Below are 144,179 nucleotides of genomic sequence, written 5' to 3' on the forward strand. Positions count from 1 at the left end.
ACCCTTAGTTTCTAGTTCACCCCAGCAACCAGTCCAGTCTAATGTTCAAACTTATGTACCTTCGGTAGTTACTCAGTCGCCCATTGCACCTAGTACTCCATCTCAAATGACTGCTACAACTACCGCAACATCTGCTCCTTCCACCACACTTACTTCTGGAGTATCGACAGCTCCGGTTTCTACTGTATCTGCCACTACTCCTCAGACATCTTTACCATTGTCTGGATCCACGATTCAAACTACGGTTCAGATTCCTGTAGGACAGCCTGGTTTAATTACGGTTGTCACTAGTCAACCTCAATTCACTTATCAATTGTACCAGTGACAGCACCAATACGGGCCTGCTGTCCAGCAGCCAGTTTACCAGTATCAACCGTATCCTGGGTACACTTATCAACAACCTCAGCAACCCCAGTACGGTCCGGTTAATCCTGGTTTTCTAGGAGGATACAATATCCCAAATGCGATTCCTATTCCAAGTTATCCTGGATATCCTCCTCCTGGGACTGGTCTTGTGACCCAGAGTTTTAGGGATCCTAATCGGCAAATACCGTTTATCGCAACTTTGGATTTATCGGACTTGTCGCACCTAACGAACGATCCAATAAATTATCTTCCGTTTTGGCCGCCAATTCCAAACAAGTTGCCCAGTGACATACCCAAGTTCGAAGGTAAGTCTGGAGAGGATCCGTCAAATCATATGATGACTTACCACCTCTGGTATGCTTCAAATTCCATCTCGGATGATTCGATCTGCTTATGTCTTTTCCAGCGTACGCTCATTGGTCTCGCGGCCAAGTGGTACATTGAGTTACCATGGGCCTCTTTTTATAATTTTAGTCAGTTAGCTACCTCGTTCCTAACTCATTTTCAGTTGCTGGTCAGATATGATAATGGCACGGAGCTACTAACTTCATTAAAATAGTCGACGTCCACTTATATTTCCGATCATATACATGAATGGAGACGTCGAAGGCGATTAGTGAAAGTTTTTATCCCGGACCAAATCTTAGCTGAATGGTTTGTTAAATCATTGTTACCGAAGATTATTGAAGACGTAGCTAAGGCCGGAGTAGTTACTGAGGAGCAAGTGATTGCTCAAGCGTAGTACCTTGACTTAGTTTACACTCAGTCAGGTACATTACACGAAAAGATCCCAGATCTTCCAAAGTTAAATCAAATCGCTGCTGCTCCTTCGGGATCTCATGCTACTGATGGCATGATTGGTACGGTAAATACTAAAAGCAAGAAGAAGTCTTCAAAGAATTCTTTGCCCATTATAACCTTACCAGACTCCTCGACAAGAGAATCTTCTGCTAAAGTTTCCGCTGATATTCACGTTGTAGAGTCATCTACGGCTAAATCAAAAAACGGTGGGAAGAAGAAAGGTAAGAAGAAGAATAAAGCAGACAAGACTCCAAAGGAGAAAATAGAAAAGTCAGAAACCAATAACGAAAAGCGCAAACCTTGATATCCTTGTCTCATTTGTGAAGAGGATCATTTTACAAGAGATTTCCCTCATTGGGCCGAGGTTGTGAAAATCGTCAAGGGTTCCCCAACTCCTACTGTTTTGAAAGATCCATTTCCAAAGTAGGAGAGTAAGATGATAGGTTCTTCCTCGAGTGCCAGTGAAGAACCCATATTGATGATGTCTCATGTAAGGATTGCGACTCAATCGCAAGATTATGGTAGTAAAAGTCCTGTTGATGGATCGAAAGAAGCAGAATCTTCTCATTCAAATCCATCAACCTCAGCTCCCGGTTCCGATCCACTACAGATCGAGAAACCTAACCCTGACTTAGTAATCAAACCGCCCGCCAAGGGTGTACTTCGAAGGTCTGCTTTCAATCCACATGCGAGAGCGGCCCAGAATTACAACATTGTTGAGGATTTAGTTGTTTCACCCTCAGCAATGTCGGCTTTAGAAGTGCTGCAATCATGCCCAGCACAGTGAAAATTACTTTTGTCGGCTATAGGAGCTATTGATGTTCAGGACCCGAACCTAATAATCTTTGATCTAGAAAATAGTACACCACGTTTGCCTCATCAGATGGCTTTCCAGATCCCAGTGATAGTCAAAAACAGGCCTATTCATCGGACTGTAATTGATGAGGGAGCTTCCACGTGTATTATGTCGATACAATGCTGGAGATCGCTTGGTTCTCCTTCACTAAATCAATCCCCGAAAATTCTTAAGGCCTTTGATGGCCGTGGGTTCCATCCATTTGGCATTCTACAGGATTTGCCTATAGGGGTTGAAGGAAAAACCGTTAGTCTAGATGTGGAGGTGATTGATACCCCTCTAGACTACAACCTTCTCTTGGGTCGAAGTTGGTCTTACACTATGACAGTGGTCATTTCATTGGTCTTCAGAGTAATAAAGTTTCCATATAATGGCAAGATCGTAACCATAGACCAGCTGGCTTACTTTTCATTCAACCCAGCCTCTTCAGAGAGTATCCAGCATGTCGGTAAAATGACTATCCCTTATAAGGATGTTGGCGTAGGATTAGTTAAAGATGCCGGTTTAGTGGGAACTTTTCCTTTTCCTCCAATCAACGCCGTGTCTTCGTTTGCATCTATTCATATGATTACTTCAGACACCATTGTTTATCACGATCCTTGGATCGTTCCTTCTGAATCTGAGATAGACTCATTTGGTGACGCAATGCCTTTGAGTCCATATGAAATTGCCTATGAAGCCGTGCAGTCTTTTACCGACCCGAGTTCAACCAAAATCGACCAAATGAATGTGGTCCGTGAGAAATCACTTTTCGCGTCAACCTTGGAGTTAATAGCGTTTCCCGAAGTTGTGTCATCTAATGAACAACTTTGTGAAGTCCTGTGCATAGACGATTTACCATGGGAAGATCTCAATCATAGATCTTCGTTTTTACCTGAGGATGATCGTTTTGAAAATGATTTCTCATCAATATTTACAGCTGAATATGTCAAAGAAGCTCAGAATCCAATGAAACATCCTCATTCAGAGCTGAATTTGGGAAACATTTCTCGCACTATTCCCATTGACATTTCAGTCAAGCCCGGAATTGTTGAGCACATTCATATAGATGCCTCGTGTTCAGATGACGAAATTCAGACATACAAGGCCCTATTTCAAGAATTCCGCGACGTGTTTGCCTAGTCCTATGAGGAAATGCCGGGAATTGATCCCGCGATTGTTGTCCATGAGATCAAGACTTACCCGGACGCTAAACCCGTCTGGCAACGTTTGCGTCAGATTCACCCACGAAAAGCAGCTGCGATTAAAGCAGAAGTTGAGAAGCTGTTGAAAGCAGGTTTCATTTATCCGATCCCGTTAACGGATTGGGTATCGAATATTGTTCCGGTTAACAAAAAACAGGGAACAATAAGAATATGTATCGACTATAGGGATATTAATCATGCTTGTCCTAAGGACAACTATCCAACACCCTATATCGATCAAATAATTGATGATTGTGCCGGCAGTGAAATATTTTCCTTTATGGACTGTTTTTCCGGTTACAATCAAATAAATATTCTACCTGCCGATCAACCAAAAACGGCTTTCATTTGTCCATGGGGGACATTTACTTATTGCAAATTACCTTTTGGGCTGAAGAATTCTGGAGCCACTTTTCAAAGGGCGATGTCTTATGCATTTCATGACATCAAACACATTGTGCAACCGTATCTCAATGATTTGCCCGCTCACTCCCTACATCGAGCTGATCACCTTGTCCATTTACGAGCAATTTTTATGAGGTGTAGGCATTATCGTATACGGTTGAACCCACACAAATGTGTCTTCTGTATAGAAGTGGGACGATTGCTGGGATTTGTAGTTTCAAAAGCCGGCATCCGCGTCGATCCCTCGAAGGTAGAAGCTATCATCAAATTGCCTCCTCCTTCGAGTCTTCGCCAACTCCAAAGTTTGCAGGGGAAAGCAAACTTTTTACGCCGATTCATTCCTAACTACGCTGAGATTACAAAGGGTTTTACCCAGTTTTTGAAACAGAATGCTCAATTCTCTTGGGATGAGATTGCTCAGAAATCTTTTGATGCGCTCAAGCACGCGTTAACCCATGCACCGTTGCTGCATCCTCCCAACTACAACCAGGATTACTTTTTGTACCTCGTCGCCGCTCGTTCCTCCATTGGAATGGTCTTAGTATAGGAAGATGAATTCGGAACGGAACATGTGATCTATTACCTTAGTCGGACCTTAAATCCAACTGAGCTCAAGTATTCACATGTGGAGAAATTGGCATTGGCAGCCGTTCAAGCTGTCCAACGTTTTCGTCACTACATTCTACTTCGTAAAACTACAGTCATTTCGGATTGCAACCCTATGATCTACATTTTGACTAAACAATTGCTAGGGGGCAAGTACTCTAAATGGATCGTTATACTGTAGGAGTTCGACTTGGAATTTGAAAAATCTAAGTCTAAGAAATCTTTAGTTTTTGCAGAGTTGATGTGTGACTTCCCGCGTGCTGACACAGAAACTGTGGCAGAGGAACCCATTGTGGACGAATCTTTGTTTCTCATCAGCACTTTAGATCCGTGGTATGGGGATATAATCGTCTATCTTCAAACCCAATCCTTTCGGCCCAAAGTTTCAAAGTCGGAACGTCGGAAAATTCGATTCCAGTCCCAACAGTACAAAATTATTGGAGATACTCTTTATCGCCGTGGGGCGGACTTGGTTTTTCGCCGTTGCTTAACTCACGAGGAAGCTGAAAGGGTTTTGAATGACTGTCACTCTGGAGCGTGTGGCGGTCATATGTCTGGGTATGCCACAACCCAAAAGATATTGCGCGCTGGCTACTTCTGGCCGTCCTTGTTTAAAGACTGTATTATTGCGGTCCGAAAATGCCACAACTATCAAGTGTTTGATAGCAAGATGCGCGCACCACCTGCTCCTCTCCACCCTATAATTACCATTGGTCCTTTTGCCAAATGGGGTATCGATTTTATTACATGTAACCCTCACTCGGCCGGGGGACATGCGTATATCATCCTTGCGGTTGATTATTTTACTAAGTGGGCCGAGGCGATGCCTACATTCGAGGCAGACGGCAAGACAGCTGCAATTTTCGTATTCAATCACATTATTGCTAGGTTTGGTGTCCCACAAGTGATAATCACTGACCATGGGCACCATTTTCGAAATGTTATGATGACAGAACTTACACGCCAGCTTGGTTTGCGTCACGATAGCTCAACTCCGTATTATCCACAAGCGAACGGTCTGGTTGAGTCCATCAACAAAGTTTTAGTTATCATGATCCGACGAATCTGTTATCACTTAGAACTAAAATTGATACATGTAAATTTTTATCCTTATCCGATGACAAAGGTCAGTGCTAGTTTAATTTTGTTTTAATTTTTTCCCTTAGAATCTGGAGTTTTGAAGAGTTTTTGAGTCAAGTTATTCTCAGCTCCCATTAGTTCCCATCCATCTACCATTGTTCTATAGCCACCTGTTATCTTATGTCAGTCACCGTGCCTTTTTGCAATTTCGCAGCGCAATCATAATTAGGCAGTTTCACAGCGCATCATTAAAATTTAAAACTAACAGCGCTGCGAAATCATGGATTCGTACATTTCGCAGCGAGTCTTTCCCGAAATGTCAAGTCTGTTAGGTGAGTCATAGGCCGTGTCTTCTCATGTCAGCTCATGTACCTCTCTTATCACATTTTACCACTCATTGCCACTATCACCACCACTAGATCTGTTGATACACAAGAATTATCATTCCCAAGAAAGACAACCGTGCATAAATCTTAATGATGGCCGTAAGTCTTGCATGAATGACAAATCTGCAAGATTACATCTTGAAAGATTTTAAATGGAAAAATTTAAAGTTCAAGCGAGGCTGATAATCAAGCGAGGCTGAATTCAAATAGAAGCTGAAACACAATTCCAACCGGAGCTGGTAGTTATTGTTTTCGAAGATTTGGAAGAATCAATGGAGAAAAAGGAGCACAAATCCAGCAAATGTCTAAGGACTGAGCCTGAAGGCCTGGATATAACGCTGAGAAATGAAGAGGTGAAGAAAGCATTTAAAAAGGCCGGGTGCTGGAAGTTTTGCAAAAAGTTACAAGGAGGACACGCACAGGTAACTAAAGAATTTGCACTTAACTTCACAGGCTTGAATTCAAAAGTTGCCATGTTAGAATTGCAGGTTTCACCAGAAGTGATATCTACTGTGACAGAGATCCCACGAGGACAAGAGGAATGGTTTAAAAACTTCAAATTTGACATGAATCCTTGTAAGGAGTTTTTGAAGGATGAATTTGTAAATGAAGATTTAAGTAAGGCAGTGCCCAGGAATTATGTCAAAGAATATTATGCTCACTTACTCACCTGCATACAGAAATATCTGACTTGTGAAGGAAGGTATAACAAGGTTTACTCTTACCATTTTAAACTCCTTTTGCATTTCACCGGGAAGGTCTCCATAGACTTACCTTTTTATCTGTTCCGTAGTTTGAGTAAGATGTGTGATAAGGTACAGCTGAGGAAAGAGGATTGTGAAACCTCTTTGTTTCATCATGGTTTGATCAAACTACTGGTTTTAGATGGACTCCAAAAGATAGACAGAGATTGGAATTCATTCATTTTTATGGCTGGCTTCAAAAGCCAGACTGGCCTCACCCCTCCACCTGCTAGAGATTTTACAATAGTTGAGCTCCAAACAGAAGCAAGAGCTAAAAGAGTTCCAAAGTCACAAGTAAGAAAACAAGTGAAGCCACTCGTCATCCAAGATCAACCTCAGCAATCAACTAAGGAAAAAGCTCATGGTAAAAAGACTGTACCTGAAACAAGAACATCTGAAGTAATCTCAAGGATAAGAACAAGAAGCCAGATGAATAAGGAAAAAGGTAAAGCTATAGCAGTCAAAGAAAGTCCAGTGTCCAAGGCAAGTTTAAATGACTTATTACAGGCTATTGAATTTGAGCAGTCTCTACCAGTTCAAATCGAGTTAATACAATCAGAACAAGAAAGCACCAAGAAATCCAGGGCCTCAAAAAGGCTTAAATTTGATGAGCCAGCTGAAGAGTTCATTTTTAAACCTAGAAGACCTATGACAAGGAGATTCAAGCAAGTACAAGAAGTACTGCCAAGAACAGAGGAAACAGGGGAAGAGACACAGAAAAATGCAGGCAAAACGGTCATTACACCTAAAGAAAATAATATAGCAGCCCTGAAGAGCCAATTAGAATCAGCTAAGTATGAGATTGCCAAATTGAAGAAAGCCGTTAGAAGACATGCAGTCATACACGCAAAGTATTATAAAACTCTATGGGAAGGGAATGCAACTGTAGAAGCCCAGCTGAATTCAGTGGTTGATGGCCATTCACAATTTCACACCTGGACAGTACCAGCAATCAAAGAAGCCAAGTACATCAGAAGGATCAATATGCAACTGAGAGCTGGGAATAAGGCTATGAAGAAACAAATTGAAGATCTGAAGGCACAACTAAGCCAGCTTAAAGGACCTGCTAAATGAGTTTTCATTTCAAGTAAGATTTTGTTTCAAAATTTTGACAAGTTTGCTTGATCTTATCTTTCTGAAGAAATAAATTCCTATTCGACCTGTGGAAAGTCTAAAGAAGTTTTTGGAAATCAATCACTAAGCTAATAAAGGTCTCAGGTTAAAAACAAGCTGTTTTAAATAACTCAGCAGTTTCGTAGCGAAAGTGATGATTTCAACGTAAATCAAGCAGTTTTGAATTATAAGCGGGAATTTTGAAAGGGAAACGTCTAAAAGGCATACAAAGCATCATCTGAAGCTATCAACAGTCAACCAGGTCAAGACAGGTGGAGAAAATATATATTCAAATCCAACTTTAAATTTTTGCCGTAAAGTGAGAACATTTACCACAGTTCAGGAATCAAACAGTTTACAAGAAACTTTTGCCTGCACACATGTACATGGGAAAAAGCTTACAATGCATCAAGAACGTGGCAGTCTGCTCCATTTTGGGTAATTAAAGGATAAAGGACATGCTTATTTGCATTCGAATATTTTGGGGAAAACTAAAGACCAGTAAACAGGGGTAGTTTCCTATCTTTCAGGGCATTGGAAAACATGTGTCATTGAAGACAACCATGGAGCCTTGAAGACCATCACAACTAAACTAGAAGGGAACCAGATGTCAAAGAACGAGGAATCATCTTAATTAAAGCCATCATGCATGTAATACGGAGTTAGAGTCATAGTTGATTTAGATCTCTAAAAAAACTCCAGTCAACACTTTGTAGTATTTATTAGTTAGTTAAAGGGTTAATAGGTGTCATTAGAAGTAGTTTTCAAATTCCCCTCATGCTGGAGGAGGAATCTCGATCAGTTAGAATAAGAGCTCTATATATAGCTGAAACAGAAATGTAATCAGGGTTGGAAAACTTTATAACAAAGCTTGTATTTGGCTTATGTAAGATTCATTTTCAGTAATATAATTTTGACTTTACTTCTCAGGATTCATTAAGGATTTCTTATGTTCAGAATATGTGATGTTGTCTTTTTCTTAATTCTTACAGTGGTATAGATGTATAATCACTCAGAATTCATTGAATGTGCTCTGATTTCCTGTATACATTTATAAACTATGTGGTCCCATATGAGTTGATGTTCTAAATGTCTAAATGTTGAATGCCCTGACTTCTTTGTAAGGTTAAGTTCACTGTTATATTGAGGTGTTGTTGACTCCATAAGCCCAATGGATAGTTGTTTAATATGTTTCCAACATTCATATTTTTCACAGTTGTTCTATAAGAGTTAGCCATCTTATCTTTAATCAAATCATTAATCCATCAAGAGAGAGCCCTCTCAGGTTGAGGAGGCTAGGCCTCAGCCTAAAGTAGGTTTGAAATAGTTACTTAGAGTCAACCTGACCAGCAGCCTATCAGGGTCTGATTTTGAGATAACAGAATCATTGGTATTCATCGGTCGAATTGGCACAACATGTTATTTTCCGCGCTTTGGCCGTACCGAACCTCAGTGAAAACATCAACAGGGTTCACTCCTTTCCAACTAGTTTATGGTTTGGAAGCTGTGCTGCCCATTGAATGCGAAATCCCGTCACTTCAAATGGCTGTCGAATTACTTCCAGCTACTTCCGAAGAGGAGAAGCGTTTATTATACTTAGCTCAGTTAGATGAGACTCGACGTGACGCTGCATTGGCAATCGAGACTCACGCAAAGCGTATGAAAGCTCAGTATGATCGAAATATGACCCCTCGAAATTTTTCGGAAGGAGACCTAGTGCTATTATATGATCAAGCTAACGATAAATTAGGTGCTGGAAAATTCGTTCCTATGTGGCATGGGCCCTACATTGTCAAGCGTAAGTTAGCAAAAGGGGCCTATGAGCTGGTAGATTTTGATGGGGACTATTTGGGTAAACCCAGAAATGGACTTTACCTAAAGAGGTATTATGCTTAAATGATGGGTGTGGAGATTTAGTTAGGTTAGATTTTTCTTTCTAGCTGGTGTGTTTGTTAGTATAGACAGTGTGCTTAGCTTAGAGAGTGTGTTTTTCATCGTTATTCTGGCTTATCTTGGTTTTACTCTTGATATTGCAGATGTCGACACCTCTCCAAACGTACATTGGATTCACTGATGGTGCTTGTCGTAGTACACGGAATATATCTTCCGCAGCTTGGGTTATCTATTCGCCCTCTGATGAGTTAGCTTCTATGCATGGGGTGAGCCTCGGTCAAACAACAAACAACATTGCAAAATACAGTGCAGTGATTGAATTATTGTCTGAATCTATTTCGTTTGGGATTCGGAATTTGATAGTGAGGTTAGATTCTGAACTCGTTGTATTACAGCTTAATAGAGTTTATGCCATTAGAAATCCAGTGTTATTAAGGTTATTTTTGAGAGTGCGTCTCTTGGAACGTGAATTTGATTACATTGAATATCAGCATACTCCAAGGTCTTTAAATACATTAGCAGATGCAATTGCTTCTCGAATGTTAGACAGACATTTGCGATAACCATGCATGTAAATTTAAAAAACATTTCATCACACATGTTTAACAAGATAAGCCGGTAATAATGATATATATAGATAGGAGTGTGTCAAAAAATACATCGTCTTCGATCATAGGTTGAAAAACACCTTATGATCAGCAAAAATGATAAGTACAAAAACCAAAATGTCACATGTGTCTACAAAGTGACCATCCAATCACTGGTGGTGCTCTCTATACGACACCACTGCACGGGCTACCCTACACAAGAACCTCCTAAAAGGTCCTGGGACTGCGACCACATAGCGCTGAAGTCTGATAGGAATATCATCTATAGTCATCTCTGGTATGTCTGCCGTAAGATGCTCTAGGTCTTGTTCCAACTCAGCTAAGGTCTCTGCAGCCACGTCTTGTGGGGCTGGCGCTGGTGCAACTGGTACTCTCCTCTCGAAAGACCGGAGATTCGCTGGACACTGTGGGCCTACATCTGCATTTTGAAAATTGTCACTGTCAGCTTTGAGATGATATAAAAACAAAAAATATAGATAATTTAAAAACTTGTGAAAAATGAAGTACCTGTGTCATCCCACTGTTCTCCCGGTGGAAGAATCATGTCCGGATCTCCACGAAAATCAACTCCAGCATAAAGAAAATCCTGTATCGAGAAGACCTGGTTCTCTAACCAGTGAAAATACTCTGGTCTAAATCGGACAACCTCCGTGCCCTCGTCAGGATGACGGGCCATCACCGCAACCCATCGCATCAACTTAGGCTCTCGGGGAGGCCCAACCTCAACAGTGAGCTGATGTGGGATCAGCATCGGAACCCTCTCTAGGGAAAAACTCACAACTAAAGGCCCATAACCAAAAGTCTTCAGCTGTCCGTTTTTGGTCCTAGTCAGATGGCCCTTTAAGCTGGCCAACACAGCATCGCACCAGTTGAAAATGGTGCCCCGATAGCAATCAATCGCCATCCGCATCTGGGATCCAGTGGGAATGTGCAAAGCGGCAGCCCCGCAAAGTCTGGTAACTGTAAAGGCAATTACCATAAGTTCAGGTCGGGATATCTTTTTAATCTCTATCCCCTTATCCTGGTTTTGATTATTACACCACTCTAGTCGAAGACTAGCAATGGACTGGCCACCCGGCCTAGTCCCGGACAGAGTCAATTGTTTGCCCCTCTTGGGCAAACCAGTGAGAAATTAAATATCTGAGGGCTCTATCTCGAGCTGGTGCCCTCCAATGTAAAAGCACTGATCTGAACGTTCCACCTTTCAACCAGCCACTCTAGAAAGCGCACTTGGGCCCTCATGCCAGGTATGGCCCAGTATTTGTAAAGACCGCATGCCTTCAAAGCATCAATGGAAGGTTGGTGATTAATCGCGGCCAAATCAACATCTTCGTGTTCTCTCTCGCGCCAATCAAGCATGGTGGGCAATCTACACACCATAAAACATCTATTAGAGTCCATAAATTTAAAATTTTTTGGTTCATTTTGGAGAAATGGGAGTTTGAAAATCCTCTCCGCGGTGTACGCAGCCCGCCTTTAGAGACAGGGCGTATGTACGTAGGTTCTCTTAAGGCAAGCTGCGTACGCCCGGCATTTTCCCAACTGAGAAAATGTCGGGGTACGCAGGTCACCCATGGGGCACCTGCGTACCCCGAAAAGCGGACCTTGAAACCCCCAAGGCCTCCAAAAAATGAAACTAAAGCTTAAAAACGAATTCTAAATGGATGGAAATGAAGAGGAGGATGTTGTAGAATACCTGATGAGACGGCGTTCGGTTTCGACGGTCGGATTCTCCGCAATGTCCACGGGAAGTTTCTTGCCAAAAGCCCTTTTTCTCTCCTCAACAGTAAAATGGTAAAAATGAAATGGTAAAAACCCTTTTTATAGGTTTTTTGAGTAAATAAATGTCAAATTTGTTTATTTTCCACCGTGAAAAGGTATTTTTCAAAGTATTTTTATCTATCTTTAAACAGGTATGAGTAATGTGTTGGTTTTTGTGTAGGATAAAAGGATTTTCAGTGAAAAGTGTCATTTTTCACAAACAAAAACATCAGAGTCATCTTTTAAGCCCTTTTCTGACTCCTAAAACATGAAAAGATTGCCGAGCGTTTCTTTTACACTCGTTAAAACGGAATTAAAAGAAGGTCCCCTTATAGCCCTTTTCTGACCGTAAAAACAGGAAAAGATTGCCGGATTTTTGTCGTTTCAAATTCGATACTGGAAATAAAACGACGTGCCCTTGATCGCTTTTTACTTTTCAGGTCAAAGACACTAATCATGAAAGTACTCCTTGGTCGCAAGATCAAGCGGTTCTCTCAAGTATTATTTTATACTTTTTCAGGCTTGAGAGACACAAATTTACGAAAAAGTTCAACCCTAGAGTCTTCTTAAGTTTTTTCAGACTCTCTAAAAATGAAAAACGCCGAGCTTCTCCTATACTGGACTCGTTAAAATTTCACAGTAAAGGACCTGTTCGATTACAAACAGGAACGGACCACTCCTTCTTAGGGTTCAAATCTAAACTAAGTTGGACTCATCCGAAGGATGAGCTTATAATCAAGCATATGTTATCCTCCTCAAGCTTGTAAAAAATAAAGAGGTACTTGCCAGAAATGGTGGGGGAAAAGAGAGAAAAATGAGCCTATTTGTTATCTTTTGTCTCAGAAGAAGCCTTATCACCACTCTTGAACACGACACTTTTCATTCACCTGGGTTGGGAAATCCTTTGCCTCACAGTTGATCAAACCACATTGAAAGTCTTCAGCCGGGTATTAACTTTGGGTCAAATGTCACCAAGCCATCTGTTGTGTCGTTATGTGTTCAAGAGGTCACTGCAAATAAACCATTCAACTGCAAAATACCCGTCATTCATCTCGACCATCCCTGAGTCAGTCCTTACAGCTACATTTCTTCAACTTTATCTATAATTTCGTGTTGTGGGCTTGCCTGCAACGGGTCGCTTTCTATCTACATCAGCACATTATCTAGAAAGATGACCTAGAAATCGTCAGTACCTTGAAATATGCATGCATCAATGGTAGGTCTCTCGCCTTTGACGACGGTTTACATCATTGACTTTCGATCGAAGGATTCCGTGAAATGTTCGACATCAACTCATTCATTCACATCTCATGGATTGTACTGGGTACTTTGAGAACCATTGACATCACTGGTGGTCTCTCTCACACTTGTTGACAGTTTACATCCATGACTGGTAATCAAGTGGTTTCTACCATGTTCGACATCAACTCATTTATTCGCATGGATAGAATCGTACTATTTCGGGAAGTAGAAATGAAGACCCTGGATCTAGTTTCCACCATCCAGGCTGCGAGGAGTTTTGTATTCATTATATAGTAGACCAACTATAAACAGATGGCTGCGTCCATACTGTGTCTACACAAGTCTATGATTATGATGTACTACGAAATCATTCCTGTATCAGAGCAGTAGTTAGTTTGTTAGTTAAATTTTTTGATCTGAGTATGTGAATGCCTACCTCAGCGATGATATGATCTTATATATGTATTTTGTGTTGAATACTTGCAGGTTCCGACTGGGCTCTCCACAAGATAATCCTTGAAATGATAAAGTACTTCACCCTTCCTAGATGATATGAAACCCTAATCTACTACAAGCTTTGCACTTTAGGGGGCAATCTGTTACACTAAAATTTGTCACCATGACTATTTACAGTTAGTATGGCTCTATCAACTGTCATACTATCCTCCTTGGCAAGTCTCATACCTCTGCTCTTCATGTCAAACTCCAAGAAAGAGAGAAAGTCTTTAAAAATCTATATAACTCTGGGTACGCAATTTCTCTTAGCCTTACCTGCCTGTACGCACCCCAAGTTCACAATACCTGCATACTTGTACGCTCTGTCTGTGAAGGGGTGGGTGCGTACTCCTGTAAAGGTCAAAAGGCGCAAGTTTCACTTCAAAAAAGTTACTTGTGGTCATTTCTAGAGCATTCTAGAAGCTTGTTTGACGTGTATTGAGCGCCTCCAGATGGTTCATGTATCCCTATGAAAGAGGAACTTATCCCATCAAGAGGGGAGCTATCCCATTCAAGGAGGGGCTTATCCCATTGATGGTGGACCTGATTAACTTCCTCTAAAGCACTATAAATACAGGCATTGGGTCAGAGGGAGGGGAGGTTGAAAGCTGAACATTCCTAAGGGTAGATGCTGCTGGAATTAGGACTCCCTTATAGAGCTTGAGAGGAGAGATTCCCATCCTTTCCTAGCCTTATTTGGAAGTGGGTGAGCTGATCAAAGTAAAGGAAAACTCTTGCTGGACCCTAGGAGGGACCTGCACAACACCAAGGCTTAGGTTGTAATGGTTTCTTTTGTTTCAACTTAATACAAATAAACTCATTTTTCTCAACAGATTGTTATTCATGATTTGTTTCATATACTCCTTGGTTTGTATGATGAATATGTTTTATTTTATAAGTTTATCAGGTGCTATGTAATCTTTTGGCATGTTAGTGAATGCAGGTTTCGAAGAGAAGGAGGAGCTCATCCAGATCGGCGAGGCTGGACTACTACAAAGCGTTGGACTAAAGGTATGTTATAAACTCCTGATTACTTGTATTCTAAATGCATATTTAGAGAAAGGTAGTGTTTACTTGTCTTGTTTGTCACTAGAAAGCCTTAGCTTCTAGGGAGGTCGGTTTTGTCCGCAAAATTGACTCTTTCCGCATGACACCGAGCTTCTGGGATGTTATGGGACCAGCGCTCAGCAAAGAACAGAGAATTGAATATGAAGGCACAGATTATTCCGTGAGGCAAGGTAAGCGGAAAATGTAACAATTTAATTTGAGGTACCACGGCATGAATATATTGTTGAAGAAAGTGAAAAGGGCATAGTGACATGAATCCTTTTCAACAGAAGAATAACACTGAACATGAAATTTTCCCACAGGCAGAGCAATAAAAATTGGATTCTACCTAATCTCACTCAGAAAATTTCACTGGAAATGAGCATGAAATGAATTATGAAACATAACTAAATACATATGAAAACATAAGAGACACATTTGCTACACTCACAACCACAAGAATCTCATGAAATAGAGACGCTGCCTTTCATTGATTCTCTGTCAAAAATACATAGTGAAAAAACAAAGTTTCTTTCCCACAGTCTCCCAGAAGTTACAAGCCAACCAACCCTTTGCAAATAGCTTGCATACAATATATAGAATGTGCCATGAAGAGATAGAACACCCAAGGGTTGGGGAGTTACTCGAATCATTACAAAATGGAGATGAAGAGCCAACCATCAGCTACAGGTGCAGTGTTACAAACATGACAAATGGCTTGGGTGACCGTTTGCCTTCCTTCGCCACTTGGATAGAAGCCAATCTGGGGAAAAAATAATTTTAATGCCATATTTGGTGCCAAAAAAACTAAAGTGTAGATGATTGGGCCCACTTGAAGAAGTCGCGAACCGAAATTTTGCGAAACGGAAGCAAATTGGAAATTTTTTCCTCTGTGCACCGCGCCATTTTTTCTGTGCGTCATGCTACTTTGGGACCTGTTTTGGGGCACTTTCAGGTGTCCAAAATGTGCCCAAGTGGGCTTGTTGGAAATCCTGTCCTGTCTAATTTCTAACCCGCCTGTAATTTTTGAATTTTGTGCTCATTTTCCCCTCCAAATCTTCATTTTCCCAAGACTGCTTTCTGTGTGTCAAAAAAGTGGTAGAGAGGCCATTTTTGGGTGTTTTTTGACCTTTAGGAGACTCAGATCTTGTCAAAATTTCTTGCCCGGACACTAGTAGTAGTGATTTTCCATGCTGAATCCAAAAATTTAAGCCATTCCTCATTTTGAGCTCTAGAATTTTAGGGTCGCGCCAGTGGCATGGCGCATAGGGAGAAAAAAACCTGTTTGTGCACAAAAATTTGTCAAATGACCAAAAATGCCCCAAAAATGCTCCAAATTTCTTGCCCAAGCACCAGTGGTCATGATTTTTTATGCTGAATCCAAAAATGTAAACCTTTATTCATTTGGAGCTCTAGATTTTTAGCGTCGCGCCAGTGCGCGGCGCAGAGGGAAGTGGCATGGCGCACTGGACTTGAGGCGCGACGCATATAGCCTATGCATAGCTGTTTTTGAAGGAGATTTTTGGAGGCCTTCCCAGTGTCAAAATTGGGCACAGGATAGGTTGTTGGAAATGCCTTTGAGTCTAATTTCCAACTCAACTAGAATTTTTCAATTTGGAGTTCATTTTCCCTATCAAAAATCAAATATCCCAAGACTGGTCAAAATGTGCCAAATGAGGCTGCCTAAAGGCAGAGTGCTGTTACAGTTAACTTTTGAATGCCTTCCTCAACTCCAAATTGAGCTCATGATAGCTCATTGGAAATATATTGGTGTCTAGTTATCATTTGATGCATCAAGAAAGTCATTTGGCCAACTGAGCTAGGAGAAAAATTTATTTTCCCAAGGTCACTTCAGAGGTGCATCAATTCTCCCGAGGCAACTATATGTTTGAGATTTCTCCAAAACCATGAAACCTGTGTAAAAAGTGAAGGAGGTTTTTCTTCCTTCGCATGTTTTGGACAAAAAAATCTCTTAGTTTTAATAAATTTATCTTTTATTTCTCAAAAACCTCATTTGAGTGAAACCTATCCCGATGTGTGGAACAAGGGATTTTTCGAAATGAAGCGAAATGACGGGGATAGGGAGCTTCTAAATTCTTGAGGAAATTTTGAGGAGTAGGGAGGGATGTTAGGAAGTAGGGGAATGTGGAATCTCAGAAATTGAGTGAGGAGAAGAGGTCCAAAAAGGCAAAACATAGGTCCAACCTAGAAAATTGCCAGGTTGTAGCAAGAAACTAGGGTTTGTGCGAAAATTAGGAATTTGGGGGATCTCAGTGATGGGAAGTGTTTGATAAGGTACTTTAAGGATACGGGAAGGTGTATGAACATCAGGATACAAGTTTTGCCAATGTTTTGGCCGTCTAAGAGAAATTGCCTTCAAAACCCTAGAAGAGGAAATGACCTTACCTAGGCGCAACTGAAGCATGAACAAGGTGTAAAATGACCCAGTGGGACTTGACATGATAATGAAAACTCTTTGAATGATGGTACACTCAGCTGAATGGTGACATGGACTGACATTTGGAAAACTTTGACAAGGGTAAAATCAAACCCTAGACCTAATGCCTAGTGACCAAATGTTTCTTGAAGACTCACTGAAATGACAAAATTTGACCTTGACACCTTAAAATCACTTTGTAAGAGCATGTTTGATCACTGGAGGAAGGCTGTAAAGACTGAAACTAACAGGAAGGAAATGAAATATAGTTGGAGAAAGGAAGAAGGATCATCACCAAGCGTAATAGTGTTCTAAGAGGTAGGCCCTCTTAATTGATTCTAGCTTAAGGATATTTTGCATAGATTGTTTGTTCGTGGCTAGACCTGCTCTCTCGAGCTAGAGGAATTGTTTGTGTCTGCATTAAGAATTTACCTGCACCACAAATTAGCGACTCCAATGGGGAGCCAATTCTCTCGTTTGCTTGATTTTTATTTCATGGTTTTGTGTGAACTTTTGTAGTATCATCGTTTCCCTTTAGTTCTCTCTGCTTTACTTGGTTTACTGCTCTGAGTTTGAAATTTACAGTGGCAGGTCTAGTTTTCTCCTTTGAATTTTTTTTTTTCTTGAATCCCTCGATCAGTGCTCTTTTTGGCCAAACAGTCACATCAATCAAGCCTATCAGCTCTATTTGTAGTCTGGCCATTCATATCAGTCATGCCGATCAATGCTTGTTGTTAGTTAGGTAGTCGCGCTGATTCCTATAGGTGAAGATCAAGGTTTCTCCTGGATCATGACCAATGTGTATTGCCCTCTTAATTTCTACCTCTTAGCTTGTTTTTCCTGTGTTCTCCCTGACTGGAAAGCTTCAGTAGCTTGGTTTGTGTGCTTGTTTCATTTTCCTTCTCTTTACTTGATTTTTTGAGCCTTTGGATGGTTTGTGGCCCTAGGGCATCTAGGTCATCATCCATTCAGCTACTTTTGTGCTCAACAAGTCAAGTTATTGGTTAGATGCTCCTTTGTATTTCATCTTTTAGTCCTTTTATTACTTTGATTTCAATTAAACAAGTTTGAAAAGTTTCATTTGTTCTTCTCTTGATTAAGAATCTCTTTTCAGGAATGTATCACATTTCTCATCTTGTTCTTGATTGAATAGTTGCATCATTGGTTTGGAAGGATTCCTATTTTCGTGCTTTCCATTTGATTGATGTTGATTGTTTTGAATTTTTTTCATTAAAGTGTTTGTGAAAGATTCATTTTCTCATTCCATTGAAAATACATAATTCTAGTTTGTTGAATCAATATGTTACATTTGCTAGCATCATTGAAGACTAGAGTTGCATCATCATTTGAATTTGAAAAGAAATGAATTCCCTCTACTGTTAAAAGGACTAGTTGAAATGCATTCGATAGCAAGATTCAATGCATTTTGGAGATTTATTAGTGAAAGATTTTATTCTTTGATTGTTGCATTGATTGTGTGTTCTCTATCTCTCAATTAGTGCTAACTTTTATCAAAGTCAAAGATTTCCTTTCTCATATAGCTGCATGTAGGAGTTTTTTTTTAAGTTGACAGCATTAGGGCCTTGTAACTGAAACCTAATTCAAGATCAAAAATTAAAATCTATTGAATTAACTTAAGGAAGCAGTGAAACTTAATTCTCATATTTAGGGGTCTAGGCTAGAGATGTATTTAGGCATCTTAGAACCTAGAAGATGTCGTTCGCTTCGACACTAGACATCGCTAGTACATACTTGTGCTCCTTGTACCGTCATGTATATAAAGGGAGACCCCACTAGGTATGTAATCCTTTATCCATAGGAAGCTGAGTCTGCCACCTTGTAAACATGATACACGAAACACATCATTCGGGGAGATTGCCTACTCGTACTTCTCGATTTTCCAGGAGGTATTCTGCAGTTCATGGTTACATGATAATCCTTTTGCCTAGTCTATCCTGAGCTATCATTTTGGTGTTTTTGACTCTTTAAATTTAAAATATCATCGAGCACTTGTCCTTTCGAGCTCGTTAACTCTAAAAGAGACTAGAGTCAGCTTTTTCCCTTTTCTCGACTCTTAAAATATGAAAATGCAAAGTTTTGTTTCAATGTTTTAAAATTAACTTCCCACAAAATATTCTTGGTAAAGTTATTTCCTTAGTATTTCTTTAGGGTTGATTCCAATGGAAACATTTCCGGAGACTACCAGTTAAGGATTCCCATTGGATGGGAATCCTGGTCCTTTTCCTTCTTTTGGAAGTTATGGGGCTCCTTATATGGTGATGTTGTCCCTTCCTGGGTTAACCATTGGTCTATCTGTCTGGTTGTTTTCGACCTCGATGGTCCCAACTGTCCTGATTCCTATCCAAACATCTCCTTTGTTCGAATCATGTCACAATGATTGTAAGGTTGACCCCTTTCCTTCTTCCTCTATGTCTTCACCCTCCTCTTCTACTTCACCTGGTGAAAGTTTGAAATCTAGTAACCAGGAGGTTAAGAAGAAGAAGAAGTCTGATAAGCGAGAGGCCATCCCTGCAGTTGTTGCTCTAAATAAATTTCCTATCGACAAACCTTATGATCCTCCAGGGAAGGTCAGATTCCTTTGCAATATGTGTAAGGGTGACCATCTCCTTCGAGACTTTCCTGGAATTCCCAGAGTCTTAAAGGTATGGTCTCAAAATATTGATCGACCATCCCCATTAACCTTTGGAGATCATTTCGATGCTACACCATCAACTAGTGAAGGGAAGAAGAAAGGGAAGATTAGATTTCCCTGTAGGTTGTGTGAAGGAGAGCATATTCTTCACCTTTTCCTCTTATGGATAAAGCATCCAAAGTTTTGGAAAACCTTACAGCTCCGCAGGCCTAACTTCCTGTTGGTTATCAGAGGCTTTCTTCTGACCCTCTTCTAGTTGGTAAAGAGATTGACTTGGATTCATATCTTTCCCATCCTACTCTTCCTGAGCATGACTCTCTTGTGTCTATTCTTGACCAACCATTGGTCGAAAAGTGTGTTGACTCCAGTTCTTCACTCTGTCCTGGAAGAAAATGGTGATCATAATGCTTATGTTCTTCTCATCTCCTCAGATTCTTATGAATCAAAGAGTGACCCTCCCATCCCATTTGTTCAGGAGAGTCCTTCTCCATTTCTTGCAGAGCATGGGGGAAATCATATGATACCCCCACCAAATAATTGTGTCATCTCTTTCGATTAGAGTCCATGGAATTCTTTTCACCTTCCATATTATGTGCCTTTTCAGATCACATTATAAGCCTATAATATGGTAGTACATGGCACTTTATTGGATGAAGGTGCATATGTTAGCATCATGTCTTCTACTACCTGGCAAGATTTTGGTTCCCGAAAGCTTATTCTTGTCACCCGGAATCTGTTGGCTTTCAACAGAGGAACCAATCAAGCCTTGGGGGTCCTTCTAAAGTTCCCTAATACTTTGGGAGGGAAGACTGTCTATATAGACATGATGGTAGTCCAAGGTCCCCTAGATTTAAATCTTCTCCTTGGATGCGATTATGTTTATGTCATGGGAGCTCTTTTTTTTTCTTTTTCATGTGGTTTGTTTTCCACATGAAGGGAGAATTGTGACTATTGATCAATTTTCATTCACTGATCACTAGGTGCCTCCTTTGCAACCATCGTCCCCTATCAGCTCTTGATTGAAATCAGTACCTTCCCTACCACAAGTCAACTATGTGGCTACCCATTCTGTCTCCACATTTGCTGATGATCACACATATGCTATAGGACATTATGTATTTGGGGAATTGGAACCCAATTTGTCATTACTGGGGGGCATGTACCTTGCATTGATTCATTATGCCAAGGGCATGCAAACTTATCTCAAGCATAGTTTTTCATTTCAAGCTTGTGTAAACATGCAACCGAATTCAAGCAGAGTTCTCCAGGGTTCAATATTGTGTAAAAATGAACCTATGTGCCCAATTCACATCTCTTGATTGCATTTTTATCAGTTAAATTCTACTAGATGAGCCTAGTTGTTTCTTTCCATCGCCACCATCTCCTCATCTGATCATATGCTTTCACTTGGTTGTTTTTTCTTTTATGAGGAACTGCAACGATGAGTGGCTTTGTTAGCCAACCTCTTAACCTCTTAGTTTTTGAGCAATTACATAATAACTGGAACCAATTGCTACCCTTTATACCACTCGTTCCTTCAAGACAATTCACCTTTAAGCTCTTTTCTAACTCATAAAAATGAAAAGATTGCCGAGTATTTTTCTCTTTTTGACTCGTTAAAGAGAATAAAAATAGGGGGTATGCTTTCAACTCTTTTCCTACTCTTTACACATGAAATTATTACTGAGTTCTTGTCATTTTGAACTCGTTAAAGGCTATGAAAAATCATTTACCCAATATACGTTTACCCTATTTTCGGGTTGGGATAAACTATTTACGAGAAAGGTACTCCTTGACTAAAATGGTCAAGTGATTCTCTCAAGTATCGTTTTCTACCTTTTCGGGCTCGAGAGACGCAAATGTATGAAAAGGGACCTTATGGAGTTTTCTTTTCCGTATCTTTTTCAAACTCTCTAAACATGAAAAAGATGCCATGTTTTCCCTCTCTCGAACTCGTTAAACTTTAAATGACATCGGACTTGTCATTACGACGAGACAAAGCTACTCCTTCGTAGGGCTCGTAAAACTTACTATGATGGATCCATCCGAAGGATGAAATTACAGTGCAAGAACATGCTATCTCCTTCAAGCTTGCAATTAAAAACTAATTGGGGTACCTGCCAGAAATGGTGGGGGAAAATAGGAAATTCTATCAGTTGTGTAGGAAGATCATTCTTGAACATGACACTTTCTACTTTGTTTCGGGTTGGGATATCCTCTCTTCATCATTGACCTTCCTAGGTTGGGCTAGTCATTTTTTCCTTCCATTTTATCTCTACCATGTCATCATGACCACCGATCCTATGGATCCAAAAGCTACCAAACTCTGGATTCGTGTCGCCGATATGTTCAAGAGTTAGTCCTTCTACAGTTACACTTACTCCTCATTCTCGGTATCATCTAAAATCATTGCATCCCTTTGTCTCATGTCGATGATGTGGGATACATCATGGCCCTCCTTCGACATAGTCACTTCTTATCGATTTCAGCTCATTATCTAAGAAGCTGGATGAGAGACTCCCTTCCAGTACCTTAGATCTTGCATGCCCTAATGGAAAGTTCTTCGCACTCAATGACAAGTTCACATCATCAGCTTTCGATTGGGTGATTTCATGGGCATTTGACTTTAGTTCCTTTATTCACATTCCATGGACTATGTTGTTGGTACCTTCAAAGCCATTGTCATTATTGGTGGTTTCTCTTATGCTTGTAAATGATTCACATCTTTGACCAGTAATCAAGCAACCTTCTAGCATGTTCAACTTCAACACATTTATTCACATGTTAAAATTTGTACTTTGATTAGGTCGTGTTGGAGCCAAGACCCTGGGCTCAGATTACAAAAGTATAGGTTCCAAGGTGATGTGACATGATCACATTGATATACATGTCTCTTTCAAATGGATGGCTGTGACCATACCATGAGTTGTTATATGTGATCCTTCTCATATTGGATGGCTGTGACCATACCTTGGTTTCGATATGATCCTCTTTATTGGATGGTTGCGCCCATGCCTTGGATCCATTTACATGATCTTTCTCTTGATGGTTGCATCCATAACATGATTCATGTATCATTTAGCAGAGTTTTTAGTGATGTATATGTATCTATGCTTGCTTGCAGGTTTTTCGACGATGAACTTTGGGTCCTCGTAACTACTTGTAAAGTGTTTCACCCCACTCTAGTTCAACCCTCATGCTTTAGAGGGCATATATTACACAACATTTTGTCACTGTCCCTGTACTCCCCATTCCAAGATCCTGGAGGACCTTTATAGTGAACCCTACATGCTTTCCCATCATGAAGAAACTCCCATTATGTCCCTCTTCATGAGCAGAACATTTCCCTTTGCATCATTTCCCAAGAATCTTCCTTTTACCCCAGTTTACAAGACCGATGCTAATAACTAGTTCATCCCTTGCATCGATCTACAGAGTTTAACACTGGGACTAGTTCTGACCAGCACTACTAAGCCTTGTTTCAGTCATGTTGATCCTCTTTTGGAAATTTTTTTAAATATGGAGTCAAAGCTTCTAGGCCTAGAAGCTTCATAATAGAAGTCTGGTAAATGGTTGGGATGGATGGAGCCGAGGAAGTTAGTTTGGGTTCCTTTCCCCTATTAGGATGGAACAAATCCAAGAGATAAGGCCTCTCCCGTGATAAGAGGAACCATCTCCCCTCCATCAAAGCTATATTAGCCCCTCCTTTCCTAAGCTGAACTGGTTTTTGGATGTAGTTTCATTATTGGTAGTTTTGGAGTGAGTTTGAATGATTAGCAAAGACATCTATAGCTTGTAGATTTCTAGTGTATGTTTTAGGGAGAATAGTGTGTTTGGTTCGGTTTGATACTAAAAGGAAGAGGCCTTAAAACTTCTATTGTTGGGGCTTTCCATGAGATGCTAGCAGAAGTGTGGGAACCTGGATACGTCGGAGGAGACTAGTAACGTCAAGGCATTGGTTGTAATCTCTTTCTGAATTTATATGAATACAAATATTAACTGATTTCCTACATGAAGTGTTATCTTACATATTTATGGCTTAATGTTCCTTGACCTGTTAAGTAGGTTGAATACAATATTGTATGCTATCACATTTGTTGTTGTTGTTTCTTTGCTTTTTTCAGGTATTCGAAGGAAGGAAACGAAAGATAGCTGGAGTAAGGAAGCATGATCATCATCAAGCGAAATAGCGTTCTAAGAGGTAGGCCCTCTTAATTGATTTTAGCTTAAGGAGATTTTCCATAGATTGTTTGTTTGTGGCTAGACCCACTCTCTTGGGCTAGAGGAATTTTTTTTGTTCGCACTAAGAATTTACCTGCGCCACAATTTCTTCTTGGAAATAAATGGAAATTGTAGAACTAAAAATAAAACTGGAGGATGAGGGAGGATGTGTCCCTTCTACTATCCCTATGAATGGCCTCTGGTTAAGCCACTTCTCTATCATCATGCGCCCCTCTGATGTTTAGCTAGTTCCCTATCGCTTATGTCCTTACTACGTGAATGACTCGTTCTTTGGAGTAGGGAGTGAGTCGACTGTAAGTGCCTATCTCGGAATTCCTCAGCAATGTGTCAGAGTGGAGCACCATGTCATGCCATTAAGTCTTACTGAGCCCCCCCATATTGATACACCATCACACCATACTCTTATTCATTGTTAGAGCTACCAACCCACCCATATTTAAAAGCTTTGTATCATGCTCTGAGGCATTACAGTAGTGATGATTTTCCTTTGAAAATTTTTACGGAACAATGAGCATAGATTCACCTTAAACCCATTTCGGTTTAGCCCCCCTTTTTGCTTTTCTTATCATATGACCGGGGGCTATAACAAGGGGATTATCCCTTTGGTGCTAAGGCCTTTAGGATCCTGTCCGAGGGCATTTTTCCTTTGTTACATGAAATCCTACGCTTTGAAAATTTCCAATGGTTGTCACTATTATTCCCCCATTAACCCTACGATCATTGATCCGTGGGGTCGGGCCCACCAGAAGTATGGAAATTGTACGACAGGAGGGGAAGGCCCTTTTACTTCTTTCCATAGTGAGAGAAGACTTTCCAGACACGAACTTCTTATAAAATAGAATATATGAATCATCACATCCAGGATGATCCCCTGCATACTGCAATCATAGGCCGAGAGAGACCTTTGTGTAGGAGTTCTTTAGCCTATGTGACCACTGTTCGCCAATCTGTGGGGGGTGATGTCATCACGACCACATGTCACCTTGTGATTCATGAAATGTGTCACCTGCAAATTCTCCCATATTACGCCTGAAAATGTTGAATCTACATGTCACATGGAGGAGAGAGAAAGGGGGCCGCACGTTCCTGTTTTTGCATTTGTTAAATGATTTCAGCCTTCCCCAACAATTTAACACTAAGGGCCTGCATAACGCTATCAGCGTGTTTCACCCCCTGCAATACCTTAAGGATGGTCCATTATAAGATTGCAAGATCGTGGGACTGTGAGATCATGGGACTATGGGATCGCGAGACTACGGGACTGCATAACTGCATGACTACAGGATCGCAGGATTGCGGGACTGCAGGATTGCAAGACTGCAAGATTGTAGGACTGCGGGACTGCGAGATCGTAAGTCTAATTATAGGATTACGAAACTACAAGATCATGGAACTACAACACTATGGGGTTTTCCCATCGCCAATGTGTGGGATTCATGATGCCTAGGGCCCTTCAATGCTCTCTTTCTCTTTCATTTCAAGGCAACATAACCCCCATCTTCAAACTTCTCTATCTTTTGATCTAGAAGTCTATTTTTGGACTTCTATATATCGTTGGAAATCTTATCACGGGTAATATGCAGCGGAGAGGGACTTATTTGACTTTGAGAGATTTAGTGGCTTGGGAAATGGTTTAAAACTTCACTTCTTCCTACACTCTGGGAAACTGATAACTTTATAAACCAGTGAGTGACAACAGTGTTGAAGGCTACAAAACATGTGACGAAAGAAATGTTGGAAGAGGTGCACAACGAAGAAAATAAATTCATAGAGACTATGAAGTAGTTCAAAAATACTTACAATAGTATTGTAGTAGAAATCAGAGGCAAAGCAGATGAGTGACTCAGGACAAGTCACATGTGAGTCTTAGGGGCATGTTGGGGGCAACCCAATTTGGCCTAGTTTTTGGCAAAAAATCGGCATTTTATGGAGTGAAGTGTGTAGTGGAGAATACAACGGAGTGTGAAGTGGACCGCATAATGAAGCAGTTGGAATATACCTTGTAGTTTATGGGCCTCAAGATAGGGATAAGCCCTTCCTTTTTGTAATAATGTAAAACATCAATGAGTTTTGGGACCATAGTTGTTTGTATTAGGGAGTCCATGGTATTTGGACCATGGTATTGTAACAATGTAACCCTCAATGTAATAGTATATATAAGGTGATAATAAGAAAATAATCTTCATTGTGATCTAGCTCTGTGTTATGGTTGAATTCTTGTGATCTGTAGTTGAAATAAGAGTTGAGGCTCTACAGTTGAGTGTGTGGATGACCTACACCTTAGTGCGTAGGTTAAGAGTTGTTTTTTGTACACGATTTCTTATTATAAGCAACATTTCTTGTGGATGTAGCCCCAAATTGGGGTGAACCAAGGTAAAATTGGTGTCTTCATGGGTATATTTGGTTATTATCTGTTGTAGCGTAGAAATTTATTATAGTTGAAATTTATTTCAACACAGTGATGATTTATGGATTTACATGATATGCTTAAATAATTAATGTAATGTGGTGAAGTGATGTATGAATGTCAAGTGTAAGAAAATATAATAATACCACATCTTTGCATCCCTCAAGGATGCAGAAACCTAGTTTCGTATCCTCCCATAGTCATGTCGGGTGAGACTACTATTTGTAGGTCGTTGTTGAAAGGGCTAGTGATTGAGGGTTTTGTTGGTACGCAATATAGATCGAACATGGGTCTGACCAAAACATAGCTTAGATGCATAATGGTTTATATTATATTATATATTAATTCTGTGATTGTTAAGGTTCATATGTTATGGAGATTACGCTTTGTCTTGTTTATGTTCTGGTTCTGATCTAGGATCTAGCGGAGAGGACTTCCACTTTGCCACACTGAGATCTCCATCAAGACTACATGAAGGACTGAGGTAATTCTTCTCCTTTTTCTTTGCAAATCATGTATTAATATGAATATATGTATGTCTCTTTGTGACAGCTGCAGTTAATCTCAAACATCCTTCCTTGGTTCCCAGGAAGACCCAAGAGGGTATTTCGTCCACAACCACCCATGTAATAAATCCTATAGCACTACTTGAATAAAAACTTACAACATAACACCAATGAAGTGCAAGAAGATGACGGTTTGAATCACATCGAATAATTAGAATCCATACAGAAGCAATGACAAGCCATGTCATTAGCAGTTCAATGAATGAGCCATCATAGCAAGGATATCTTCATGGGAGCATATCTAGTAGTTGTGGTTATGGATGGGAAAACTTCTAATCCATGCATGTGGCATAAAAACCATCAATTTGGTTCCATTGATTGCCACAATAGATTGAATCCAAGTGGATATGGTTCAAATTATGCTGCAACATGTCAAACCATCTATATAGCGAGGAGGAGAAGTTTTTTTTTCTAGTCTATCTATGAGGTATGGAGGGAAGAGAGATATGGGAGCAACTTAGAATAGTCAGGAATTACAGGGTAAGGTATCAGTATAAGTTTTAGGTATCCTTGAGGAATGGATTATTGGGAGTGGAGATGTTAGGAGTCTAGATGTTAGGAGTTTCAAATTATGTTACATAGTTTATAGATAATATTGTTAACCCATCAATTGTAGGTGAGGAAGAGAAAAGTGAAGTTTCATATGGGGAAGTGTCACAAAGGAAGTCGGGCATAGCACTAGTTCAGAAAGTTCAAGAGGACACTACACATTTCCCACAACCAAGTGTTGGTTTTAAAAGGTAGCGTTGAATTAGTCAATTTCTCATAGACTACAATATTATGAACGAATCATCCATGCATGTACTGAGAAGTGGCATCCATATATTTGTAGAAGCATAAGAATGCAATCCTTTGTAGAAAATCATGTTGCCAGACGAAGTAGTAGAAAAACATGGATAAGTGTGCAAAACATTGATGTGTCAAGTTAAGAGAAAGTAGAAGCCCTAAAAGAAGTATGGAATAACAAAATTTTTGAGTGGCTCAAGAAAAGCTACAACTGAGTGTTGGGGCCTATTGGGGCCAATTTTGGGAAGAATATTTGTAGAAATGTTAAAGTTTTGAGATATTTTTGGAGTTTCGCTTAGCAGGAAATAATAAGAAGTGTCAATGCATAGAATTGGTGTAGAAGTATCCATGTGCCAAATCATTATAGAAGAATCAGTTCATGGAATCATCATAGAGAGGAAAAAAATGTGAGGTGGAAATGGTTACGTTTGATTGTGTCTTTTGGACTAGTTTTGATTGGGTCAAGCATAACATCAGTAGTTTACTTATCTATGGTAATGGCCATGGTAATTATTTTTTGGTATTTCCAATGGTATCAAGGTCAGCTTGGGACCACATGATTATGGGTAACTAGGTGCAATTTAAGAGGATTTGAGTTGGATAGTTATTAATTGTTATTAGTTCCTAGTGGTCATGTTGGTTAGTTTTTTTATTACTATTGTTTCTGTGGTTATAATGTTGGCATGTCATTCCACTTAAGCTAGTGAGATGAAATAAATTAATGTTCTAATTTTGTATTATTATGGTTAGTGCCCTCATTTGATTATTAATGGAATATGATTGATGGCTAAGTTCAACCATTTCTCAGTGTTCATCTAATATTTGCATTGTAGATTGGTTTGTGTTGCTTTTTAGTATAGTTCTAATAATGATAGTGTATTTTATGATCATGGTAAACCCTTTTAATATTTCTACAAAGCTAATAAGTGATATGAATGTTTGTAATTGGATCTAGTAGGATGATAAAATACAGGTTTGTGCAAGTATTATAGTTCCCCTATCTACTACAAAATGTTGGTTCCTATTGTCCCTAGGTTCCTCAGGTGAGACTTTAAGAGTCTCGCGAGCGATATTGAAAGGGTCAATTTCTAGTGGGGTTTTGTTGGTCAAACTCTTCGCACTAACCCAAGTCATAATATCCACAATGCTAATAGAGTTTAATATGTCATCTTTCGTTCACTTCCTCATTCGATCATTGGATTCATCTTATCTTAGCAAAAATGATCAAACTTTAATGTTGTTAAATTTTATGAAAGTTTGGCTTCTATCCACTATATATTTTATCTGAAATGGAGAAGATTAGTAATGTTGTGCTAATTCCCCATTTAGAATAAAACCTAAGATGCTTATCATTTTCTTATCGAATTCTTAAGGATTCAATATTTTTCCTTAATTAATTGATTCCCATGAGAGTTTCTTATGTAAACGCTAGAAACAATTTAACATAAAATATATGCTCAACAACAGCAACATAATAGCAAATAACATCAAATTACAACACACAACAAGCACATGATGAAGGAGTTTACCCATCTTGGGCTACGTCTCCTTGGTCCAACTTCCAATGGCTCAGGCCTCTCTATTATGCTCATATTACAATAAAAGTGTGTTTACAATGCTCAGATGCCTCTGAAACCTTTCTCAATGAGCTTAGAATACTAAAAAATGGCCATCTAGGCTCTTTTTGCATCCCATTTGGATAAGAACTGAAGACGTTATGACTTCTCTTGGTTCTCCCACTATTTATTCCACAAATTTCTCCAAAACAGACCAAAAACCCCATTTCCGCTCTAAAATATGCTGAAGGAGTGAGAAATTCTTTGCACAGTGGGCTATATCTTGTTGGACATATCGCAAATCACAATCGACAAGTATTGCGGGCTTTTATGGAATGACAAAACATTGCGATTGCAATATTCCGGACCCGCCAGGGATAATTAAATGTAACATATAAAATCCTGCATCCAGAACCCATTGCTCATCGTAATCGGCGAAGTTCAATGGCCAAAGGTTTTGTTAAGATGGGAACACTATGATTGTGGTATTGTTGACCCATCAGGGTATTAAACTCTGTCATATAAATTATTGTGTCTGGGGTCTTATCACTCATCAAAATTGGCAATCGGCTGTAGGATCTTAACACAGAAAAACGTTGTGATGCGATATCGCGGACCTACTGGGACATTGAACTGTAACACAATAAATTATTGCATCTGGGCAGTCATCGCAATCGAAACTTTATCAATGGTAATAAATAACAATGGGGTTTTTGTAAAAAATATTATAGTTTCACAAGCTAATGCAATTTTCTAAAGAAAGAGACAAGAATCTACTTCTACTCTTTATAGAGGATGCCCATAAAAATCGAGCAAACAATAATCAATATAGGAAGAGAATTGTTAGAAAATTATATATTACAGAGCAATGGAACACATAAAATATTTCGTAAATATAAACATAGAAAACGCATAAAACTAGAGAGACACAGATATATTTGGTTCACCCAGTTTGGGCTACGTCCACCCCGAACAGCCAGTCCTTCCTTTCTATTATCCAGCAAAATGAAGAGACACAACCTATAGCAGATCCTCTGTAATATCCTATGTTTTCTCTCATAGTCTCACCTCTTTGTTTCTTGCTCGGAGAATACACATCTATTACACAGCCTCAATACAATGCCCTCATACAAAGAGAGGGGTTGCCTTCTAGGGAAAAATACCCTAAACTAAACACAAGTTCTACATCTGTTTTTAGCTTCGGGGGCACTGCCCCCAAAACCCCCACCAGGGGATTTCTAGCCCCCGGACCTCCCAGTCGAGGGGGATCAAACCCCCCGAACCCCTGCGGGGGGGACAAGTCCCCCTCGCACCCTCCCGTGTGGAGGGGTGTACAAACTTCCTGGGGTATACATCCGGCTGAAACAAAGACCTCTAAATAATCAAGCTCCACGCCCAACAAGAATCAAAGGCATATAACACGATAAATATTTGGGCAAGCCACAGCACAAAACCCCACTTTCTGCTTTGTATTAATATGGAAAATCAAGATGAAATTACAATGCTTTTTCTCTCTAGAACAATCCCAACACTCAGCAAATTCAATCTCCAACTCATAAGTAATATCAGGGCCAAATCTTAGCCTCTTCATAATCTCTCCAAAAACCTATTCCAATGTGTAATTCCTATGAAGGATAGCTTGTATTTAAAGGGAAATAAAGCCTCTAAAAACTGTGCAATCCCTTAAGGATTAGGTCCTGATTGTATACACTGTGAGTGCAACTCAGAAAAATCTAAAACAAATAGTACATTTTCCATGCACTCTAGTCTCAACTGGGTCTTTCTTAGGATTGACATGCATGAGTTTCTGATGACTAAATATTCAGTTAACTAGAGTAGCACTGGTGGATTTCATTAGTGTCAACACTAACTGTTAACTCACTATTAGTTCCCTTAATCAGTTTGAGAACTAATTTAACTAAACTGACTCATGAAACTGAGTATTTTGTTTTACAATTCATATTTAAATCACATTAGACTCCTACAAAGTAGGGAGAACATACACATGATGACAGAAAGACTTCCAACTCGAATTTCCTAAGTTAAGTAAGTTTAATAAACTTCTATGAGAATAGAATTCAAATTTAATTCATAGTTTAATTCAAGGACGAATTAAACTGGAATTTCTTGTTTCCATTTCTCAACACTCCCTCTCAACAAGAAATGGATTATTAACTACCCCGATCCTGTCTCTGTGAAACTTGAATTTACATCTTGACACTACATTTTCAAGATGTTAGCATCTTGCTCCTCTGTGGGAATGTAATCTAACGACATGATCTGCCTCAATATGCAATCTCTGAGATGATGATATCGAATATCAATATGCTTGGACCGATCATGAAAAACTAAGTTTTCGGAGAGTTTGATACAACTCTGATTATCACAGTAAATAATTGTCGGATCCATCTGCTGACCAAACAAACCATCCAGGATATTTCTCATCCAAATAGCCTCACATGCTCCCTAACTTGCAACCATGTACTTTGCCTCTGCCGAACTGAGTGCAACCAATCTTTGTTTCCTACTATACCAAGAAACTGTCACTGACCCAATACTGAAGATCCATCCTAATGTGCTCTTCATTTCGGATGGACTACCTACCCAATCTACATTAGTGAAGGCTTGAAGCTTCACTCCCTCTATTTGTCTGTACCATAACCCAAACTAAGTAGTGCCTGTGAGGTATCTCAATACATGTTTTTCCACCTTCCAATACAAATTGGTAGGGCTAACCATCGATTGACTAAGATGGTTAACTACATGGCACATATTCAGTCATGTGTTCACCAAGTACATGAGTGAACCCACAAGCTGCTTGTAAACAGTAGCTTCCACTACTTCCCCTAAAGTAGCATCCCCCTTCCTCTAGTTACCAGCTAGAGGAGTCTCCATTGGCTTACTGCTCTCCATTTGGAATCTCTTGAGTATCTCATTGGCATACTTACCCTGAGATACAAACAAATCCCCATCTCCCTATCATACCTCCATGCCAAGAAAGTAATGCATGAGCCCCATGTACTTCATCTCAAACTCTCTTGCAAGGTCCTCCTTACAAGATTTGATGAGCTTCTCGTCACCTGTCAGTATAAGATCATCTACATAAAGTACAATGATTAAAAACTTACCTTCCACCACTATGTGATACAGGTTCACATCTGCTTCACCCTTCGTGAAGCCCAACCCAATGAAGTAGCTATTTATCCTGGTGTACCAAGCACGGGGTGCTTCCTTCAACCCATACAATGCTCTCTTGAGTTGGCACACATGTGAATCATGGTCCAAGGTTTCAAAACCTTCAAGCTTCTCTATGTACACCTCTTCCTCAATCATACCATTGAGGAAGGCAATATTCACATCCATATAATGGATCTTCCAACCCATCTATGCTGATAGTGCCAAAATAGATCTGAGTGACGAGTACCTTGCAACAGGAGCAAAGGTATGATCATAGTCAATCCCCTCTACCTGTGAAAATCCATGGGCCACAAATCTGGCCTTATGCTTGTCCAAACTATCATCTGCAGCTTGTTTTACCTTGTAAAGCCAATGGGAGATCACAACTAACTTGTCCTTCAATCCCGGGACCACATCCCAAACACTCTTTCAAACTATGTAGTCATACTCCTCCACCTTGGCATCAACCCAGACCGACTGTTTCACTGCTTCTTGAAAGGAAGATGGCTTTGTCAGAACACACGCAGCCATAAGTGCCATGTATCCAATTTACCTCTCCGGTGACCACCTCTATCTACCTTGAGAAGAGGGTGCTCCCACATTCTCCCATGCATCATCCAACAATTTGTCAACCTCTCTAGTGCACATTCTTCCATCTTTATAAGACTCTTCTTCAGTCGATGTATCCACTCTTTGAACCTTTGCATGTGGGTGCTCCACATCAATCTGAGGCCCCTCAATGCTAAAATCTCCTCATCCGCATGTAGCTCAAGATCCATCTCAAGGGATAATCACATGGCCTTGTCCTCATTGAACCTGATATCCCTAAAAACCACTGTCATCTGACTGGTCGGAAAGTACACTTGATAGTTGTGGGGTGTGTCTGTGTACTCCACGAAGATCCCCAACTCTGTTGTTGTCTCAAGATTCCTTTGTGCATCTTTGGTCACATGTCAATAAACTGATGACCCAAAAATCCTGAAGTGACCAACATTTGGCCTTTTACCAGAATAAGCCCCCTCTGGTGTCTTCATCTCAAGTATCCCATGTGGGATATAGTTCTGAACATAAACTGTTGTGTTTCATGCCTTAGCCCACAAGTGTAGTGGTAGGCCCTGATCATGCAACATCGCCCTTGCTGCCCCTACTATGCTCCTATTCTTCCTCTCCGTAACCCCATTCTGTTGAGGGTTATGGGATGCCATCAAATCTCATTTAATCCCTTCCAATGCACAGAAGCTCTTAAACTCATTGGATACATATTCACCACCATTATCATTCCGTAGATCTTTAACCTTCTTCCCATACTCTTTCTCTACTAATTATTTTAACTCACAAAATGTTGTGAAAGTTTGATCCTTTTTCTGCATGAAAAATACCCAGCATGTATGAGAATAGTCATCAACAAATATAACATAATACCCGGGCTTGGTTGTGGATGTTGTCAAGAATGGTCCACACACATATGAATGGACTCTCTCCAGGATAGACTCTACTTGACTATCTCTGTCTCCAAAGGAAGACTTGGTGTATTTTCCCAAAGTACAACCCTTGCATGTATCAACTTGCTCAAGTGTACCATTGGGAATACCAATAGATATTTGCTACAATATCTTCAAAGCTCCATGATGCAAGTAGCCCAATCACTTGTGCCATAACTCGCTGACATCTCAGCTCAACATCTTTTCCTCTTTTGAACTCAAAATAGCACAATCCTCTACCTCTATCTTATAGATATTCTAAACTCGAACCCCTATCTTCTTTACTTGACCTATGGCTATGTGTCGAAAGAACGCCTTTCCTTTCGAAAATATCACATCATAGCCTCTATCCTCAAGCATGGAAATGGATACCAAGTTCTTCGTTAGTCTAGGTACATGCATAACATTCTTCAAGATGAATGGAGCTACATGCTCCCTCTAAAAAGTAACATCGGTAACACTATACTTACTATAATCACCCATCTCAATATGCATCTTGAGATCTTTCTCCTCTAGTTCACTAAAAAATCTTTGTCTCTAGTCATGTGGAAAGAAGCTCCACTATCTAAGTACCAGAAACTTCCCATCACTGAATACATCATAGATGCAATGAGGGAAAAGTCCAATTCAAATTGGTAGGCCAAAGCCTCACCCACCGCTCCTCCTGACGACCTCTCCTTGGACTTATTCAATGGAAAATTTGTAGCAATGTTTCCCATCTTGTGACAATGAAAGCATTTAACTTTCATCATGTCCCTCTTCATACCTCCATGATAAGAATATGATTTGGAATGGGAAAGTTTACCTTTCTCCTTCCTCACCTTAATCTCTAAGGCATAGTTCTCTTCATCATCAGTCTTTGATGAAGAGCCATCCTTGGTGTTCCTCTTGATCTCATCCTGCATCAAATCTGACCATAGTTGTTCCCAATCTAGCAGATTCTCCTGAGCATTGACACAGTCCTCATAACTATGCCAACTCTTTTGGAGTCCAAGAAGAGAAAGGCTCACCATGTACTCCTTGGAAACCATGATTCCAACACTTCCATGTTCATACCAACATTGAAAGAACTTGGTCAAGTACTTTGGAATCATCTCACCTTTCTCCATCTTGATTTTACGAAGTTTATCCTTCAGTGCCAACTCCCTTTGATCACTGCTATTCTGATACAAGTCCGTCAATGTTTTCCACATAGAGTGTGGCGTTTCCCTTCCATGGAGACTCGAAACAATATGATCTTGATCTCACTCAAGGATTATCCACCTTTCCTTCACCACACACTTCTTCCACTCGGCCAAGTTTTGTGCATCAGTAGCTGCTGTCCTAGGAATTTCTTGTTCAACAAATTTCTCCAAGGCATTGTCCTCTCGCAGAGCCTCCATCCTATCCATCTAGGCTATGAAATTCGATTTGCCTTCCAATTCATACTCAAGCTTTAACCAATGGAATTTCATCTGTTGATCATGAAGTATGTATGCAAATTCGACTTTCACCTATAACCCAGAAACTCAAAACTTCAAAATCTCCTCTAGAGAGCGGATTTTAAATAAATGATATATCCCTCATCCGAACTCCGATTTGGCTGATTTTTTTTAATTTTTTTTTTAATTTGGGTATATTTTCCCAAGGAATCTAGATCTTCAAATTGTTTCTGAAAAATTTGCACAAAAATTCTTAGATATTCTTTGCAGACTCTCGCCCAAAAAACAAACTTTCTCCAATACCATGTAGAAAATCATATAGATTCAAAAGATAATGCAATTTGCTAAAGAAAGAGACAAGAATCTACTTCTACTCTTTATAGTGGAAACCCATAAACATAGAGAAAACAATAATCAATAGAGGAAGAGAATCAAAGGCATATAACACAATAAATATTTGGGGAAAGGAACAACTCAAAACCCCACTATTTGTTCTGTATTAATCCAAAAAATCAAGATGAAATTACAATGCTTGTTCTCTCTAGAACAATCCCATCACTCAGGAAATTAAATATCCAACTCATAAGAAAGCTCAAGGCCAAATCTTAACCTCTTCACAAGCTCTCCAAGTCTCTATTCCAATGTGTAATTCCTATGAAGGATAGCTTGTATTTAAAGGGAAATAAAGCCTCTAAAAACTATGCAATCCCTTAAGGATCAGGTCTTGATTGCATGCACTATCAGTGCAATTCACAAAAATATAAAACAAATAGTACACTATCCCTGAACTCTAGTCTCACCTATGTCTTTCTCAGAATCGAAATGCATGAGTTTCTGATGAGTAAATATTTAGTTAAGTAGAGTAGCACTGGTAGAGTTCATTAGTGCCACCACTGACTGTTAACTCACTATTAGTTCTCCCAATCAATTTGGAAACTAATTTAACTAAACTAACTCATGAAACTGAGTCTTCTATTTTACAAGTCATAATTAACTCACACTCAACTCCTACAAATTAGGGGGAACATACACATGATGATAGAAAGACTTCCAACTCAAATTTCCTAAGTTAAGTAAGTTTAATAAACTTACTTTAACTATTTTTAGTTTTTATGATAATAAAATTCTAATTTACTTCATAGTTCAATTCAATGACAAATTAAACTGTATTATCTTGTTTCCATTTCTCAACAGTTTTGTGTGCAATATTTGATTATCGCAAATCGTAATCCAACTTGTTAGGGGTTGATTCTTGTCCTACATCCTTTTTTATCCCCAATATGTGATATGTGGGACCCAGTGGAAACATACCACTTGGCGCTTCCCCATTCGCTGGGACCCTTGCCATGCCATCTAATCCTGCCACATAGAGAAGTCAAACTTGAACTTTGACTTGCTCTAACTTCTACATACGAACTCGGATTTCAGTGCCATTGGATTCAAAATGATGGGGTCTTCAATATGAAGCTGAGCGTGATAATATTCTGACACTTATCTTTGAGCATAATTCTGAGAACCTGATAACTCCTCCCCATTGGAAGCCTTTTGGACCTGAAAAGGTTTATATTCAATTATTGAACAAATGATGGTACAATTCCCTCACCTTCCCCACTTCAATCCATTTTACCTTTGATGGATGTGTACCTTTGAGACCAACTTGAAGATAATCAATACTTCCCCTTTTAGTTGTCCTTGTCCTTCTATCAAGTATAATGTCTTGCTGAAGCACATCAAGGAATTCTGGAGAAAAGTGTTCAATAGATGGAATTTGAAAATTCTCTCCTTGATCTTCAATCAAAGGAGGTTCATACAATCTCAAATTTTCAACATTAACAATAGAATAGATTTGCATATATGAAGGCCAATCAAAATTGAAAGCATTATTACCAATACTTTCCGTAATTTTAAATGGACCATAACGAATTGGTTTCAACTTTTTACCTTCACCTTGAATCCTTTCCTTGCTAATGTATAGCCAAAATTCATCACCTACTTGAAACTGATGATCCACATGATGCTTACCATGTCTTGCCTCATACTTGCCTTGACCCTTTTCTAGTTGTTCTTGAACTGTTTGGTGAATCAATTGATTTTTCTCAATGAATTTATTTGTTCTTTCTATGTGACTATGTCCATCTAGAACAACATCTTTCTCAAAGATGAAATCCAAAGGTGATTTAGGAAAATAACCAAGACATGCCTCAAAAGGAGAAGTTAGAGTAGAAGATTGTTTTGCTAAGTTGTAAGCGTGCTTAATATAATGCAATTGTTCATCCCACAACTTAGGAGGTTTTCTGCAATATCCTCTTAGAAAATTAATAACTATCATATTAACCACTTCAGTTTGACCATCTGTTTATGGATGGAAGGCTGTACTTTTCTTCAATTTGGTGTCCATCAAGTTCAATAAACTTGACCAAAAATTCCCAACAAATCAATAATCATGATTGCTTACAATAGAAATAGGCAATCCAAAATGAACACATACATTTTGAAATAAAAGTTGAGTTGTTTGTTCAATTGTAATTTGTTTTTTACAAGGAATTAATATGCACATCTTGCTGAACCTATCAATAACTACATACAAATAATCATGACCTTTCCTTGATAAAGGAATACCTCCTACAAAATCCATAGAAACACTTTCCCATGGTTGTGAAGGAACTGGAAGTGGTGTACACAATCCTAGTTTCCTATTACTAGTCTTACTGACTACACACAATGAACAACCTCTGATAAAACATGTCACACTTTCAAGCATATGAGGCCATTAAAAGTGCCTCTGAAGATTTGCCACTATTTTACTTACACCAAAATTTCCAACAACAAGAGAAGTGTGCACTTCCCTTGTGACATTTACTCTCTCTCCTTGTGGAACACAAAGTTTTCCCAAATGATACAACGGATTATCATGTACACGGTAGTATAATTCCAAACTTGGTGGCCTTGACTCAAGTTTAAATATACCTCTTGAAAGTCAACATCTTGTGTGTATTGTTCAATATAACTTTTAGGCATAACATAATGATTCTTGAGTAAAATGGCTACATTAATATCTGGTCTAGAAAGCATATCAACAACTCTATTATAAATATCTTTCTTGTACTTGATTACCATGTGGAATTATTGTAAAAATCCCATCCAATGAAAGTGGCTTGACTGATGCAATTTGGTTTGAGATTTCAGATATTGCATTGGTTGATGATCACTGTGAATAACGATTTCTTTTCGCATCAAGTAAGTCTTCCATTTATTCACACCTTGCACCAATGCATAAATCTATTTATCATACGTAGGATAATTAATAAAAACACCATTAAAAATATCAGAATGAAATGAAATGGGCTTACCATGCTATAAAAGAACTGCACCCATGGCATAGTGACTTGCATCTATTTGTATTTCAAAGGGTTGTTTCAAGGCTGACAATGCTAAAACTGGGGCTGAAATGATCTTTTGTTTCAAAGCATCGAATGATTTTTGTTGTTTTCCTCCCCACTGGAAGACAACCTTCACGCTAGTCAAAGAATGTAGTGGAGCTGCTTGTTGGCTTCTATGGGCCTAACCCAGGTTCAGAGGTGATTTAGCCAAGCAAATCCCAGTATTACTGGCCCTTTCGGCAACAGTATGTGGAGCGCAGACTGAGGTCTCACCTAAAGTAGTATGGGAGGGTGCTAGAACCAAGTTTTTGCACCTTGGGGATGTCTGATGAGCTTCTATAGGTCCATGGTTTGACCCTGCATGCACGTCACTACGCGCACTTGTTATTCCTTCACAACCTCTGATGTTGCTTCCGCAAAGCCCTATTCGGGGCGCAACCCTATAATACCCAAGTTCCTTGCTATTTAATATGTTATTACCCAGTTACTTAACTTGTGTGTGTAAGATTAATGATTATTACAACATATTCAGCAATCATATCAATGCGCGTGATAAATAAACCAATATAAATGTAAAGAAGGCAATACACAAGAAGATACACAGAAATAGGAATCAACTTCTCTTTGTTATTCTTCGATCAAGATTATAGACTCAACATCGCCCTATGCACTCAGCTGCAGGGGTTCACACACTCAACTATGGACTCTACTAGGCCGCTGCGCACACATTTGTAGAGCCTCTTCCTACTACTACGACCCAATACACTTAGACTCTTACTCTATGCTTCAACCATTCATATTCTTTTCTCCCATTCGCTACCTTTACAACTTAGAGCCTCACTCTATTTATACAATCGCATGGTCTGCGGAACATGGGTAGGTCGACATGACTTTACATTACATTACAATACTTTAGGGTGGACAGCCCTATGACTCAACCTATACTTCGCGCTCCGCACCCGCAATTCGTGAAGTCTTACAATTCATTTGACTAAAACTTGGGCTTTGAGACCCAAAACATGCTTTGAGGGGATTCCATGCCCAACAAGCCCCCAACACAATCATCGTGACTCATCCCGAGTCACTCTGTTGGTGTGGTGATCTTGGCACGGAGCCTCTCCGATTGGTCCCATCCTGCTCAGACGTTTGCGGGGCATTGTTTTGTGGTTTGCTAGACCTACTGCATTCTTGCTTCGGAATCATCCGTGTTTGAATTGTGTCCCTACCTTAGTACTGGCATCTCTTGTATGTGTTTATAGTCCCGTGCCCTGGTCCGGCTCCTCGGGTCGCGAAGACTGTGCTTCGGCCAATTATTGAGATAGTCGGCCCACCCATGTAGGGCTTCAAGTGACTGTCGTTTACTTTACTTGAGAAGGGTTCTCCATTTAGTTTAACTAGCTGGACCACGCCTCCACATGTGACCTCCTTAACCACGTATGGGCCCAGTCAATGCATTCTGAATTTTCCCAGAAAATTTTCAAACGTACTGTCATACAGTAGCACTAATTCATTTACCTTGAAGGTGTGCAACTTGATATGGCAGTCGTGCGAGGCATTTTCACGCTGCTTTTGTACCTGCTAATGAAAACTAGCCAGAAACCATTCTTCCTCGAGTTCTTCTAATTGCGCGAGCCTTTCTTCGAGAGCTTCACAGTCCATCATGCCATTGAACGCTGCTATTCACAAACTAGGTACGATGTATTCCATTGGCATGATAGCTTTCATGCCATAGACTAATCGGAAAGGTGTCTGCCCATTATGCAGTAGCCTCTAGAATGAATCGGTAGCTTCATAGTGAGCTTGAGAGCACCTCTCCTTATTAGTCGAGTGTGCTTACGCACCCTAAAGGTCCTCTCCTTAACAGTCGAGCCTGCTTCTCGTCAATTTTTCACACGTTGTCCTGTACGCCCATAATACGACAGGTACACACAAGTCCTAGTCATTTCACTGCGCATTACATACTTTGGTCAGTGCATTCTCCAGTATTTTGTTGAATCCCTCTACTATCCCATTACCTTGCGAGTGGTACAGTGTACTTTTTTTATTATACACTTGGAACTCTTCTGTGAGTGCACTGATGTTTTCATTCAGGAAATGTGTTCTGCAGTCACTCATTAAGATTTTCAGACAACCAAATCATGTCAACACGTTTTCGAACAAAAATTCGCAGCTGTAACGGCCATGCAGTCCTTAACCGGCTACACATCCACCCATCGTGTCAGGTACTCCATCACGGTGATGATGTAGCGCAGACCCATATTTCCCTGAGGTTTGATCGATCCCACAAAGTCAATTGCCCATTTTTCAAATGACTACAGTTTCATTTGTGGATTTAGTGGCATCTCGTCCCTTCGTGATGGTTTTCCAGTCCTTTGACATATATCGTAGGCCCTACAATGCGCTTTCGAATCCTAGTGTAGGGTTGGCCACCATAACCCTGCGTGGAGAATCTTCTGTGCAGTCGCGCATCCTGCATAGTGTCCTCCTACAACACCCCCATGGGATTCCACGAGGATATGAACTCGTTCAAATTCATGTACGTATCTTTGCAATATCTCATCATTTCCCATTTTGTAGAGGTGCCCCGCGATGATAGAAAAGTCTGCCGCATGTACCACCAGTTCCTTGTTCAGTTGGATTGAGTATTCCTTCGACGTATTTCATATTGTTAGAAAATGGATTATATATTCGAAGTGTCTATCCACAACACGCATGGCGAAGAGCTGTGCATTAAGTAGTCCCTCCTCCAAATTTATTGGTTCCTCGCCCATCTCAATTCATCACAAGTGATCTAGTCCTGTCGTTTAGCGTCTCGGCTTGAATATGACCTCAAAATCATATTCTTGAAATAGTAAAAGCCATCTGCATATGGGTCCCCCCAACACAGGCTTGTTCACTATGTATTTCAACGCGGAATGGTCGGTATACATCTTGAAATGTCCTCCAAGTAAATAGTGTCAGTATTTTTGGAGTGTGTACACCATTGCCAACCCCTCGCGCTCGGTGGTAGAGTAGTTCTTTTATGATTTGGACAGTCTCTGACTTGTGAACACGATCGCTTGATCCATGCCCTCTGTGCCTTCCTGTGTGAGTATGGATCCTAGCGCAATAAACGACGCATCAACATGTACATGAAAATCCACATCCCATTTTGGGAAGACCAGGATTGGAGCGGAGGCTAGTTTACCCTTCAGGACATCCAAACTCTTCATGCAATCATCATTCTAGCAATATGTAGCATCCTTTTTCAATAGATTTTCGATCAGTGATGTTATTTGGGCATAGATTTTGATGAACTTCCTATAGTATCCAGTGTGCCCCAAAGTAGTGCACAGTTGTTTAACACTTCGCGGTGCTTCCAAATTTAGAATAATGACAATCTTCACAAGGTCAACCATCAGGCCTTGTTTGCAAACCACATGTCCCAGCAGGTTTCCAAAGGGAACGAGGAATGTTCACTTCTTAAGGTTCAACGCAATCTGGTGTCGGCAACAAGTATCCAGCATCAAGTGTAAGCTCGCTACATGGTGCTTAACTAATCCAAAGACAGTCCAATCATCTAGATAGACCTCCAAGAACATGTGGATGTATTCTTTGAACGTGGCCACAATGATGCACAAAAATATAGCTGGCATGTTCTTCAGTCCAAACGGCATAACAGTGTATTGAAAGCAGCCCCATTCTATTGTGAAGGTAGTTTTGCTCCTATCTTCTGGTGCGATCATGATCTGATGGTACCTTGAGAACCCATCCATGAATGAGTATGCTTCCTGACCACCAACATTTTCTAGTACTTCATTTGTTAATGGTGTCGGGAATGGATCGTGTACACAGGCATCCTTCATCTTCCTGAGGTCCACGCATATTCTTATTTCACCCTCCTATTTTTTCTCTTGTACTACCATAGGACTCACCCAGTTAGATTCTTCTACTGGTTCAATAATTCTGGCTGTGAGCATCTTGTCTAATTCGTTCTAGACCTTCTCTTTATACTTTAGATTCAAGCGGTAAGGCCACTGCTTAACTGGCTTCATGTCAGGTTTTAGAATGATCTTCATCATCCCTAAGTTGCCAATGATCTCTTTTAAATCCGTAATTTTGGTTAGGAAAAATTCTTGGTATTCGCGGAGTAACCCACCGACCTTATCCATTGTGGCATCATCCCAATAGTCCCCAAGTGTTGTGTACTTTGGCTCCGCCTCCGTTCCAATGTATAGCTGCTTTGTTTTTAGTGGCGTGGTGATGTCGAGATCCTCAATTAATGGTCCTCAAACCTCGCAACAGCCTTATGTTTTTGGAATATTAATATTTCATGGGTGCTCATCATCCTCCTCAACATTTACATTATAACACTCTAGCGCGCTACTTAACTATGTCACTCATTCTAGCTGAAGTACTTCCATTGGCTCCTGTGAAATTTTGAAGATAGCGGCTTTCACTGCTTGTAGCGCATCGTCAACAGTATCTGACCAATGATCTTCAAACATGAAGGTTAGCAAAAATCCCTCGCGCAAGACATCTCATTCACTTATACCATGGCGAAGCTCCATCTTAGTATACCAATTCATGTGTATGACATCCAAGGTATGGTAGTATAAATGTACCCATTCAGGTTGTGGCTCTTCCCCATAGACCTTGGTCCATTTTGTGAGGTGCGTGTGTGGATCAACGTGTCCTTCATATTTGTCTACTAGTCGTATTTGTGGTTTCCCAAATCCTAGGCGCATCATTCTTCTGCAACCGCACCAGTCCTCAAAATTGTCTTGATCCGTACCTCACCATCATGTGGGCGTTCCGCTCAATGCCCATTAACCACATCGAATCATTGTTGTTCTGGTACCGCGCTTTCAAATTTTCTTAGAAATTCATCCACCGCTATTAATCTATCATATGTCGACAGCTCCCTTGCCTCTGTTGTCATGCAATGCAGTGATCTAACCATCATGTTGCAATTGAGCATTGTTACTTCATGCAGTCGATTCTGCCATCACTGTACTTCTTCGTCTGAATCTGAAGTGCAAGAGCTTTCGCGCTCCCAAAAAATTCTTCCATCTACAGTCATATTCACCCAATCCTGTTCTCGTGTAGTTATCTTGTAAACATAATTTATATCATCATCACTATCATCGTCACACACCGGTTCAGTGTATCGCGCTCCTTTGGTTGGATCTAGCAGTACTACTACATGTAGTGACTTTTTCTCAAAGATCATTTTGCGCTTCTTCATATTTATGACTTCATTCATATCGGTGGCCCAGTCTATGCCTAGTAGTGTGGGATAGGGATTACTATCATCGCCAATCTCTATCACTTCAAAATTCGCCTGTGCGCTCGCACCTTCAATATCTACTGTTACCCCTTGCAATCTTCCCATGGGACAAATCTTTTGTTGGTTCGCCATTCGTAACTGGATAGGAGACCATTGTAGCATAGGTTTGTGCATGCATTCCCATGTTTTTTTTGGTAGTAAAATTCACGTCCTATCCAGGATCCAGGATTACCTGATCCATTTCATACTTGCTGATTTGCGTAGTCAACCTCATTTCCCTTCTTGTGTGCAATGCATGCTTTCCAAGTTTCTAGACCACGTGCAGTTCTCCTAACCCCACGCACCTAGTGATAAGTTCCTATAGCCCTTTGACTGCCTTGCTATCGCACAGTAGTTTCATGCATGTCTCTAGAAAGGTAGTGAGCATTGAAGGATCCATCCCTGGTTCTAGTTGATCCTTACTACCTGAAGTGGAGGCCTCCGTGAAGCTCTTCTTGGCTTCCATCAATGTCTCCTTCGCGTGTTCTAAATGAAAATCAGGTTCCTTTGTAGGAGCCTTGCGAACCCACGCACTTTCTTCTAGCTACTTCCCTTTATCATCACTCATGGTTATACCACTCTTGAGAATCATGTTTACATTTGGGTCTTCTTCGCGCAGCTCAGACCTCGTCATCTGCAAATTTTGAGTCGAAGGGGGCTGGAGTACCCCTTTTTTGCACATCCTCACTATCAGCAAAGGGTAGTCTTCTACCTCATGATCAAACTGAGTACAATACAAACATGATGTCCTTGTCAAGTTTGTACAATCACGGGCATAGTGCCCTAGCCCTTCGCAATTGTAACAAATTAGTTGTCTGTGACCCCTTCCTGGTCCCATTCTGCCTCGACCTCAACCATGCCCTTGAAATCTAGTGCAAGTCATCCCTGCATTTGGGTCGAGGGCTCACGTTTTAGTCTACACCCTGTAGGTAGGAGTTTGATCCATCATTAGTTCGTAGCTTCTACATGTGCGTTCATCATGGCCTACCGATCTGCATAAATTACAAAACAATTGTTGGGACGTCTACGTATACTTCTGCAATAGGTGACAATTATCTGTCATATGTTTTCATCCTATCTGACAGATCATGCACCATAATGCAGGTACTGCACTCGGTCCTGACTATGCCTTAGGTCTTAACGGCATCAACCCTCCTCCTTCCAAGTAATTCACGAACACTAGACAGTGTTCCTTGTCATGCCCTTGGCCTTTGCATTTTATGCACCATACCTGCTCGCGCACCTCTGGCCGAGGTGTCCTGTCCTATTTCAAACTTTGCATTTCCAAACATAGATTTTGCTGTTGCATGTGGATTTTTTGGACTTCCAACCTAGGGTCTTATATAGGGGTCTCATGTAATCTCATTTCCATCTCCGAAGCTTTGGCATAGGTAGAAAGTTTTTGCTGTGATAACACCGTCCTCAAGTGCGGCGTAAGTGACACTACAAACCATGAGCGGTGTTGTCTATCCGTCAAAGTCATATTGGATTCATGAATCATACTCTTTAGCCTTTGGTTCAAATCTCAGGGGGTTTCACCTGGGATCATCACGATCTCCTTAAACTTGATGATTGATTGTGTTTCTGACTTTGGCCTGCTAAATTCCCTGTTCAGGGCGGCCTGGATTTCTACGATTCCTGAGTTTGGATGGTCATTAGAGTGCTTGATGTACCATGTCAATGTGCAATCCTACAGCACGCTCACCAGTGTAGCCTTCTTAATATTGTCATCAATGATGCCATGTGCTTCCCATACTACTCTTACCACAACCCTATGACTCAACCTATACTTCATGCTCTATGCCCGCAATTCGCAGTCTTACAATTCATTTGACCAAAACTTGGGCTTTGAGCCCAAAAACATGCCGTGGGGGGATTCCATGCCCAACACTTCTATGGAAGAGAAATTGGTAATGAAATTACTCCAATACTAAACTGGTCCCAGAAAACTCCTTACTTGGGTATTGGCCAATTCAGAATGACTAAAACTTTAGAGGGGTCAATCTTCAGCTCACCTCCTCCAAATATGTGACCCAAATACACTAAGTAATTTTATCCGAATTCACATTTAGACATCTTTAGAAATAACTGTTCTTTTTTCATGATATCCAAAACTTTCCTCACATGCTTTACATTATGTTCTCATGATTTGTTGAAAATCAAAATATCATCTAAATAGACAATTAAAAACTCATCAAAAAATGATCTTAAAATATCATTCATAACTCTCATGAATGTAGCTGGAGCATTCCAAAGACCGAAAGGCATAACCATCCACTCAAAAAATCCATGTTTTGTTTTAAAATAAGTCTTCCAAATATCCTCCTCAGCTATTCTAACTTGATGATATCCACTTCTTAAGTTTGATTTAGGGAAATATTTTAGATTCTTCAACTGATCTAGAAAATCATCTATTATAGGAAGTGGGTATCTATTCTTTATTGTAATCTTATTCAAAGCTCGATAATATACACACATGGACCAGGTTCCATCTTTCTTGGGTACCAATACAATTGGTGAACTACACGCTGATGTTGAGGGACGAATTACACCTTTATATAACAATTCGTGGACTTGTTTCTTAATTTCTAAACTTTCCAAATTGACATTCGATACATACCGGTGTTTGGGAGTGGACAGTCTTGTTGTAGCTAAATTTCGTGCTGAATTCCCATTTTTGGTGGCAATCTTTGGTTCTTGAAACATGTCTCCATATTGATTGACCACATCAACCAATTCAACTTTCAGCTTCACATCACAGCCTGCAAAGGATTCCTGCTCCGTGCCATTCTTCTATTTGATCATAAGGATCATGAGACTCTTGTTGGAATTGACTAGTCGCTTCATTTCCCCATCACTTGGCAAATATAGATTAAGCTTTCTACAATGGGATCTCACAATATACTCCACTTTGTCTTTGGAAAAATGATATTTGTTCTCAAATTGATTGAAAACAACTTTCCTGTCATACACATATGGGATTCCAAACATAATCCCATAAATATCTAATGGCACAATGTCTAATTCGACTTCATCAATGAAATTGGCAGTAATTGCAAACCTGAAAACGCATTTCCTTATGACCTGAAAATTGGAATCCTAGGTTATCCAACCCAACGAATATGGTTTATGATGAGGCATGATTTCCAAATTCAATTTCTTGACCAAATCAGTAGAAATTAAGTTGGCATGAGATCCGTTGTGAAACAACGTATCAATCTTGGTGTTTTTGGAAATAACTCTGATATGGAACATTTCCATTCTGTTTTCCTCATTTGAAACATTATTGGAGTTATTTTTTCTGCTCGTGCTTGCCACGAATTCCTCTTTGCTTGTCTTTGCCATGACTTTCCCTTTGGTGACTGTGGCTACAATCTTCGTTTCATCACCCGAGTCAGAACCCAAGTCTTGTTGTGCAGCAATATTTGTCCTTTGTTTCCCTTTATTGTTAGATTACTTCAGTCGTAATTCTGGATGAAGCTTCCAACAATGCGCTTCATCATGACTTGCTTTGGAACAATTCTTGCACACAGGCTTCTCCCCTTCTTTCTTAAGAGAAGCATTTTTCTTCTTCTTTCCTTTTAATTTCTTCCGTTTTTCACCACTCTGAAATGGATTCTTCTTACCTTCTTCTTGTACATTCTTCCCTCTTGCTTCGAGGTGTGTAGCTTGAACATAGAACTCATCAAGATTCGTGGGACGAAACATAAGAGGTATGTTGAAGATAGCTATGCAACCCTCCTATGCATTTTAGAAAAGTTTATTGTGCTTGTAAGTCTACTTCTAGCATAAGAGCTCTTTTCCTAAACTCTTGAGTACACTCTTGCACATTTTTACCCTTTAACTTTCTAAAATTTTTCCAATTCATGATAGATTTTTGCATATGAGCTAAAGGGTAGAACTGTCTTTTTATAGTAGCAACGAAATCATTCCAAGAAATAGAGATCTTACCATGTTTTTTTTATCTCGTCTTGTGTCCTTGATTCCCACCAAACAAGTGTTGCACCCTCCATTCTAAATGAAGCCAACTAGAAATTGACATTATTCTCTTGAAAGTTATGAATTCTACAATACACCTCCAACTAACGAATCCAGTTATCCAACTTCTTTGCATTCACTTCACCATTGTACATAGGCAACTTGAATTTAACATCAAGCTTCAGAAAAGGTGATTTACCAGTTCCTTTTGAAGAATGAAGATGAGTATGAGTAGTGGTTGTATTAGTAGAAGAATGTGAAGATGATTTCAAAGAAGAAGATGAAGAAGATGGTGGAGATGGTGGAGGTTTTCCTCCATTCCCATTACCTCCTTTTCCGTTACCTCCTCTTGAGGATCCTTCTCCTTTGGAAGGCTTGGATCTTTCTCTTTGCAATCTGATGTTCCTCTCTTCATAGAGGACCTTCACCATCTCTATCATGTCAAAGAAAGTCTTTTTGAAGGTCTTCTCATCTTTTGTCATGATAGGTTCTCATTCATGAGACATGGTCTCTGAAGACTCAACTACAACTTCTGCAACATGAGGATGTACTGGTGTAGAAGACTTTGGTAACCTTTCTCTTCTTCCACTTGACCCATTTTCAGGGCTTTCAACCAGCTTCCCTTCTCCTCTTTTGAGTTTTAACCTTGTAAGCATGACATAAACTTGCAAACAATTAAATCCTTCTTTCACAAAGAAAATTTAGTAAGAAAAAACCAGTGCTCTGATACCAACTTGATCTGAAATGGAGTAGAATAGTAATACTATGCTAATTCCCCATTCAGAATAAAACCCAAGATGCTTATCATTTGCTTATCTAGTTCTTAAGGATTCAATATTTTTGCTTAATTAATTGATTCCCATGAGAGTTTCTTATTTAAATGTTAGAAGCAATTTAACATAAAACATATGTTGAATAGTAGCAAGATAACAACAAAGAACATCAAAATACAATGCAGAACAAGCACATGATAAAGGAGTTCACCCCTCTTCGGATACGTCTCCTTGGTCCAGCTTCGAATGGCTTGGGCCTCTCTATTATGTTAAAATTACAACAAAATTGTGTTTACAATGCTCAAGTGCCTCTGAAACCCATCTCAATGAGTTCAAAATACTCAAAAATAGTCATCTAACCTCTTTTTGCATCCCATTTGGATAAGAACTAAAGAAGTTATGACTTCAGCTCTTAGTTCTCCCACCATTTGTTCCACAAATTTCTACAAAACCGACCAAAAACCCCATTTCTGCTCCAAAATATACCAACAGAGCTAGAAATTCACTGCACAGTGGGCTATATCTTGTCAGCCATATCTCAAATCACAGTCGACAAGTGTTGCGGGCTCTTATGGAACGAAAAACATTGTGATTGTGATATTGTGGACCCGTAAAATATTGCATCCAGAAACCATTACTCATCATAATTGGTGAAGTTCAGAGGCCAAAGGTTTTGTTAACATGGGAACACTCCGATTGCGGTATTGTGGACCTGCCAGGGTATTAAACTATGTCATATAAAATTCCACGTCCAGGGTCTTATCGCTCATCGCAATCGGCAATTGGTTGCAGGCTCTTAACATAGAAAAACGTTGTGATGCGATATCAGAGACCCGTCAAGACATTAAACTACAACACAATAAAGTATTGCGTCTGGGTAGTCATCATAATCAGAACTTTATCAGTGGCAATAAATAACAGCAGGGTTTTGGGTGCAATATGTGATTATCGCAAATCGCAAGCCAACCTGTCGGGGCAGATTCTTGTCCTGCATCCTGTTTTTTCCCCGATATGCGATATGCAGGACCTAGTGGAAGCCTGCCACTTGGCACTTCCCCATTCGCTGGGACCCTTGCCATGTCAGCCAATCCTGCCACATAGACAAGTCAAACTTAAACTTTGATTTGCTCTAACTTCTGCATACAGACTCAGATTTGAGTATTGTTTGCACTGCATGATTTAGAATGATGAGCTCTTCAATCTAAAGTTGAGTGTGACAATATTATAACACTTTGATTTTGGGGCATAATTCTGAGCACCTGATGATCCTTGAATCATAGATCTACCCAAAAGATTCACATTGTTTAACAAGTTTGGTGTTTGTGGGTTTTGCCACATAGTTCAAGTTCTTTACTAATGTTGATCTTTAAATGGCCATAATTTCTCATCTGGGAAGATTTTTTTAGAGCGTGATATATCGTTGGAAAAGTCTCAGAGAGGAATATCCAATGATACCATCCATAGATTATTATAGCATCATAATGTCAACAAAAGTTAAATAAATTTTAGACCTATTTGACTTCACTTGATGAGGGCATGCAAGAGATATAACTATCATATCAGTTCCTTTGATTCATAAATGATACTTGTGATTCCTTAGATATCCCCTTTGACATCAATGGCACTGGTTTTCATCAATGCCAACATTATGTGCAACACATTGTAATCCACTTGTCTTTATAATGAACTTTCCATCAAAGATCATTAACTAACTTGGAGTTAATGGGGTGGTTATTTCTCGCCATAACCAACATGTCATGGGAAGTTAGATAACCACATATATGGGTTTGTGGATGTTTGGACCACAATAAGTAATGTTTATAACACCTAGCACATACATATCATATTATGTTGATCCTTGTTTTTTGTTGCAACACGAAAATTAAGTGTTTCCATTCTCAATGCAACTACCACTGAAACTCCAACCACAACCTCCACCACTACCAAAACTTGCATTTCTATTATTTTCTACATACAAGATACATTTTAATTTCTAATAATTTAAGTATATGGAAGAGTATATTATTCTTTCTCATAGAGAGTTTAAGAAATTTGTGGAAGTAATTATCAGGGTTTTAATCTTTTTCCTTTGATTTTTGGATTTTCCAAGTAGAGATTTTGGTAAAATATTTCTATCTTTGATGAATTTGAAGCTTTTCAGTGGACATATATGATACCATTTTTTTTTTTCTACTGATAGAGGCGACTTCCAAAGTAAATGACCCAAATTCTAGTTATTTTCACATTTCAGACCAAACAATCAAGGCATTGTTGGCTTTTAATTGTGACCTAGTGCAAGAATGTTGCAGGCCAACAATTGAGTATATCAATTAATAGGGATGAATACCCTAATTTTTAACAATGTAAGAAGTCAATATTAAGCTATGGTAATCATGGATAAATCAAGGCGTTAACATAATCTCACCTAGGTTTTTGTTGGTTGCATAGTCTCATATTCAAAATACAAAACTTTCTCTATTAGCTACCTTCTTTGCCTATTTTGAGCTTGTGAAGCTTAGAGCTTCTACCTTCCACTTTATGATAGTTCAAGAACTAGAATATATGTAATATTCATATGTAAACAAGAGCTAGTAATGTTATAAAAGTAATATGGATTTTCTACTCGTTTTCTTTATAACATCCCCAACTTGAAGCTTGTCTTAATCAAGTAATTGCCATAATGATGATGGTTTTTACTAGTTTTCCTTATAACACCTTCAAGTTGAAACTTGTCTTTACGTGGTAACTAATTTATTCACTTTCCTTTTTAACTACCATTTAAATTTACAATTTCCTTATAAAACCATTTAATTCATTTGTATGAAATATTTTTTAATATATCTAATTATTACTCTATTTTATTACTCTATTTTATTACCATTTTCAATTTCACTCCCTTTAATTACAATAATAATATCCCATATTAATTAGTTATTATTATTTTTTAATACTAATTACATCCGTGTAAAATTATTTTATATTATCTCATTTTATAATAATATCCAATATTAATTAGTTATTACTATTCTTTAATGCTAGTTACATATGTGTAAAATTAGTTGTATGCATTTTAAAAGTACATGGATAACTGATTTTTAATGTGATTATAATTTGTAAAATTAAATAAATGTATTTGGTAGTGTTTCAATTTCCTTTACTTAATGAATGGAAATTAACGACAATCCTGTTTCTTTATAAAAAAAACAAATTTACATTTTACCTTTCATTTAGGATATCACTATTAGATCCATACTAACATCCATCCTATATTCACTACTTTATTTGGAAAACCATCAACTTTTTCTCTATGTAACCGAGAATAAAGTAAACACAAAGTTTACTAGACCTTTTGATGACAACCCAATTCATACAAAATATATAACCACTGTAAATTCTATTGAAAGTCCCAAGTATAAGTATACATTTACAAAAAAAAACATAGCAAATAGGATGAGAGAACTAAAATTGGCCCCATAACCAAAAAATCTTCTAGAATGAAAGGCAAGAGTCGCTCGATGTTGTGACCACCCTAGTTAGGTCCTCTAGGGTGATGATTCCTTCTCTGTTCAACATGAGCCCCAGAACCATAACCTCCATGGGGCACTCTTTCTATCGTGGATGAGGAGACATCCAACGCATCCATCAGAGTGCAAAGTAGATGAATTTCTTCCTTCAGATTGCCCAAGAAGTCCTCCATTTTAGCATGGTGTGAGAGAAATTTGGCTTCCAAGAAGAGATGGAAGGAGCATTGTTGTCTCTCAGTCATGTCTTCAAGCCTATGAATAGATACAAGCAAAGCCTAAGAGGTGTCAAACAACCTGTCGATTACATTTGACAACACATTGTTATCCTGTGGAGCCGAGTTGCCTACCATTCTAGGATCGGGGATTGAGAAACCACAAATTAAAGAAAATTTTATCTCTTCAATGACCTTAGCCTAGTGATACAATTAACAATGAGCCAAAGCATAGACGGTAGAAGGATTTTTCTATAAAGGGAGACAAGGACCTACAAGGATTAATATAATGAGGAAACCTAGGTTTGGGCACAAGCCATATTGCACTGATAAGACCTAATTTTCCATTGAAAATTCACCTGTGCAGAGGGACAACATCTGAGGGACAGTGGAGAAATAATGTCATTACCTAGAAAATTGCACTGAGTGTCTTGGCCTAATGAGCTTGAAATGACCCAAGCCCTGTGCTAATTAAATAGTTGAGGCATGTGGAAAGGATTGGAGACTGAGAAGGAGGCCACTTGCACTCCATCGAGGAACACTTGGGCTAGAGTTTAATTATCTGAAGATGGAGATTAGAGAAAATCGACTTGGAAGTATAACGATGCTAGGCCTGGGATTCCACTGATGAGGAGTCATGATTATTCTTCATCATACACAAAATATTTAGAGAAAGGTGGTAAAGAGCTCTCTCTCTATACATTAAATTTTGTTGTTGGATGCTCTCCATATCAAGGGTTTAGCAAGAAGTACCATCTCTGCCTTAGCTTTATTTCCTCTTGGTTCATAGTTGCACCATTCTTTGCTAGCTCATAGACATCTGAGTTTAGATGTATATAAACAAAGAAGAAATTCACCTCCTTGAAGTGGGAGATTGAGGCAAGAATTCTTTGACTTAAGGCCACAGAGTCACTACCAATGAACTTCTTAGCCTTTGTGAACTGGCACAACTGGATGAAAGAAAGAATGCTAGGCCAGGTAGATGGGTGGAAGAATGTTAGGAAACTCTTGGAAGTAATTTGTTTATTGTCTCCATCCCGGAAGTAAGAATTTGTTGTTGTATAGAAGGCAAAGCAATTTTGCCAAAAGTAATGTGGTCAACGACACCTAGAATAATGGAAATGGAAACCTTAGTGGTAGGGGAAATAAGGGCCATATTCCCTTCTTCGAAAGCATGAGGGGAAGGAATAAGATTTGTTAACCAACCCACCTATAAGGATTGTACTTGCCTCGCTTTGCTCAATCCCACTATAGTTTCTATTATTGGATGTGATTAATGTCATCCCACTTGGACAAGGCACCACTCACTAGCTATTTATTGTTTGTGACGAGCAATGAATCCCTAAAGACATTTATTTTGGATATTTTGCAATTCTTTGGCACCTCCAATGCCTTCAAAAGGGTAGGATATTCTACCATGTTGTTGGTGGCTTTTCCAAATCCCCGAGCAAACTAGGAGACAACTTTTCATTGGAACCAAAGATGATCTCTCCTGCTCCAGCCTACCCCAAGTATTAATTTTTTATTTGACCAAAAAGGGAATCATTTTTAATATTCTATCATAATTATATATCATTAACACTCCATATAATATGTTCATTATTACCTTGAGCGTTAGTTTATCTATACAGAAAAATACATTTTACATGTTTTTAATGTATAATGAGAGACTATGTATCATCATTTTTTTATCGCATTAAAATCTATAAAAATATCACATTAAAATCCATAGAACCATTACTCATAGCTTTATGGTCATAATGAGAGATTTAATTGAAATTAAAAATGAAGATTACTTGAAATTACTTTAACTCTACTTTCCCATTACAACACATTATGAACATTATGATTATGTTGTGGAAATCACCACTCTATTTTTTTTTATATGTGTTATTAGTCATAAAAAAAAATAGCATATATTTGTATTTAGTGGTGACTAGGTTGTAGGCAACACCTGTTAACAAATTAAATAGAATTCAATTGATAAAAAAAAAAAAAAAAAAATTACGTCTTTTGGAAAGAAACACATAATAATCACTATTTAGTTCATATGGTTGTATTAAATATATTGATATAACTTTCCATAATATTTGAGTTTTTTTTTTAATCAACATAGCATGATCATTATTTTGTCCAAATTAAGTAGTGTTTTGCGTTATGTGTTTTTTTTTTGAGTTTTCCCTTTTTCCATTCTTCATTATGGGGATGTGTGTGGGTTTTTGAAATTACTTTTACTCAAATATTTTTGTCTTTTTATATTTTTTTATTATTTATGGAAAAGAGCTCAAGGTTTGATGATTTTTTTTTCATAATGTGAATTTGGTCAAATAATCATTATTAGACTTGCAATTTTAATTCATAAAAATATTACTTTTAATGAAAAATGGATGTCAAATCGTCACATATGGCTTTAGTGCAACAAGATTTTACAATATTGACATTTAATATCCATAATTTTCTCAATTTAAAATTATTCATATTGTAAATACCCAAGTTGTCACTAGAATCACAATTATAAGGAAGCCATCAAATACTTTAATATATGTACGAGATTTTCCATTAATATGTGCACTCATGGAATATTGAAAGATATTCCTAATTTTACAAAATATTGTAAAATTCCTCCAATTTTTTTTTTTGAAAATACCTTCTAATACATCTTTATTTTTAAAGGAAAAATATTCATATTGTGAAGATCCACTTGTTACTAGAATGATAATTATAAGAAAACTATCGAGAACTCTCATGTATGCACACAAAATCTTCACCCAATATATGCATTCATGAAATATTAAGAAATATTCTTAATTTTACAAGATAATGAAAAATACCTCTCAAAATCTTTTTGTTGAAAACCCCTTTCCATATATACATATAAATGTTTTTCCTAAAGATCCATTTTTATACCCTAATAAAGTTCTCTCAACTTTACATTTCTATTTCATTATCTATTTTTCGTATTTTTAAAACCCTCCTTATAGAACAAAACCATAAATTATTGGTTGGCAAAACAAAAGTCCAATATAATGAGAAAATACTCAAAACCCATGCTATTCATCAAGAACCTTTGTGATGCCATACAGAAACAAATCATATATTCATCATTAAGAGGTCTATGGTGAAAAGATGTTACAATGTACTTTATAATCGTTGTCCATGCCCTTACATATCTTTCATGACACTTTTCACATTTCATCATTTCAACTGTCACATGGAGATGTCAAATTCAATGAATGGACCTTCACAGTTGAGCATATTATAGTACCTTTGTCTTTTACTTACCAGACAATAAGGTTTTGATCCTATTGAAAGGACCTTCACATTTGAGCATCTTATAGTATCTTTGTCCCTTGTGATTTTGAACGTATTGTTATACCTTTGGCGTGTAGCTGTAATAGATAATGCGAGTCACGGAGATTATTTTACACTGTAGTTTCTCTTTTATCAGATCCGAGGTTGACTGATATAGACTCCTGTACAGAACGTGACCAGATTACAATCTAACATTTTACCATATAGTTTTAAAAATAACCTTTGCCACCATACCACCAAACTGTCATACCACCAAATTCAAGACCTCTCGGATATCGTCGTTGTCAGATATCGTTGCTCCCTACTACAACACTGCAAGAACAACGTTAGAAATCATCTGCGGTCGTTGTCAAATGATTATCTCAATTTTTTTGTCCAGTCAGAAGCCAATAATTTCCTTGGTAAATTTGACCATCAAAAACGGCCAAAAAACACCCATTAAAATATTTCAGATATGAAATTCCCATATCCTACGGAGAGGCCATCACCATCAATGGAACAACGCTCCAAGAATAATTGACACTCTCTCTGTAACACCAAGACAATATTCTGTACTCAAACATGTCCTCAAACTATACTACAACTGTCCTCCCGAAGGATCCCTATCGAACAATTTGAATTATGCTGGCTGGCAAACGTGTTGTTCAAGAAATTCTATTGGATTTTTTTTCGTAACGCAACATAACGTTTCAATCACGCACATATATAGGCAGCACACGATATCATGTTTCTCTGTCAAATCTCAAACGAGACGATAGGCGTGAAGTGAGTCGAACAAGGGCCAATATGATATTTATCTTGTGTGGAGAGGCAGATCTAGGAGGATCTGTGGGAAACTACCTTTCACAGTTGGAACCACAGTGAAATGAATTTATTGAGATCCTCCTGCCAACCTAGATCCTGGGCAATGGGTGTTGGGGTGTAAGGTAGTTGTTCATTAACTGTGGGTTGGACAAGAAAGTACTTAGGAACTTTTTCTCTCTATCTAAACTAATGGTAAGTGGAAGCCCAAGATGAACCCAAACATAATTCATAAACATATTTGTAAAGGTCCACGTTATAACTTTTGATACACTTTTTAAGGGTATAGAAATTATGAAATTGTAGATGAAGTTGCAAAGTTATGAAATTGTAGATGAGCTGGCAAAGATTGGATCTAGCTAGAAAACAATGAGGAATACTTGCCAGGAAAGAAGAAAGAAATTTGATAGAGAAAACATTTAATGAATTCTATTCATACACAAAAAAAGAAAATTATGACACAGTAGAATTCAATTCAACATATTTTACATGGCTGAAGTAATGTAGTAGTGAGTCTAGTATTGCATCTAGAGAGATTTGAACATGAACTTGAAAAAACTAAGACATAGTCCAAGTTAACTCACGAGGCACTTATGAGTTAACCATACCATGCAAGTAGAGATTGGTAAAACTCATCAATGCACTTGTGGAATTTTCTCTTGGTGATAATAATGAGGTTCTCATGCATGACTTCACTCACAAGTCTAATTGAAGTACAATTAAGTGTATGTTATCTCCAATAACCCCGTGAAGCACTACTTGAGAGAACAAAATGGATAGGTCCTAGCAAGAAGACATGTAAGGTACCCATTTTATAATTCATCTAAGTAACATATAAGAACTACAAGAAGAAGAAAAAGAGAAAAGCACATGAGAAATATCCTTCCCCCTCCCCCTTAAAATTCAATGCTGGAAAAGAAATACAACTGCTAGGGAGTTGTATCCTCACCCCAAGGCGGTATGGTAGATAGTGAAACTTTTTCTCAGTGAAATTCTTCATGAAGATGTTGACAATCTATTCAGGAGTGGGATAGTATTATCACTTGATAATTCCTAGATGTAGTGCATGTGGATTTTGATGTGTTTTGTACATTTCCATTGCACTAGATCTCTACAAAACATTAGTGTACTTCGATTGTCACAATAGATGACAATCAAATGATGAAACATGATACAATGCTTAGTGAGCAAATTCTACAATCAAATGGCTTGAATGGCAACGTTGACTGCACCTTTGTATTCAACCTCTACTAATGATAAAGCAATCACAGATTGCTTTTTTCTAAACCCAAAAATGGGATTGGAACCTAAACTAAGAACATATCCTAAAGTGGATTCAACTTGCAATCAATTTTATTTCCAACCCAATATAATGTTGAGAAATGTCAACAAGAAATTCCAGTTTAATTTGTCCTTGAATTAAACTATGAATTAAATTCGAATTCTATTCTCATAGCAACTTAAAATTAGTTAATTAAGTTTATTAAACTTACCTAACTTAGGAAATTCGAGTTGGAAGTGTTTTTTTCATCATGTTTACGTTCTCTCTACTTTGTAGGAGTCCAGTGTGAGTTAATTATGAGTTGTAAAATAGAAGACTCAGTTTCATGAGTCACTTTAGTTAAATTAGCTCTCAAACTGATTGGGAGAACTAATAGTGAGTTAACAGTTAGTCATGTCACTAATTAACTCCATGAGTGCTACTCTAGTTAACTAAATATTTATTCATCAAAAACTCATGCATGTCGCTTCTGAAAATGCCTAGTCGAGACTAGAGTGCAAGGACAATGTACTATTTGTTTTAGATTTTTCTGAGTTGCACTGATAGTGCATGCATTCAGGAACTGATCCTTGAGGGATTGCACAGTTTTTAGAGGCTTTATTTCCATTTAAATACAAGCTATTCTCCATAAGAATTACACATTGGAATAGATATTTGGAGAGCTTGTGAAGAGGCTAAGCTTTGGACTTGAGCTTGCTTATGAGTTGGAGATTCAATTTGCTTAGTGTTGCGATTGTTATAGATAGAACAAGCATTGCAATTTCATATTGATTTTCAGGATTAATACAAAACAGATAGTGGGGTTTTGAACTATGGCTTTCCTCGGATATTTACTGTGTTATGTGCCTTTGATTCTCTTCATCTATTGATTATTGTTTGCTTGATGTTTATGGGCTTCCGTTGTAAAGAGTAGAAGTATATTCTTGTCTCTTGCTTTAGCATATTGCATTAGCTTGTGAATCTACAAGATTTTCTACATGGTATCGGAGCTGAGAACAATATACTAGAGGAGATTTCGAAATTTTGAGTTTCTGGGTTACAGGTGAAAGTCAAATTTGCAACACATACTTCAAGATCAGCAGATGGTGTTCCATGGGTTGAGGTGTGAGTATGCCTTAGAAGGAAACTCAAATTTCATAGCCTGGAGGGATAGGATGTAGGTAGTGCTAGAGGACAATGGCTTAAAGTAATTTGTTGAACAAGAAATTCCTAAGCCAGTAGCTACTGATGCATAGAAATTGGCCGAGTGGAACAAGTGTGAGGAAAAGGCAAGGCAAATAATCCTTGAGGGAGTTCGAGATCATATTGGCTTGAGTCTTCATTTAAAGGAAACCCCACATTCTATGTGGAAAACATTGACGAACTTGTATCAGAATAGCATTGATCAAAGGAATTTGGTAGTCAAGGATAAACTTCATAAAATCAAGATGGATAAAGGCGAGACGATTCCTAAGTACTTGACCAAGTTCACTCAATTTCAGGATGAACTTGGAAGTGTTGGAATCACGGTTGCTGAGGAGGATATGGTGAGCCTTGCTCTGCTTGGGCTCCCAAAGAGTTGGCATAGTTATCAGGACTCTGTCAATGGTTAAGAGAAGCTGCCAGATTGGGAACGACTATGGTTGGATTTGATGCAAGATTAGATCAGGAGGAACACCAGGGATGATTCTTCATCAAAGACTAATGATGAAGAGAACGGTGCCTTAACAATTAAGGCAAGGAAGGGGAAATGTAAACTTTCCCATTCCAAATCAGATTCTTATCATGGATGTAAGAAGAAGGACATGACAAAAGTTAAATTCTTTCATTGTTACAAGATGGGACACTTTGCTACAAATTTTCCATTGAAGAAGTCAAAGGAGAAGTCCTTAGGAGGAGCGAAAGGTGAGGCTTTGGCCTCCCAATCGAATTCAACTTTTCCCTCATTAAATGCATGGTGTCTTCAATGATGGGAAGTGTGTGGTACTTAGACAGTGGAGCTTCTTTCCACATGACTGGCAACAAAGAGTTATTCAGTGAACTCAAGGGGAAAGATCTCAAGATGCATATCGAGATGGGTGATGATGGTAAGTATAGTGTTACTGGTGTGGGCACTATTACTTTTCACAGGGAGCATACGGCTCCACTCACCTTGAAGAATGTTATGGATGTACCTGGATTGATGAAGAACTTGGTATCTGTTGCCATGTTTGAGGATAGAGGCTATGATGTGATCTTTTTGAAAGGAAAGGCGTTCCTTCGACACATAGTTGCGTGTCAAGTAAAGAATATAGGGATTCGAGTTCATAATATCTATAAGATATAGGTAGAGGATTGTGCTACTTTGAGTTCAAAAGTGGAAAATATGTTGAGCCGAGATGTTGGTGAGTTGTGGCACATGTGATTGGGCCACTTACATCATGGGGCTTTGGAGATATTGGAACAAATCTCTATCAGTCTTCCCAAAGGTACGCTTGAGAAATTTGATACATGCAAGGGTTACACTTTGGGAAAATACACCAAGTCTTCCTTTGGAGACAGAAATAGTCGAGCAGAGTCTATTCTGGAGAGAGTCCATTCAAATTTGTGTGGACCATTCTTGACAACATCCATGGCCAAACATAGGCATTATGTTATATTTGTTGATGCCTATTCTTGTAAATGTTGGGTATTTTTTATGAAGAAAAAGGATCAAACTTTCACAAAGTTTGGTGAGTTTAAAGCATTGGTAGAGAAAGAGTCCGAAAAGAAGGTTAAATATCTATGGAGTGATAATGGTGGTGAGTATGTCTCCAATGAGTTTAAGAACTTATGTGCAGTAGAAGGGATTAAACGAGAGTTGACGACACCTCATAACCCTCTACAAAATGGGGTTTCCGAGAAGAAGAATAGGAGCATAGTAGGGGAAACAAGGGTGATGTTGCATGATCAGGGCCTAGCACTACACTTGTGGTCTAAGGAATGCAACACAATGGTTTATGTTCAAAACTGTAGCCCACATCAGATTTTGAGATGAAGACACTAGAGGAGGCTTATTACGGTAAGAGGCAAGATGTTGGTCACTTCAATATTTTTGGGTCATCGGTTTAATGCCGTGTGACCAAAGATGCACAAAATAAGCTTGAGCCAACATCAGAGTTGGGGATCTTTGTGGGGTACACTAATACACCCATAACTATCAAGTGTACATGTCAACCAGTTGGATGACAGTGGTTCACATGGATATCAGGTTCGATGAGGAGAGGGCCATTCAAGTATCTCTTGAGAGGGAGCTTGAGGTACATGTGCATGAGGAGCTTTTAGCTCCTAAGGTTGATGGACCTCAGATTGATGTGGAGTAGCCATATGTAGAGGTTCAGAGAGTGGAGACATCCACTCAGGCAGACTCTTCCAGAGAGGGAAGAAAGCACACTAGAGAGACTGACATATTGTTGGATGATGCACAGGTGAATGTGGGAGCACCATCTTCTCAACGAATATAGAGGAGGTCACCAGAGTGGTACACTGGATAAATGGCACTTATCGGTGCATGTGTTGTGACAGAGCCATCTTCCTTTCAGGAAGTAGTGTAGCAGCAAATTTGGGTTGATGTGATCGTGGAGGAGTATGACTCCATAGTCTGAAACAATGTTTGGGATGTGGTCCTGAGACCAGAGGACAAGTCAGTTGTGAGTTCCCGTTGGCTTTACAAGGTAAAGCAAGTTGTAGATGGTAGTGTGGAGAAGCACAAGGCCAGATTTGTGGCCCATGGCTTTTCATAGGTAGACGGGATTGACTATGATGAGAACTTTGCTCCTGTTGCAAGGTACTCATCAATCAAATCTATTTTGGCACTATCAACACAAATGGGTTGGAAGATACATCAGATGGATGTGAAGACTTCCTCCCTCAATGGCATGATTGAGGAAGAGGTGTACATCAGCCCGAAGGTTTTGAAACCTTGGACTGTGAGTCTCATGTGTGCCGACTCAAGAGAGCATTGTATGGGCTGAAGCAAGCACCCCATGCTTGGTACACACAGATAGATATCTACTTCACTAGGTTGGGCTTCACAAAGAGTGAAACGAATGCGAACCTGTATCACATAGTGGTGGAAGGTAAGTTGTTGATCATTGTACTTTATGTAGATGATTTTATACTAAGAGGTGATGAGAAGCTCATCAAATCTTGCTAGGAGGACCTTGCAACAGAGTTTGAGATGAATGACATGGGGCTCATGCATTACTTTCATGGCATGGAGGTATGGCAGGGAGATGGGAAGTTGTTTGTATCTCAGGGCAAGTATGCCAGGAGATACTCAGTAGATTCTACATGGAGAGCAGTAAACCCATGGAGACTCCTTCAGTTGTTAACTGGAGGAAGGAGGATGCTACTTCAGGGGAAGTAGTGGAAGCTATTGTTTAAAGGCAACTTGTGAGTTCACTCATGTACTTGGTGAACACATGACCAAATATTTGCTATGCAATTATCTAGCTTAGTCAAGTGATTTTTTGGCCTACCAAGCTATATTGGAAGGTGGAAAAACATGTATTGAGATACCTCAGAGCCATTACTCAATTTGGGTTATGGTATAGATGGACAGAGGGAGTGAAGCTTCAAGGCTTCACCGATTCAGATTGGGTAGGGAGTCCATCTAGGAGGGAGCCCATCTGACAGGAAGAGCACATTAGGAGGTATATTTAGTATTGGGTCAGTGGTATATTCTTAGTACAATAGGAAACATCGGTCGGTTACACTTACTTCGAAAAAGGCAGAGTACATGGCTGCAAGTCAGGCAACATGTGAGGCTATCTCGATGAGGAAGATCATGGTTGGTTTGTTTGGTTAGCAGATGGATCTGACAATTAGTTATTATGATAATTAGAGTTGTATCAAACTCTTTGAAAATCTAGACTTTCATGATCGGTCCAAGCATATTGATATTTGATATCATGATCTCTGAGATTGTGTATTGAGGTGGATCATGTTGTTAGATTACATTCCCATGGAGGAGCAATATGTTGACATCTTGACAAATGCATTGTCAAGATGTAAATTCAAGTTACACAGAGACAGGATTGTAGTAGTTTATAATCCCTTGCTTTTGAGAGGGAGTGTTGAGAAATGACAACAAGAAATTCTAGTTTACTTTGTCCTTGAATTAAACTGTGAATTAAATTTGAAATCTATTCTCATAGCAACTTAAAATTAGTTAATTAAATTTATTAAACATACTTAACTTAGGAAATTCAAGTTGGAATTCTTTCTGTCATCATGTGTATGTTCTCCCTACTTTGTACTAGTCTAGTGTGAGTTGCAAAATAGAATACTTATTTTCATGAGCCAGTTTAGTTAAATTAGTTTTCAAACTAATTGAGAGAACTAATAATGAGTTAACAGTTAGTGGTGTCACTAACAAACTCCACTAGTGCTAATTTAGTTAACTAAATATTTACTCATCAGAAATTCATGCATGTCGATTCTGAGAAATACCTAGTTGACACTAGAGTGCAAGGACATTGTACTATTTGTTTTAGATTTTTCTTAGTTGCATCGATAGTGCATGCATTCAAGAACTGATCCTTGAGGGATTGCACAGTTTTTAGAGGCTTTATTTCCATTTAAATACAAGCTATCCTCCATAGGAATTACCCATTGGAATAGATACTTGGAGAGCTTGTGAAGAGGCTAAGCTTTGGCCTTGAGCTTGCTAATGAGTTGAATATTTAATTTTTTGAGTGCTAGGATTCTTCTAGAGAGAACAAGAATTGTAATTTCATCTTGATTTTCCAGATTAATACAAAACAGATAGTGGCGTTTTGAGTTGTGGATTTCCTCAGATATTTATTGTGTTATGTGCCTTTGATTCTCTTCATTTATTGATTATTGTTTCTTTGATGTTTATGGGCTTCCGCTGTAAAGAGTAGAAGTAGATTCTTGTCTCTTGCTTTAGTAAATTGCATTAGCTTGTGAATCTGCAGGATTTTCTACATATAAATTATAGTGGCTAATGAGATCCAAAGTACATCCTGTTGCATAATGAATCCCATAGCTAGTGATTCCATGGAAATATGAGTATTCTCTTGGAATTCTTCCAATGCAGCTCATGCACCTCCTGCATGTATCTAGAAATTGTGGTTAGTACATATGAAAAAATGGATGAGAGTGAATGATATCGAGGAGACTCCCCACAACCTTTTTGTATAAGGTGCAATCAACAAACGGTGTATCATGTCCATCCTTAATGTGTGCCCCCACTAGGAAATGTGTAGTTGTTGGCTTGTAGTCAATTATGTGAAAGTAAACTAAGAGATCCCTCACATACTTAGACTTAGCAATTTCGATCCCTGAATCCTTCTAGTTGGTTTCTAGTCAGAAGAAGTATGATGGACCCATATATGTCATGGAAAACCTATCATGAAAGCATATTTGAAAGCAGGAATGGTTGAGGTTAAACTACCTATGATTGGTAGATCATCTACATAAAGCACTATAATCGACAGAGTCAAATGTTCTTAGCATATCAACATTTGGATCAAATTTACATTAAGAAAAATGTTTAGAGAGTAAATAGGAATCCATTTTAGCATACATTCTCTAAGTTCCTTCTTGAGGCCATAGAGAGATTTCTTGAGTCGAAAAACCAAAGAAAAATTCTTTGCATACCCTTGTGTCTACTCCATGTAAATTTTCTTTGTGATACCATTATGAAGAAATTAATTCTTCATATCCATATTGTGACCCTCCCCCTCCCCCCATTGTTGTTGTAATGGAAAGAGTTAACCAAATAGAGTCCATTTTGGTTGTTGGAGCAAAGGTTTCACAATAATGGATGGCATCAACCTATTGAAAGCCTTTGGCCATCAAACTTTCTTATATCTTCTCTCAAGTCCATTTTCTTCTTTCTTTGTCCTATAGATCCACTTGCAATTGACAATATTATGACCTAAAGGAAGTGGAATGAAGTCCCAAGTTTTGTTCTTAATGATGGATTTGTATTCCTCATCCATAGCTACTTCCAAAAAGGGATTCCTTCCATCTTTTTCATGAACCATGTAGAAATCCACGGGCATAACTAGTTCTATAGTTGTGAGTGCATAAAGTTCTTCTTCAAATTAAGATCACATAGCAAGATCACTGAAGAGATCACTCATTAGGTGCCACTTCTATGCTAAAAGTGGTTGGTAATCTAAATTTTCACATCAGTGCCCATTATCTTTTGAATAAGCTTCGGAAATAAGATCTAAGATATGATAGAAATGACATAATGAACCTTCTTTTACATCAACTACAAAGAAAGCTCATAATATTTTTCATGTTTTTCCTTAGATGCATGCATGGGACTTTCTTCAATGTAGACACTCCTCAAAATGAATAATTTTTATGTTGAAATATCTAGTAGTTTGTATCCCTTTATATCATTTGGATATATGAAAAATATGCATGCTTTGTGTCGAGGCTCCAAATCCTTCCTCTTTCTAAAAAAAATGTAGTACCATGCACAAGATCCAAAAATGAAAAATATGTGTGTAACTTTTGGTTGCATCCCACTCCATGCTTCAAAAGTTATTTTTCCTATAAAATATTTGTGAGGAGATATATTTTTTATGTACAAAGTGCACTTGATTGCTTTAGCCCATAATTTGGAAAGAAGGGACGTTTCATGCAAAATGAAACTTGCATTCTCTTTCAAGGATTTATTCTTCCACTCCACTACCTTGTTCTATTGGGGAGTGCGATAAACTATGTGTTGCAACTATATTCCTATTTCATCCCAAAGATGTTGGACACCTTTGTTGACATACTAGTTTCCATTATATATACATAGAATCTTGATCATCTTTCTAGATTGCTTCTTTCCATGTGCTTTGAAAATATTTAGATACTCAAACACTTTAGATTTCAATTTGTGAAAGTACACCCATGTGTATCTCATGCAATCATCTACGAATGTGAGTACATATCTAGCTTTTCTTATGGAAGGATTTGGAAATAGCCCCATAATATTACTGTGAACAATATCCACGGGAGATGAGACCCTACATCCAAACGTCTTCCCAACCTTTTCCTGTGGATTCTTTCCAATAGAACATCGTTCAAAAAGGCCATATAAAATTCTATGGAAATAAAGCATTTCACCATCCCTTGTTTGGTAAGTTGGTGCATGTATATGAAATTTAAGTGCCAAAACCTTTCATGCCAAATTATACTTTCATAACTTGCATGCATATATAGTAGAGTGGAACATTATTGAGCAACAAATTCAAAAAAAGTATATAGATGAGACTGATAATTCACCTTACTAATTGTAGTTTTAGAGTTATCCTGCATGTCATATATGCTCGCCAAATTTGGGGTGAGTTCAACTCTCCTTCCAATGCTAGTATGCATCATTTGATATACAAAGAGATGATATACTAAAATATATGGAATGTGCAAGACATTCTGAAAACTTCCATCTCCAAGATCTACCCTCCCTTGTCCAATTTCCTCTACTAGAGAATCATCTCCCATGAGAATAGAAGGACCAACATATGGTTTTAAAGATGAGAGAGCATTGTTTTTTGCTTCAACGTGATATGAATCAATATTCTATGATCCATCCATCATGAGAAGAATGAATACCAATTAATGAATGATCCATACTTAAACAAGAACACAACAAATTACAGATATAACCATAAATATAGAGATGCAATAGAAATAAAACTTCATTTCACTAATCTCAAATATTGAAATATTCTTACAAACAAAATGGAAATAAACTAGCTCAGGCGATGGTAGCTTATCTCTGAGAAGAGATGTGGTGGCTGCATGCCTCTAAACTATGTTACAATGAGGCTTAAGGGCCTATTTATTATTGAACAACAAGGGAAAACCCTAAACAACCAAAATCCTAACCACAATAGATGGAACAACAAGAGTTTGTGGGCCTCATTGGGGTTCGTTGGGTAGGCAACTTCTTGGGGTCGTAACTTGGTCATATTATATTTGTTTGGTGTGTACAATACCTTATTAGAAATATCTCTCTGCGTACTATAAAATTTGTAGTAATCCTTTGGTTATAGCTATGGGCCTGCTGCGGACCTTAAAAAAACACCGTTTAGGGGGTCAAAACTGCTCTGAAAGTTCATGACCCAAAAAATTGCTAAAAATAGTAAATTCTACGATACACAATGAAACAAATGAAAATGACTAGAGATCTAGGTGGAATAGGTGGGTGGCCACCAATATCCACTTGGATCAGTCCTCCCTCCTTAGGAAGCAATGGTCCCCATTGCGTGCAAAGCCTCCATGAGGTGAGGAAATTTCTATTGTCCCTGGTGAAGGATTTGGCCTATTGTGACAACTTGATATAGTTGGATCCTCTGTTGGCAAGTGTCATTGATCCGTGTGTCCATGATTTGATAAGTTGTGGCCTGTTGCATGCAAACTGGGTTTAGCTCTGTTGGTGTGAGTTGTTCTGCAATGTCGAATGTGTCTAGCAATGGTGGAAAATATGGTTGAAGGCATTCTACATTGAACACTAGGTGCACACCAAGGAACGATGGAATGTTGATCTCAAATACATTGTCCCTTACAACCTTGGTGATGATTTATGGCCCATATCGGAGTGGGTGAAGCTTGCATTAGGGTCCAATGAGGCACTCCTTCTACAAATGTAGCCAAACTTTGTCACATTCCTAGAACTTGTGCGACACCTGATGTTGATCATGGCACTGCTTGTGTTGGATTCAGGGGCTTAGACCTAGGTTTAGAGTTAGTTGCACTAACTAACAAAACCTATACCACTAGCCCTTTCAGAAATGACCTGCTTGCACAGATCGCAATCTCACCCAAGGCAATATTGGGGGATGCTAAAATTAGGTTTCTGTATCGAGAGGGACTATGCAATGTGGCTGTAAGGTTTTCAATAACTTAGGGTTTAATCTGACCTCCACGAATGATTAACCTTATTCCTAAAGTCGTAAATCATTTTCTACTTTTACATATTAGTGAACTGTGTGAAACTAGTCTAACATACATTATTCATCATAATAAATAGTATCTTAACCTTCACAATGCAATTGTGGAAAAAATATATAAAATGAACCATAAATTGCCTTAAAACATAGAAACTATGGAAACATACAAAAATACATAGATGTATGCTCAAAATTCTTCTTTATTAGTCCAGTGTTCCTAAATACAATATTTTTGACCCAACGCACACAGTTACAGGGGCTTGTGCACTCAGTTGCAAACTTACGAAGGTCTCTGTGCACACAGCTGTAGGAGCCTTCCCCTTTGCCTAACCATAGAAAGATCTTACAAAAACAAACTCAAACATATTTCATCCATTCAATTATATCTCTTAGACTTGCTAAACCTCCCTTTCTATATGCTTTTACCCTTACAGTACCATGGTGATCCGCAATCCATGGACGGATCTCAAAATCCTCTAGATAATCCCATCCCTTTAAAAGAGAATGGGGCATTGACCTACCCTAAAGCCCCTTTGACTCTTATAACCATGTGCTAAACACACTCCTCTCCTCAAAATGCAAAGTCTTTACATGACTCGAACAAAACTTAGACCTAGGGGACCCCTACCCAACATGCCCCCAACACAAAGATGTGACTCTTCCTCGAGTCACTAAGCTGGTACATGCTCAATCTTGGCTTTCAGGCCCTTGTAAGAAATCTCCAATGGATTGAGCTTTGTTGTGCATTGATCTGCGGCTTGGTGAACTTCATCTATTATCTTTTTTATGGTCGGTCCCTTTATTGTGAGGCCAATTATCCACTAGGTTTACTGCATGCTCTTCAGTTTACCCTCTACCTCCTAGGAGAGCTAGTGGGACTCATCTTCCCATGGTTGCATCTACACAAAGATGATTTGTACCTTTCTCTGCATCTCATCGATCTATCGCTGTAGAGGTGTTCCTTCCTCGAGATGGGCGAACCATTGCACAAGTGCTAAGGTCCACATCGTGGATTTAAGCTCATCAAATTGTACCTTCTTGTCTTTCATCTATGCTCCGATTTTCTACACATGTGGGTCCTCTTGCAGTGACGACCACACTTCCATTATATCTTCAAAAAGTGTAATACAATCCTTGGCTGCAGACTCAATGTGAACCTTAGTAGTTTTGATGTAAGCTTTGCGCTACTCACGAGCTTCCGGTGGCATTGTAGGATACCGCTTCATCTAATTCTCTGTAATCTACATATGTAGCTCAAAGCGAACCTTTCCCACCTCTTCTTTTGATTCTTGGACTGCCGCTGCAAGTTTCTGAAATTTTTTTGTTGAAGCTGCCTCAGCTAAGATCTGGAGCTCTAGAAGCTCACTACATGCTTTGGTTATGGACTCTTCCAGCTGCTGGTTGTGCCCAACTACCTCCTCATAATCCCTCATATCTTTATTATTTTCCTCAAATATTTTTTGGTTGTTGAGTTTGACTTTATTGTTGATCAACAGATCTCATTGCTCGTATATCTTGAGCTCCTCTAAGACACCATGATGAAGCCCATGCAACATATGAAGGGGGAGAGTTGCAAGATTTAATCTCATATTCTTCAATTTTTGTGTGATTTCCCTTTCCTCTATAGCCTTGACGTGCAGTAATCCTTCCGGAAAATGGACTGCTTAAAGTTCTACGGTAAGCTCGATTGTCAAAGGTACCATGATCGCTTGCTTTGCACTCGCCTAAACTTGCAATTCTTTAAGGCCCTGTTGGACCTTTGTCAATACTTCCATGTATTGATCCTTGATGTTCCCCCACATCTCTTCCATCACAACATGTTTGTTGTCACCAATTTCATCAAATTCCCCCTCGGCGAGGACCAAAGCTTCGATGCTAGTGGATTTATCTAACTTCTACTTCTTCCGTGCACCACCAACACTCTGCTTCTTCCACTTATTTATTATCAATGGGGAATCATTGTCCTCTATTTCCACATCAGGCTCTCCACCACCTTGTTCCCCTTCGTTAGTCTCCTACTTGAATATGGGCTCAGTAATCTTTCCCTCGAGGTCAATTATGACGGTCGGAGGCACCTTCTTAGTATCTTTCTTGGCCGCTGATTTTTCAGCCTGCGCACTGGTTCCTACCTTCTCAGTCACCTTTATTGTTGTTAGGGTAATCCAATTACTTGACCATTTACTGATGACCATCATGATGTCATCTTCAGACGCTAAGTATGGTAGCTCATGTCATTCCTTCTCCAAATCTTTGTTGGTTTGGATAGAGACACTCTGGAAGTCCACTTTGTTACAGGGAAAAGTGTCTATTTAGAACTGCTCTATCCCACTAAGGTGTGACAGTTGCCTTAAAAACAAATAGAGAAAAGCTACTTTTGTATTTCCTTTATGAATTATAGATAGAGAGGAATAGAAAGAACCAACCTCTGTCTTGCGCTAATCCTTTGATCTGATCCCTCTCTTCTTTGATAGTCTCCAGCTACCTGCTCCCTAGCACGCCCAGCTTCACAAAGTACCTGCAAGATCATGGAAGCATAGCATTATACAAAGACATGGATCTATATTCATAAACAACTTAAGATCAGATTTAAATTGACCATACAAATGTAACAAGCATCAATGATACAAAAGCATGGAGGAAAACTCAAATAGCTTTTATTGATAAACAAGAAAAGATCCAGGAGGAGTTACAACCAGTGGTTCCGACCCAGCATCAACCTCCCAGCAAAGAAGCCCCTCTTCACCTCAAACAAAGCATAGATCACCCAACAATCTGATGTTTGTCTCTAGAAACCAACAGCAATTCCTTACAATATGCAAAATTCCAGCCTCTGGATCTCTGGGATGAGGGATCCATATATAGATATCTGTAAGGGGGATGAGTCAGCTTGTGATTTGATTAGTTTCTTCTCTCTGTCAGTTCTTGCTTCCACTTGTAGACTGAGGGCCTCTTACTCATCCTTGGTCGAATTCAGTGAGGCAAGTGTCATAGGAGAAGATTCTGGAAGCTTCCATTGTCTCTCCACCTCGCGGAATGACACTGCCATTTGTCATTTCTCGCCCATCGCACCCCACAGAAGGGAGTTTTGAAATGCAACGCACCCTCACAATGCATTTAGGTGAGATGCAACGCACCTAGCTAGTGGAGCAGTTGCAATGATCCTGTTTTGACCAATTCTGAGCAGTTTCTGGTGGAGAACTTCTGGGAGAAGCTGTAGTCTGTTGACCTTGTTCCTTTAGGGGTTAGAACAACACTTTAGGGACTTAGGAGCCCTTGGTTTATGGACATTTCATGCTTGGAGTTGTAGGGCACAAAAATGTCTATAACTGTTGCCCCCTAAAGTATGAGGCCGTTAACCTTTTGGTGTCGGGTGAAATGCTTTATTATGAGGATCTGAAGTTCTTTCAATGCTGGGAGGAGACCTGTAATAAGATACAATACAATACATTATCTTCATAATATTTTCATGATCTGGCTGAGGCATTTAGAACTGCTCTTTCCCACTAAGGTGTGACAGGGAAAAGTGTCTATTTAGAACTGCTCTATCCCACTAAGGTGTGACAGTTGCCTTAGAAACAAACAGAGAAAAACTACTTTTGCATTTCCTTTATGAAATATAGATAGAGAGGAATAGAAAGAACCAACCTCTGTCTTGCGCTAATCCTTTGACCCAATCCCTCTCTTCTTTGATAGTCTCCAGCTACCTGCTCCCTAGCATGCCCAGCTTCACAAAGTACCTGCAAGATCACGGAAGCATAGCACTATACAAAGACATGGATCTATATTCATAAACAACTTAAGATCAAATTTAAATTGACCATACAAATGTAACAAGCATCAATGATACAAAAGCATGGAGGAAAACTCAAATAGCTTTTATTGATAAACAAGAAAAGATCCAGGGGGAGTTACAACCAGTGGTTCCGACCCAGCATCAACCTCCCAGCAAAGAAGCCCCTCTTCACCTCAAACAAAGCATAGATCACCCAACAACCTTATGTTTGTCTCTAGAAACCAACAACAATTCCTTACAGTATGCAAAATTCCAGCCTCTGGATCTCTGGGATGAGGGATCCATATATAGATATCTGTAAGGGGGATGAGTCAACTTGTGATTTGATTAGTGTCTTCTCTCTGTCAGTTCTTGCTTCCACTTGGAGACTGAGGGCCTCTTACTCATCCTTGGTCGAATTCAGTGAGGCAAGTGTCACAGGAGAAGATTCTAGAAGCTTCCATTGCCTCTCCACCTCGCGGAATGACACTGCCATTTGTCATTTCTCGCCCATCACACCCCATAGAAGGGAGTTTTGAAATGCAATGCACCCTCACAGTGCATTTAGGTGAGATGCAATGCACCTAGCTATTGGAGCAGCTGCAATGATCCTGTTTTGACCAATTCTGAGCAGTTTCTGGTGGAGAACTTCTGGGAGAAGCTATAATCTGTTGACCTTGTTCCTTTAGGGGTTAGAACAACACTTTTAGGGACTTAGGAGCCCTTGGTTTATGGACATTTCATGCTTGGAGTTGTAGGGCACAAAAATTTCTATAACACACTTTAAAATCCACAATGTCACTAGACTGTTGAAATAATGCAGGTGACAATAATGGCCTCTAGTTGATGACCGTGCATAGATCCATCTCAAAGAGAACTCAAAATATTTTGTTCTCCATCACCTAGGTCAGTTCCTTAGAGGACCATAACGAGGAAAACTTTGTAGCCTCACACACATCAGGTTCTACATTAGGGAACTACGAGTCCTCTGACGTTCACCATGCTACCAATGTAATTAAGAGTATCAACCATGCATAGTGGAATGACTTCACTTCTTCCTATGCTTCATAGAAGTCATCCAAAGAATCATAACAAAGATACCCAGCCCAATTAAACTGGACCCCCTTTCTGCATTGCCTAGTCAAGGATATGACTCAAGTCAGCACTTCATCTTCTCGACACTTCCTCACGATTTTACCAGCCAAAATGGACGCAGAAAAGCACACAAAGTCATCATTAATAAAATTGATAGCATAGCCCCAGGACTTCTTGACGATGTCACCGTCATTCTTCATTTGATCGGCCATCTTCTTCTCTTGATATTGCCCAACAAATGTGTCATTGGGGTTTGCTCCTTGATGACACAACATGGTAATCCTTCAGATTAACATATTGTCAATTAGAATTGGGTCTCCAAGCCACAGATGCCCATCATGTAACATGCCAACAGTTGACGCACATAGATGGTGTTTATGTTGTTGCACACAAAATGTGGAACATAAAACATGTTCAACAACCCAACGTGTTGAATCCTGGCTACCCACTTCATTGGTTCAACCCTTCTCACTCGAGCTTCTTCATAATAGACAGGTTGGAGGTACTTTTTGGGTTCGAATTGGGGATACTTGTTGCGATCATTCAAATCCTAGTTATCCATGCGTAGGTGCGGCACCTTGGCCACCAACTCCCACTCAATTGGCACTTCCTCAGGTAATAGGGGTGTAAAGATCTTGTATTTGATAGATTTTGGGTCCTTCATCACCTTCGTAGTTGGCTTTCTCAGAAACATATAGTGTGGCAACCTAGAGATTGGTTCCACCTCATTTGCACTAATATCTACAAATCCGTCGGTTAATTCTTCCTAATCTAGATCCTGGGGCTCCATTGGCTATTTTTACGGATCCATTTTCTCCTTACTCTGTAATTTTTCAGGGATTTTCCTCGATGATTGTCTAATCGGGGTATTTTGGGGCTTCTTCTGCTTCTCCATTATTGATGCTTCATCAATTGGCTTAGGTCTTGGAAATATAGGTGCAGTAGTATGTGTTGGCTGTGAGGCAGTCATAATGGATTCTAGCCCTCAACTCAAAAACTCATGCTTAAGATTCTTCCAACTCCAACCATACATGTAGCAGAATGCTCGGCTAACACTTAGGCACAAAATATCATAGAAAGTTCTCAACAAAAAAAGTGTATGAATGTGGAGTGGGATGCCATATGTATAGCCTTTTTAAAAATCAAACCACTCAATTTCCTCCAGATCTTCCTCATAAATGTGTATTTGGCAGAAAATTTTCCCAAATATGCCTCTTAAATGTGTTTCACCCTCTCCTTTTAATGACAATTTCCTTGTCAAATCATCCCCAACGGTCATATTCTGGACGAACTACGTTAGATCCCTCATTGTAGCATAGTTACCCTGTCTTCGTCATAGCTTTTTCCACCCGCGCCATCCTTTTGAATGCTACGCAGCCCTCCTTCTTCGACAAGGTCCTTCATTAGCAAAGTAATTTATAGTCCCTTGCTTCCTTCCAAATGCCTGTAGCACTAAGATTGTCCTCCATTCATATAGTCATCACATAGTCCCAAAGACAGAGTCGTCCCTATAGATTTTCAACCTACTCCCATTTATTCGCATTATAATTAATTCTGCATTCAACTTCGCAATTTGAACTGTGCCACCATATGATATATCCCTGATAACGTATGGGCCTAACCAATGCATCTTGAACTTACTAGGGAACTGCACGTACTTACTATCATACAACAAAACCAAGTCTCCACTCTTAAAAGTTCACTGCTTAATATGGCGATCGTGCCAGGCATTTTCTCAATCTTTTTGTACTTGTTGGTGAAATCCTGTAAGGAAGCGCTCTTCTTCTAATGTGACTAGTTGTTCCAATATTTCTTCCATAATATCATTGTCTTCCATATTCATTACTGTTGTGATTCTAATACTAGGTACATTATATTCCATGGCATGAAAGCTTCTTGTCCATACACCAACCTTAATGGAGTCTTCCCTATCGGCTTCTTGCAAGTAGTCTTGTATGCCCATAACATTGCCGGTATGTACACATCCCAATCATTCTTATTGACATTGCACACCTTCGTCAGAGTGTTCTCCAAAATTTTATTAAAATCCTCCACCATGCCATTCGCCCGAGGATGATAAGGCATGCTCTTCTAGTGATGTACCTGAAATTCTTTTGTTAATGCTTCAATCGTGTTGTTGAGGAAGTGTGTTCCTCTGTCACTCATCAGGACCTTCGAGCACCCAAACCTTGACAATATATCCTCAAAAATGAAGTGTGTTACATTCCTTTACCATTTTTGCCTCAACTTAGTTGGTCAAATAATCCATTGTGGTAATAATATAACGTGCACCCATCTTCTTTCCTAGTGGATTGATTGGTCCCAAAAAATCAATCACCCACTTATCAAAAGCCTACAAAGTAACTTGTGGATTCAACGACAATTCATCTCTTCATGACGGTCTTCTAATCCTCTGGCAAACATTGCAAGCACTATAGTATTCCTTTGAATCCTCGTGCACCATGGGCCACCATAGTCCTACTCTCAAAATTTTCTATATGGTTTCTTTTCCTGTGTAGTGCCCTCCTGCAACACCACCATGTGCTTCAAATAGAATACTATGTCTTTCATTCTTAGGGACATATTTGCACAATATTTAATCAAGGCCCGTTTGATAAAGATTCCCAACAATCAGAGAAAAATTTGTCACTCTGACTACTGGTTCTTTCTTCTGTTGCATTGTATACTATGTAGGGCCTAATCTGGTAGTCAAAAATTAAATAATGTTTGCAAAATGGTCATCAACAACCCTTACTTTGAAGATCTACACATCATGTAATCCTTCTTCAATGTTGGTCGGTTCTTCACCATTCTCAATTCAAGATAGATGATCTGGCCCAGTGTTCAGTTGTCCTAGCTTGACGATTACCTCAAAATCATATTCTTGAAATAGTAATAGCAATATGCAAATCGTCCCCCCCAACATAGGCTTGTTCACCCAGTATTTAAGCGCAGAATGGTCCATGAACATTTTGAAGTGCCCACCCAACAAGTAACTCCTGAACTTCTGTAGCATGTACACCATAGCCAAGCCTTCGTGTTCCATCGTAGAATAATTCCTCTTCGCCTTAGATAGTTTGTGACTTGAAAATGCAACGGGGTGATCAATACCCCCCTCCCCTAGCTTCTTTAAGACAACTTCCAAAGCTATACATGATGCATCCACATGAATGTAGAGCTCCTTCTTCCAATTCAGAAACACCAAGATCAGCGCAGTGACCATTTTCTCTTTTAAGACATCAAAACTCTTCTGACACTCCTCATTCTAGCATAAGGTGGCATCTTTCTTTAGTAATCTCTCCATCGACACAGTGATCTGTGCGTACGAATTAATAAATTTATGATAATATCTAGTGTGGCTAAGAGTTGTGCTTAGAGGCTTCACATTCTTTGACATGTCCAAATTAATGAATAGAACGATTTTTGTAGGATCTACCATCAACCCTTTCTCACAGACAACATGTCCCAATAAAATCCCATAAGGTACAAAAAATTTCACTTCTTCAGGTTTAATGGGATTTGATACTGACACAATTGTCGATCAATTCTTCTCTTTACTGGCACAGTTGTTGATCAATTCTTGTAACGCTTCCATTGATTTATGGTCCCTAAACAACTTCATACATGTCTGCAAAAAGGACTTTAGGACAGTTGAATCATGGTTCTCTGTCACAGTACCTACTTCAGGAGCATTCTTCTTTGTTATTAGTTGTGTTTGTGTCTTTGATGTCGAAGCTCCTATGTCCTTGAAACTTTTCTTTTCTTCCAAAGAAGTTTGCTTTTCCTTCTGCAGATCAAACCCTATATTATTTTCTCCTACTTTCGTAACCCATGTATCTGCCTTAGGATTTTTACCTTCTACCTTATCATCTCCGATTGTTGCACCACTTCGTGTCACTATATTTATTCTTGGATCATCCTTGTGTGGGTTGGATCACATCATTTGTATATTCTGTGTAGGTTGCTGATTCTTCTTTTTCTGTATATTAGCCATTAAAACAGGGAAATCTTCTATCACATGGTCAAAATGTCTACAATAATGACATGAAGGGTGAGTGGCATTCTGACAATCTCACGTATAATGTCTAGCTTCACCACAATTATAACATATGATCTTACCCCTTCCTCATTCAGCTCCTCCTCCACAACCATGTCCTCGACCTTGAAATCCTCCAAGAGCCACAGGTGAACCATTCTCTTCATGCGTGCAACCTTCAACTTTCATCCTATATGCTAGGATTTGATCTATCATCCAGTCATAGCTATTACAATGGCTCTCATCATTTCCTACTGATCAAAAAAACTTACAAAATGATTGTTGCGGTGACTACAAATAATTCTGTAGAAAATAGCAGTGATCATTTGTGTGTTGGCTTGCAAATCAGAAAATAATACACCGTATGCTCGGTGCGATACTTTGTCCAGCACTAGGCTCTGACTTCAAGGGATTAGGGCCTCTACTAGCCAAATAATCAGGGTAGACAAGGCATTGGTCCTTATAGTGACCTTCCTTCTTACACTTTAGGCACCATACTCTGAGTGCATCATAGACCAAATTTGGTTTCCTTTCTTTAGATCTTGCAGCTCCATATGTAAACTTGCAAAGTGGGACTGTATCTGCTCAACTCCTGTGTGAGTGTCTTATACTGACGAAGCTTCTAATTTCATCGTGATTTATAATGCTTTTGCATGTGTCCCAATCTTTTGTTGTGATATTAGTAGTCTGATGTGTGGCACAAGTGCAACTATATACCACTCTTTGTGCAATTCATCAGAGATATGGAAGTTGGCTTGTCCCATAAAGAAAATTTAACCTTTGATCTACATCCCAGACAGTCTCATTGACAACTTTCTTAATCTCTTTTATTTTTGAAATACATTGTGACTACAACTTGGGCTCCTTAGAACTCCATGTTTAATGTGCATTTTGTCGCAGCTAGTGAAGCAACTAGATTCACTGTATTGTACTTGATATACGATGATAGTGATTTGTCCTGCAGTGCTATGACAAGTTGTGCTTTCTTCATATCATCATCACTAATTTGCTACGCTTTCCACACAACTTTGTCAAAAAACCAAAATTGTTTAGGATCCTCTGATCTCTGACCCTTGAAGATAGGCATCTTCAGTGCATTAGCCATGTTGAATAGTGGAGGTGGAGGTGGAGGTGGAGGTGAAGGTGGAGGTGAAGGTGGAGGTGGATTGGATGAGTGAGGAATCCCAGAAGTGCCTTGAGTTTTTGACTGTTCCACACCTCTAGCTGTACTAGGGTTTCTCCTTTCCTTTTCCCTATTTTATTCACCCAATAATGGAATGTAATCATCCCCAATATACTTGTCACGATCAAATCTAAATCTTTTTTCACTTCACTTTGATCTACTCTGGCCTCTTTTAAACACCAATCTATAGGCATGACACCTGTTTCACATAACAACATTTTAATCCAGAGCTTCAAGGAATTTAGATACTTACCTCACGAAGCTTTGAAATTTTTTTGCTCAGCTTCACTGTAGGATACTGTTGTGTCAATTCCAGTTTTAGTGATAAAGCCTCCGAAAATAATATGAACCCAGTAATCAATAGCTCTTGCAACCTTATATTTAGACTCCTTAACTCACTTAATCATCTTTAGGGTCCACACAATAGGATCTTCATGTTTCCAATTGGGTTTGTTGTCTGCTAGATTTGAAAGACACGTGCAACTCATTAGCGAATGATGCGAAAAGTATTTCATGTTGTTCTATATCTATCTATCTATCTATATATATATATATATATATATATATACCTTTCTAACCACCTTTCTTTTAACTATCGCAAATCTCTTCATTCCTGAGCTACAAATTCGTGCAACTTCCGATCTACCCAATTTTGAATCTCTTTTCTAGTTGGATTCCATATCTCACATACCTCAAATAAATCCTGGTCCCAGCAACATAACCATTTGTTGGCTTTAGGGGCTTAGACCTAGGTTGAGAGTTCACTACACTAACCAACAAAACCATATACCATCGTCCCTTTTGGTAATGACCTGCTTACACAAATCGTAGTCTCACCCAAGGTGATATTGGGGGATGTTAAAACTAGGTTTCTACATCTAGAGGGACTATGCAGTGTGGCTATAAGGTTTTCAATAGCTTAGGGCTTAATCTGACCTTTGCGAACCATTAAACTTATTTTTATAGTCGTAAAGCGTTTTATACTTTAACAGATTAGCGAACTGTGCGAAACTATTCTAACATACATTATTCATCATAATAAACAATATCTTAACCTTCACAATGAAATTATAGAAAAAATATATAAAACGAACCATAAACAGGCTTAAAACACAGAAACTGTTCGAACATACATAAATACACATATTTCTGCTCAAAAGTATTCTTTATTAGTAAATTTTTCTTAAATACAATCTTTCTGACCCTGCATACACAACTGTAGGGGCCTGTGCACTTAGCTACAGACTTACCAAGGTCTTCAAGCACATAGCTTCAGGAGCCTTCCCCTTCGCCTGACTACAGAAATATCTTACAAAACAATCCTGAAATAAGTTTCATCGATTCAATTATATCTCTTAGACTTGTTAAGCCTCCCTTTATATATGCTTTTACCCTTACAATACCATGGTCCACAAACCATGGGTGGAGCTCAAAATCCTCTAGATAATCCCATCACTTTACAAAAGAAGGGGCTTTGACCCACCCTAAAGCCCCTTTGACTCTTATAACCTTGCACTAGTCGCGATTCGCTCCTAAAAATTCGGAGTCTCTACATGACTCAAACAAAACTTAGACCTAAGGGACCCCTACCCAACAACTTGTAATTAGCATTAGCTCTGTCCAATATATCATGGACCTTCTAGTGGATGTGTTGAATGCACTCAATGAGGTTGTTAGCCCTATCAGCTTCATACTGGACGTGAGCTGAATCTGCTTGAGTAGTGGCAAATTGTATGGCCACGTCAATGATACATAATGATTGAAATCCCAGCCCTACCTGAAAGGTGCTATGGCTCGTTGAACTATGGAGCACTCTGTTGTATCTATGTTGGACTTAAGGGAGGCTTTCATCCCATGTGCATGGATTCCTTGATTTGTACATGCGTAGAATGTATACAATCATCCTATTGACGACCTCTATTTGGCCATTAGTTTGGGGGTGGAAAGTCGTGGATTTAGTAAGTTTGGTATCCAACATCAACCAAAGACTTGACCAAAATGCACTTAGGAATATATTGTCTCGATATGATACAATGGATTCTGGGATCCCAAAGTGTACCAACACTCGCTCAAAGAAGAGTTTAGCAGTGGCCTGTGTTGTTATACTCTTCTTGCAGACCGCCATAATGCCCATCTTAGAGAATCTTTCGACGACCATGAAAATGCAGTCGTTTCCATGCTTAGTAGAAGGGAAGCCTGACATGTAATCCATAGATATGGATTCCTAGGGTTGAATAGGAGTAGGTAGAGGAGTATATAGGCCTTTCTTCTTGATGGTTGGTTTAGAAATGGTACAGGAAGTGCAGGATCTAATGTACTTCCCAACATCTTGATGAAGGTTCAACCACTAAAAATACTTCTGCAATACTGCCACTATTTTCTCTACTCTAAAATGTCCAATGACATGAATGTAGTGCACCTCCAAAATCGTCGTGGCACATTCACTTGAAGGAACATAGATGTGTCCCAAGTGGCATAACAGTGAACCATGGAAGTGAAAATTTTGAACTCGCTTACCTTCCAGGAGTGTTTGGTATATGTTTCCAAATTCTAGGTGGCTCTTGTAAAGATGCATCCACCCCAAAATCTCATGCCCACAGGAGCTGAGCACAATGATCAGTGCCATTACCCATGGTTGTTTGAGGTAGTATACAACATTATTGGTGCTACCCTCCTCGTACTTAATTTTCAAATGGAATTGTTGCAAGTATGTGGACCATTTCTAACGGTGATCGTTCTGCAACTTCCCTTGTGTCTGTATGAACTACAAGGGTTCGTGTTATGTGTGCATGGTCATTTCCCTCCCCATAATGTAATGATTCCATTGACAACAGTCATGTACAATGGAATACATTTCTTTGTCATAAGTGGGATAATTACGAACTATGTCTAAAAGTATCTCACTATGGTAAGCCATTGCATGCCCCTATTGAGTAAGAACTCCACCAATAGCATAGTCAAAGGCATACTTCTCAATATCAAATGGTTCTTGCATGTATAGTAATGTGAGTACTAGTGCAGAGCATAGGTGATTCTTTAACTCAATAAATGGCTTCTGTTGGGTTTCAAAGTTCGTCAACCCGAAAGGCATGGCCAACCATTAGAAAAATCCCTCCTTAGATTTGAAGGAAGTCTTCCACACATCAGAGGGTTTGATAACCACATGGTGATAACTGAACTTCAACACAATATTGCTGAAGTATTTGGCCCCTTTGAGCTGGTCCAGAAGGTCATCAATCTATGGGATTAGGTACCTATTCCAGACAGTGAACTTGTTCAACTACTGATAGTCAATACAGAGTCTTCAGGTCTTGTCCTTCCTCTGTGAAAATACAATTAGGCTCCCACAGGGTGATGAGATGGGCCTAATGTTCCCTTTCTCCAAAGACTCCTAAATCTTCCTCTTGATCTCATCGTTCTCTAGATCATAGTGTCAATAGATTGGTCCATTGGGTAGCGACACGCCCGAGGTCAGATCGATGGAGTGCTTGACCTGACAATGCCTAGGTACCCTCGTAGGTGAGGCAAAATTTTCCTTGTACTCATCCACGATCTTGTCCATATGATGTTGTTGTGCAGAGGAGCCCTATTTGGAAGTTGTGGCCACAATATTCTTCTTTTCCTGAGGGTGAATCATAAGGAAAACAAATTTCCTAGTCTATAAAATGACCTTACTGCATTTATTTTCAGAGACGAAAGAGATGGTGGTAGGTGGGGCTATGTATGGTAACTTGTAAAACTTATTGACCAAAGTAATAATCACATAGTGAGGCCTAGACTCATATACTGCATGTTGCTTCCACAAGTATGGTTTCCCTAATAATACATCACAAACTTCAAGAGGAGCAACATCACAAAGTACCTCATCTGTGAAAGGCTTGATGTTGTAGAGAAGGAGGCACTGTTGGCTGACGCAGAGATCTTGTCCTTGGTGAAGCCACCCAATGATGTATGACTGTGGATGTGCAATAGTTGGTAGGCCTAGCCACTCCATGAGCTCTACTAAAATTAGGTTCTTTTGGCTCTTGCTATTGACAATGAACTGTAGTGGAGAACCCTTCATGCACATGTGTGAGTGGAAGAGGCGTTCCCCCTCTTTTGGATCTTTCAGCTCATTTTTTTGGATCTTGATGGTGGCTAGGATGGCACTGGGATCCATGTCATTGATTTACTTCCCTCTATCATTCCCCTTGTCGGGTTCTTGTTGCATTGTTTTCTTCTCAAATATGTACAAAAAGAACCCACTTAAGATTGTGGATGCTAAACATTGTAGATCGACAACAAATGATAGAAATAGAACCTACCAAAATTTTTATCTATGTCACAATCATAGTTAAACAATAAAAAGAAAGAGTAATAACTCCAATCATCCAATGGAAACCATATATACAAAGAATAGTATTTATTATAACACATGTGAAGGGAACAAATAGATGTTACCAGTCCCCTCTATGGGATGGGTTTTGTTGTATCTCTGAGATGATAATGGTCATCCATCATGCCAAGGCATCTAAGACTTTTGTTTTGGGGGTTTTGTTTTAATTTGGAGGACCAATGTATGAAATAGGTTTAAAAGAGTGATGCCTAACCTTTTGAATAGTATTAATATTTAAAAAGAGGTCTGCTAAAAAAATTCATATAGTGATATAGTTTGCATGGTGGTGAGTAGAAATAGAGAGATGGTATGACTATCACAGTCTTCAAATCCAAAATTAAATAATCATAAGTAAGAAGAAATTTAAACTATGTTCATAAGGTTTAACAAAAAATGCTTAAGCTTACAACATATGCTGATGATATTATGATTTAGAGGGAATTAATAAAACAAATAGTTTATATAATTCATTCTCTTTATAGATGATCACTTTAGAAGCTTATAAGAATAATTGAAACACAATTACTCCTACCTAGTTATCTTTGTAAAACATAAGAACATGAATAAAACACAATGAAATAAAACTAGAAAAAACTTACAGAAAAACGAAACTATATGAATCAGAATTCAGAATCCATTTTCTTTTGTATTAATTATTCAGAAAAGTCAAGTACATTCAATGTTTAGAAATTCTTGTTCAAGGGTGCAACCCTTAATAACTTGTGAAAGAGAGTTATTTATACAATCTCAGAACTGAGAAAATATCTTAAAATTATTTACAAAAATACATAATTACAAAATCAAGAATATAAATTGATAGTCAATCTGTCACTATCTTAGTGTTGAGCTGTTGATGAATGTTCCTGGAAAAACTCAGAACTGTTGAGCTAGTGATGGTTGTCCCTATAAAAATTGAATGTTGTTTGATCACATTTTTAGTCAAGTAAATCAATTAATTCTTCCCAGTGTTTTTTATTTGGGATAGATCACTTAGTTACCCTCATATAAACTTCATCCATCGCTGTATACTTAGTGAAAGTGGGTTTTACTGGGAATATATGCCTAATTTCATCTAGGATGAAAAAGGATGCTCTGAGTGCATTCAACAGAACCCTTAGTGTTGTTGCACCTCTTATATTTGAAACTGAAGCAGCATTGGTACCCACCTCTGTAAGATTTCGAACATAATCCTCAATGGGCAATAATTTGTCATTTATCACAAGCATAGAGGGTAGACCCTTGTTGGTCAAGGGTTCTAATCTACTGAAAAACCATTGAAATATAGTATTCACATTGCTACACTTTTCCTCCAACTGAAGGATGAGGTTTTTCTTGGTGATGATCTTCTTTACTTCTAGTATAGTTGTTGTCCTATCATTTATACCCAATTCTTCAAGCTCATATCTATCTTTAGAATTGAGAAACTTGATTATTTCAGAAGAAATTTCTGGCATGTCTTCGAGTTCATTAGAAATAGTTTCCACAGCTTTCTAAGCTTTCTCCAACAAGTCTTTTTGATCAAATATTATCTTGATATAGGGCCAAATATCGTTGACTGATCCTGTAATTTCTTCCCATACAATTTCCTTTTCCAAACCTAGTTTGTTTCCAAGGTAGGACTCTTTGATTTCCTTATGCAAAACTTCAATCTAACCTTTTGTCCTCTGCAACTCAGTTGCATGTGAGCTATCTGCAACTGCCTTCATATGTTTTAATTCCTTCAATTCATCCTGCAACTTCTTCGTTTCAACTATCTCAATGGAGAGATTTTGAAAAACTTCTACAATTTTTTCAGCTCCTTCTGATGTACCTGTAGTTGATGTTGTTCCTAAAATAGAAACTATGGCTATTGAGACTGCTGAAAGAGGAACTACATCCATTGGAATTTGAGCCTTCTTGACAACTTCTTCTTTCTCTTTGACCAATTTTCCCATTTCTTCATCCATATGTTCTATTTTCAGATTTTGTTCCATGATGAGCTTCATCATATCATAATTCTGAGTCTAGGTTTCTTCAATCTCCTTGGTCATTGGATCCCCAGAAGCTGGCAGTTTGAGTTGCTTCTTGAATGCTGAAAGCTCAACATTTTTCTTCTTAACAAGTTCTTCTGCTGCATTTATGTTTGAGGGATCATATCCCATCCTTAGCACTAGATCTTCCTAGGATTTGATCTTAGTGTCCTTTGCCAGTGAGGAAACCTTTTTCGGTTTTAGCTGTGACTGTGTATTGGCCAAGGTGACTTGCAACTTTGACAAACTCATGGTAGTATGAATTAAAGTGGAAAAAATCATTTGTCCAATTTGTTTATGCATCTCAATTTGATCAATTGGATGCACATCCTTTATCTTAAACTCAAATGAGGATTGCTTCTGATAATGTGCATGAGTCCCGGGCTGTGGAATCTAAGCTTGTAGGAAATCCATCTGCATTTTTCCCTTCTCAGAATCAAAAACTGAAAGAAGTTTGGCCTGAGAGCTGGAGGAATGTTTCCAAAAGTTGGTATAGGTGTTCAACTTCAATTCTTCATTCTTATTTTTAATCTCATTGAAAAAATGAAATATGTCCTCCTCCTTGTCCTTTTGAATGCAATCATTAGTCTGAATTGCCTGTTATTCATGAGAAGTAGTGGAAGGAGTTGGAGACTGGGTAGAATGTCCACTCGATTGTGTATAAAGCACAATCTCTTCAAGTCCATCAAATGTTGTTTTCTGAGACTCATGTGTTGCTCCAACAATCACAGAGATCCTAGGTCTCTTTTTCCTGTGCATAATCCTAAAGCCTTGGGTTGATGCTTCAGTTGTAGGGGATGCGTTGTGAAGTAAAATTATAATTGCGAACACAAATGAATTCCTCTAGCCCGATGATGGGTCTAGCCACAACAGATACATTCTTTGGAAGATTTCCTTAGATTATAACCAATTAACATGGCCTACCTCTTAGTCCACTTATCCTGTTTGATGACGTCCTTACTTGCTCGCTCCAACTATCTCTCGCTTCCTTCCTCAAGCACCTAAAACAAGTAAACAACAACAAACAACAAACGTGATAATAGACAAATTGTAATTCAACCTACCTAAGAAGTAAAGAAACATTAATCCATGAATATGTAAGATGACAAATCATGTAGGAAATAAATCGATAGTTTCATATATTAATATCAAAGAGAGATTACAACCATTTGTCTTGACATTGCAGTCCTCCTCTGACAAGACCAGGTTCCCACATACATATGTTAGCATTCCATGATGGCCTCAACCAAAAATAGTTTTAACACTCTTCCCTTTAGGCTTCAGTCCAAACCAAATCACACTTCTCCCTCACACAACTAAATAGCTACAACTAGTAATAGCTTGTTGTCTACTCCAAACCAAAATAGTATTAGCACACCAATATCAAAACTTACACTACCACTAGCTTATGCTTGGGAAAAAGGAAGGTTTATATAGGATGAATGGATGGGAGATGGATCCTCTTCTCATGGGAGAAGGTCTTATCCCTTGAGGTAGTTCCATCATCATAGGGGAAAGGATCCCAAAATGACATCCTTGACCCCATCCAATGAAACCATTTACCAGACTTCTGTTATGAAGCTTCAGCTCCTAGTTTAAAAAACTTTCCATAATAGGACTGGCACCACTGGAACACATCTCAGTCGCTTCGGTTGGCACAAGGGATAGTGCTAATCTTTGCACATCGGCGTGGGGGAGACAAAGGTCACTAATGCCGGTCTTGTAAACTGGGCAAACCAAAAGTTTCAGGGGAAATGGTGCAAAAATGGAATTGATCTGCTCATGAAGAGGGACACAATGGGAGTTTCTTCATGAAGGCAAAGCATGTGGGGTTCACTGTAGAGGTCCTTTAGGATCAAGGAACAGGGAGTGTAGGGACAGTGAAAAAATGTTGTGTAACAGATGCCCCCTAAAGTGTGAAGGCCAAGCTGGAGTGAGGGATGAAATGCTTTATAAATCAGTGTGGGGAACCAGTCTGTCATCAGAAAACGTACAAGCAAGTATATATACATATACATAAACTGAGATCTCTGTCAAATGATAAATGAATCATGGCATGGACGCAGCCATCTGTCAAAGAGGATCATAATGAAACCAAGGTATGGTTGCAGCCATCCAATAGATCACATATGATAACTCATGGTCTGGTCGCAACCAACCATCTGAAAGAGACATGCATATCATCATAACCATGTTACACCACTTTGCAACTTGGACTTTTGTGATCTAATTCCAAGTTCTTTCACTCCAACATGACCCGATCAAAGTACAGATTCTAGCATGTGAATAGATGTGTTGACGTCGAACACACTAGAAAGTCACTTGATTACCAGTCAATGATGCAAACTGTTAACAAGCACGAGAGAAACCACCAATAATGACAATGTTCCTCAAGGTACTATCAGCACAATCCATGGAATGTGAATAAAGGAACTGAAGTTGAACACCCATGAAATCACTCGATCGAAAGCCAATGATGTGATTGTGTCATCGAGTGCGAAGAACTTGCCATTAGGGCATGCAAGCTCTGAGGTACCAGAAAGGAGTCTCTCGGTCAACTTCCTGGATAATGAGTTGAAGTTGACGGAAAGAGATCATGTTGAAGAAGGGTCATAATGAATCCCACATCATAGATGCAAGACAAGAGGATGAAAAATGATTTTCGATGATACAGAGAATCAGAGGTAAGTGTAACCACAGAAGGACAACTCATGAACATATCAGCAACACAACTGGAAGTTTGGAAAATTTTGGATCCATGGGATCAGTGGTCATGGTGACGTGGCAAAGATCAAATGGAAGGAAAAAATGAATGGCCCAACCTAAGATGGTCAATGATATAAAGGAGGATATCCCAACCCTACACGAAGTAGAAAATGTCATGTTCAAGAGTGAATTTCCGACACAACTGATAGATTTCCAAATTTCCCCCCACCATTTCTGGCAGGTACCCCAATTATTTTTTAAACACAATCCTGAAGGGGATATCATATGCTTACACTGTAAGTTCATCCTTAAGATGAATCTGACCTAGTAAGTTTAACGAGCCCTAGGAAGGAGAAGCTCATGTTCATCATCGTAATGAATCCGATGTCGTTTAATAGTTTAACGAGTCCAAGAAAGGTGTAACTCAGTATCTTTTTCATGTTTAGAGAGTTTGAAAAAGACACGTAAAAGAAAACTCCACATAGTCCCTTTTCGTATGTTTGTGTCTCTTGAGCCCGGAAAGGTAGAAAACAATACTTGAGAGAACTGCTTGAAAATTTCAGTCAAGGAGTACCTGTTTCTTAAATAATGCCTCCTAGCCCAAAAAAGGGGTAAACTTATACTAGGTGCATGACGTTTCACATCCATTAATGAGTTTGAAACGCCAAGGGCTTGACCATATTTTCACTATTAAAGGGTCAGAAAAGAGTTGAAAGTGGACCCCCCATTTTATTTTCTTTTACGAGTCAAAAAGGGAAAAAGAATCGGAAATATTTTCCTATGATTTTAACGAGTCGAGAAAAGAGCTGAAATGTGACTCGTCATTATCGTCAAACATCCATCACCTATCGCTGCACAAGTAAGGTAAAGTGTATTATCGAGTTCTTGAGGTAAAACTACTCAAAATATTTACAAAAAGCTGATATTTTCATGAAAAAAATAATAAAAAGGGGAAAAGTAAATATATTTTTACCATTTACCATTTTACCTTTGGTGTGAAGACTTTTTACTCACTTTTTCCCTAATTTTTCTAGAGAAAATTGTGGGAGATCCAGGAGGTCAATTGACGAGCCGCCAGTTCCAGGTAACAGCTAAAGCCCTAATCTCCATTTTCATGTCCTTCGTTTATGCTTTTAACCATTTTTTTTAGTTTTTTGAGGAGGTTTTTGAAAAAAAAATCGCCCTTGGTGAGCGCGATTTTTGGGCATGGAATCGCGCCAGTCGAGGGTGATTAGCAAAGCCATCCACGTTGATCGGTGCAATTATTTATAAAATAGGCGTGTCAGTGCCACGAATAGGGAAAAACCCTATTTTCTCAAAAATTAACCATTTAAACTTAAATTTTATGGGCCAAGGATGATGGTTGACTCAAATTAATGGCTTTTGCAGGAAAGAATCACTGAAAATGGTGGTCTGGAAAGAATGGGAACATGAAGATGTTGACACCCAGGTAATGAATGAGCCAAATTTCTTGGAAACTTTGACCCAGGGATGTAGTCCCAGTCCGAGTTGCTTTGGTACCTGATTAGTCTTTGGGACATTAATCAGGAGATTTTTGTCATTGGCGACCAGGAGCTAGAGTTGGAAACTTCAGATATATACTTCATCACTAGACTGTACCACAGAGGGGAACCAGTGAACTTTTATGGGTCACGACCGATTAGGGCAAGCATATCTTTCTTGCTTGCCAAACACTGCCCTAAGGCTCTGAAATCCTAAAGTGGAAAGATAGAGATTTCCAGTGTTCAGGATTTGACACTAAGGGTGCTTCTATTGATTATCAACAAAGTGGTGGGGTCCTAGGTGGAACATAAGACTAACAAGTCAATGTTACTTTATGCTATTGACTGCACAGCTCCTACGATTTTCAATTGGGTAGAGGCCATGAAGATGAACATCAAGTGCCAGCTGTCCAAAGCCAAGGTGGGGAATCTGAAGAAATTTGTCTTCGGATCGGTGCTTGTGACCTTCTTCCTAGAACGAGTACCACTATTCCAATATCAACTGACTAAGGTAGATCCTCCTATGCCACGTTATTTGTGGATGGCCTGCTAGAGTCGTTTGATGCCTAGGATTACTAGGGGTCAGCACATGTCATACTGACCTGCATTCTTTTCATGGCTACAACGACAGAAGATTGTCATGGAGGACTAGCCATACAATGACACTCATTTCCATGGAGATCTAGATATTCCCTTACCAGATGGAGAGGACTTCGATGATGAAGGTAAACAATTAAATATTTTATTTTGAGGTTTTTTAATTGTTTTTGGTATATATGTTCTTATAAAATTTCTCTTGTTAATGCAGACATTGGACCAGAGCGGCTTGTTGGGATGTCTCCAATAGCCAGGCGCGTCTCGCGCCCTATCAATGCTATCACCCCTTATCAGGAAGGTAGTGACAATGAGGAGGATATCACGAGGAACCTTTTGGGGTTGACTCATGGTATCCCAGAGTATGCTTGGGTAGGAGATATTCCTCATCAGTACCAGAGACACATGGTGGGAGTGTCAAAGCATATCTGTCAATTACTTACTTGTGTTGCATGAGCCATATCATGCTACCACAATCACCATGCTAATTAGTTCCTAGATCCAACACTTACATATTTTTGGAGGCCTGTGTGCCACGAATATATGAGGCTTGCGAGCCGCCGATGTTAGTTTAGACACACATATTATTTTTTGGGGTTCTGATGTATCAAACATTATCAAACAGTTTGATGACTGCACTGTATTCAGCAATGTTGTTGGTTGTCCAACCTAGAAAGATACCTTGAAGGTCAATCAACTCATTGTTAGGGTCATGAATAGCCCATGTCATAGATGATAGGTTCCAGGTACTACGGAAAGCACCATCAATGACACTAATGCAAAGAGTTGCAGACATCTGCAAAGTAAGAAAATCATAGTCAATAGGGAATCTATTTGAAAACTATCGCACAAAACCACACTGTACAAAAATGAATAACACACTAATGTACACAAGTAACCATGCAAGATGACCTAAGCATAGTACTTCTTGAGGTAGGACTCCATGCTAGGACTCAAGTATTCTATCAACACAGAAGGACACCAGAGTTTAACCATTTCCATGACACGTAAGCATCGACTTGGCCAAATAATGGAGTATAACTTGTACAAGGATTTTCCCCCATGCCCCCTGGGCGAGGGAGGGTTACGAGTCAGATGGAAACCCCATTGCAATAATGGGAAATCAGTAAAAACTCAGGGAGGGAGAAAAATCCTGAATCCATGAAGGGATAAAGGTACCCTTAGCTGAAATATCTTGATCATGTTAGGATAAAATGACACATCAATAGACAACTGAGAATAGCACTCTTCGAAAGCGGTAGACATGAGGATCGGACAAGGCAGGAATGAGGAGCGATAATGAGTATCGATCCAATGTTGTTCCTTGAGAGACATGACTTCCATTATACCTTCATCAGTAAGGAAGGTCTTGGCTAAGGGATCAGGTGATTCCAAATTACCAAGCCACGAGGATTAAGAGTATGTATTGAAAGAGGTCTTTGACATAAAAGAATCAAAGGATGCAGAGTTCGAAGTCAAAACAATTTCCACATAATTGACTTTAGTGGGACTAAGCAACATAACCTCGCCCCAGGTTTTAACAAGATCTAGTGTAGGTATGACCCAAGGATCATATTTGACTGAGATCATGTTGACAGAGGAAACATGAGTAGGTGGGAGTGGAAAAATTACCATTAAGGTAGAATCTTTGAAGAGACCTGCCCCCACACTCTCATAACAAGCACCAGTGTGCTTGACGTATGGAACATTATCATCTAAGGAGGAAGAGGCAAAGAAAGATAGCTGGTTGATGGTGACAATATTCCCTTGATGAGGAAAACAAATCACACGAAATAAAGAGGAGGCCATAGCATGCATGGCATGGGTCCAACTTCGACCAAGTAGAAGATTATAATTGAGATTGGCATCAACAATTTCCACTTTGACTTGGACAGTCTTTCCTTCCAGGGTGATGGCAAGGTTAGGTAAGACACCAAAGGGTCGTGAATCGCACCCATTGAAAGCTTACAAAGTGTTTGGTGATTGGTTCAGTGTAGGAGAACCAATAGCCTTCCAACATGCGGTCGACATGATGCAGGTGGAAGCACCTTCATCGATGACAGTCTGGTGGATGGTCTTCTCATTGATGATTACCTGAATAAGAAAGGTGATATGATGAGGGAGTCACGGAACATGGTTCTCTAGATCAAAACATATCAAATTGGAATCAGTGGGATCGATACCTTCGATAGCTGACAACAAAGATTTCCGCTGCGATGGGCAGCTTTGGAGTACCTTGAGATACGACATTGCTAATGGTGCCTGAGCCAAATCCTCAATAATACTGTAATGCTAAGTAGCTCAGGCATTGGGATTATATGAGGATTTCTGTAGAACACCTCGAGAGGGTGGCCGCATAGCGGAATCAAGGTTAGGGTGCTCAATATGAAGAGGGCTTCTTTCCCTTTCCCAGCTTCCAAAGTAGGAGTTTGATAGTCTTTCGATCTAGTAGCCACATTAATAGGTGTGCTCATCATGAAAACTTGAGATCCAGAGGAAGCAGATTGGGGTTGGTCTACCATTTGGGTCTGCTGAGACGGAAATGTCTCTTTGAGGAAAACAGGGGTCCCTTTGAGCAAGCGAGTAACTTCAGATCATCAGAGACAATCCTAAGTGTAGTGATCTTCCTTGAAAATGAGGCTGGGATACTTCAGTTTCCATTGTGAAGATTCTCCAGTAGATGATTTGGGAGGACCCTGTTTCAAGGCATTGGCTTTATCTTTTCCTTTTCCTTTCTTCTTTCCTTTTGAGGATTTGTCTGCTGCGGTAGACTGGACAATGTGGACCTCTAAGGTCTTACTAGGGCTAGGTGGATTCTAGGATGAACTATTAGGAACAACATTTGAGATCGAATTTTGTTTGGAAGAAGTTTTAGCAGGGGTTTGGGATACTGAACCAATAACTCCATCAACGGGAGGAACAGCTGGTGACTTTGATGCTGCAGGATCAGATGATGGCCACGGAGCATTGGGTAACAATTCATACAAATTCCCAGACTGAAAGTAAACTAGATCCAAGTACTAGGCATGAGAGATGGCCTACTCTTCAGTGACTCATTCACCCATAGCTATATCGCGAGCAATTTGGGCCACGAATGATTTGGTGAACTATTGAGTGGGAAACTTGTTAGGTTCCTATATCAATAGGAGTCATAATTTTGAATGACTAAGGTTAAGCCTTGTAATGTTGTACACACCTTTGCTTTCTGCAAATGTTTTCCATATTAAAAAAATTAAAAAATGTAAAGAGGGTATGTCCTAAGAGAAAAATCAAAGGACAAAAAGAATGAGAAAAGGTCAAAAAATCAAAATATATGAAACCCCAAAAAAAAAAGAGACAATGAAAGTGAGTAACTCTAAATGCCACTACTATTTACTTTTATGCATAATAATGATTTTGTACAACTTGTTATTCATGCCACAATCCATGGTAATCAAACTGTTTAATCTTGATTATATCAGGCTTTGACTTTTATGCTTATAGTTAGAGGATAAAATTTGACCAAACAGTTTAATCTTGGAAGATCATTAGATAGGTAGAGAAAATAAAACAAGCTCATCAATTTAATCTGAGCCCTTGGATGATATAAGGTTAGAAATAAATAGTTTGGTTTATTAAAGAAAACATAGAATAAGGGTTTGCTAGCCTAAATGCACCAAAATAAATGAAGAAGAATGTTAGAAAAGGTAAATAGGTAAGTAGAAGAAAGGTTGTTGAAGCATAAATTTAATTGGATAAAAAAAAATGCATCAAGCTTAGATACATATTTCAACATGTATGATCAATTATGAAGGCAAAAGTAAAGGTCTACAAGTTTATGTGATTAACTCCCCCTCATTCATATTTCTCCTTTACTTACTAATTTTCTATCCACAATTATGTTCTAGTACTTTAAATCCTACAAGTCAAAGAGACTCAGAGCATTTCTCTGAATTTTGGTGGGACTGAACCCTCGGCTTAATGACTTATGGACACAAGTGCTAGAATCCCCTTCATAAATCCATTCCCCCTTCATTTCCCTAATAAAACCGCCTTTTCCTATGGTTAAACTCATTTGCCTAGGAAAAATAAAAACAACTCCATGTAAATCCCTTTTCACCCAAAAACCCACAAAAAACCTTTTATCCTAAGTATTGAGTGTATGTGCGCAAAAATTACATTTTACCATTTTACTTAAGGAAAAATCCACTCTGCGACATGTCATATTAATTATTAACTTTATTATATAACTCCCTGATGAAACCCTTTTCCCATATATTAACTAAATCCCTATGTAAATACCCCCAACCCTTAGTTTTAATAGAAACTAATACATTTGCCCCATATCCTGACAAAACCCACTTAATTTAGCAAATCTTGGTAAACCTAAGTTAATCCCATCATTAAGTTCCACTTGATCCCCTAACCTCATGATTAACCCCATGTTAATCACAAACCGTCGTGATTAAGGCACCTGGGCCCCCCCAAACTCACATTCATTTCCTTCGCACAAGTTTGTTGCCTGACTGCCATTGGATCAACTTCCTGCTCATCCAACGGTCCACAGACATATCAGCCACACCCGATGGATGAACATTACCTACCCGATAAAGTGGTTTTCCTTGACACCCCGAAGTCTACGTGTCAAGCTCTAGAATACATTGGGTGACCACTCCGGAAAATTGCCTTCGCCTCATAAGCAGTGGGATGGAATGGAAAACCGCCTCCTTGCTCAACCCACCAAACCACCTACTGTTCATTCGAAATCACCTGCCAAAAAATAACTGTTGCTCCATAAAAAGGCCAAGAGGCCCTTTTTCACATTTTTCGCTCATTTTTTCTGTAAACCCCTGCGAACCAATGTGATTCCTGCAAATGCTGAATTCACCATTTGAACTCTGAATTCACCCCTGAAGAAAGTTGCAGAGACCCCAATCAGCCTCTCAGTTTGTACCAGATTCATTCAGACCTCTACAGCTGCTATGAACTCCAAAATTTGTAGATTATTCACCCAATTCTAGGTATTTCACCACAAATTACCACACCATTTCAAATTCGGAAATGCTCAGACTTGTACAATGTTTCAATTAAGTAAAATTAATTGAATAAATACTTTAAATTTAAAAACCCACGGTCTAACCCTCTGAAAAATCCCAGTTGTCATGAAAAACTTATGAATAAACCTATAAAGACAAATTTAAATCCACGAGAACTAAATTATGGCTACCTTTGTTGCCTTGGACGTTAGACCTATCACAACTCCCCATTTGGACCTTGACCACCTTCCCTTGGCTAATAGGGATTTCCAAATCAAGGATACATCTACCCAGAACCTCCTGCTTAAAATCCATTTTTCAAGTAGGGACATATACGTCAACCATGCTGATGATACTAGCCTTTGCGAGTCAAATTTGCCCAAATACCAGTTCCCACAAGTACATGTTTTCCCTAAAATTGTCGACCAGTGCCATGCCTATTACATTCCTAGCTTGAGAGCTATTATGTCCTCTAACCAAAAGGTTCTATTCACCATTACAACTGATTCCATAAATGAAATGCTACAACTCCAACCGTGACCAAACCTAACTCCACTCTCAATTGGATATTTGTTAGACCAATATTCCAAGTTATGTCCCTCTAGACTAGCCCAATTGTTCCAAGATTTCATTGTTGAAGAGCAGCACATTCCTATAATTCCCCCCCATATGTTTATGCCATGTTATCTGAAAAGGGCAAAAAAATCATCACCATGATATCATGTGTTCTTGACTGCTCCACTGATGAATTTATTGATGAACTTGTCTTGGCCTTCATGTCAATTTATACCCAAGGACAGCCTCCTACTGTTTTGTATAGTTATGTTGAGTTCATAGCTGAGAGAATGCATGAAGAGCTCACCAGGATGCATAATGAGAGAGTATTTAAATACTCATTTGTCCTCTACCATATGTTCCTATATTATCAACCAGACAGATTTCCTTTTCCCCTTCAAAAGCTGGATACCAAAGGCCAACCCAGGTCTGTCATTTTTTGGACCCCATTGTTCCATAAGTTTCAGTCACCATATACTTATTAAAATTTCATAAATTATTTTGTTCATCTAGTCATGACTATGCTGAAAGGAAGCCCTCCACCCAGGATAATTCTAGAGATCAAAGGGGTCCTTCAGTTGTCTAAACAAAGCAAAGTGGGAGATTGGTACCTTTACCAAAACCACACATAGATAAGAATTTATGGTTTCCATCTTGCACCATATAAACTACCCAAATAGCTCCCCATGAGGATATTTTCTCTAGAGTGCTATAGATAAATAATGAACTATGATTAGATAAATTTTGTCTCAGCCAAGAAAAGATAAAAATTCAAAGTAAAAATCTAGTTAGGCCCTTTCATCTGGAATTTTAGAGAGGCGGGAAAGTAGGCAGACCAAATTCTACAGCAAATGAAGTTCCGAAAGAGTTTCATGTGGAGGTATGACCCTTAAGAATTTATGACCAGATTGAGAAAGAAGGCCAATTTGGGACCTTATATTCACCACCCCATACGAGAGATAGAAATATATGCAAATCAATCTGAGTGGGTGGAAAACACTCTTGTAGACAGAGACATTACAAAGGTAGATGTTGAGAATGCCTTATGTGACTTAGAAAGACAGTTTGATGAGAGCTCATTTCTGCAAGTACCTGAACAGCAAGAGCCAGCCATGAGCACCCTTCCTATCATGCAAACTCCTCAAAATAAGGAAAAGAACCCCAAAAGGACTAGCGAGGAACCCTGAAGTTTAGGAATGGGCACATCAAATGTTCAGTATGGGACTAGTCAGAGCAAAAGACCTAGGCTAAATCCTGTTTCAGAGCAGGAAGACATAGAAGGCTCACTAGAAATAACATACACTGAGCTGGACAGAAGTAAAAGAACAACTCTATCTGAGGAAACACAAGGGCCATCTACATCACATACCCATATTTTGGAAAGATAGCTAAGTGTAGAAGTATCCACATTTAGTAGGTCTGCTGATAAGGATAAGGATATAAAAGATAGACATAAAGAGATCAACATGAGAAATGAGAAACTAAAGGCCCAAACTTATGCTCAGTATCTCAAACTCACACCTACCAATCAAACAAGGTTGATGTAATATTTTGACATCAAGGAGGGAAAATTACAGATGTCATTCATAAAACCAACTGCACAACAGCCAAGGACATCAGCATATTACAAAAGAATTGATGTTGAAGTGACGGCAAGGGATATTCATCCCATAGACCAAATTTAATTGCAAAAATAGGTTGGAGAGATGATATACTCCACCCTCACAGGTAAATCCATAACTTCTCATCAGTTGTAGAATTCATTGAGCAATATTTCAGCTCAATATTAGTTAGAGAAGGCCTCCTCACAGGCCAAGGATACTAGAATCAAGCCTTTGGAAGACTTAGTGATTGAATTGGGACATGATCCCAAAGATATTAAATCCACTGAATAGCTGATAAACAAGAAAAATGATGACATTGCTGCACGAAAGAAACAATTGAAGATACCTCAGCTGCAGCACCCCCAAACACAAGAGGTCTTCGAGAGCCAACTTAGACATGAAGAGTTGATGGACTTGGTCCTAAAACTTAATGATTAGCTAAAGGATAAAAAGAAAGAATTGGACACTTTAATTCAATTGAAGCAAAGTGATATGGCCACTACATCTGCAAATGTCATCCCAATAGTCTCAATGGCAGTCCCTTCAATGCTGCCAGCCTCATTAGCTTCCACATCTCCCATTCCTACAACACAGCCAATTTCAACAGAGTCTACATTAGTGGCAGGTGCATCAGGAGAAAAAATAGCAGAGTTGGTCAGAGTCATGGAGGAAATGTATATTCAAACTATAGAAATGAAAAAACTGAAAGAAAAGGTGACAAGCTTGGAAACAGATTGCAAGCTTGCCAATATCATGCACAAGGAAGAAGTACAGAAAGATGTCAGAATGAAAGAAAGATTAAAGGCCATGGAGAAAGATCTAACACTAAAGGAACCCCTTGGGCAAGCCAAGGAACTATTATGGGCCAATATCGTTGACTCTATCAATGATATTTGGCCATCCATTAAAGTAATTTTTGAATAGATAGACCTGATAAAGATAGCTACAGAAGCTATCCAAAATGTCAAGGAAGAACTAGGAGACATGCCTAAAGATGCAACCAGAATTATCCACTTCCTCAACAATAAAAAAAAATATGAACTTCAGGAATTGGATATAGAGGATAGGATGGAAACAATTTTGGAGGTAAGAAAGGTCCTTTCCAAGAGAAACTTGATGTTAAACTTGGAGGACAAGTGTCAAAATATGTGGGTAGCAGTTGATAGATTTATGACCAGGTTTCAAATTTTTAGAGAGAAAGGGTTACCCAGTCCCTTGGTCATAAATGAAAAGCTCATGACACAATAGGATTATGACAACAAAATCAGAGAGCAAGCTAAAGAACAGGCCAGTACATCATCAATAAAGGCATTTCCAATAGGCAAAGTTCTTTAGTAGACATTTGAAAACCTGTTTTTCCTCAAGTTGATGCAGGAGCATACAATTCACTATTATCATTGTATTCTAGTAGAAATAAGGGGTCATGTATTTCAAGGAAGTTGGTTTCCTAAGTATTGGATTTATGTAATTATTTAATGTTATGAGTGATTTTAATGAGAGTAGGAATTAATTAAATATTGTGAGGCTTTATTGTAAATGTTCTCGAATGTAGGAGAACATGAGAGATTTAGGATAGTTGAGAGATTGAGGGGTCTAAACCGGAAACTGGTTTTAGAACCCCTTTGTATAAATGTAAGCTTGAAAAGCATGAACAGGGGTTAGAGAGGCTGAATAGGAAAATAGATAGCAAATTGGAGTGTTGTAAGCCTACGGGTAGATTAAGAAAAAGAGGCCACTGATATTGAAAATCAGGCCAGAGAGATAGAGATATCAATTTGTAATCCATTTTTGTAATTATATAGATATAGAGATTAATTAAAATCCTATATAAGCGTGTGATTGAGCGTTGAATGGTGAGTTGAATGTATTTGGAAAGCGTACATATATATTTATGTAGGCAAGCGTAGTAAGCATGAGGCAGAGTCAAGGTGGATTACACATAGGAGAACGTGACGAGGAGGATCATAAAGGATTATTAAAACCATTGGAATTATCGAAGCCAAAGCTCAGTAGGGAGTTCACAGTTAATAATACTAAGAGAACAAACCTTTGAAGGAAGCAGAACCCACAGAAACGCTGAAGAAATAGTGTAATCACCAGAAAACAAAATAGCGGAGAGTGAAGAATTGATACTCAGTAGTTGTTAGATCTTGAAGATTGATGGCACGGAGTAAATCGCAAGATTGAATCGACGGAGTGAGTCAATCAAGATCACATCACATATTCCACATGGTGGAATGTGATTGCAACATGCGATCTATAGCTGGACCCAAAAACTCATCAAATGTAACATTCAGAACCCATCAGGTCTGTAAACAATATCGGGTCGGGACTTTTAAATGGAGGAGTTAAGCGCTGTGGCTAAGCGATTGAGATCGCGTGATTAACCGTCAACCGTTGGATCGTGATCCTGATCGATTTTCATGATTAAATCGGCCATCGCATATCGGCATTGGCGGAGATCGGTTAAAAGCAGAAAGGCTCAAAGGAGGCGGACCTGACACCTTTATAGACGTGGGTCTAATGGACTTGAAGTCCAACATATTTGTTAGGTGGAGTTTTTCCTTTGTAAACGGGTATTAGAAGGATTGAGCACCGATAGCGTATTTCCTGATTCTAAAGGGAAATCGCAAATCGGAAGGAGAAGGGGATAACATATATATGTATGTGACCTGCGAGAAGCCTGATTGTGATTGTGATTGAGGTATAGCCTTGGAAGATGTGACCAGGCTATATGGAAGACGAAAAAAGGGCATGTTTGCATACATTTCCCTTTGTAAGTGGATTTATAAGGGAATAAGCGCCGATAGTGTTTTTATGTGATTATATATATATATATATATATATATATATATATATATATATATATATATATATATATATATATATATATATATAGATATAGATATAGATATAGATATATATATATATATATATATATATATATATATATATATATATATAGATAGATAGATAGATAGATACATATACATATATATATATATATATATATATATATATATATATATATATATATATATATATATATATATATATGGGCTTATGGGTTCAATCCATTATATATTGGTTATGAAGACTTAATGAGTCTAGATAGGAGGTAAAGGCGGGTTGGTTGGGTTTTGATAGAAAGGAACTGTGATAAAAGGGCCTTAACCATCTTTATGTTGAAGTATTGACATGGTGGGTCATTATTAAATCATGCGGAAAATGATTTATGCATGAATATGCATACTGTGGGTATGCGTACGGGAAAACCTACGTCATTTTTGTATCAGAGCTGAATCATAAATGAAACATTTAGTATCAAATAGAAGAAAGCAAGTATGTGTGGAAGTTACTGAAAGAATTCATAATAGAGATATTTAGAAAAGATGTTCCTGAAGGCAAGTGAGATCAGATTCTAATCTGACAATCAAGCAACCAGAGTACAGCTAGGAGAATGGAGAAGAACAGTTAATTTCTTAGAGGTAGGTAAGGTAGAATTAAGCAGAGTTTGCAGAGACAGGAAGTGTCTACAACGATGTTTGAAGAATGAAGATTCACTCGAATGTGAATGGTGAATGGAGACTGCTTATGAAATCATACAGGTATTGTTTTATTTAATTCTGATTTGAGTTTGCTGACAAAGAAATAGACTGAAGAATGATGGTTGCAGCTAATGAAGTATCTCAGCAAAAGGATATTAAGAACCAGAAATGAAAGGAATTTTTAATGATTCTGAGTGGAAGAAAACTTAGCAAGAAGGAATTGTTAATGATAGCTAAGCTTTACCAAGATAAAGCCAGAAGATTGGAAAAAAGGATCAGATTCTAAAATCTGATTGAAAGTAGTTGAATATCAAGAAATTGTGGAGTGGAAGCATAAATATTTGCTGAAAAAAATTTGCAAGAATGGTGAGATTTTGAAGGTAGTTGAAGGTACGCAGTTTTGTCTAATGATTAGAAGATATGGAATGAATGAAATTTTATAGTAAGGTTACAGTAGTTAAACTGTAAGAGGGATGTTTGTAATTTTTTGAAGTAACAGAGTTTGAAGGACAGCTGAAAGCTATTGGAAAGGACAGTCCATTCAAAAGTGCAAGCGAATGGAAGGACAAGATCAGACATAGATCTTGAAGGTAAGGTGATATGGTTTTATTTTTATTGGATTGAAGATTAGAAGATTGTAGTCTTTGCATTGAAGCAGAAGTATTATTACAACTCCAAAAAGGAAATTCCATAGAGGATGTAGTAGAATTGCTAAGAGATAAAGGAAGCTGGTGAAAGTTTCTAAGTGAAAACAAAGATGTGGCAGAACATTGAGGAATTCCAATGGATATTAGATAAAGAGGACAGTTGTATTCTTAGAAGATGCAGATGAGTTGAATCCCAGAAGGAGCAAAGAGAAGTTCTCAAAGGAGGTTCTAGAGATAGAGAACCAATTGCTTGCCAAAAGATTGAGTGAGGAGAGCTTGGTGAGGTAAGTGGCAGCAAGACAGGACTTGCTGTTAAAGAGGCTTCAGTGCAACTCATAGTAAATTGAGTGAGGAACTCATAGAGATGGAGAGGATGATGACTAGTGACAGTCATAATAGAGGTTCTAAAAGAGACCACAACAGAGGGAAAAAGGAGAAGGATGCCAAGGCAAATGGCATACAAAGATAGTTAAGCAAAGAGGAATATGAGGGGGAGAAGGATGAGATATCAATTCAGCTTGAAGTGCTAATGGAGATGTTGCAAAGAAATAAAGCAGACTAGAAGCATGGTTACGTCATGAGAAAGAAAGTGAAGTGGAAAAGGTTATAAGAGAAGAGGAACCTTCAGGTGAATATGCAGTTGATGAAGGAACTAAGGGAACTTGAATAGGTTATAGATACCAAACAGAGGATAAAGAAGCTCGAAAGATTTGAGCTACAAAAAAATGAAGATGCTGAAGAATATGTTGAAGTTTCGATATGTGAACCAAAAAGTGGACCATTACTTTTTGAAAGTGATGAAGAGCTAGAGGAGTTGAATCATATGAATGATTCGAAGTAGCTGGAAGAATTGATTGTTGAAGCATCAAATAAGGCCGTGAGGTCTTGTGATTTTAAAACTAATGATTTGTGTATGATTACAGGTTTCGAAGAAGATAGACGGTCTTTTAAAGATGTCAAAGATGTGAAATAGTACCTTCCAGAAGATGAAAGTTTTGAAGCAGAATATGACAAAGAGGCTGAGAAAGAATCAATTCATTACAATGGACAAATGCTAGAAGACATCATTGAAATAAATGATGAGAAGGGGAGACTAGCTGACAGTCTCAAGAGTTCTTCGAGTTTGGATCAGCATACTGACATGCTGAAAGAAGGAGGGAAATCAACGCAACATACTAAAATGTTGCTAAAGGGAAAAGAGGTACAGAGGCCTTATATTTTTTATTATAATGATTGCCTTATAATTGAAGATGTTGTTGCAGAAGCTGGAACATATTTGGCACAGGTGGATAGCCAAATGGGAGAAGAAGAGGGAGAACATCTGTTGAAAGATGTCAAGAACGATTTAGCAGACAAAGAAGGACCATGTGATAATGAGACAATAACAAATGAGGAAATGGAAGATTATGTAAAATTTCCAAAGTTCACTCCAAGTAAAATCATCGAGTTATGTAGAGGATTAGACTTTCAAAGGTGGAAGTTAGAAGAGTAGAGGATAAATGTTCAGGATAGATTGCTGAAGAAGGATGACAAAGCAATTTTCATAAATAATAATCAAGAAGAAGTTGACAGATGTAGAAAATAGAGGCAAGAAATTGTTCTAAAAGACAATGTAGCAGCAACAGAAAAGGTGTAAAATAGTGGTAAGGGTGAAAAGGAAGCAATCAGAACAAGTGAAGAACAAGCAAGAATGTGAGTTCAACAATCAAGAGATAAAAACAATCAGCAGACAGAGGATATATTGGATAGAGAAATTGACTTGATAAGGAGGTTAATGATGAAAATGTCTTAGAGAAAGACAACAAAAAGAAAAGAGAGGGGTGACAATAAGAGGAAAATAGTAGCAGGCTTTGAGAACAAGGCAAGTGGAGCATTGCAGCATAAAGTATGGAGACCTGGAGAATAGAAGAAGACAATAATATGAATAGAACAATTGACAAGCAGAGACAGATTACAAAATAAAGTTTGGGATCCAGGAGGAAACAATTATCCAGACTTATGACCAGGTGGCCATAATTTTTCTTACATGGGGAGTCTGATGCAGGAGCATCCAACTCACTATTATCATTGTATTCTAGTAGAAATAGGGGGTCTTGTATTTCAAGGAAGTTTGATTCATAAGTATTGGATTTATGTAATTATTTAATGTTTTGAGTGATTTTAATGAGAGTAGGAATTAATTAAAGATTGTGAGGCTTTATTGTAAATGTTCTTGAATATAGGAGAACATGAGAGATTTAGGATAGTTGAGAGATTGAGAATTGATTGTAAATCCTAGATTAGGAGTCAGTTCATGATTTTGTGGACTTGAGAGAATCCTTAGGGATGAGAAAGAGATTTTTAGGGTTTTGTTGAGAGATTTAGGGATCTAAACCAGAAATTGGTTTTAGAAACCATTTGTATAAATGTAAGCGTGAAAGGCATGAACAAGGGTTAGAGAGGCTGAATAGGAAAATAGATAGCAAATTGGAGTGTTGTAAACCTATAGGCAGATTAAGAAAAAGAGGCCACTGATATTGAAAATCATGCCAAAGAGATAGATATCTCAATTTGTAATACATTGTTGTAATTATATAGATACATAGATTAATTAAAATCCTGTATAAGTGTGTGATTGAGCGTTGAATGGTGAGTTGAATGTATTTGGAAAGCGTACATATATATTTATGCAGGCAAGCACAATAAGCGCAAGGAGGTAGAGTGGAGGTGGATTACATAGAGGAGAATGTGACGAGGAGGATCATAATGGATGATTAAATCCATTAGAATGATTGAAGCCAAAGCTCAGGAGGGAGTTTGCAGTTAATAATACTGAGAGACCAAACCTTTAAAGGAAGTGGAACCCACAGAAATGTTGAAGAAACAACGTAATCACTAGAAAACAGAATAGCGAAGAGTGAAGAATTGATACTCAGTAGCCGTCAGATCTTGAAGATCAATGGCCCAGATTAAATTGGAAGATTGAATCGGTGGAGTGAATCAGTCAATATCGCATCACATATTCCATAGGGTGGAATTAAATTGTGACATGTGATCTATAGCCAGACTAGAAAACCCATCAAATGTAACATTAAGAACCCATCAGGTTCGTAAACCATACCCGGTCAGGACTTCTAAGCGGAGGAGTTAAGAGCTGTGGCTAAGTGATTTCGATTGCACGGTTAGCCTTCGGCCGTTAGATCATGATCCTGATCGACGGTCATGATTAAATCGGCCATTTCATATCGGCGTTGGCGGAGATCGGTAGTTAAAAGCAGAAAGGCTCAAAGGAGGTAGACCAAACACCTTTATAGACGCAGGTCTAATGGACTTGAAGTTCGACATATTTTTTAGGCACAATTTTTCCTTTGTAAGCGGGTATTATAAGGATTGAGTGTCGATAGCATATTTCCTGATTCTAAAGGGAAATCACAAATGAGAAGGAGAAGGGGATAACATACATATGTATGTGACCTGCGAGAAGCCTGATTATGATTGTGATTGAGGTATAGCCTCGAAAATGTGACCAGGCTATACGGAAGACGGAAAAAGGGTATGTTTGCATACATTTCCCTTTGTAAGTGGATTTATAAGGGAATAAGCACCGATAGTGTTTTTATGTGATTATAAAGGGAAATCGCAAATGAGAAGGAGAAGGGGATAACATACATATGTATGTGACGTGCGAGAAGCCTGATTGTGATTGTGATTGAGGTATAGCCTCGAAGATGTGACCAGGCTATACGGAAGACGGAAAAAGGGTATGTTTGCATACATTTCCCTTTGTAAGTGGATTTATAAGGGAATAAGCACCGATAGTGTTTTTATGTGATTATATATATATATATATATATATATATATATATATATATATATATATATATATATATATATATATATATATATATATATATATATATATATATATATATAGATATAGATATAGATATAGATATAGATATAGATATAGATATAGATATCTATAAGGGATTATAAAGGGAAATCACAAATGAGAAGGAGAAGGGGATAACATACATATGTATGTGACCTGCGAGAAGCCTGATTATGATTGTGATTGAGGTATAGCCTCGAAAATGTGACCAGGCTATACGGAAGACGGAAAAAGGGTATGTTTGCATACATTTCCCTTTGTAAGTGGATTTATAAGGGAATAAGCACCGATAGTGTTTTTATGTGATTATAAAGGGAAATCACAAATGAGAAGGAGAAGGGGATAACATACATATGTATGTGACGTGCGAGAAGCCTGATTGTGATTGTGATTGAGGTATAGCCTCGAAGATGTGACCAGGCTATACGGAAGACGGAAAAAGGGTATGTTTGCATACATTTCCCTTTGTAAGTGGATTTATAAGGGAATAAGCACCGATAGTGTTTTTATGTGATTATATATATATATATATATATATATATATATATATATATATATATATATATATATATATATATATATATATATATATATATATAGATATAGATATAGATATAGATATATATATATATAGATATAGATATAGATATAGATATAGATATAGATATAGATATAGATATAGATATAGATATAGATATCTATATCTATATCTATATCTATATCTATATCTATATCTATATATATATATATATATATATATATATATATATATATATATATATATATATATATATATATATATATATATATATAGATAGATAGATATATACGGGCTTATGGGTTCAATCCATTATATATTGGTTATGAAGACTTAATGAGTCCAGATAGGAGGTAAAGGTGGGGTGATTAGGTTCCGATAGAAAGGAACCATGATAAAAGGGCCTTAACCATCTTTATGTTGAAGTATTGACCTGGTGGGTCATTATTAAATCCTAGGGAAAATGATTTATGCATGAATATGCATATTGTGGGTATGCGGAGGGGAAACCCTACGTCACCAACATGAGGTGAAACACCTATTCATCACTAGGCCTACTTTTGCTAAGTATACCGAGGCAGATGAGATATATAGGAGGATGTTGAAAATCAAGTTACCTGATGCTGAATTATGGGAAAAATTGACTGATTTACTATAGTAAAATGTAGTAAAAAGGTTAATGTACAATCAACAGGGTAAAAGGTAAAGGCAGGTCAACATGGTTAAAGAGTATCAGTGCCAAAGTGTATCAGATGAAAGCCAAAAGTGAATGCAGCTTCCAGCATAAAAAACCAAACAGCAAGGCAACATAAAAGGCTAGAAACCCAACTATAAAGGCCAGTAGCACCAACATACTGGGGACAACATGAAGCAGTTCAATAGTTGTCTGTACCTTCTAGCAAGAAGATATTTGTATTTCCTAGATTAAATCTCAATTTAGTTTGAGATATTTTGTGATAAACTTTTGTACAAATACTTCACAATTCAAAGTATGTAGGGTGGATTCTTAGACATTTCTATAGACTTCTTGATCAAAAGACTATAAAGCTATTGTATCACTAACTGGACTAGCAAGCTGGATTGATGAATAAAGACAAGATATTTCACAAGATTCATCTGTAGAGTGAAGTGCAGACAAGAATTTTCTCATGTTGTTTTTATCTTTCTTAAAGTTTTTCCACAATATTTAATGTATATCTGAATCTGAATGCTATAACTGGATTATTATCTCAGAATTTGTTTAATTACACTCTGCTTTAATAATTAGGTGTACAAATGTTTTCAACTGATATCTAAGTTAAGGAATTCTTAATTGCTCCTTAGTTTAGGTTGTCTCTTTATAATCTATAGCAAAGGATTCTTAATTGCCCTTTGTTTCTGATTACCCTCTGTTCCTCATTTAAGTCCCAGTCTGAGAATTCTTCATTGCTCTCTCAACCCGATTCAAACCATTTCACCCCTCTGGCCCAAACACCTGCACTCTACTCTACTATCTTGCCCTTTGAACATTTCCTTTAGTGATTTATTTCTAGTTCTACTTCCCTTTTGTTGACTCCATAGCCCAATGGTCTAAAGACATCATTCTATCCATCTGTTTTAAGGATTACACCATCCAATATTCAATGCAAATCAAACCCCACCCTCCTGAACATTCATTACTAGCCTGAAATCCCAACAAAAAAGCTAAAGCATATAGAGAGATCCCTCTCTGAGCCATAGGTTGGCTAGAGCCTATGCTTAAAAGTTGGTCTGTGGTTACCTCGGTCATTTTTTTTCTTTTGATAACTTCTAGAGAAAATTCTGAGTGATAACATAGTGGTTGACTCCATAGCCCAATGGTCTAATAAAATCATTCTATCCATCTATTTTAAGGATTCCACCATCCAATATTCAATACAAATCAAACCCCACCCCCCTGAACATTCATAACTAGCCTGAAATCCCAGCAAAAAAAGCTAAACCATATAGAGAGAGCCCTCTCTGAGCCATAGGTTGGCTAGAGCCTATGTTTAAAAGTTGGTTTGTGGTTACCTCGGTCATTTTCTTTCTTCTGATAAATTCTAGAGAAAATTTTGAGTGATAACATAATGGCAACCATACTGGGAAACATCGAATCCTCAATCCTAATAAAGCTTTAAGAAAATTCTAAATCTTCATCCTGAGCCTCTTAAAGTCATTTTTTAGGAGTTACCTTGAAAAATCTCACAAAAACAATTAAAAATTTTGAAATTCTGGCTTCCAGGAAGACTCATTTTACTAGGAATAATCCAGACCCAAACCCTGCCTAGTTGTTGATAATCCTAACCTAATTTCACGAAAATACAAAAAAGAAGAAATTTTAGTTAGCCAAATACCATTAGTTAAAGCTAATTCATGTCCCGATGAGTGGTTATTTTTAGAACAACTTCCCTTTGATGTTCCATTTGAACATTCATTATTTAGAAAAAAATCCGAAAATGCACTCAGTGATACTGTTCTAGATCCTGATTTTATTGCAGACCTTGAAGTTCAACAAGCCAACAAATCCATTGATGAATACATTCTAAAATCTCCACAATCATCCATTAATACTGCCACAACCCCTGTGCTTTTTGAACAATTGTCCATTACTTTGACAATAATACCTTTTGAAGTCCATTCTTCACCACCATTTATACCTACTCTCCCTCACCAACCTATCATTACTCATTCATAACTTACTAGTCCTAGTTCTTCATCCACTACCGCATCATTTCCAAGTACCTCAACCCCACATGTTAGCCCCTCCCAGCTTAGAGGCATGGAAAATAGATATGCTCCTCTTGTTTTACCTGCCCAACTTGGTGCTATGCCAGCAGACTACCAAAGTAGAATTGTTCAATTTGATGGAACAGGACATTACACTGCACAACAACATGTCAACAAGATAATAGATTACTTTGAGTTGCACGAAATTGACACAAATAATGTTCAAATGAGACTCTTTGCCTAGACTTTAGCTAGTGATGTTAGGAAATGGTTTAGACCATTGCGTGCAAATAGTATTGATAGTTTATATGGATTTCACCAGCAATTTTTTAACATATGGGAAAAGAAAAACAATCCCCTACAAATCCTTTTAGAATATGAGAATATTAGAAGAGGACCTGATGAAACTGTTCAAGGTTACTACACCAAATTCAATAATATATATAACATCACCCTTGTTAATCTTAGGTTCCCACCTGAGTTAGCATTAATAAAGTTCCTTGATGGTTTTGACACAGATATGGCATACCAACTTAGGTAAAGAAACCCCCCAACATTAGAAGAAATGCAAAGTGTAGCTATTAGTGTTGAAGCTAATTTGTTAGCTAAAAGGGCTAGAGTCAGAAATGAAAAAAGAGGAACTGCTAAGGATGAAACTTCACCATCTAACATTAAAATAGATAGTTTAGCCAAAAGTATGGAAAGACTAATGGATATAATAGAGAACATAGAAAGGAAACCCCAATGGGATAACCAACAAGCGCCTCCAGTTAGAAACTCGAATTTTAGAAAGAACCAAAACCAAAACATTGGGAAAAATGGACCTGATTAGAACATTAGGCCTCCTTTTCAAGAAAATTATTCAGAGACATCCCATCCAGAAGACCCGAAACAAGACACACAAATTAACCTAATGGGAGTTAATGATGAGGACATTGTTTTTCTAACCCAAGATGAGCAAGAAGTGCATATGCTGCAACAATTACAAATATAGTCTAGACAATTATTTGATTACAAATAGGGATATTATTCTGCCATTTTTGAAGTGCATAAACAATATAATCTAAGAAGAAAAAAGAATGTTGATGTCCCAGACCAAACCAAAAAAACAATATAAAGTCAATCCAAGAAAGTAAAAGAAGCCCCTGTTTCAAAAACCATCCAAATTCTCCCTAGGTAGAACTAAAATCCTTCTGGCCCCACAATTGTAGATATAACCTCTAATCAACCATCTGCTGACCAACCATCCACTTTGAATCCACATAAAGAACCAGTTGAAAAAGCTCAAAATGTCAGATCTGAAACTCCACATAAGGAGATCCCCAATAAATGAAAATAAGACAAGCCTACTCAAGTCCCTGCTACAAAAATTGAAAATCTTCAAACAAAAAAAGTCTCTTTTCCATTCAATCTGGGAGTAGAGATAGCAAAGATAAAAATTTTAGTTCCTTTAATAGAACTAATCAAGAATGAAACTTACAAATTGCAGATAAACCAGACCTTAAACATTGTTGAAAATGAGGATTCAGTCAACTTGTTTAATGACCAATCAGAACTCATATTTGGTCTATATGTTAATGGAAAACCATTAGAAGGAGGAGTTCCACCTTTTTACATTAGCCTTAGTATCCATGGCAAAATTCTACACAATGCAATATTGGATTCTGAGACCTCTCACAACTTAATGCTCAAATCAGTGATGGAGAAATTAAACCTAGACATTACAAGACCTTACAAAGACTTATTCTTATTTGACTCCAGTCAAGTACAATGTCTAGGATTGATTAAAGATCTGTTTGTCACTTTAGTCCAATATCCTGCCAAAAGCATCCTTATGGATATTTTAGTTGCTGAAATCCCACCAAAGTATGGCATTCTGTTATCTAGATCATGGGGAGCCAAACTTCAGGGATCATTACAACTAGATATGTCATATGCAACAATCTATGTTTTTGGATAATCTAAGAAACTATACCGAGAAACCTTAATGAAATATATGGTAAGTAGCCAGGATCAGCCTCAAAACTTTCCCATCTACTCCATACACTCAGATATTGATTCTTTTATCCTGTATAATGTTGATCAAACACAAGAAATTTTTTTAGACAATACTAATACAGAACCAAAATAAATTTCTGTTTCTACACAAAATGAAACTAACCAAACTACATAACTTTTCAATGAACAAGATGGACAAATTGGTATAAATGATGAAAAGTTTGTTGCACTAGATAGTGAAAATTATGAGCATGATATATTATGACATCTAGAATTTGATGGGTCAGTAAATAAGTTAGGAGCAGGGGTAGGAGTGTGGATATATAATTTGGAAAATAATCACTCAGAAGGCCACACATATATATTGAAATTTAAATGTACCAATAATATGGCCAAGTATGAAGCATTAATTTTAGGTCTTAAGTTAGTTAGGAATCTAGGGCTAAAAGAGTTTCTGTCATGGGAGACTCTGAACTAATTAAAAAATAGAATGATGTTGTATATATGAAAAGGGGCCCTAGATTAAGTTGTTATAGAGGAACTATCGTATAAATTCTTAACACTTTCCTAGAAACAAATCTTGCAATAATCCCTAGAAAACAAAATATGAAAGGCCATAGTTTAGCAATGTTTGCTAGCACCTGCAAATTACCCTACCAACCTAACCATCAATACACTGTTGAAGTTAGGCACAAAGCTGCAATTCTAGGTAATTTGAAGAATTGGAAAACATTTTGTAATGACAAATAGATAAATAACTTTTTACTTTCAGAAGAAGAGTTTGTAAATAAAAATATAGATACTTATACATCCATAGATCCTGACACTAAGGATGAGATAGAAATAAAGGAGATAGAAGGTGACGAACTAGATAGACTCAACCCAACTAAATTTACTAAATCGGATGTAGATAAAATTGAGATCGATGAAATAATCAGTGAAGAAATCGAAGTAATTAATCTCAAGGATAATTTCTTACCAACAGGATTAACCCCTTTGGAAGATGTATTTGATTCAAATGATGTTCCTAGGAACCCTAAAGTGGAACCATTAAGGTTTGATATAGAGGAATGTAATATAGGGACCGATGAAAATCCTAAAGTGATCAAACTTTCAAAATCATTACCTCCAACTGAAAAAGTAAAATACATTGAGTTGTTGAAAGAATTTCAGGATGTATTTTCTTGGAGTTATGAGGGCCTCAAATCCTATGACACCAACATCATCCAGCACACAATTCCTATTAAGGAAAATAAAAATCCTTTCAAACAAAAGCTTAGGAGGATCAATCTTGTCTTATTACCTACAACTGAAAAAGAAATTCAGAGGATGTATGATGCCAAAATAATTGCACCAATCAAATTTTTTGATTGAGTCTCAAACTTGGTTCCAACTAGAAAGAAAACTGGTGAGATCAGACTCTGTGTGGATCTCATAAATCTCAACAAAGTGTCACTAAACGACAATTACCCTCTCCCCAAAATGGACCACATTTTACAGAGAGTAGTTGGATCAACCAGAATCTCATTGTTGGATGGGATTTCTGGTTATAATCAAATCTTGGTTCATCCTGATGACCAACCCAAAACTACCTTTACTACTCCTTGGGGAAAATTTATGTATGTGGAAATTCATTTTGGGCTAATGAATGTAGGAGCCACTTTCTAGAGGGCTATGGATATAGAGTTTGCAAAAGAAATTCATGATTTCCTTGTGATATATCTAGATGATATTACTGTGTTTTCAAAATCTAACAATCAACATTTGGATCATCTAAGACAAGTTTTTATGAAATGCGGGAAATTTGGAATCTCCTTGAACCCCAAAAAGTCTTTGTTTGGGTTAGAAGAAGGAAGTGGTTAGGTCACATAATTTCAAAAGATGGTATAAGAATAGACCCTGCAAGAATAGAAGCCATCCTGCAAATACAACACCCTAGGAACACTAAAGAGTTACAAGCTTTCTTAGGGAAAATTTATTTTCTTAGAAGATTTATATCTAATCTAGCAGAATAAATTAGATCACTAAAAAACATGTTGAAAAAAGATTCCACCATAAAATGCACTGTTGAGGCTAAAAAATCCTTTGAAGACATTAAATTGGCCTTAACTAAAACACCTGTGTTAATCAGTCCTAAATTTGACAGATATTTCATCTTGTTTTCCTCTTCTTCTAAGCACACAATAGCTATAGTTCTATTGCAGAAAAATGACCAGGGCTATGAACAACCCATTGCTTTCTTTAGCAAAGTCCTAAGAGATGCCCCCTTGAAATATAATATAATGGAAAAACAAGCATTGGATTTATTCAAAGCCATTAAGGACTTTAGGGTATACATCTTATCTTCTCATATAGTAGCACACATTCCAAATTCAGTAGTTAAAGACATCCTAACTCATGATGGTCCTGATGGAAAAAGGGGAAAGTGGATTGCTACTATTTTACAGTATGATATAGAAATCAAACCTACTAAGTTAAACAAGGGCCAAGGTTTGGCCAAGCTCATGGTTGAATTGAACTGTCAGGCCTTGGATATAAACTTTATTGCAACAATAGATAATGAAGGGGAGATGGTGACTCCACTAATCAGCTAGGCCTTTATTGAATCACCTTGGTATGCTGATATGATTTATGTTTTACTGAACTTACAACATCCTCCTGAATTATCTAAGACTAAAAGCATATTTTTGAAGATGAAATCCTTGAAATTTTGTATATTAGATAATGCTTTGTATTAGAGAGATCATGAAAATATTCTTCTTAATTGCTTATTAAAATATGAATCTAACAAAGTGTTGCAACAGTTTCATGCAGGTGACTATGGAGGACACCTTTACTGGAAGTCCACTACAGATAAAATCCTTAGAGTTGGTTTCTAATGGCCTACCTTGTTTGTTGATGTCAAAAAATATGTGACCTCCTATCAAAAATGTCAATTTTTTGAGGGGAAGAAAAAGCTTTTACCTTTACCCCTCAAGCCAATCTCTGCTGAAATACCTTTTCAACAATGGGGTTTAGAATTCATTGGTGAAATTCACCGACCCTCCTCTGCCTAGCACAAATGGATCCTCATAGCCACAAACTACTTCACAAAATGGATAGAGGTAATACCTTCAAGGAAAGCCATAGACACTGTTATCATAACCTTCCTTGAAACCAATATTCTATCAAGATTGGGATGTCCAACTAAGCTCATTACTGATAATGTAGCAACCTTTAAATCTAATAGAATGATATATTTCTGCAATAAATACCATATCACCTTGGGCCATTCTACAGCCTATTACCCTCAAGGTAATGGACTGGCAGAATCGTCAAACAAAAGCTTGGTAAGAATCATCAAGAATTTACTAGAGGACAATAAGAAAACTTGGAATAAAAAGGTAGTCAATGTCTTACGGGCAGACATATTGACTACTAAAAAATCAATTGGTACTTCTCCCTATCAACTAGTTTATGGGATGGAATCTGTCTTTCCATCCTCTTTGGGAGTACTAGTAATGAAGATACTTCAAGAATTGCAGGTTGAACCAAATAGTATCCAAAGAAGAATCAATCAAGCTATTCATCTTCAACAAACCAAAGAAGAGGTCTATATCAGGTCTCAAGTTGTGCACGAAAGGGTTAAAAATATTTTTTATAAGAGAACTAAGGATGAAGATTTCCACGTGGGTGACAAGGTGCTCAAGTGGGATTCAAGGAGGGAAGACAAAGGTAAACATTGGAAATTTGATTTCCTATGGAAAGGTACCTATGTCATTTATCCTTACAAAGGAAATAATGCTTTCTTCCTAAGAGAAATTGATGGTACATATGCATAAGGTGGGCCAGTGAATGGTCGAATGCTAAAACACTACTTTGAACCTAGTTACTAATTTTCATTACCATTTGTACATATTCTATTTTCAAAAGTATAATTTCGAATTGGATGGTGATTTTTGAAGTTGAAGCCTAAAGGGAAGGCCCTAAGATTCGAAAGATTTACTGTCATAAGTATCAATAATGAAGATGCATAGAAGAACACTTTGCAAGATAACATCAACAACAATTCAAAGGCTACTGATCTTTAAAGTTCTTGACATTTCACTAGAAAATGTCATCCCCAAGTGGAGCCACTGTTAGGTTCCTATACCAATAGGAGTCATAATTTTGAATGACTAAGGTTAAGCCTTGTAATATTGTACATACCTTTGCTTTCTGCAAATGTTTTCCATATTAAAAAAATTAAAAAATGTAAAGAGGGTATGTCCTAAAAGAAAAATCAAAGGACAAAAAGAATGAGAAAAGTTCAAAAAATGAAAATATATGAACCCAAAAAAACAAAAAGAGACCATGAAAGTGAGCAAATCTAAATGGCACTACTATTTACTTTTATGCATAATAATGATTGTGTGCAACTTGTTATTCATGCCACAATCCATGGTAATCAAACTGTTTAATCTTGATTATATCATGCTTTGAATTTTATGCTTATAGTTAGAGAATAAAATCTAACCAAACTGTTTAATCTTGGTAGATCATTAGATAGGTAGGGAAAATAAAAGGAGCTCATCAGTTTAATATGAGCCCTTGGATGATATAAGGTTAGAAATAGATAGTTTGTTTTATTAAATAAAATATAGGATAAGGGCTTGCTAGCCTAAATGCACCCAAATAATGAAGAAGAATGTTAGAAAAGCTAAATTGGTAAGTAGAAGAAAGGTTTTTGAAGCATAAAGTTAATTGGATCGAAACACATGCATCAAGCTTAGATACATATTTCAACATGTATGATCAATTATGAAGGAAAAAGCAAAGGTTTACAAGTTCATATGATTAACTCCCCCTCATTCATATTTCTCCTTTACTTACTAATTTCCTATCCACAATTATGTTCTAGTACTTTAAATCCTACAAGTCAAAGAGGCGCAGAGCATTTCTCCGAATTTTGGTGGGACCAAACCCTCAGCTTAATGATTTATGGACACAAGTGCTAGAATCCCCTTCATAAAATCCATTCCCCCTTCATTTCCCTAATAAAACCCCCTTTTCCTATGGTTAAATTCTTTTGCCTAGGAAAAGTAAAAATAACTCCATGTAAATCCATTTTCATCCAAAAACCCACAAAAAACCTTTTATCCTAAGTATAGAGCGTATGTGTGAAAAAATTATATTTTACCATTTTCCTTAGGGAAAAACCCACTCCGCAACATGTCATATTAATTATTAACTTTATTATATAACTCCCCGATGAAACCCTTTTCCCGTATATTAACTAAATCCCTATGTAAATACCCCCAACCCTTAGTTTTAATAGAAACTAATACATTTTCCCCATATCCCAACAAAACCCACTTAATTTACCAAATCTCGGTAAACCTAAGTTAATCTTGTCATTAAGTTCCACCCGATCCCCTAACCTCGTGATTAACCCCACATTAATCACAAACCACTGTGATTAAGGCCCCTGGGCCCCCTAAAATCTCGTTCATTTCCTCCACGCAAGTTTGTCGCCCAACTGCCATTGGATCAACTTCCCGCTCATCTAACAGTCCACAGCCATATCGGTCGTGCCCGATGGACGAACATTACACGCCCGATAAAGTGGTTTTCCCCAACCCCCTGAAGGCTACGTGTCAAGTTCTAGACTATATCGGGTGACCCCTCCCAAAAGCTGCCTTCGCCTCATAACCGGTGCAATGGCCTGGGAAACCACTTCCCCACTCAACCCGCCAAACCACCTACTGTTCATTCGAAATCACCCACCCAAAAAAAATCGTTGCTCCATAAAAAGGCTGAGAGGCCCTTTTTCACCTCTTTTCCCTCGTTTGTTATGTAAACCTCTGTGAACGAGTGCGATTCCTACAAACGTTGAATTCACCATTTGAACTCTGAATTCACCCCTGAAGAAAGTTGCAGAGACCCCAGTCAACCTCTCAGTCCATACCAGATTCATTCGAACCTTTACAGCTACCATGAACTCCGAAATTTGTAGATTATTCACCCAATTCCAGGCATTTCACCACAAATTACCACTCAACCTTTCAAATTCAGAAATGCTCAGCCTTGTACAGTGTTTCAATTAAGTAAAATTAATTGATTAAATACTTTAAATTTAAAAACCCATGTCAGAAACCTCTGAAAAATTCCAGTTTCCATGAAAAACTTCCGAATAAACCTATATATCCAAATTTAAATCCACAAGAACTAAATTATGGCTGCCCCTGTTGCCTTGGATGTTAGACCTATCACAACTCCCCATTTGGACCTCGACCACCTTCCCTTGGCTGACAGGGATTTACAAATTAACGATACATCTACCCAAAACATCCTTCTTAAAATCCATTGTTCAAGTAGGGACAGATACTTAAACCATGTTGATGATATTGGCCTTTGGGAGTCAAATTTGCCCAAATACTAGTTCCCACAAGTACATGTTTTCCCTGAAATTGTCCACTAGTACCATGCCTGTTGCATTCACAGCCTGAGAGCTATTATGTCCCATGACCAAAAGATTCTATTCACCATTACAGCTAATTCCATAAATGAAATGCTGCAACTCCAATCGGGACCAAACCTGACTCCACTCTCAATTGGAGATTTATTAGACCAATATTCCAAGTTAAGTCCCTCTAGATTGGCCCAATTGTTCCAAGATTTCATTGTTGAAGAGCAACACATTCCTAAAATTACCCCCCAATATGTTTATGCCATGTTCTCTAAAAGGGAAAACAAATCATCACCATGATATCATGTGTTCTTGGCTGCTCCACTGATGAATTTGTTGATGAACTTGTCCTGGCCTTCATGTCAATTTATACCCTAGGACAGCCTCCTGTTATTTTGTACAATTATACTAAGTTCATAGCTGAGAGAATACATGAACAATTCACCAGGATGCATAATGAGAGAGTATTCAAATACTCATCTGTCCTCTACCATATGTTCCTATATTATCAAATAGACATATTTCCTTTTCCCCTTTAGAAGCTGGATACGAAAGGCCAGCTCAGGTTTGTCATTTTTTGGACCGCACTGTTCCATATGTTTTAGTCACCATATACCTATTGGGATTTCATAGATTCTTTTGTTCATCTAGTCATGACTACGCTAAAAGGAATCCGTCCACCCAGGATAAGTCTAGAGATCAAAAGGGTCCTTCAGTTGTCTAAACAAAGCAAAGTGGGAGATTGGTACCTTTACCAAAACCACACATAGATAAGAATTTATGGTTTCCAACTTGTACCATATAAACTACCCAATAGCTCCCCATGAGGTTATTTTCTCTAGAGTACTATAGACAAATAATGAACTATGATGAGATAAATTTGGTCTCAGCCAAGAAAATATCAAAATTCAAAGTAAAAATCTAGTTAGGCCCCTTCATCTGGAATTTTAGAGAGGTAGGAAAGGAGGCAGACCAAATTTTATAGCAAATCAAGTTCCAAAAGAGTTTCATGTGGAGGTATGACCCTCAAGAATTTATGACCAGATTGAGAAAGAAGGTCAAGTTGGGACCTTATATTCACCACCCCATACGAGAGATAGAAAGATATGCAAATCAATCTGAGTGGGTGGAAAACACTCTTGTAGACAGAGACATTACAAAGGTAGATGTAGAGAATGTCTTATGTGACTTAGAAAGACAGTTTGATGAGAGCTCATTTATGCAGGTACCTGAATAGCAAGAGCCAGCCATGAGCACCCTTCCTATCATGCAAACTCCTTAGAATGAGGAAAAGAACCCCAAAAGGACCAGGGAGGAACCCTCAAGTTTAGGAATGGGCACATCAAATATAAAGTATGGGGCCAGTCAGAGCAAAAGACCTAGGCTCAATACTATTTTAGAGCAGGAATACATAGAAGGATCAGTAGAAATAACTAATACTGAGCTGGATAGAAATAAAGGCATAACTCTATCTGAGGAAACACAGGGGTCACCTACATCATAGACCTAGATTTTGGAAAGACAACTAAGTGTAGAATTATCCTCATTCAGTAGGCCTGTTGATAAGGATAAGGATATAAAAGATAGATATAAAGAGATTAAGATGAGAAATGAGAAACTAAAGGCCCAAACTTATGCTCAGTATCTCAAACTCACACCTACCAATCAGACAAGGTTGATGTCAGCTTTTGACATCAAGGAGGGAAAATTATAGATGTCCTTCATAAAACCAACTACATAACAGCTAAGGACATCAACAGATTACAAAAGAATTGATTTTGAAGTGATGGCAAGGGATATTCATCCCATAGACCAAATTCAATTGCACAAATAGGCTGGAGGTATGATATACTCCACCCTCATAGGTAAATCCATAGTTGCTCATCAGTCGCAGAATTCATTGAGAAATATGTCAACTCAATATCCATTAGAGAATGCCTCCTCATAGGCTAAGGATACTAGAACCAAGTCTTCAGAAGACTTAGTGATTGAATTAGGACATGATCCCAAAGATATTAAAGCCATTGAACAGCTAATAAAGAATAAAAATGATGACATTGCTGCATTGAAGAAACAATTGAAGATACCTCGGCTGTAGCATCCCCAAACATAAGAGGTCTTAGAGAGCCAAACTAGACATGAAGAGTTGATGGACTTGGTCCTAAACTTAATGATCAGTTAAAGGAGACAGAGAAAGAATTGGAGACTTTAATTCAATTGTAGCAAAGTGATATTGCCACTACATCTGCAAATGTCATCCGAACGGTCTCAATAGCAATCCCTTCAACGCTGGTAGCCTCATTAGCTCCCACAGCTCCCATGCCTACAACACAGCCAATTTCAACAGAGTCTACATCAACAACAGGTACATCAGGAGAAAAAGCAACAGAGTTGCTCAAAGCCATGGAGGAAATGTCTATTCAAGCTATAGAAATGAACAAATTGAAAGAAAAGGTGACAAGCTTGGAAACAGATTGCAAGCTTACCAAGATCATGCACAAGGAAGAAGTACAGAAAGCTGCCATAATGAATTAAAGATTAAAGGCCATGGAGAAAGATCTAACACTAAAGGAAACCCTTGGTCAAGCCAAGGAACTATTATGGGCCAATATCATTGACTTTGTCAATGATATTTTGCCATCCATTCAAGTAATTTTGAACAGATAGACCTGATAAAGATAGCCATAGAAGCTATCCAAAAATTCAAGGAATAACTAGGAGACATGTCTGAAGATACAACCAGACTTATCTACTTCCTCAACTGTAAAAACAAATATGAACTTCAGGAATTGGATATAGAGGATAGGACAGAAACAATTTTGGAGGTAAGAAAGGTCCTTTACAAGAGAAACTTGATGTTAAACTTGGAGGACAAGTGTCAAAATATGCAGGTAGCAATTGACAGATTTATGACCAAGTTTCAAATTTTGAGAGAGAAAGGGTTACCCAGTCCCTTGGTAATAAATGACAAGCTCATGACACAACAGGATTATGACAGCACAATCAGAGAGCTAGCTAAAGAACAGTCTAGTAAATCATCAATAAATTCATTTCCAACAGGCAAAGTTCTTTACCAAACATTTGAAAACCTGTTTTTCCTCCAGCATGAGGTGAAACACCTATTCATCACCAGGCCTACTTTTTCTAAGTATACCGAGGCAGATGAGATACATAGGAGGATGTTGAAAATCAAGTTACCTGATGCTAAGTTATGGGAAAAATTGACCCACTTGCTATAGTAAAATGTAGTAAAAAGGTGAATGTACAGTCAGCAGGGTAAAAGGTAAAGGTAGGTCAACATGGTTAAAGAGTATCAGTGCCAAAGTGTATCAGATGAAAGCCAAAAGTGAATGCAGCTTCCATCGTAAAAAACCAAATAACAAGGTAGCATAAAAGGCTAGAAACCCAACTGTAAAGGCCAGTAGCACCAAAATACTAGGGACATCATGAAGTAGCTCAATAGTTTTCTCTACCTTCTAGCAAGAAGATATTTGTATTTCCTAGATTAAATCTCAAGTTAGTTTGAGATATTTTGTAATAAACTTTTGTATAAATACTTCACAATTCGAAGTATGTAGGGTGGATTCTTAGACATTTCTATAGACTTCTTGATCAAAAGACTGTAAAGCTATTGTATCATTACCTAGACCAGCAAGTTGGATTGATGAATAAAGACAAGATCTTTCACAGGATTCATGTGTAGAGCGAAGTGCAGACAAGTATTTTCTCATGTTGTTGTTATCTTTATTAAAGTTTTTCTACAATCTTTAATGTATATCTGAATATGAATGCTATAAATAGAGTATTATCTCAGAATTTTTTTAATTACACTCTGCTTTAATAGTTAGGCATATAAATGTTTTCAACTGATATCTAAGTTAAGGAATTATTAATTGCTCCTTAGTTTAGATTGTCTCTTTATAATCTATAGCAAAGGATTCTTAATTTCCCTTTGTTTCTGATTACCCTCTATTCCTTGTTTAAGTCTCATCTGATAATTCTTGATTGCTCTTTCGCCCTGATTCAAACCATTTCACCCCTCTAGCCCAAAGACCTGCACTCTACTTTGCTATCTTTCCCTTTGAACATTCCCTTTAGTGATTGAATTCCAGTTTTGTTGCCCTTCTGTTGACTCCATAGCCCAATGGTCTAAAGACATCATTCTATCCATCTGTTTTAATGATTCCACCATCCAATCTTCAATAAAAATAAAAAACCCCCGCTGAACATTCATAACTAGCCTGAAATCCAAGCAAACAAAGCTAAATCATATAGAGAGAGCCCTCTTTGAGCCATAGTTTGGCTAGAGCCTATGCTTAAAAGTTGGTTTGTGCTTACCTTGGTCATTTTATTTCTTATGATAACTTCTAGAGAAAATTCTGAGTGATAACACAACTGATCAACAATCTTGAATTTGATCAGACAATGTCTGTGTCTCCATTCATGGATGTGATCAGAGATGTGTGTCGTGGTATCTTTCTTAAGAGATGTGAGAAAATAGGTGCCAGTTTCATAGCGAACCAATAACTGAAAATGCGTGAGGAAAGCCATGGCTAAAGAGTTAAAGTCATGGTAAGTACTTTGAGGTAGCTCGATGTACCACTTTGCTGCAGCACCTATGAGGGTTTGTTGGAAAGGACGGAGACAAATGGAGTCATCCACGTATGAGTTCGATAAGAACCAGAGGTGATATGTCATCACATGGGTCTGAGGATCTTCTTTAGTTTTCCCATTGATATTTGGACAATCACTCGGTATCTTGGATGACACCGGAGGCTAGTACGGTGAATGAAGAATCAGATCATTCATAAGGCAAGATACATCTGGCAACTTGAGTGTAGCTAAGAAATGCAATTGGGTGTTAAAAGGCATGGGACATCAATAAGCAGGGCCATAGGGAGGAGCCCATCCCTACTGGTAAGGATTTTGGCCCCACAGTGGGGGATTTTGGCGATATGGCATCTGAGGCTACCCCCATTGCGGATTACATTAACCATAGGGAGGATTTTGACCTTAAATACCTTGGAAATATCTGGCCATAAGTCACTGATAAGAAACGTATGGGTTAAAAGGTTGTTCAGCCTATTGACCTTGGACATATGGATATGGGACCTGTTGTCCCTTAACATAGGGGTGATAAACTTGTTGTTACTAAACAAGAGGGTTTTAGACCTATTTTCCTTGGGCATAAGGTTGATACAGTTGTTGCGCTTGGACATAGAGATTCTATACTTGATGCCCTTGGCCATTAGGATTCTGAACCTGTTGACCTAGGACATGAGGATTTTGAGCCTGCTGCTACAGGACTTGACCTTGACCCTACCCTTACAAGGTTACACCTTGTTGATATGTATACAAGGGTTGTTGTTGCCTTGGTTAGTTTTGATGTTGCAAGGTTTGACCTTGCGGTTGCAAAATTTGTCAGTGGGGCTGCAGAGGTTGGCCCTGCGAGGACATGGGTTGATAGGTGTGTGGAGCATATTGCATCTGCTACTGCGTGGTTTGCTACAAGTGTTGCAAGGGCTGACCTTGTGGTTGTTACAGTTGACCTTGCTGCGGGATCATTTTCCCTTTCCATTGCATGGACAGCCCTTGCTGCAACAAAGGTTTCCCTTGTAGTAACAAAGGTTTCCCTTGTTGTAGTAGAGGGTGTCTTTGCTGTTTCAAGGGTACTTGAACAGTACCCAGGAAATTGCCGAACTAAATATGGCCATAGTGAGGCTAGATGTACTACCTAGATTAGAGGGTGTAAGGTTGATTAACCATTCCTTGAGAACCATATGGAACGTAAGGATTTTGGTATTAGATCTGAGCCCCATAGGGCTACTGATACTGAACCTTGCTCAATCTATATGGACCAACGAGATTCTGAACCTGTTGGTACGGACATTGTTTAATTCAGTAGGATCAGTAGGGTTATGAATAATACCAGAAGAAGGCTGGTTTATACCAAGCATGTGAGGTTGTGAGCCACTCACATTAGTGGCACCTGACACCATAGAGACATTCAGGTTTTCCCCCCTAGGCAGTGCCATAACCTGGCTACTGACTAGAGGGACGGAGGAACTGATAGAGACAATCTTTGAACCTGTCGGTTGTGCTTGACGGGTAACTAGGATTGATGATACAAGGTTATTCGAAACAGTGGATTGCATTGGGATTGAGGTAACAGCCTGTTGGGAATTCGTGTTCATGATGAATGGAACTGAAGTAGGTATGGCGCCTCATGTCCAAATAGGGTTATGGCAAAGTGATGAGGCACTAGGTGTACCTGAAACCAACTGTGGAAAAGACACATAGTTGGGTGGAAAACTAGCGGGAATACCTTCTGAAAAGGGGAAACCCTCGAGAGGAAAAGGAAATTCTTCCCCCTCAATAGTGTGTTGAGTAGAAACTTTGGACTCATTCAGAGATGTGACTGGAGCATTGCCTTTGATTTCCATGTCTGAAAACAAATGATGACGAATGGCCAAATGAGTATGAGGGGATAGTTCCAAAGGAACACCTGGCTGGTTGTACATACTGTAAGGATGTTGTGGTGATATCACGATAGGGTAAAATAGAGGGCTTAGAGGGTAGATAACCAGTCCAAGTTGATTGTCAGTGGTCGGCAAGTTCTTTGGAGTTTGAATGGGATTTTCCAAAGATTCCGGGCCAAGATCAACAGATGACCCAGTATCAAAAGTAGGTGGAGGACGAGATGACAAAGGTTGAATGCTCAGAACAATTGTGATTTCAACATCTTGGTCCTTGAGTGACTTTGGTAACTCAGGAAACGACTCCTCAGACAATCTTTTAAATGGAGGAGAGGAAGAGGAATTGGGTGAACTAGACGGTTCAGCCATGATGACCTTGTCTTAGTTGACAAAAAAATTAAATTCAAGGCTTTAAAATGTTCTTTTAAGGGAAACTCACAATTTGGTGTCAGAAAAAGACTAACACGATGTTTTGGATCATGGGCAATTAATTATTAAGATGCATAAAAGACTAGTGCTCTTTCATTTTTAAGAGTTGAGAAAGAAACAAAGATGACTCTATCGCTTTCGATTATAAACGAGCTCGAAAGGACAACTGCTCGAATGATATTTTAAGTTTAATGAGTCAAAAAGATCAAATGACTGCTCTCAATGATCTAGGTAGATAGGATTACCATGCAACCATGAATTTCAAAATACCTCTCGGCGAACCAAGAAGTACGAGCAGGCAATCTCCTGGAATGTTGTGTTTAATGTATCACATTTGCAAGGTGACAGACTCGGCTTCATAAGGGTAAAAGGGTTGCAGCACAGTGGGGTCTCCCATTATATACTCGATGGTATGGGGAGCACAAATCTGTACTAGCGTTGTCTAATGCCGAAGCTAACGATGGCTACTAGGTTTAAAGATACCGGAACACATCCCTAGCCTAGACCTTCTAGATTTGATCGTTGATGTCAAATGAACCTTAGGTTAATTGAATTCATTTTAAAGTTGATCTTGAGTTATGTTTCAGTTTTCAGGTCTTACTGATGCAACTCGAAAAACCTTAAATGAAACTAAATTAGACAAGACCCTTTCAATTCAATGAAATGCATATGCTAGAGAGGGTAGAAACTACTCAATCAAATGCAAATAATCAAGCAACTGAAAATGAAATGATCTTTCACTACCTTACTTTTTAAAAGAAAATAAATTAATGAAAAATGCATTTCAATTCCTAATTTCCTAACAAGCACTTATCTATTAGTCCTTTCAAAAGAAAATAAGTTCTGTTCCTTTTCCAAATGACAATGCAATTCTAGTCTTCTAATGATGCAGGTTATCATAGCACAATGATGCAACAAGCTAGAATTTCATACTTTTTCATGAAACAATGAAACAAACTTTTTGCATATAATCTTTTAGTGAAAAAGTTCTTAAGACAATAAGCTCTTCAAGCAGATGAACACATGAAAAGAGAAACTCATTCAAACTAATGAAATACCAACTTTACCAGCCACAAGACAAGCAACATAATCCATGCCGGAAAAGAAACATTTAGGGAAGAAAACGAAAACTTTTCAAACTTGTGTAAAAGAGGTCAAAGTTGTAAAAGGACCAAAAGAATAATGAAAAGAGTAAGTACACCTACAACTCAACTCATTGAGTTCGCAAAATACTAAATAGATGACTGACTAGATTCCATACTATTGTTGGCCACTCAATGACCCAATCAATTAAGAAGGAAGATGATAAGCCAACAAGCAAACAAAACCAAATGAAAAGTAGCTTTCTAATCATGGAGAAAAAGGTCCAAAATGCTTACGGGGTCAAAACCATAAGAGCATAACACTCTGGCCAAGATTGGGGTCAGGTGCTAATCTTCACTTACAAGCATCAGTGCGATTGCGTAACTGACAACAAGCGCCAAAGGCTGGTCGGTGCGACTATTTCTTAGAAATTCGCACTGATCAATGCGATTGTCATCGAATTAAGTGCGTTGACCAACGGAGCTAAGGAGAAAAAAAAAAAAAATTGAAACAGGGACCAAATCTACTACTATGAATTTTAGACTCAGACCAGTAAACAAGAGAAAAGAAACAAAACCAAATGGAAAAAGTGGAACTAGAAAAGTTCTCACGAAATCATGAAATCCAAGACAAACAAAAGGATTGGGATCCCCAATGGAGTCGCCAATTTGTGGTGAAGTAAAATTATAAGTGCGGACATGAACAAATTCCACTAGCCCGATGATGGGTGTAGCCACAATAGATACATTCTATGGAAGATTTCCTTAGGTTAGAATCAATTAAGAGGGCCTACCTCTTAGTCCGCGTATCCTATTTGATGATGTCCTTGCTTACTCACTCCAGCTATCTCTCACTTCCTTCTTCAAGCACCTTAAACAAATAAACAACAGAAAACAACAAACATGATAATAGAGAAATTGTAATTCAACCTACTTAACAAGTCCAGAAACATTAAGCCATGAATATTTAAGATGACAAATCATGTAGGAAATCAATCGATAGTTGCATATATTAATATCAAAGAGAGATTACAACCATTTTTCTTGACGTTGCAGTCCTTCTCTGACAAAACCAGCTTCCCATATACTTCTAATAGCATTCCATGATGGCCTCAATCAACAATATTTTTAAGGCTCTTCCCTTTAGGCTTCACTCCAAACCAAATCACACTTCTCCCTTACACAACTAGATAGCTACAACTAGTAATAGCTTATTGTCTACTCCAAACCAAAATAGTATTAGCACACCAATATCAACGCTTACACTACCACTAGCTTGTGCTTGGGAAAAATGGAGGTTTATATAGGACGAATGGATGGGAGATGGATCCTCTTCTCATGGGAGAAGGTATTATTCCTTGAGATAGTTCCATCATTATAGGGGAAAGGAGCCAAAACTGACATCCTTGACCTCATCTGGCCAAACCATTTACTAGACTTCCTTCATAAAGCTTCTAGAGCTGGAAGCTTCAGCTCCTAATTTAAAAAACTTTCCATAACAGGACCAGCATGACTGGAACACAACTCAGTCGCGTCGATCGGCATGAGGGATAGTGCTAATATTTGCACATCGGCGTGTGGGAGACAAACATCATTAATGTTGGTCTTGTAAACTAGGAAAAACATAAGTTTCAGGGGAAATGGTGCAGAAGAGAATTGATCTCCTCATGAAGAGGAACACAATGGGAGTTTCTTCATGAAGTCAAAGCATGTGGTGTTCACTATAGAGGTCCTCTAGGATCAAGGAATGGGGAGTACAGGGACTATTAGAGCCTAGATTTGTCTCAGGTTGAAAAGACAAGGTTCTAGGTCCACATCAAACCACGCTCAGCCTCGTAGCTAGCCCTACGAGGACAGGAAAGGGCTCTCTCCGAGTCGATCTCGGAAAAATATAATCGATGGGGCTCGAGATGATTATAATAAAAGCTAATCTTAGGCTAGGTATTAAGTACAAGGGATTTGATTTGAGTTTTTGGGGGTTTTTTGTGTTGGAAACAGGGAAAGGCAATTTAGGCTCGGGGATGAGGCACAGTTTCTGCAGAGTTCCGATTGGGGCAAGGAAAGAAATCATTTTGATGCTTTAAGGTGAGTGAGATGGATATATCAGACTGGTGAGGAGCTAAGGAGAGCAAGAAAGTCTCAAAAATTCTCCTTAAACAAATGAAAACATGGAAATTTAAACAAATTCAAAGGTAGAGCATAACAGCTAATGGATTCCACCTTAATCACTCATTTGTTCAAATTCAGAAGAAAAGAGAGGAAAATGATGATACACATAACACTAATGAACTTACAATCACTTAGAGAAGCACACCATCAAAACATAGAGCCACATGGATCCCAAACAATGCTGCAAAACCCTGGTCTTTCCTTAGCCAAAAATGCAAAGATAGAATGTACAATGATATGCCAAAGCAATACCAAGTGTCCAACCCTGAAAATGACTTAGAAATTACATGATATAGACTAGCCCAACCCATTCCCTTGCCTCTATGGGTCAAGATCATCATTCTAGGAGTTGTTTCAACCAATTCTAAACAAAGCACTAAAATCTAGGCAATCACAACAACTTGCCTCTATAAGGTAGGAAACTTATTCATTCATTAAATTTTCACTTTTTAGTGAATGAATCCTATAGAACAAGTAAATAAGTGCCAAAATTACATCATTTTCATCCAACTACATCAAGATAGATCAAAAATTACATCACAAAGCAAAACTAGTCAAACTGGCTGAATTTCTGAGCTGGAAGGTGAAAAATTGGGCAAAAAACCTCTGTGCGCCGCGCCAATTTCTTTGTGCATTGCGCCACTTTGAGACTAAGTTTGAGGCACTTCCTAAATTCCAAATTGAGCCCAAGTGTACTTTTTGGAAAGCCTTACTTGTCTTCTTTCCAACCTAAGCAGAATTTCTGAGTTTGGATGTCATTTGCCCCTCCAAAACTTCAATCTCCCAAGACTGCTTCCTGTGTGTCAAAATAGGGGCAGTGAGGTCATTTTTAGGATGTTTTTGACCCTTTAGGCAACCCAGAACTTGATGAAATCTCTCGGCCATTCCTGAACATGCATAACTTTTCATGAAAAATCCAAAAATATCAAGTTTTCCTCCAGAAGATGTACCAATCATAAGCGCACACCAAGTGGCGCGGCGCATTAGGAAGAAAAGACTGCTTTTGCTAAAAAATGTCTAGGTCCACACTTTTTCTTCACATTTCCTATAGTCCCGCACCTAATTTTCATGTATCCTATGGACTTGACCACACCTCTTCTTTGTGACAGGTGCGGACCCCTCAGTGCGTCGCGCCACTACCCAGGTGCGCCATGCCTTTTTGCATATAACTTTTGGAGGCCTTCCCAATGTCTAAATTGGGTGCAGGATAGCTCGTTGAAAATTTATTTGAGTCTACCTTCCAACCCCACTATAATTTTTCAATTTTGAGTTCATTTACCCTATCAAAAGTCAAATCTCCAAAGACTGGTCAAAATGTGCCAAATGAGGCTACCTCAAGGCAAAGTGATGTTGCAGTTAGCTTTTGAAGATGTTCCTCAACTCCAAATTGAGCTCATGATAGCTCATTGAAAATATATTTGTGTCTAGTTATCATTTGCATCATCAATAAATTCATTTTTCCAACCAAGATAGGAGAAAAATTTATTTTCCCAAGGTCACTTCATAGGTGCATCAATTCTCCCGAGGCAACTGTATTTTTGACATTTCTCTAAAACCATGACACCTGTGTAAAAAGTGAAGGAGTTTTTTCTTCCTTGGCCTATTTTTGAAAAACAAATCTCTCATTTTTCCCAAATTCATCTTTTATTGCTCATAAAAATCATTTGAGTGAAACCTACCCCGATGTGTGGAACAGGGGATTTGTCGAAATGAAACGAAATGAAGGGGATAAGGGACTTATAAATTCTTGAGAAAATTTTTGGAAGTGGGGAGGGATGTTAGGAAGCAGGGGAAAGTGGAATTTCAAAGATTGAGTGGGGGGAAGGGGTCCAAAAGGGCAAAACACAGGCCCAACCTAGAAAATTGCCAAGTTGTAGCAAGAAACTAGGGTTTGTGGAAAAATGAGGAATTTGGGGGATTTGAGTGATGGGAAGTGTTTAATAAGGTAAATTAAGGATAGGGGAAGGTGTATGAATATTAGGATACACGTTTTGCTGATGATTTGTCCATCCAAGAGAAATTACCTTCAAAACCCTAGGAGAGGGAAATGAGCCTTACCTACGTGCAACTGAAGCATGAACAAGGTGTAAAATGACCCAGTGGAACCTGACGTGATGATGAAAACCCTTTGAATGATGTCACACTCATCTGAATGATGACATGGACTGACATTTGGACAACTTTGACAGGAGTAAAATCAAACCGTAGACCTAATGCCTAGTGACCAAATTTTTCTTGAAGACTCACTGAAATGACAAAATTTGACCTTGACACCTTAAAATCACTTTGTAAGAGCATATTTGATCACTGGAGGAAGGTTGCAAAGACTTAGACTAACAGGGACAATGAAAAAATGTTGTGTAATAGGATAATTGTTCTTCCCTTGCTATTTTAGATGTCTTTTCCTGTGCAAGTGGAGTTTGCACATTTGAAGTAGAAATTGCCCGCTCTTCAGCTTCTTGTAGGGTGTTCTCTTTCCATTCCAACTAATTTTTTTACTGCTCTATCTTAGGTCTAGCTGTGTGGTGATATGTACCAAACTTATTTTCAACCTTGAGTTCAGAAATCACTCCCATTGGGTCATAAGACCAAGTGAAACTGAGACCAAAATTCATTTCCTTTAATAACTTGTCTGCTTCTTCTCTTGCTGCTATGGTATTGTAGATGAATGGACCAACCTAAGCTTTTAGCCATTTCTTCTTTGCTACCACAAAGTGTACTTCATCTGCATTTAACCTCTACCTAATATATTCTAGTGCAAAGATTCTAATGGGAAGTTACTTGCGAAGTTTGTAGGTGGAAGCTCACAACCATAGACCTTGATTTCTATGTAGTTTTGGTAAAGATAGCAATCTCCTGTTGTGGCTTGATCAACTAGCTGCAACACTTTCACAATTTCATCACTGATTCTTGGTACTAGAGTTTTGCTCATAAGACTAATAGTTGGATGAACAAACAATTCTATTAACTATTTATAGGTAAACTCTTCTTTCTCCTTCATTCACATTGTAGTCCAAAAGATCACTAATTGTTGGTTGCCTTCCTCATCTAGCTTCTATAAGGTGAATGGAAATTTGTCTCCCTAAAAATATATAAAAAGGTACACAAGTACTAAAGCATACTTGAATACCTCTTCAATGTTAATCTGGACAAATTTCTCATGTATTGCTTCAGCTAGGAATTGGCTAAAGTTATAGAGAACAATGGGTTTGGAATTAGTAGAAATGATGGACAAGGGACCTAGGATAGCTTGATTAACATATTGATCAAAATTGTAACCAAGCAGATAGGACAAAATCTTGGTGATTTTCTTGGTTCTGTCGGGGAACATGGATGAATCATAGGGAGGGTTTCTTTTAGGTAGAGGACTATCTATAGCTAGGAAAATTTCAAGAGTCCGGGATCTTTTAGTAAAATCTAGCTTTTTACAAGCTTCTATCAGGATTTCATGCAAAAAAGGATGGGTTGGTGTAATAGTTGGAGCTTGCAACATCTTTTCAATGGACTTAGCATTGATGAAACAAAGGATTTCCCTTGTGGGTGAAATGATTTCTCTTTGAATGGGATAATAGGACTCATGGCATTTCCTGACAAATTTAGGTTCTCTATGTATCTGAGGGAAAATGTAGTGGGGAAGGAGGGAGTCCCACAATCCTATTTCATCTATCTGATCAATTAATTGATCCTCCATCCAGTAGTAAATTTCATATAAATCAAATTCAGGTGAAGACTCAATGATTTTACAATCTTTGTAGACCACGTGAGTATGATGGAAGTCAACTTGTGGATGAATAAGAGGATTTGGGATTTCTGCAATTTATTTTACCTTAGGAGGCATTGTGACACAGGTAAGTTCCCTCTGTGGACAGAGGCAACCCCTTCTAGCCCTAGAGTGGGTCTAGTCATTGCACAGACAATACCAAAGCAAATTTAATTAGAAAGTTGGTGTTATGAAGACCTAACTTCAATCCAACGTTCGATGAAGTCCTTGTCCTGTTGCTCTAGCTCTTGTTCTTCTAGTCGCTCATACCTAAAAACATGTAGAGAAACACCACAAATGCAATAGAAAATGACCAAACAATCTACTTGAAGAGTTAAGGAACCTCAAGCTATCGACATACAATTTAACGCACGATATAGGAAACAAGCTATTGATTTGTATTAATATAAATCAAAGTAAAACTTACAACCAAGCCTTGACATCGTAAGCCTCCTTGAAGGGTCCTGTCGGTATGTCTCCATAAGCATTTACTTGTGAACCATCTCCAAAAGGAACATATGGCTCTCTCTTCTGTCCAAAAGGGTTAATACTAGAAAGCTCTTAAACCAACTCTACTCAAGCATCTCTCAAATCGTAATACAAATGAGGCTACTTCCACACTCCAATAACACTCTCTACCTCTACTCCTCTCTTAGAAACTTGAAACTATTGTTCTGAGGCTTCTACGATTAGTTTCTTGTGTAGTGTTTTCTTCTTTCGAGATTATCAGATCCATGATTGTTTAAATCAACATTTCGAGCCATCCATTGTGGCTCATCATCAGGATAGATCAAAAAGATGTGTAAGCTAGATGTCAACAGGATGTATAAGTAGAGAATGGGAATGATGGTGGCCGACATGTTTTTAGGTTAGGTTAATTAGTAATTAATAATATTGATAATTATTATAGTTAGTCCTCTTATAATGTTATTACGGTTATAAATCCATACTGAAACTTGTTTTAATTGTGATTAATTTTAATTACAATTTCTTTTAATTTATAATTAGGAGAATTTTTATTTTTAATAATGTTATTAATATTTGTTAAATTCATTAATTCATTTTATTATTTATAATTGAGTTTATATAAACAAATGAATTTTATGACTGAATTTGTGTGATATTGATTTATTTTAATTAATATATTGGATCTTTATAAATAATTAATTTTTATTTTTATTTTATTTTATTTTAATTCTTGTGTGTGTTGTATTCTATACACTTTAAAATTTTCTATTTTGGTTAATTAGTAATTAATAATATTTATAATTATTATAGGTAGTCCTCTTATAATATAAATCAATATTGAAACTTGTTTTAATAATTTTAATTACAGTTTCTTTTAATTTGTAATTATAAGAATTTTTATTTTTAATAATATTAATAATTAAATTCATTAATTCGTATTATTTATAATCGTGTTTATATAAACAATTTATTTTTATGATTGAATTAGTGGGAAAGATTTGGGATAAATTCAAATTAATTATTTATGAAAATTTCTTAGTTTGATAAAACTAAAATTTAATTAATTCTAATTAATTTTTATTTCTATTTTTGGTGTTAATGATCTATAATTTTTTATTTTTTTTTGAGATGAAATGTCACTTTTGATTTATTGTAATACTTTTTGGATTAATTCAAACTAATTTTTGTAAATTTTCTTAATTTAATTAGTTTCAAATTTAATTAAGGACTAATTACGACCAGAATTAGGGTTGTGAATTGGTTGCGAGAAGTGTGGAGAGGTGGGAAAGCTTGAGATAGGGGTAATTTAGGAGTTTTAAGGTTGATTTAAGAGGTTAAGGTCGGAATCTAGTTTTCACTTATTTTCCATCCTTCATCACGATTGAGGTTGTTTGGGTGTTTTCCTATTTCTATAGCTTCTCTAAATTTTCTATGGTGATAATGGTCAATTTTGGCCACTACGCTTGAGTTTTCGATACAGACATGGTGATTAGTTTTACTAGAATGTTCGGCTAGGCCTGAGGTTTTTAAGCGGTTGTGTTTGATGTCAACTACATGTTCTTGAATCCTTGTTTGGAGAGATCACCCAATTTCCCCTATGTATGTTCTTCCACAAGAATAGGGAATTACGGAAACTCCTTTGTGGTATTTGGGATCAACGGGGTCTTTGACTGATTTAAGGCATCTTCCGATTGTTTTCATGGGTTTAAATCTAGTCCTAATATTGTTCTTTTTTAAAATGTAAGCAATTTTATCTGTAGTGCCCAATATGTAGGGGAGGTGAACCTTACTTGTTTTATCATCCAAAGGTTGTTTGCTTATGGGAATTTCAGCTTTCCTAAAGGCTTTGATCAACTAGTGTTTGTGGTATCCATTCTTTTTAAATACTTTCATAAGATGGTTTTTCTCTTCTTCAAAATGATCCTGATCCGAAATTGGTGTTCTAAACACTCTAGCAACCAGGGCAATATGCATTTCGGATCAGGATCATTTTGAAGAAGAGAAAACCCATCTTATGAAAGTATTTAAAAAGAATAGATACTGCAAACACCAGATGATCAAAGCCTTTAGGAAAGCTAAAAATCCCATAAGCAAACAACCTTTGGATGATCAAACAAGTAAGGCTCACCTCCCCTACATATTGGGCACTACAGATAAAATTGCTTACATTTTAAAAAAGAACAATATTAAGACCACCTTTAAACCCATGAAAACAATCGGAAGATGCCTTAAATCAGTCAAAGACCCTGTTGATCCCAAATACCACAAAGGAGTTTACGCAATTCCTTGTTCTTGTGGAAGAACCTACATAGGGAAAATTGGGCGATCTATCCAAACAAGGATTCAAGAACATGCAGCCGACATCAAACACAATTGCGCAAAAACCTCTGCCCTAGCCGAACATTCTAGTCAAACTAATCACCATGTCTGTATCGAAAACTCAAGCGTAGTGGCCAAAATTGATCATTATCACCATAGAAAATTTAGAGAAGCCATAGAAATAGGAAAACACCCAAACAACCTCAATCGTGATAAAGGATGGAAAATAAGTGACAATTGGATTCTGACCTTAACCTCTTAAATCAACCTTAAAACTCCTGAGTTGCCCCTATCTCAAGCTTTCCCACCTCTCTACACTTCTCGCAACCAATTCACAACCCTAATTCTGGTCCTAATTAGTCCATAATTAAATTTGAAACTAATTAAATTAAGAAAATTTATAAAAAATAATTTGAATTAATCCAAAACATATTACAATAAATCAAAAGTGATATTTCATCATATTAAAAAAATAAAAATAAAATAAATAAAATAAAATTTAAATATAACCAATAAAATTATAATTATGGATCATTAACACCAAAAATAAAAATAAAAGTTAATTAGAATTAATTAAATTTGAATTTATCCCCAATATTTTCCACTAATTAAATCATAAAAATCAGTTATTTATATAAACTCGATTATAAATAATATGAATTAATGAATTTAATTATTAATATTATTAAAAATAAAAATTCTTATAATTACAAATTAAAAGAAATTGTAATTACAATTAGTAAAACAAGTTTCAATATTGATTTATATTATAAGAAGACTAACTATACTAATTAATAAATATTATTGATTACTAATTAGCCAAAATACAAAATTTTAAAGTATATGGAATACAACACACACAAGAGTTAAAATAAAATAAAATAAAAATAAAAATTATTTATTTATAAAGATCCAATATATTAATTAAAATCAATCAATATCACACAAATTCAATCATAAAAATCAATTGTTTATATAAACTCAATTATAAATAATAAAATGAATCAATTAATTTAAAAAATATTAATAACATTATTAAAAATAAAAAATTCTTATAATTACAAATTAAAAGAACATGTAATTAAAATAAATCATAATTAAAAAAAGTTTTAGTATGGATTTATTACCCTAATAATATTATAAGAGGACTAACTATAATAATTATCAATATTATTAATTACTAATTAACCTAACCTAAAAACATGTTTGCCACCATCATTCCCATTCCCATTCTCTACTTATACATCCTGTTGAGATCTAGCTTACACATCTTTTTGATCTATCCTGATGATGAGCCACAATGGATGGCTCGAAACGTTTATTTAAACAATCATGGATGAGATAATCCTAGAAGGAAAAAACTTGAAACTATCAAATTACATCTAGCTATCATCCAGTTACATCCAAGCTAGCTGATGTTATTCATGGAGGAGATATTTATAGGAGGGAGAGGTCCCATAAGAGAAGGAAGGAAGAGCTTATCTGTTAGGGAGGTTGCACAAAAGGTGGAACAACTATCCCAGAGGAGAAATGCGAGCTGAACTGACCCAACAACTAGCCCTAGGACTGCCCATGAAGCAATTTCATCTCAAAGTTTTGACGAGTTGTTGAAAAACTTGCCAAATCTGGCTGGTCGCGAGTGCAACATAGGGACAGAGCGAAGACTTTACTAGGGCTAGTGTTAACTTTACCATATTCGTGAGGGGGATAACTTCTGACTCACAATGACCCAAAAACTTAGGTTAAAAGGGTCTTCTTTAGCGATAATGAAATGAGACACTCTTCCTCAGATTGCAAGGTAGGTAATGACACATAATTGGCAACCTGACACAACACAGATATCAGTAACATGTACTAGTAGTATCTGAGATCAAGGAATGCAAATTCAGTGACAAATTACTATGTAATAGATGCTCCCTAAAGCATAAAGGCTGAGATAGTGGGAGGAGCAAAATGCTTTATGAATCCATAACCGAAACAGAATGTCCTCGTGGAGAACCTACAAACACAAGTACAACTAATATCTCTGATACATGAGTACATAGTGAAAGGAAATACATGTGCATAAGGCATGGGCACAGCCATCCGGAAGATAAATATAAATGGTCTTCGATATGGGTGTAACCATCCAATCAGAAAGACCACAAAAAAACAAATCAGGTATCGTAGCAGCCATCCAATCAAAAGAGTCATGTATAAATCAATCCACGCAACCTAGACTTGTGAAATATGAGCCCATGGTCTTGAATCCCAACCTGACCATTGTACAATTTCTAATATGAAAATAGATGTGTTGAAGTCGAGCACACTAGGAAATCACTTGATTACCGGTCAATGATGTGAACCATTAGCAAGTGTGAGAGAGACCACCAGTAATGTCAATGGTTCTCAAGGTACTGCTAGTACAATCCATAAAAGTGTGAAGGATGATCTGGAGTCGAACACTTGTGAAATCACTTGATCGAAGACCAATGATGCAAGCCTGTTGTTGAATGTGAAGAAATTTCCATTGAGGCATGCAAGCTCCAAGGTACCAGAAATGAGTCTCTAGGTCAAATTCCCATATAATGAGCTGAAGTCGACAAGAAGCAACTGGTCAAAGGAGGGTCATAATGTTTCCCACATCATTGATGTGAGACAAAGGAACAAGATGATTGTGAATGAGACAAAGAATCTGAGGAAGGTGTGTAAGGCTACAAACTGTAGAAGGATTAATCTCATGAACATATCGGCGACACGACTCCAGAATTTCGTAGCATTTTGGTACCACGGGATCAAAGGTCACAATGATGCAGCAGGGATCAGATGGAATGAGGCACAATGAATAACCCAAAACCAGGAAGGCCAATGATAAAATGAGGATATCCCAACCCGACACGAAGCAGAAAGAGTATCGATGTCCAACAGCGACAAGATGTCATAATAACTAATGTAATCAACATAATGTTTCCAAATTTTTCCCCACATTTCTGACGAGTACCCCAATTATTTTTGAAGCACAAGCTTGAAGGGGATAACATATTATTGTAATGTAAGTTCATCCTTCGGACGAATCTGACCTAGTGAGTTTTAACGAGCCCTAGGAAGGAGAAGCTTGATCTCATCATGATGACAAGTCCAATGTCATCAGGGTTTAACGAGTCTGACATAGGTAAAACTCAGAGTCTTTTTCATGTTTAGAGAGTTTGAAAAAGACACGGAAAAGAAAAATCCAAAGGTCCCTTTTCGTAAATTTGTCCCTTGAACCCGAAAAGGTAGAAAATAATATCCAAGGGAACCTATTGACCATGAAAGATCAACGTATACCTTTTTCGTAAATAATCTATCCAAGCCCAAAAAAGGGGTAAACATATACTAGGTAGATGACACTTTGCAGCCTTTAACGAGTTCAAAGCAATAAGAGCTTGGTGATCTTTTCGGTTTTAAAGGGTTGGAAAAGAGCTAAAATCATACCTCCCATTTTTATTCTCTTTAATGAGTCAAAAAGGGAAGAAATAGTCAGCAAGATTTTCATATTTTACGAGTCAGAAAAGAGCTTAAAGGTGACTCGTCCTAGAGGAATGAGTGGTATAAAGGGTAGTAACTAGTTCCAACAATGGAGGAACTGCTCAAAACACATAATGGCCAATAGGCTAGGTAATAAAACCACTCGTTGTTGAGGTCCCTCAGGAAAGGAAAAACAACTAAGTGAAAACATATGATCAGCCAAAGAGATGGTGGCAATGGAATGAAACAACCAAGGCTCATCTAGCAAAAATTAGCTGATAAAATGACAACCGGAAGATGTAAATTGGGTGTGGGTTCATTTTTAGACAAGCTGAAACCATGAAGAACTCTACTTGGATTCCATTTCATGTTTGCACAAGCTTGAAATGGAAAACTATGCTTGCTATAAGTTCGCATGCACCCAGCATAATGACTCAAATCAAGGTACATACCCTCCAAGCTTCATTGCATTCAACTAGGTGGATGGAATGAAGGTTCACTTGCGAGATCTTGGAAAGACTCGATTGGGATTTTATGAGATCCCAGTCAAAGACTTGATTTGGAAAAGGGAGTTGTTTCATTTTTTAATGAGGATGACACATGAACAAACTATCCTTGGAACCCTTGTTTCATTTTTTAACAAGCTTGACACAAGACAAGGAACTATGCTTCGTACATCTGGATTCATTGTTTAACGAGGTTGACACAAGAAAAAGGAACTCTCCTAATAACCTGTTCATGGGCAATATGAGAACATGGTTCCCAAGAGGTTTTTATTAGATGAAAGAACCATGCTCTGGGAGGAATACATGTCATTGGCTACCAATGATAGGTCGGGCTCCAATGCCCCCAATACATGATGTACGAGACCATCAGCGTGATCATCAATAGATGAAGAGGCGAAATGGGTAGCCACATAGTTGACCTATGGCAGGGAAGGTACTACTTGCAAACAAGAGCTGATAGGGGATGATGATTGCAAAGGAGGTATCTAGTGACTAATGAACGACAATTGATCAAGAGTCACAATTCTTCCATCGTGCAGAAAACAAACCACACGGAAAAGTGAAGAAAAAAGGGCTCCCATGACATAAATATAGTCGCATCCAAGGATAAGATTGAAATCTATTGCACCTTGGATGACCATCACGTCTATATAGACAGCTAAGGGTTGATTGGTTCCTTTGTTGAAATCCAACATATTTTGGGTGATAGGCACAAGATGTGGGGAGCCCAAAGCTTTCCAAGTAGTGGAAGACATGAGGCAAATAGATGCACCTTCATCCAATAGAGTGCCAGGTACTTCCATATTATAGGTGTGTATGGTGATCTAGAAAGGGACATAAGATGGGAGGCGAAAAGTAATCAAGTGACTCCAATCAAAGGAAACGACATAATTACTTGGCAGGGGTATCAGATGATTCCCCTCATGCACTGTAGGAATAGAAGAAGGACTCTCCTGAGTAGTAGGGACAGGAGGGCCATCCTTCGATTCATGAGAATATGAAGAGATGAAAAGAACATGAGCAGTACAATCATTATGCACTTCTGGAACAGAGTGAGCAACTGGTGGTGAAACTAAGTCGACACTCGCTTCGACCAATGGTTGGTCGGGAACAAACACCAGAGAGTTAGGTTCACGAAGAGTAGGGTGGGTAAGAGATGAATCTAAGTCAATCTCTGTACCAACCAGGGGAGGGTCAGAAGAAAGTCTCTGATAACCAATAGGGAGTGGGGGGTGAGAAGCCGTAAGGTTGTCAAAAACATTAGAAGCTATATCCATAAGAGGACAAAGGCGAAGAAGATGTTCTCCTTCACATAACCTATAGGGAAATCTAATCTTCCCTTTCTTCTTACCATTGCTAGCTAAGAGCATAGCATCGACATGATCTCCAGTGGTTGATGAGGATGGTCGATCCAAATTTTGAGACCATACCTCCAAGACTTTGGGAATTCTAGGGTAGTCTCAGAGGAGATGATCACACTTACACAACCTACAAGGGAATTTGACCTTCTGTGGAGGATCATAAGGCTTGTCAATAGGGGGTGCATTTGGAGTAACCTCCGCATGGTCGACCCCTCACTTAGCTGACTTCATCTTCTTCTTAGCATCCTGGTTACTAGATTGAAACTTTCACCAAGCGAGGTAGAAGAGGAAGGGGAAGAAATAGGGGAAGAAGGCGAGGGGTCAACCTTAGAATCATCATGGCGTGATTCAAATGAAGGAGATGGCAGGGCCAGAGTTGAGACACTCGGGATTATTGAGGTCGAAAATAACCAGACAAATAAACTAATGGTTAACCTAGGGAGGGACAATGTTTCCATATAAGGAGCACCAGTGTTTCCGAAGGAAGGAAAAGGACCAGGGTTCCCTTCTGGGGGGAACCCTTGCCTGGTAGTCTTTGGAAATGTTTCCTTTGGAATCAACCCTAAAGAATCACTAAGGAAATCAACTGTTACCAGGAATATGTCGTGGGAAGTTAATTTTAGAACATTTAAACAAAAATTCTCCTTTTCATGTTTTCAAAGTCAAGAAAAGGAAGAAAGGTGACTCTATTGCTTTCGATTGGAAATGATCTCAAAAGGACAAGTGCTCAGATGATCCTTTTACTTTTAAAGAGTCGAAAAGGAACGAATGTGACTACTCTAGAATTCTAGGCAAGAGATTTACCAGACATATCGTGGAACTGCATATACACCTTGGTAGTAAAATGAAAGAGAAATGACCAAGGATTTCTCGTACGATGATCAATCTTCCTGAATGCTTTGTTTGGTGTGTTACGACTTGTAAGGCGGTACACTGAGCTTCCTATGGATAATAGGATGATAACCTAGTGTGGTCTCCCAATATATACGTGACGATACAGGGAGCACAAATCCGTACTAGCATCTATTGTATCACAAAAGGAGGAATCACCCAACCTTAGTGATAACAATAGGAACTAGGCTTAATGTTGCCAGAACACATCTCTAGCCTAGACCTCTAGATATGTGAGCATTAGGTTCCAATGTGTTTTTAAGTTCATTCAATAAACTTTAATAGTTAATCTTGAATTAAGTCTCGATTTTAAGGCCCTATCGAATGTATCTTTAACATTCCTAGAATGTAATTAAATGAGCAAAAAGACCATTTTTGTTGGATGAAAAACTAGCTAAGGAAGCGTGAGAGGTTCAATGCATAGTAACTGAATGGAAATCAAGCAAACCTATGAAAGAGAAAGGACACTTCTACCATTTACCCAAACTTGCAAGCAATCCAAACAAGAAGGAATGAGAAACACACTTTTTGCTTTTCAATGTCTTAATCTAAAGAATCTACTAATGCAAAAATCGTCTTTCAAACCTTAATACAAGATGAATGCACTTTTTGATTTTATTGAATAAATGATAAGTGACTACATGCACAAATGAATCAAATACTCAAAACTAAAGAAATAATCCTTTTTTATAGAACTAGAAAACTATCTCATTGACTCAGAAGCAAAGCGATTTATGCCAAGTGAAAGAAGGAGACCGAACAAACAAGACAAGGAAGTTCAGGGACCAAACACATACACCAATCAAGAGGATGAAAAATAGCGAAAAAGAAGAAGCCTCAAACAACGAGAGATATTTTACCAAGAAGAGTCTAAAGATCTCAATGAATGAGTGGCCCAAGCAAACCAAACAATAGAGAAGCCCTAGGGTATTTAGGTCACACGGTTCAAGAGAGGATTTGAAAAGACTTGAAAACAAAAATAAAAAATCTTAACAACCAACACTTTTGACACAACAAAGAGGAGCAAAATAAGCTCTAAGGAGAAAAAACACTGGCCGATTAACCAAACAAACCTTAAAATTTAAAACTTACAGGAATCATCACAAGTAAGACACTAGAAACATGCGCCAACAAAAAATCGTCGCACCTCCCTAACCAAGAACTTTGTGACATCGTCACGAAAGTAAATCAGTTAGTTGTGCCAAGCCGATTTCAGGCCTCGGTGCGACTGTTAGACAATTTATCCGCACTGTACAGTAAAAGGTGCAACCCAGAAGACATTGCAAATGCAACTACTTCGTGACTATTAGGAAATAAATAGCAATGGCCCAGAATCAAAAGCAAAAAATGAAATCTGGACTGGAGTAGGGCTAGATCTATCACTCAGAAGGGTGGGAAGGCTATAGAAGTAGTCTAGTAGCTATAGAATGAAATATGCTACCCAAACAATAAGTAAGACAATATACCAACCAAGCCAATCAACACAAAAGACAAAAGACAAGTCCCTAGTATGGTCACCAATTTGTGACACAGGTAAGTTCCCTTTATAGACAAAGGCAACCCCTCTAGCCCTAGAGTGGGTCTAGTCACTGCACAGACAATACCAAAGCAAATTTCCTTAGAAGGTTGGTGTTATACAGATATACCTTCAATCTGACATTTGATGAAGTCCTCGTCGTGTTGCTCCAGCTCTTTTTCTTCTAGTCGCTCATACCTGAAAACAACATGTAGAGAAACACCATAAATGCAATAGAAAATGACCAAATAATCTACTTTAAGAGTCCAGGAACCTCAAGCTATCGACATATAATTTAACACACGATATAGGAAACAAGCTATTGATTTGTATTAATATAAATCAATGTAAAACTTACAACCAAGCCTTGATGTCGTAAGCCTCCTTGAAGGGTCTTGTCGGTATGTCTCTGTAAGCATTTACTTGTGAATCGTCTCCCAAGGGAACATGTGACTCTCTCTTCTATCCAAAAGGGTTGATACTAGAAAGCTCTCAAGCCAACTCTACTCAAGCATCTCTCAAATCAAAATACAAATGAGGCTACTTCCACAGTCCAATAAAACTCTCTACCTCTACTCCTCTCTTAGAAACTTGAAACTATCAAATTACATCTAGCTATCATCTAGTTACATCCAAGCTAGCTAATGTTATTCATGGAGGAGATATTTATAGGAGGAAGAGGTCCCATAAGAGAAGGAATGAAGAGCTTATCTCTTATGGAGGTTGCACAAAAGGTGGAACAACTATCCCAGAGGAGAAAGGCAAGCTCAACTAACCCAACAACCAACCATAGGACTGCCCATGAAGCAATTTCATCTCGAAGTTTCAACGAGTTGTTGAAAAACTTGCTAAATCTGGCTCATCGTGGGTGCAACATAGGGATAGAGCGAAGACTTCGCTAGGGCTAGTGTTAACTTGACCATCTTCACGAGGGGGATAACTTCTGACTCGCGACGACCCAGAAACTTAGGTAAAAAGTGTCTTCTTTAGGGATAATTAAATGAGACACTGTTCCTGAGATTGCAAGGAAGGTAATGACACATAATTGGCAACTTGACATAGCATAGATGTCAGTAACATGGACTAGCAGTATCTGGGATTAGGAAATGCAGAGTCAGTGACAAATTACCATGTAACAGGCATCTTATCAAATGAATTGTAGACCGAAAGTGATGGAAATGGAAAAAAATAGTCTAAAATTGAGTGATAACAGTGAAAATAGTATGATTGAAAAGAGACAAGTGGACCTGGATGTCAAATTTCTTCTAAATAGGACAAAGTGACTGCTTAAGTGTTGAACGGTCGTCGATTTGTAAGGAGGAAATCTTTAGTGATCAATTTGGTTACAGAAATTCATTGTGTAACCGTTTTCGTGGAGGAACAAGGCTTTTAATGGAAAAATTGGAGCAAAGTTGTTGAATGAATGGTTAAATCTGCATTAATTATCCAATGAGATTAATTAACGGGTCTTTTGGACATAAATTCATGGGAGTTATAAATTTAATGAATAACAGATAGGTGGTAGTTGATTGGATGGAAGAAGTGACATGGAGTGGACATGGATATTCACAAGGAGCGACAGTAAATGGTCACATGTAAACCGCATTCAGGAGTAACTTGAGGTGGTAAGTTGTTTTAGGATTTTAAGTCTCGAAAGACTAAAATGACGATAATGTGGTTTAAGGCGGTTTTGGAAACTGCCCACTTTGGACCCGCCCCTCGCCGATAAAGTTCATATGGAAAATGAGGGTCGAGGAGCGATGTGGACCATCGGATGCAAGATGTAAGGTAAAGTGAAAAGGTTTTAACATGTGAGCAGCAAGTGATGGTGGGGTCGCGATTTTGTTGGATGTGACAATTTTGAGTAATGGGGGAATAAATGAATGAACTTAGGGTGTTTACCAAATAACATTGATGCTTAGAATTCATAGTTAATTTAAAATGCAACATCGTATGCATGCATTATCCAATGTTACAACTTAGGATAAAATACTTTCATGCTCCAATTATTTCTCATATGTCTACTTTCCTTTTACACTCCTAACATTTTCATTTATTCATCTGAGTGCATTTAGGCTAGCAACTCAATATTTCCTTTTAATGACTAATCTACCTCTATCCCTTATTTCCTCCATTGGTTTAGATTAAATTGTTGAGCCAATTTTATATGCTACATATTGACAAATAATTCAAATAAAATCCAATTATGATTAAACTGTACAATTGGATTATATGAACTAGTGTGGCATTTAAACACTCTGCACACAATTTTATTTGCAAAACTAAATTATACTAAGAGTACTGGAATTTGGATTTGCAACAATTTCAGAGTTTATTATTTTTTTGCTTTTCTTTCTAACCTAACATTTTATTTTTTCCTCCATTTTTAGGGCATCTATTCTATCATTTTATTTGATATGGACTTATTCATAAAAATATCCCTAACATTTTTTATTTAATATTCGTTTTGTCCATATCCTAACTTAACAATTTTTTAAATATATTTTCATTTTTTGAGTAATTGATACTAACTAACCAAAACCAAAAAAATGCTACAACAGGTTCTTGGCTACCCTTAAGCGTCTTCACCTTGTGTAGATTCTCTCTCCTCTATAATGTGTAAACCCAACAAAAATATGGTCTGCGACAATGAAAATAATCAGAGTTACAACAATGAGCACAACAATGAAAATAATCAAAAGTGAATAATGAATGGAAAACCATTCTATTTATAACAAAATATTGAGTTATCCTCCAATAATGAGAAATAATAAAATATTATTAACCCCATTCTTAGAATAACCACTTGAAATATTTTATTATATTTGGTTAGGAGGGAAAATGTATTTAAACTTTTATTTAGAAATAATAAATAAATAAAGGATTTATTTATCATCTCAAGATATTGGTTAAGGAATAATAAACAAATAATGATTTATTTAATTATTCAAAAGGGATTTAGTCAAATTTGACAAAGAATAATAATTAATTAGTGATTAATTAATTATTCTTAGAGAAAAATAAGATAATTAATGATTTATCTGTTTATTTTTCATGATTGGGTCAAATATGACAAGGAATAATAATTGAACAATGGTTTAATTAATGATTCCTAGAAGAAAATCAAATAAATAGTGATTTATTTAATTATTCTTCATGGGTTTAACTATAAATTACTTAACAAAGGTGGTTTATTAAGTAGTTGTCACAGTGAAAGAAATTTTACTATGGTAAAATTGGCTTTACATGGTGTACTTCGATCCATCTAGTAAATTAGGCTAGATGATCAATTTTTTGGTGATAACAGTTTTGACTCAGAGTTGGTACATGCGTCTGATTTAGAAGCCTTTAGCTCAACCACTAGTGACTTCTTGGCCCAATGCTCACTTGTGTTGTCTGTGGAGCTCTTATGGAACTCACACAATTTTCCCCTATCCTTCTTTGTCTTTAGGGTGTCTTTATTTTCATGCGGCTTCAGTGAGTTTTCCTAGGTCACCTTGCCTTAAATTTGTCCTTTTCTCTGTGGTTTGGGGGCACCCTTCCCTTTCTTCGAATTTGCAAATCCAAAGTCTCACTTCTTCTTCTCTAAACTTCTGAATATTGAAAATGTACTGGTACATTGTGCCGACTGAGAAGATGTATAGGAACTCCATATCATCTTGGATGTACCTTTGTAGGTACGCGTGTTACTTGAGTACCAAATTTATCT

Source organism: Pinus tabuliformis, chromosome 8 (assembly GCF_031772625.1).
Source record: "Pinus tabuliformis cultivar Carrire ecotype Pingquan chromosome 8, CPIR1, whole genome shotgun sequence".
Classification (NCBI taxonomy): domain Eukaryota; kingdom Viridiplantae; phylum Streptophyta; class Pinopsida; order Pinales; family Pinaceae; genus Pinus; species Pinus tabuliformis.